Genomic DNA, 139565 nt, shown 5'->3' with positions numbered 1-139565 from the left:
AGCAATACAGACACCCACCATGCACCATGCAATGCTTCTGTGTCATCACAAAGAGACTGAGATGGAGGCTGAAAGGTTCCCTTTTGCTGCTATGTAGTGTCCTGATGCATCCACAGCAGCTGAATGCAGCTTAGGTCTCCACATCTCAGGAAGGATGCAGCAGAGTTAGAGAGCAGCAACTAGAACAGCTGAGAGGATAGAGAAGCTGACTTAAAGAGACTAAAAAGGCTTGTGTTCCTCTCTTTGGAGAGAAAATCAAGGTTGAATGAAGATCAAGGCCTATAAAACTGTGTAGACAGCTTCTCTTAGTGACCTCTTCCAGTGTTTCACCATCCTTAGAGTAGAGAATTTCTTCCTAATATCTAATCTGTACTCCTTGAGTTTAAAACCATTTCCCCTGGTCCTATAGCAGGCCCTTTTAGAAGTCCATCTCCAAGTGTCTTGTAGTCCAATTTAGGTACTGGAAGGTGCTATAAGATCTTCCCAGAGCCTTCTCTTCTCCAGGATAAACAACCCCAGGACTCAGCCTATCTTCACAGAAAAGAAGCTCCAACTTCCAGCTCCATGACCCTCCTCTGGATCTGCTCCAACAGGTCCATGTCCTTCTCATGTCAGGGGCCCCAGAGCTGGATCAATTACTCCAAGTGAGATGCCATGAGAGTGAAGTAGAGGGGGAGAATCACCTCCCTTGACCTGCTGACACTTCTTTTGATACAGCCCAGGATATGGTTGTCTATAATTTGGCTGGCACATTACCAGTTCATCTTGAGCTTGTTAACCAACATCTTCAAATCCTTCTCCTCAGGGCTGCTCTCAATCTATTCTCTTCCCAGTCTGTATTTGTCCATGTTTTAATGCCAGTAAGTACCCTTAAGGCTTTTAAGCTTCCACCTTATAAAAATTTGCTTTGAATTCTTTTCCTATAAAAAACTACAAGAATAGATTTTATCAGATGCCTCAACTAGTCTCTGTTCTTAATGAATATTAAATTAATTAAAAATCAAGGTTCTTATAGTCAGGGAAAGATGTAAGTGATATAGGTTACTGAGTATAAAGAGATCCTTCAACAGTCAGACCTCAGCTGAAATCCTGCAATTACACAAGGTAGGCTCTTTTGAAAGGTCTCAGAGGAACACACATAATTCTCAACACAAAAACATGCTTCCAGCAAACAAATTAGAGCCCCTGTGCTGCTGTTGCTGCACAGAAAGGGAAGTAAGTGTAACTCCTTTGGGGGTATTGGTGAGAAAAGATAAAAAAGAACACCAAAGCAGATGCCCTTGGAGAGACTTTTAAACCAAACCCACGACCTCTATGAAGGTGTAAAATGAAAGCCAGGAAGAAGTGAATCAGCAGGCCCCTGGGCCCATCACTCTGCTGTTTAAGTAGTAGCCAGCTGTATGCACTGTAGAGCTGCAGTGTATCTGCACTGATTGACACATCTCTATTCTGTATATTTATTAGAGTTTACTGCATTCTTTCTAATCACATTCTCAGCAAAAATTTGGGTTCTAAACTGCTCTTATTCACTTGAGAAACCCCCCTGACTTGGAAGGGTACAAGCTGACCTTACCAACTTCATGCTGCAGGGCCGAAGCTTGTCACTGTTACTTGTCTACAAAATATCATTCTTTGTTGTTGTCATGGTATTTTATCAGTTGCACAAGTAATTAGCTCCCTGTAGACGTGGTATTACCAACCCCAGCAATCTTTAATGGCTTAATTAACAGTCTTAGGACAAGATGCATGGTGTTTGTTGCTGTCTGAGCCATTGTGTTTTGCCTTCACTCATGTCCACATTCAAACAAACTTGGAAAAAAACAATTGAAAAAAAAAGGCCAGACATTTAAATGTATTGTTTTCAAGTCATATTATGTGGGAGGTTTAATGGAAACAGAGGGAAATGTAAACTTTTGGATCCAAATCTGAAAGAAGGATCGATCAGTATATCCTCTGTCTTACAAAGGCACATTGCTTTCAAAAATATGGACTGCATTCAGTTCTTCATTGCTACCTGTCCCTTCCTAGATCATAAACAACTGCATGTTTAGTAAAGCTTTACTGTGACATATCTATGTTTTGTTGTTATAGAGACTGCAAAATACTCCCCTAAAACTATTTTTAGCTTGCTATCCTCATGTTCATTACAAGGAGATTAAAACATGACTACCTCCTTCAGAAACAAATCAAAACAAAAAAAAGCAGAGGGGGAGCTAAACCATGAGTCATACATACCCGTGCCTTCCTGACAGCATTGAATCCAATGTTACACACTACTGCCTTAAAAAGGGCTAAAAGTAGTTAATCTGACTTTGCATTAGGTAGCATGGTATTGAATTGCTGGCCAGTGTATTCCCATCCCAGCAGAGAATAAGTTGCAGAAGAAATGAACAGACCCCTCACCCTCTTCATAAGCTCAGATGTCCGCTATCTATTCCAGATAATTCATCTTTGTCTGCTGGAAAGTACACATCACCTGTACCCCACTCAGTAGCAGTAAACATTTACTCATTGTAAGGAAGAAGATGACCTCTGGCAGATTAATTGCTCTGAGTCTCCTCCTCCTTAAGTAAAACACAATCTCCCATTTTTTTCTGGATATGTTTGTTCAGTACTTTACCCCAAACCCTTGGCAGAGTGACAAATGCCCTAGACAGTCCTTAAAACACCAAGACTAAGCTTCTCAGTTTGCTTAGTATTTTTGTGGGCTTGGGTTAAATAAATACAGTACTTTACAGACCTATGGTTTCAAGGAATTCAGTCCAATGTTTTGTTTTTAAACGATTTTCCTTAATTTCTTCATTTTTTTTGTTTTGTCAAGCAAGTTACATAACAGAAACCTTTCATGAAGATATTTCTGTTCTTGCCTTCTGCATTTTTGCAATACCCCCATAGTGGCTGCAGTTTGAGTTACTTACGGTCACATTGCTGACCTTGAGTCAGCCTGGCACCCATGACAGCAGAAACACTGTATGATCCACACCTGCCCCGAGCTCGTTTCTGTGCAAGGCCTAGCACAAATCACAGACACATAGCAAGTTTTTTGATAGTACTGTGGGAGAACATGCTTATCCTTTCTCGATGCTTGGCAGAGAATTCTGGGAAAGCTGTGGAGGACCACAGGTGGTCTAAGGCATTAGCCTGCAGCTACCCTAGAAAGCAGTGTATGCAGGATGTCTGCTTGACCATCTCAGCCAAGAGATCCAAGCTACAGCAGGGTTTTGTGTACAGATGGCAGCTAAAGTAGGGCAACACCTGTGCTCTAGCTCAAGTTAACATTGCAAAGAGAAACACTTTGAAGTAATAGATAAAGGAAGTTTGAGAAACCATATGGTCAAATGATGACAAAGGAACTGGGTAGGAGCATTTGGATTATCCATCATCAGCCCCAAGTGGGACGTGGCCTGGTGAGTTACAGGAGAGCATCCACATGGCTTACTTAGTGTTCTGCAGAATGGTGCTGTCATGTTTGCTTGTCTTGCAATGTAATTAGGGAAGGCTAATACAGCAACGCAGGATTTGTAAATCTTTTTGAAACCTTTGAGTGACAGGTGTACTCTGACACATGTAACATTTTTTTCCTGTTCTCGATATTGCCAGATCATATGCATGGGTAGCCTCAAGTGATGGTGCTTTCTCTTCAATGACAAATGTCAGTTCCACTTCATCAGTACAGGATGCTGGCTTCACCTCTAACACAAACCCTCTTCCTAGCCCGCTCACCTGAGCATGGCAGGCAGGCTCCAGCATGGGAAGAACCCTTTCTCTCTGGTCCCTCCCACCAGCACAGCCAGGGAGGTGACAGCCTAACCAGTAGGAATCTAAATGATGAACCACACCCAAGGACACCACTCTTCCAATAGCACATGAGATCTCAAGGTCTTTCCTGGTTTCATAGGCAACCTCAGGGGCTGGGGTAGTGCTTATCCCTACCTTACTCTCTTATGCACTTGTATAAGACTTGTTTTGCTACTGGTTTGTCTTTGCTACTTGCCCTTTTATTTTCATGATTGCAACCACTTCCTGGGGAGCTGAACTGTAGCCTCTGAGCTTCAAGTGATTCAGCAAAGCAGTTAATACACATCAGCAATGGTCACTGGTGCAGCAAGCCAGATCCCTTCCGGGCAGAAGGCACCAGCCTGCCATGCACAGTGCAGAAAGCTGGCACTGCCAAGGGAGCACATCATACCCCTGTAGGCAGCGGAAGGATTTCTCATACATCTCCATACAAGGCACCTGCTGCAGAGTCCAACAGCAGTATGGTTTTTTGCCAGTGATATGAAACATTACTATATAGCAAGCAGAAAAATTGCTTAGGACAATTTCTGTGCCTTAAAAATATACAGGGATATCAGCATATGCTGTAGGAAAATATGAAACAAAGAGACTCTTGGATGTAGAGGATAAGATTCAGTTCACCTGGCTAGTCAGTATGCAGCCCTGTGCTGCCTGTCAGTGTATGTCAGTATTTGTCAGGAATGTCAGTGCAGATATTCCTCTCCTCGTGACAAGGAAACAGGTATGGATACCAAAAACAGTTGTGGGAAAAGAGAATTTTTTTTAAAAAATAAAGTACTACTTTGAGGTCCGAGTACCACAGGACAGTTTTCAGAAGATTCTGTACAAAGGGTGGTTGGTTTCTGTGATGGATTTCCCCAGGATCGTTCCTGGCAGAGAAGGTGCCAGAATCCATGGCACTAGTGGTGCTGCTCCCTGAGTGATTTTAAAATCTTAAGGACAGTGTAACAACTACCAGGGTTAGCTCACAAATGAATAATCTAAACACCAGTTGGGACTTCTACACCATGGACAATGACAAATTCTGGAAGCAGGCAAGCTTCTTATGAAGTTCTGAATATTAAAATCCTCTTATAAAAGCAAATAGGCTTCGGAGAAAGCCCAAGGGCATATTTCAGAGCACTTTGGATTTTAGCCTGTTTCAGCTTCTACTGCCAACTATCCATCTGTCCTGCTAATGTGCTTCATTATGCAGCTAGGTAATGAGCCTAGAGCTCCTTTACTGGTGGGATTATAATTGCAAGGGGACAGTGAGACAAACTTGTTATGTGGGCCGCAGGGGGAAAGGTCCAAAAGGGGGGGTTTCTTATTTTTCATTCAAACACAGTCAGAGTACGTTTCATTCCAGTGAAGTTACCCCCATTAGTAAGAAATATGTCCCCTATCCTCACCATGGGGAAGCTAAACTGTGGTTCAAAGGACTTGCCATAGGGACTATCAGAGGTGATGATTCACTGACATGAAGTGGTGTCTCTGGATCTGGCCATGCAGCCTCAACAAAGCTGCATGGGAACAAATGAACTGATCAGGGCAAGAGGAACACGCTTTTTCTGTTATGTTTTCCCTGCACATTAAAAGGCAAAGATTTCAGATACAGAGCTCAGAAATGCTCCAACTCCAGCTTGCCTTTTCTTCATCCCAGGAAACTACTCAGCTAGCTTCTTATGGTCCAACCACCATGGACAGGATACAGCCAGATCAAGCTTTGGCCAAGCATCTGGTCCCTTGCAACTCCCCTCACCTTTTACTGTTCCCCTTACCACCTGAAAAGATCTCTGAATGTCCCACTTAGCTTAACCTTCCTTAGTCAACCTTCCCTAGGCTGCTTTGTGAATATCCTGTTTTGCAAAGGAATGATAGCAGAAGACACTATTGACCTTTACCATACTCTACAACAGATAGAAACTGATCCTTGTAGTGCCTTATGGCTTTAAAAGCCATTGTGCTTTCAGTTAATTCCTTGATTTTAGCTGTCTGAGTCATTTATGACCTGACTGGTTTGATTTTAGTAGCTTTTGACTTCCTTGGAATGGCATTGCCTGGTGTTAGGTGGTTTACCATCTAAATGGGCTAAATATAAAAAAGTTGTTATATTTTTGAGTCATAGGGGAGAAAGTGGATTTGTTTTATTTTGATGAATGGTCGAAATATTATCATATCAGATTTTGGCATTTCAAATGCAGAAAGGGCTTCCTTTGAACTCTGCTTAGCTCCTGTGAAATGGCACATCTGATTTATGTGGCCAAGGCATCATCTTCTATAGATTTGTAATAAGGTTTGGATTTGATCTACTGTGAAATCGCAATGTCAGAGTAAGTTGACTGTTTTCAAGTACGTGTGTCTCATTTAAGTGCTTACTTTAGTTTAAAAATATGAGCTAAGCTGATATTTTAGTAATTTTACATTTCTCTTTGATTACAAGCTTCTTGTGATTATAAAAGTCAACAGTAATATAGTCATGGGAGCACAATGATACAAAGCTGGTATAGCCAAAAATTAAAGAAATAAAAATTTTAAAATAAAAGGATTATACACATGCTCTATTTCTGGAAGCAACCACGAATAACAGAAGATGAAAACTGTCAGCAACATCTACAACAGAAATCAGAGTCTTCCAGAGAGGCATGCAAATAGTAAGACTTTCAAAATGAAAGGTTACTCAGAAAAGAGCTTGATCCCAGTACTTTTCTCCAGGGCACAGGCAGGTTGACCCCACAGGCAGCTCAGGTCTCCTGACAGTCAGCAGCACTCCAGTTTCAAGGTAAGAGGTTCTTTCTCTTACACTATGGTACTTCAAATGGAATTGAGTTTCCTCAAAGCTTTATGCTTGATAGAGCGAAAGAATGTTCTAATTGTTGAAAGATTGGCTACTGGCCATAGTAACTATAAAAAAAAAATTAAAGAGTCTGGATTATTAAATAGAAAAAATAAGTTTATACTCGGGCTGACTATGGTGCCACCAAACAGACAGCGTTAGCTGTGGCTCTGCCTTTAAACACCAGCTTGTACCCAGCATCATCGAAGAAATACCCCTTTGAGAGCACCCAGTTCTCCAGCAGGACTACTCTGCTGGGGAAATGTTGGAGAACCATACTCAGATAGAAATAAAAGGGCAAATTGCCCCATGTAGTCACCATAAGCCCTTTTAATTCAATAAATCTGATGTCTAATGACTATCACTTTTCAGGTGGATGTTGAATATCAAACGCCCAGGACGTGTTGAGTGGTGACACAGGCACACAAGGCACACACATACCCTGCATTTCTACCCAGAAAGTGCTGTCACTCATTCACTCCAGCTGGTGAAGCCTCAGAACCATAAACAGGTTGTTGACATCCCTGGGAGGTACTTTACATAGAGCAGCACCTCAGCTTTGCCAGGCTGGCCTCTAGTACCATAGAGGGTTTAGGAGTCCCTGCCCAGCAGGGCAGCAGCTCCCACACACACTCACACAACCCCTTTCACAAGCAGTGTGCAAATTATTTCTCACCTGGATGGGGCTTTGCAAATGGATGGGGTTTTAATAAATGTCTCAGAGCTTTTTCTCCCTTGTACATTAAGGGAGAATGATCATCACCTGGAAGGGTAAAGCCTGGAACTCTAAACTTGAGATTTCCTTTTACATCTTCAGGCTAATCTTTGTAGGAAGAGTGAATGGCACACACTCCCACCCTCCAGTCATTTCCCCATCAGCTCAGGTTGTTTTTTGTCCTAAGCTAGAACCAGAATCAGCAAGCATGTCGAGGCAGGTTCTACCACCACTTCCTCAATCCATTCAAGCAGAGTTTAGTCCTACTGAGGACCACTGCAGACAAACTTCTTTAGACCTGTGCCGAGGGCACCAATCGCTCTCGGACAAAGCAGGAAGCTCCTCAGTGCCAGCACTGCTGAGGTCCGACCTGCCACAGATTTACACCCTATATCCTTCAGCCTTCCCCGCAATCTCCCCTGTGTCCTATGCCTGACCCCTCTCGGTCTTTTCCACACCCTGTGAGGTCAGGCTGGCCGGAGCCGCCCGTGACAGTCCAGGGCCGAGCTAGGCTGGTAAGCTGTGTGTGTGCCCGTGTGCCTCTCTCCTGCCCACATGCCAGCGCTGGGAGTTATCCTTCACAGCTCTGAGACCTCTGCTCCCTCTCAAATTTGTTTAAAATTAGCATATGAATGTAAAAGCTACGAGTGCTTGCGTGTGAGGGGCAGGGAGGGTAGGGCTGCAGAGACGTAGTTGTGTAAGCATAATTCACTTTGGAACACAGGCTAAAAATAATAAAGCTACATCATCACATTCTTTCACAATGCTTCAGAAGAACTGGAGTAGTGCTTACAGCTGCAACAAATCCTTATTAAAACCAAAGGGAAGTAGGTGAGGATGGAAAAGCAACCTCTGTGTGCTGCTTGCTCTGCCTGTTAACAAAGGACCAGGATGCTGGAACCCATCACCCCATCCCACGGCGCCCATCTCTGCTTGAATATTGGTGGCAGTACAGGTGCTGAGCAAAATCCTCACCTCTCTGCTCTGGGAGAGCATGCAGAGACTTTATTAAAACCTCCTTTCAGTGAAGGGCTCCCCTGCCTCCTAAACAGGTTTTTGAAGACAGCTCATCAGCAGACATGAAGGCAGGTGTTAATCTGTGTTCCCCCCAAGCAAGCTGACTAATTAGCTAAGTCCATAGGCTGGTTCTCTGGGAGCTCTGCTTGCATTTGTATGAAGGAAGATCATTCAGGATAGGAAAGACTCTAGGAATAGTATGACTGGTCAGAGTAAAGCTTTGTTAAAATTTAGGATAACTGAATACAAAATCATATGTTTATTCACCCCCTTTTTGAACACTGCTGCCCTAAGATGACTACCCCTGTTATTGCTAACTTTTAGTATTTTGTGATTAAGGAGCCATTGATGAGGGAGGTGGCTGACAGCTACATGGAAGGTTCCTGCTGCAAACAGTTGTCACACTAGGGATAATATAGGAAGAGAAAGATACAGATATGAATGAGGCTGCAACAAACTGCTGAGACTGTACTGTCTGTACAGCAGGCAGTGGTCTCAGCACACCAGGAACTCAATCACTGTGAAGAACACTGTAGCAGGGTGTAGGTACAGGCTAAGTAACATGCTCCTCAGCAAAGCCTGCAGAAAAAGAAGGGAGGAGCTTTGGGCATGAGGACCTGGCACAGCCTTACAAGAGAAACCACTTAGCTGGATATACATCCAGAGGTCAAGGGCCAATGGCTCTGTGGGCAGTTTGGACGTGCAAGTCCAGCTCTCAGTCAGTGAGTGATGAGCAGGAACAAAAAGGCCACTTGTGTGTCTGTACCCATTTTCTGAGCCCTTCCCATGTGTGGAACTGCCCTTGCAGTGTAGAAAGGGATGGGAGCAGGGCTATGGTTGAGCAGCTCCAGCACCAGCTGAGGCATTTGTGCTTATTTTCCCTGTTGAACAATTACTGTACCTAATATGGGTACAGTAAATAGCAGACAGACAATTTTAGGACAGGTTACAGCTAATTCCTTTCCTGAAGCTATGTTTTTCTCTGGAGACTCTCTTCTGGTCCCATGCCCTCAGCAATAAGGGACACTGCTGTAGCAGAGGCATTTATGTCCCTCATTTATATCCATCTCCTGGGGGTGTCTTTATGGCAGGTTGGTTGGTGCAAAGGAATTGAGCACCACGCTTGGGTGTCTGTGCTAGATGGGACATGAAGGAAAACAGGACAGATGCTTTCTGGTAAAAAGGGAAAGAAAAGGCTGACAATTCATGTGGTGCAGTGCTGTGAGGGCTGCAATAAAAACAGGAATCAACACTTCTTTTTGACAGAGCCGCATTCCAATGGCTAAACAGGCTTTAAAGTCAAGAAAAAGCCACATTGATGCTGCAGTAGAAAATAGTGAGTGCATACTTTTATTATCTCATTAACACTCTCTCCCCTCCTCCCCAGGATCATTTGGCTCCAAGACTGGCAGCAGGGTACAATAATGCTCCCAGCAGAAACAGCTGGTACGGAGACGGGATATTGTTTGAAATGGCCCGAGAGGCGTCCTCAGCAGGTGGCATTTATCAGCTGTATGCAAACACCCTGCTTCCGGGAGGCACTCTAAGAAAGTGCAGATATCCAAAAAAATAAAAGCAAAGTGCAGCTTAGCAAAGGGAGGATTTGTAGCTGAAACCCCATTTTTGCTATAGATGGAAGGGGAGGGAGTAATAAACAGCCCTGTTAAGCTAGTCTGTTGGCTTTAAACCAAGGTAATGAGGCATGTGGGTGCCTTGACAAGGAGCCAAAAACTGCATTTTGCCACCAATTTGACTTCTACCCTTTTTTGTCTCTCTTAATCTGACAGTAAATTCCTCACAGTCCACTGAGCATATCAAAATGGGGCTCAGGCTAGGTTTAATGCCTTTTAAAGTACTACTAGGAAAGTAATTTGATTAATTAAATATTTCCAGTTGTGGAGACAACCCTCTGGGCAAATGGCACCATCTCTTCCCCTTTTGCACACACAAAACATAGAAGAGCAATGGATATTCTCATTTTTACCCTACACATAGAGTGAGTCACTCACTCACTCACTCACTCACTCACTCACTCACTCACTCACTCACTCACTCACTCACTCACTCGCTCACTCACTCCTTCTTTCCTTCTGAGCTGTCCTTCCTGGAGGTTTTTCACCAGGAAGGAAGATTACTGTAGTGACTAGGTCAGAGAAGTGTGAGAGTCAATTCCTAGCTCTACTGCCTACTTGTTTTGCAGCCCTAGATAAATACCTTAACCTCTCTTTGAGACAGCTTCTGCATCTATATGGCCAGGAGAAAAGCAGTGTCCTTCCACCCCATCACTCTTCTCACTGGTTAAGTGTTCACAGAGCAGTTTAGACTTGCTTTAGTAGGAGACATTAGATAGAAAAGGACTGAGTTTGCTCAGGCCAGAGCCCTGCCAGTCTGTTCCCTGGATAGGAGAGCTCTGAAACCCCTGCCTCAGGGGAGCTGCAAACAGGATGACCCCACCACCTGACTGAAAGTGTAGGACCATATCAGGAAGCCACTGGTGGCCTGCATTGGCAGAGTCTGTGTAAAGGACAGGAGGCCACAGGAGAACAGACCCAGTGCTTTTGTACAAATTTGCCTGACACTTTAGAGAATCTCACCATGAAAAAAAACTTGGTTTGGTTTGCACAGAGAAGCCTCTTGAAAGGAGAGCATCAAATCTTAAACGTTCTTGCAGGAGTACTTTTCTTCTCCACATACAGTATCATCACAGCCAGACTGAAAATGTAACCACTGGGCCTGGATGTCTTTCATAAGATGAATGCAACCTTTCTACTGGAGAACAAAGGATGTTAGTGATCTTTTAACAACCATCTCTAACTAACTTGCAGTGCTTGCCCTGCAGTAAGATAAGCTCCTTGTATCTAAAAGGTGCCCTGCAGTGAAAAGATTGAATCAAAACATAACTGTGACTTTGTGCACAGTAGCTGTTCAGAGAATAACCTGTACCAGGTCCCCAGGCAGTTCCTAGTGCCTGTATTTTGTCCAAGGGCAAAATGCTACCACTGATAGCTTCTTTATGACAGAAAAAAAAATCCCTATCTCTGTGCATTTTGCCTGCCTCCTGCTAGGTACCTCTACAAATATTCACAAATGCTGGCTTGTAAGTGAGGAAGGGCACAACTAGTCACATGTTAGATATGCTTGTACTGCTCCCAGGCTTGTTAGCTTGCTCTCCTCTGCAACTCTTCAAAGGCTGGGAGATGCTCTCTCCAGCATCCACCACAGCAGCAGCACAGCACAGAGATGATGCAAGCCCAGCTTGGGCTCAGGACATCACAAGCACAGCATTAGTCTGGGGGCTGCTGCAGATGCCAGGTTTGAAGGTAGCACCAAAACCATTTTGGGGCATCCTGCACTGTCAAAGGATTGTGTTCCTCAGCTGGAAGAAGATGGTCACCTTGGAGTCTGTTCACTCCTCACGATGAGAGCACAGCCAGCTGCAGCACAAAAACTGCGTTTCATTTTTGCTTCCTTAAAACAACGGAAGAAAGACTTGGGGGGTTTTGTAACCTATAATGAAAACAAAGGGGAAGTGGGGAAGCCACATTTATTACCTGGGTCAATATTTTACTATCCACTCCAACAGGAAGAGTTTCCTCACAGGCTCTTTAGGACACCTGCTTTTCAGTGCAGCACACCTCCCAGCAGCGCTGCCACTACTGCTCACTGGTGTGTTTTGACAAGGAACTGTGTTCCTTCTGACACTATAAACTCAGAAGAGGCCAGAGTAATCTCTTTGCCTGACCTCCTGCCTCCTGCAGACCACACAAGAGTTCGAGTTCTTTCATATCTGGATTTATTATACATGAAAAGTAGTCTGGATTAACCACTGCAAATTTTATCTTTTTTTTGCCCCCAGAAGTAAAAAGCCTTCAGAAGGACACTGTTCTGCTGTTTCAGCGTAGCAGTAATTATTTGATCACATGGAACATTTCAGGTCCTTGCATATGTAGCTGTTATGAGTTGTCCTACCTGTCCCTGTTTCTGAATGAGCTTCCATAAGAAAATGTGAGTCATTTGGCAAATCATCTAAAGCCAGTTGTGGGTCTCAGATCAGGCCACAGTGGAGAGAAGTCAATGCCACAGATCACTCCCAAATGTTCATCCCACAGTCCAAAGGGCTGGGGAGCCCTCCTTTAAACAAGACCCTTTTACAGAGGTTTATGTAACATCTGGGTAGATGCCTCTGGTTCTTGGCCCTGTCTGTGATGCCTTTCACTAGCAATCAGTTGAAGCTATTTTAGGATTCAAGGGGGAAACAAACCTTCCAGTGGTCTCATTGCTTAATTTCTCTCTATTGCCTTAAGTACAATGGCTAATAGCTAAAGTGGACTTCAGGGTGCTGCCTACAGAGCTCTGTAATGGTTTCCTGCATTTTTCTTCTATTTGGAAGCTATTTTAAGTTGTTCCACCTTCCCTGAACTGCCCAAGAGGAGCTGTGCTGTGCACTTTCATCAGCTGATTCTGGGAAATGTCAGTTATGCTGTTCTTCTGTTAGTAATATGTTTCTTGAACGATTTAAAAATAGCACAGTATGAAACATTTCCATCTCCTCTCTTCTGGATGAGAACTGAGGAGGAGTTAACTCTTTTCTGCTTCACTGGAGCAAGAAGTCGTGCAGTGTTCAGGTGCTCTGGGGCTGGAGCCAGTCACTGGTGCTGGGGAGGCAGCACTGTGAGGCCACCTGGTCAGAGCCTGAGCTAAGGAAGGTCCCTGCTGTTGTCAGAGCTGCCAGCAGACCTGGCACATGTGGCAGCTGTGTCAGTGCAGGACACAGCAGGACTGGACATCCAGCTGCTGACCTGCCTCTGCTGCTCCTACAGCTTGCTTGGGGAGCTCCTCTCTGTGTACTGCTCCAACACACCCTAGAGACCAAATGTAAGCTGGGAACGCCTCCCAGGCATCCCCCTCACTCCTACAGTGCCATTCCATTTTTACTCTCAGCTGGAGCCCCTCACCACTGGCTACTTGGCTTATGTCTTGTGTTCATTGGCATCTCCTTCCTCAGCTGTTCAGTTTCCTGTTAACGTCCCCTCTATTTTCTTGAACCTTCCAGCATTTTTTCCTTTATTTTTTGGTTCTCCCCACCCCAGCTTGTTTCTTTTTCTTCCTCCACTGCTGATATTTTCTCCAGTGGTACCTTCTCCTACACTCCCCATCTGAAGGCAGTTTGGAAGACAGTCACCTACAGTGCTGTCCTAGGGAGCTGCTTGGCAGCAGCCTGCTGTGACAACCCTGTATCTACATGTGTTAGAGGCAGAAAAAGAAGAAAGATCCTTTTATCATCCAAGCAGCAGAAGCATACAATCATCAGCCTCCCCTACACATTTGCACTTGCCATGCACTTTTCCTCTGGTCTGTGGGCTCTCTGGGACTACTCTGGTAACCACAATGTTGGGAAATACTGTTTCAACCACCAAATACAGCTTCCTCTTTCAGATGAGGATTAACCTTCCCCCCTGTGGACAGCCTAGAAACACTTAAACAACAACTGGCCTTGCGTTGCCCGCATCATCTGGAGCTGGAGATGGAGTAGAGGCTGACACATGGTGGCAGTGAAGGGGAGAAAGAATGATGCAGTTAATTATGAATGACTTGTCTTGGTTCTGGCCAAGGTTTAGTGCTGCAGGAAGGGCTACACAGGAGAGTGCTTGCTTTGGAGCCCATTCCACCAAAACAAATACAAATATTCCCATAAGTCTGGGGCTGTGGGGCATCTTGTTTCAGAATGATATCTAGAGGCACATCAGGGCTTTAAATTGCTTCCAGAATTGGTGTGATCTCATTCTAGTTTCTTCCTATTCTCATGAGCAAGTAATACTTGCGGGATGTCACCCTTGCTTTCTCTGCCCAAAGCTGCTTTAAAGTACTAATTAGATGGCTATAAATCACAAGGGATCTGTAGTGTTTTGAATGACTTCAAACTTTGGCATTATAGCTGAGGTCTTGAATGCATTTGCAAGCAAATCCACTCAACACTGGTTTCTGTTGATTCAGCAGTGATGTCGTATCAAACCTTCCTGAGCACTCTGACAGACTTAAGTTTATTAAAAGAAGTCTGGATAGCAGAGCCAAGTTTAGCTGCAGCCAAGTTATTCAGTAAGTTGAGTACAAAAGCAGAAGGACAACTCTCACCTCTGTGCTGGTGACTGGTTTGAGAGCCTGCAATTGCTTTGTCTGCAAATGTTGCCATGTCTAAGGGTCTGTCCTAAACAGGAATTTTCTGTACCTACAGTGACCTAGGATTTCAACCTTAGGTCATGTTAAGAAGATACCTATGTGCTGTTTGTCTCCAGTTGAAAATAATGCTGGGCAAGATGCATTTTTCACCAAATAAAGGCCCTACAGACATAAGGGGAAACAGTAGTAAATTTTGCAAGAAAATGTTTTCCATTGGAAAAATACTAAGTTGCTAATAACACTCAAACCTTATTTTCCATGGAATTTCAAACATGAAGGAAGATTTCCAAAGGTGCTTGGCAAGCAGCATTGCATCAGTACCAGACATGGATTTTCCCCACAAGTTTCCTGGCTCCTCAGGAACCCACCAGAATTTACTGCACAGCACCAGCCCTTCACTGAAGGAGATGTGATAGCTGGGAATGCAGGGCCTTTACACTCCCTGATAAAGTGTTTCCTGGGAGATATGGATTTAGGAAGCCCTTGACAACTGCTGACTAAAACTGGCATGGTCCTTGTCATCTCTACCACACTCTGCAGCTGAATATGTGCACTCAAACCTCTCTATTACAACAGCAGAGATCCCATCACTTCAAAGCAGCAGCTACCCCAGGTCTGTGAATTGTATCTCACCAAAGAGAATGCAAAAAAATAGCCCTCATGTTTCTGGTTATTTCTGGTTCTTGGGGAATTCTGGAAAGAGTATTTTCACTTATGCACTGGACAAAACCCAAGAACAAGGGCTTAATACAAACAGTAATCCCCAAGTTTCAAGAAGCCCTTTGCACATGAACATACACCTTCCCTGCCATGTTTGATGCTGCCTGCCTAGCCAGGCTGGAGGGGGATCTTCTCAATCCTGCTAAATCACTAACACTTTTCCAGAGGGTTGGGAACTATACAGAAAGGGATAAAATATTTTCAACGACTTTTTAATGCAACCTAAGACAAATGTACTTGGACTAACTCAGCTACATCTTCCTATGAGCACAGCATTGTTTTCCCAGTGGCCGTGAGTTGTGCCGCTCTAAGAGGCTGAGGTGTGCTTTAAAGGGCTTCAGACTTGTTTGAAATCCCCTGAGAATGCCATGAACTGGTGTCCTTCCAGAGTATCTGTATCTGTGAGGGAACCAGTGGCTACTACAGGGCCAGGGCACAGCCCCTGTTCAGAAGACCCTCCTTTTAGAGGGTTGGTGCACAACCCTAGCCAAAGCACTAAGATGTTGCCTGCCAGGCTCTCAGGCAGTGAATTAGCAATAGCACAGGGAAGTCAGGTGAAATTCAGTGTTTATAAAGAGCAAGCAGAATGTCCCTGGGCAGTAAGAAATATTATCTTTTTCCCTTATTGACACTCGCAGGAACAGTTAATGCTTGGTTTGGATAGAGCTGATGACACTGTTGTTGCTCATCATTTATCATCTCTACGTTATTGTGGTTGCAAATCATTTGGCAGATTCCTCTCTCTTTTTCCTGCTCCACAGATGGCAGTGTCCATGAAGCATGAGACCCTTGCAGGCATCTGACTGTGAGGCTGGAAGCTTGAGGACCTCTGGGGGTAAAATGCCCCTCAGTATTATCTGACCTCGAATGTTCTTGGACTGATGTGCTGTAATTTGCACAGTTCTCTCTGACAGAAACTCCCTCTGCTGGGACCTTGGCTTGCAGACTGTGCTGCTTCTGAGAGGAGCCTGTGCCTGTGAAGGGCCATCACACCTTAGAGTGTAATTTCATTGCTGTACCCCTAAATGTTCGTGTTTCATCTCCAGTTCAACCTCTTCCAGGGTGGGGGGTCTAAGGCACTAAAGCTGTAGCTAGACTAAGGGAGCATGGAATAAGCCCACCACTGTAATGTGCAGAAGTGCAGAAGCTGCACTTCTCCAGCTGATGTCCTGTTTTTTTTCCAGCTAACAGAGCTGAGCAGCTCCTGCAGCTGCAAATGAGGGTATTCAGTCCCAAGATACACTGAATCAATCAATGTGCTGTTCTCCTCTGCTGGCTTATTAACAGTTAAAAACTAAGAAACACCATGTCTTGCCCAAACACCTGCCTCATTTGCCTTCCCTTCAGCACAGCAACAACCCCCACCATGGACTAGCCCTCATTTGGCAGCTTCGGGGGAAGCACAGGTCAAATTCTTTTTCAACAATGAGCTGTAACCCTGTGATCTTTAATAGGATTATACTGGGGGAAAAGGACAGGACTCAGCCTTGTGATTGCAGAGCAACCTATGATTCATGGACTGTGTGGGGACATCTTGGACACGGCTGATGCCTTCTCCTCCTTGCACTTAGATGTCTTTGCACAGAAACGTGGGGTTTGTTCTGATGTCCCTAACCTCAGTTCCTACATGCTGACCCTACACAGCTGCCTGGGGCTGGGCCAAGTCCAGAGGAAGGATGGAGCAGCCAGTGGATAACAGAAGTGACCAGCCATGCTCTCTCTGGCTTTGTGCCCTGGGGTTAACTGGCTTTCTAAATGAATCACAGTACAATTCACTCTTAGCTCCTAACCCTTCAGCTCTTTCTGCCTTACAGCTCTCCCCAGAAGCATTCTTTGGTGACAACATGCAAGCTGGCATGTGCTGCAGCACTGGGGACTCTCAGAGGAAATCCTGGGAACAATTTCTCTTTTCTCCCACACGCAACTCTTGGGTGAAATTTAGAGGACTGGTGCTATTTTTGGAGCCCCTTTCTGGCTGAAATTGGCTAACAAGTTTAATCATAAGGGTGACAAAGAGGGTGGCCTACAAGATTCCCATGGAAGTTGCATAAGAAACAGGTCTAAAACATACCTAAAATTAGGTGAAGTGTGATGTGTTAGGAAGCAGGGCAGGTTTACAAGACAGAGACAGAGCATGTACAGCAGAACATGCCCCTCTCCCAGGGGCATCCTTCAGGACCACCTTGGCAGCCAGTCTATCCCAGCCCTCAGCTAGAAGCTCTTCCCACTGTTTATGATGGGCCTGCACTGAAGGATAAAGACCCAGGCACAGCTGAATCACGCATTTGCCACCTCCCACCACCACTAATGCACCATACACCACTTAGGAACGAAGGTTTGGGGTTTCTAGAAATAGAGTGAAATAAAATATCATGTCATCTGCCTGAAGATTCAGCAGCCCACATGTTCTCCCACACACGCTGCTATGAAGGTACCATACCAGAGCTTTGGGGCAGTCCTTGGGCTGTTGCTTTGGGAGCAGATTAGATTCAGGCTCCAGCTCCTGAGCACAAGCGTGCTGCAGAGAGACAAGCACTCACACCAGCAACATTTATCAGGGGTAGTGGTCCTTTCTGCATCAGGGCAACCCCTGCAGGAGATCAGGACAGAGGGGTGTCATCAGTAATATTACAAGTACAGGTTCTTTTTTCTCTCACAGGAACAGGATGATCTTACTATAACCAAGGCTGAATTCAAGCCCCTCTTTGCAATTCACCCCATCCCATCACTGCAAAATACAAAAGCTGGTAAATAAGATTCCTAATGTATCCTAGCAGGGAGAAGAGTTTCTTCAGAAAGTGTCTATTTAGATAATCTCTTCCGTGCTCAGATACCATGGAAATTAGTAAAGAATAACATCACAGTGAGCCTGCTGCACTGCAGCTTTATGTATCATTTGCTGTTGCCAAGATTAAAAGTCTTTTGGGGTCTCTTCCCCCTGGTTTGGCCCAGTAAGTTGACATATTTTGTGATTATTTTGCACTTTCCACACATTTGACCATCATATTGTTTCTTATCATCTTTCCTTTCCCTGAACCTACAGCTCCTTGCTGTCCCCTACTCTCCAGGAACAGCTTCCAGGTAATGCCTCTTCTCTCATTTGGTTCCTGCATGGGGATTTTTCTGAATACAGATTTCAGACTATTTAACACTGCATATCTCATCATCGCTCCCTGATTCCCTTGTGGTCTCCACTGATACCTTGTGGCCAGCTATCCTATATTAGCAGAATCTTGGGCAGTTTTAAAAATGGCTAAGTCTATGTCAGAACCAAGGCAATTTGAATCATCTTTGATGAACTCTTTTTAAATGCTTTATTGAGACTCAAATATATTCCACCTTATCACATGCTCCTTGAATCTACTTTGCTTGCAATTCTACATGGTAGATTCATTTAAAATTCATTTTGCTGAAGCATATGCACATTTGCTAGACTGCTTATCCTATATTCGGAGGAAACTGCCTTTTAGGCAAGCTGCTGCTGCTGGGAAGTCTGAAGACCAAAGTCCAAAAGGGTTTACTTCACACCCAGCCCCTGCAATGGTTCACTCATTAGAAGCAATTTCATTTCAGTCTCCAAGTTTGTGCTGCCTTCTGATGGGTCACAGGCGTGTTAGAGACTCTCGTTTTCTTCTCCTTTTCTGTGAACAGTCAACTGTGATTGCAAGCTCCCAGCCCCAGAGTCCTGCAGGAATATCTGATTTCTTCCCAGCCCTGGCAACTACTGTGGAGCTCAATTCAAGCAGATGGGCAGCATCCAGAGAACCTGCCTTGTGGGATAGATACTAGGCTACAGACTTCCCTGGACAGTTTTCTAGCATATTAATCTGATGACAAAGAAGTCATGCATTGTTTTCTTTAAGTGATTGAGGTAGGAAAAAACATCAGTCCAAGGACTTAGGAAAAAGCTTTGGACTGTCTGTAAATACGTGCAAAATATTAATTATTCAACCTTGCTGAAGATTTTGGGCTGTTTTTCTCTGTTTTTTTAATATCTGTTATTCGGGGAGTAGCCCAATTCAAAAACCTCTCTAGATGTAAAGAAATAACAGAACAGACAGAAATAATGGATGACTTGGGCTATATAAACAGTGCATTAGCAAAACACATGGTGGGTCCTAGCCCAGAGGTGGCTGCCATGAGTACATGCATGTTGAAGTGGCAGCTGCACACCCCACAAGGTGAGAGGTATTTGCACTGTGCTTCCCTCACCTTGCAGATTCCTGATCAACCCAACTGTGTTTGATCCCTGACCTTTGTAATCTACTCCACGTGCCAGCATCCACATTTGTAGATTTTCCTGAAGCAGGTATCTCTGTGCCATGCAAGGTCAGGGTTTGTCAAGAACATGGGTATCCTAGTTGGGAAGCAATAGAAAGACTGAGAGGGTTGCAGGTGGGAAGGTGTTTAATTATAGAGAAGAGCAGATCAAAAATACTCAGATTCAGAACGGGGTAAGGGTGAACAATCAGTGACAAAAGGACTCTGCACCCATGCAGACATGACTGGTGATGTACCACAGTCAGTCATGGAAGATGACCTTCTAAATATCCCCAAGTACTCTATTCTTCCCCTACAGCAATTCAGGGGATTCTGTTTGAATAAGCAGATTTGTAAGTAAAGACCAACTCCCCCAACCAGCTACTGCAGCAAGTGTTTAACAGGAACTCCTGCATCCTGAGAGCCCTGGTGTCCTTCTGCCCCCAGAAACATGACACATGCACCAATGCAGGGATGTGTCTTTCAACACATACCAAAAGTGTGTCCTCAAAGTATCTTCCAATCATCTACTGTGGCTTCTAAAGCAATAAAAATGCAAAAGAAAGCTTTTATGCTGTAAGCATCTTCAAATGCTAGAGCATTTGGACTATTAACCTTCTTACTTTTGGATGCTGCAAGCATTTAAAGATCTGCCTGGCTAAGCACCCTTTCATTAGCTAATGTAACTGGAAGTTAGTGGAGGTAGATGAACAAACTAAACACAATGCAGTGAATGACTGCAAAAAAGGTCAAGGTGAACTGCTAAAAACAAAGCAGCTTTATTTTGCAATTTCTCATCAAAACTAACATTGATTACATGTGTTATTTCTCCAAAGAAAGAAAATTTCTCTGTTTGTGCTGACATTTTTCTCCTTTTTTTTTTTTTTACTGGGGTGGTTCAAAGAATAATTTCTACCACTCTGCCTATGAGGCAGGTTTGAAGATTTGTGGTGTTGTCTCCTAAGCTGTTGGCAAAAATTGAATCTCTTACAAACAGAAGAATAAGGCTCAAGGGGTTAATGCTGGTAGCACAGGCAAGTGATGACAAGAAAGACCTGAGAGGTTTTATATATTATGAAGAGCAAGGACACAATCACCAAAATACACCAGGATTAAATTAGCATTCAGGGGTAAAGATAGGAAAGGAAAATGTGGAGTTTGAGGAAGGACTTCCTGGCGGTGAGTTATACAAAATTGTCTCTCAAAAGTAATGCAACAGAAGCTCTACTCCTTGGTATATTTAAAATTAAGCTGGACAAAGCCATAGTGAGTGAATGAGAGATAACAGTTCTGATCTAGCAGGAAGGCAGACTTAGGCTATTTTCATCTTCAACTGCTTGGATCTGGCTGTTAGCATGATTGTTTCCAAGCAAAAAACTAAAGTCTTCACAGACTAGCAGGTAGCAGAGAGCTACACCTGAATCTACTACCAGCTCTGGCAATTTTAGGACTGTTTGCCAAACAGATCTATGAAGAACAGGAAAAAACATGAGGACTGAGACTGTTTTGGAACTCTATGCTAAATCCAGAAACATCAAACCCAAACCGAATTTCTGAAAATAAAGAATGTATGAGAGAGAAATTTAAAAGAACTTTTTTACTTTGCCTTGTAAATACTGATAACACATCTCTTATTTTCTGGAGCCAGACTAAATTAGGCAATTTATTACAGGAGATGATGAAAAAGCTGCACTCTTGTGGCAATAGAAGTCAGGGCTGGGCTGTGATGGGTTCTACCACTGATTTCCTGCAAAACCCAAAGTCACTTTCTCTACCTTCCCCAGAGCAACCCTGATAACATGACAGTGGATAGGGCTATTTGCCAAGTTTGCTTCATCTTCTGCTTCTTGCTCAAATTCCTCTGAAGACAAACCTCTCCCATCTGGGCTAAATATTAATCACTCACAGAAGCAGGGACTTCACTAAAGTGTGGTCAGCAAAATCAAAGCCTACTACAGTGAGATTTTAATCTAAGTATTAAAACTCCTGAAGGCTAAAACAGCTCTTTTGCAAAGCTTCTCAGCCAGGTGCTGAGCTTCTGGCAGTCTTAACATGGTGGCAAGCCAAGAAGTTGGGTGGGAGGCAGGGTCAATGGAAGCTCACTGCAACCCCTCACAGCAGGATCTGATTGAAGGCATGATGTGATACACTGTGGGTCTGTACCTGTTGCACGTCTGGTGGATCCCTGATCCTGCCTTACAAGAGACAACCCTCAGCAAAAAAGGAAATTGTTGAAAAAGCCTGCCATAACTCCTGAAGACAGCAGGCTTTTGAACTGGCACATTACAAAAGTGACCTACTCATTTCATGCACTTGCTTCAACAATGGCTGAGAACTTCAAGGCCAGGCTGTGCAGCAGCAGCACGCCATCACACAGCCAAGGGATACTTAGAGACCAGAATCCAGCAAATTAGGCAGTCCTTTTGCTGCCTGTTTCTGCTAAATACTGAGACTTGCACATGGGTAGGACATGATGGGAGGGAAAAGACACAGCAAGTTGGGTTTGTGCTGCTGCCAATGACTTATCACAGGAGGTCTTGAGACCTTGGTCAGAGTCATCCCAAAGCTGTGGGATGAAGCAGCAGCTTCTGATCAGCAGCAGGTCCCAGGGACCAGCCAGGCTGACAGTATCACTGGCTTTACAGGGAAAAGACTGGCAAAATGGAAGTATATTTTATGCTTGACAAATGGTAACTACTAACAGTGATTGTCATCACTTTTTCCTCAATCCACACCTCCAAGTCTCAGGCTTACATTGCAATCTGGTTAATGCTCAGAAGGGAGAACCAGTCACACACACACACACTCCCATGTATTTTTCTGGGAAAAGTCACACAGTTGTAACAGGAAAAATGGGACAGTACTGAAACATTTCTCAGCTACAAGCCCTGGCCAAGCAGGGAGAACTGTGAAATTATGGGACAGTTTTCAGGCAGAAAGGACAGATCCCAGTTTCACGCTTTGCTCAGAACTAGGTTACATAGAGCCTTGGAGAGCACACTGTAGGCAACAGTCTTGAAGGGAGTTCAGAGGACAAGCAAATAGAGCAACAAAAATTCACCATATAGACCCTTCATTCAAATTTCCTAAAGTTCCACAAAACCATGCATGAGGAAACCTGGTTTATGCAGTAGAGGTAATTTTGTCCATACCATATCTGTGCTTGTTCTCCTGGAAAACCATCTGGAAGCAGCCGGTACTGTTTTCCACTTGGCTTTTATGGCTGAAAGATTAGAAATACATATTTGTCATATATATTGGCATTCTTATTACCTCTGCAATTAATCTCACTACCTCTCTTGGCTAAGCAATTGCTTTCTACAGCAGCTGACTGTACCCAATTAAGGAATAAGCTGGGTATATGAAATCACACATTCTCTCAGGAAAGGGGATTTTAAACTGAAGTTTGTATTAAGTGAGGTTGGAAGGAAATCTATCCTGGCTTTTATCTTAATGGCCTTTTGAATGTCACCTTTCCATTTAGATCCTCTTGTGATAATCAGTGGCTTCCCACTAACACAGAGGCTTTGGCAGCTCTTTTCATAACACCTGTCCCTTCAGGCAGCGCTCTAATTCAGGCAGTTTGAGTGTCTATGCAAAGAAAAGCAGTGCTTATTAAAAAGAGCACACAAACTTCATCCACTCTGAGCCTTGTACATTAATCCATTAAAGGATTTCCAGTTACTCTTCATGGAATTGGAGGCTCATGAATACAGAAAACCCAGCGGATCAGGATGTTACTTATGCCGTGTCCCCTAGCTTTCCTCTAGGACAATAGAAAGCCTCAATTAGGAACAAAATGAATCAGTAAAATATCAGACAGTAAAATGATCAGACATCAAATATCTATGTGAGAATTATTGATGGTGCATGACTAACTTCAGAGTCACAGAATGGGTCAGGTTGCAAGGCATGATTTGGTCCAACCTTAATGCTCAAGTGGGGTCATCCTAGAGCACATGGCATGGGATTGCATCCAGGTGGTTCTTAAATATCTCCAGTGAGTGAGATTCCACAACCTCTCTGACAGCTGGTACAGTGCACGCTCACCCACAGAATAAAAAAGTTTTTTTCCTTTTGTTCTGCTGAAATTTGCAGCACATCAGTTTCTGCCCATTGCCTCTTGTCCTATTGCTTTCACAGAGAAGAGCCTGGCTCCATCCTTTTGGTACCCTCCCTTCAGATACTTAAACACATTGATGAGGTCCTCCTCTCAGTTGTCTCTTCTTGAGGCTGAAGAGGCCCAGCACCCTCAGTCTTTCCATGTAAGAGAGCTGTTTCAATCCTCTTTTCCTCTTTGTAGCCCTTTGCTGGACTGACTCCAGGAGCTTCATGTCTCTCTTGTTCTGAGGAGTCCATAACTGGACTCCAGATGTGGCCTCACCAGGGCTGAGCAGAGGGGCAGGATCAGCTCCCTGGACCTGCTGGCAGTGCTCTTCCTAATGCAGCTCAGGATGCCATTGTCCTTCTTGGTCACAAGGGCACTGCTGGCTCATGGGTAGCTTGTCCACCAGGATCTCCATATCCTTCTCTGCAGAGATGCTTTCCAGCAACCCTCCAGAATGAGGTACTCTTTCCCTTCCCAGGGGCTCGTGTGAGGCTGAATGGCCAGCAGTTCCTTGGGTTCTCCTTCCTGCCATTTTTGAAGGCTGAGGTGACATTCACTTTCTTCCAGTCCTTTAGGCACTCTCCTGATTGCCACAAAGGTGATGCTGAGTGGCCTGGTATGGGATCTGCCAGCTCTCTCATGGATGCATCCTGTCTGGGCTCATGGACTTGTGGATGTCCTCTAGCCCAATCCTCTTCAGCCAAGGAAAAGTCTTCCAACACTCCTTTACCCTGGGCTCACAGGTCAGGGTTTCCTGATGGCTGGCCTTGTCAGTGAAGACCAATGCAAAAAAGGCATTCTTGCCTCTGTTATCAGGGCCAACCCTTCATTTGCCAACAGGCCCATGTTACCCTTAATTTTCCCTTTGTTATTGATGTATCTTTTCTGCTGTCCTTGACATCCATGGCCACAATTAATTCCACATGGACCTCAGCCTTTTTTGTCTTATTTCTACTTATTCTGTCACCCTTTCTATATTCACTCGAAGTGGCCTGACCTATTTGTTTTCATTTAGAAGGGTGCATCCATTATGGTTGCACAGCATTACCAGTCCTGTCTGAGATAACCTCTCTGGACCATTAAAAATTCTACATTCAACTGTTTCTTGAAGGTAATTTTCTTCCTGTTCTTTCTAAAGACAAAACAGCAGGTACTGTCTTTTATTAATGTATCCATTTTAATATGTCTGCTACAAGATCCATTAAAAATGCACCCTCATTGGTAGAAACAGACCTCTTTCTTCATCCTGTCTTAACACTCTTAACCATCACCTCCTTCTGTGACTTCTGAAAAATACAGCAAGTAGGCAATGCAGGGTAGGCAGTAAATCCTTTTACACTCCCTATCCAATTGTCTGCCATTACAAAAACAAGTTTCCAGGGATGAGTGCTTACCCCAAAGGTAAGAAACACACACGTTATTCCTTCAGGCAATGGTATGGTCAGTGGCTGCCCCTCTTTCTCTTCACAGACTCACCTGAGAGTGATTGCATTGATCACTGACAGCTGTGGGCAATTAATCTATCAGGGGCCTATTTTGGCAGTACTTTGAAGCACACAGCACTTGCAGGGCCCCTCACCCAGCACAAACTGATGTAGCTTTGTTGCAATGTGATGGTCTGGCCTAACACAAATGAAAAAGTAAGCAAAGCTGCATGTTGAATGGAAAGATCAAGCTGAATTGCAATCTAATCCTTCCCTAATACTGATGTGGAAGCACAGTCCCAGCTTCACAGGGCACAGACAACCACGAGCACTGAGTTGCTGATTAAACAAATAAACCAGCTCTGATGAGCAGAGAAATGCTGAACTCTTCTATCAGCAGTTCACTGAAGCAAGCCCTCAGCACACAAATAAACAGATGCCAGATGTCCTCCAGAACTGTGCAATAATATCAAGAAAAATTCAGGTGATGGACAGATGGATGTCTAAAGCAGTAAAAAAGAAATTATCTATTTCCTTGCACCACTTTAGAGCAATAAAGGAAATACATCTGACACAAAAACTGGCCAGGAACACTGCAATGTTGCACTTCTGCCTGCTTCCTGCCCATTTTAGTTCATCAGCAAGATTGTCATGAAGGTCAATGCATTTCAATAATGACATCCAGAGAACAAACAGTTCCCAAATTTCAGTAACTGCTTTGTAAAACCTCAGGACAGGATTCCCATCCATTCACAAAATTGGCATTTTGTGGGAGAACTTTAAATTGTGTGAGGGGTTCCATGATAAGCTTATGATGAAAACTCACCAGCTGCAATGTTCATTGCTCTTTGCAAGGAGAGCAGAGCATTTCCTGCTATTCCTATACAAGGGAGTGAAGCTCACCCTGCAGCACAGCAACCCTGCACTGCTGCTTTCACCTGCTGCCCCTCAGCCCCTGGCTTGCCTCATCCTGGGCTGTGCCAGTGCAGCTCCAGCTCACCCCTGCAGCTCCAGTGGGTTGTCTGTGTGGAGTAATGAATATATGGGCTCCAGTCTTGCACTTCTCACTGCACATTGTGGCATAAATTATGGCAGCATGATACCACCCCTTCCTGTCTAGTTGTGCCACGTTCTTTCCCAAAAGATTTATTGCCAAATGCTTTCCTTTTTTCTTGGTATTAACATGCTGTAAACATCAATTTATCAGAAACTGTCACCAGCATTTGATCTAGCCCTTGGCAACAGTGTCTCTCTAAGAGATCTGCACTAGGTATCAGCCTGACACGTTACTCTTTGGGGTTTTTGAAAGGATTTTTATATGATTTGAGATATGAATCACACAGGTATGTGTGGGTACATCATTATGTCACCCACAAGTGGCATAAGTAACCAGTGAGAAGAAGTACAATCTCAGTTAGCAAACCTAGGAATTTTACAGGTGGAAATAAATCATCCCTTTCCAACCTCAGCTTTCAGGAGAGCACAGCTGTGAAATGACACCTTCAGCATTTATCCACGTGGAAGTTGTTAGCCCAATTTTCCAAATAAGCTGTCACCTTGGAGCAAGGGAAAAGAAAACCTATCACACTCAGACTGACAGACATACAGACTTACTCATTGGAAGCGTTCGTACCTGACACGTCCACATGGCCTCTGTTTTTCTTACTCATTGGCATTTTGTTTTCGTACAAAACATGACAACAAGGATAAAGTACCATTTAAAAGACCCTGGACATTTGAATAGGTTCAAATCTTCCCATCAAATGAAACAAATGCATGCTTGCATAAGTCTCATATACAGCCCAGACTGAGGGAACAGAGTCCTTATTCTTTTGATGAACAGCTTGTATTATGCTTACATCATGTTTAAGTCAGCCTTATGAAGTCTGATGACTTCACCTACAAGGTATTAGATATATATTTAGCTTAAATTGACAAAATGCATATAAATGATTTACAAATCCTAATACAACTACATGTCCAAGCTCATGCAAATCATTCTCCATCAGCAGAACAGTACAAGCATCCTCATGCACAGGAAGCACATTTTTTCTGTCTTCTGCCTTGTGATATAAGCACTTGATGCAAAATGTATGCACATATGGGTATGTATGCAGATGCAGCATTGCTGACACAGCTTAGTTTACAGAGATGCATGCACCTGAAAATTGCACAGGAATGAACTGACAGCTTTCTGTGGCGCCATAATTCATTATCCTAGTGTATGTCCAGTGGGACTCTTAATGAAACAAAGATCTAATGGGGGAAAAAAAACCCCAAAACATCTCTAGCTGTAATATCTCTATCATTAAAAATGTGGTATCTCAGTGCACAGACAAAATGTAGGATCCAGTCCTGACAGCTATCCAGCCTGGACTAACACCATATGCCTTGCAAGACCACCTGTGGTACCCAGCAACCAAAAGCCCCTTCTCTAAGAGAGCCAGAGTTTGGAGATGGTCACAGGAACCATTCTCAACCCCCTGCCTCCATCCTGCCAATGGCTGTCAAGATGCAGGTGGGTGCCACCAACTGGATTGCAGAGAACTCCTGGGCAAGGCTCTGACTGATGAAGTTGCTCATGTTGAGAAGCTTTCTGTTCAGCATTGAGCTCATGGTCATTGAGCTCATCGTGGGTTGAGGTTTGAGCTACTGGTGCTCTGCTGCTCCAGAGAGAGGAGAAAGCTTTAACAATTGCATTAGGAAGCCTCTAGTTTTCCCTCCAGCATCTATAGCATTTGCTTTAGAGAGGGTGTTTCCTTACCCTCAGAAAGTACATTTGGTCCTGTAGGAGACCATCATTTTTATAAGATATGCAAAGAAAAGCAGGGAAGTAGTTAACAAGCTCAGTCTACCAAAGCAGAATTGCATGGGTCAGGTGAGGGCTTGTTCATACTTCCACAGCACAGCTGGGAGCTCCTCAAAGAGAGAAATTGCAAGAATAGTTTGTACTGAAAGTGAAGGCACCCTGAGCATGGAGGCTGTCATGACACTGAACACCCTTCTGATATTCAGCTTAGTTAAAACTCATTAACAAGCCATCAAATAAAAAAGGGAAAGTATGTTACAGCACTACACCAAGGAAATATTGGTTATATTCCAAAAGTGATAAAGGGTCATGGCAGCAAAGTACAGCAGGGCTCAGCAAACGCATATTGAACTAAATTGCATCTGTGGGAAGGTAAAGAGGATGATGCCTGAGGGGAAGGATGCCATCCAGAGGGACCTGGATAAGCTCAAGATGAGCCCCTGTCAACCTCATGAGGTTCAATAAGGCTGAATAATAAGGTTAAGTGCAAAGTCCTGCACTTGGACTGGGGCAAGCCCCAGCATCAATACAGGCTGGGGGTGAAGGGTTGGAGAGCAGCCCTGAAGAGGAAGAGGTCTGGGTGCTGGTGGAACAAAAGCTGGACATAATGGACAATAGTGTGTCCAGTATGACCAGGGCAGTGATCTCCTCCCGTACTCAGCACCAGTCAGGCTGCATCTCAAATCCTGCATTGAGTTCTGAGCCCTTCCCAACAAGAAAGACATTGAGGTGCTGCAGTGTGGTGAAGACCCCACCTGCAGTGCTGCATCCAGCTCTGGGGCTCTCAGCACAGGAAGCACAAGGACCTGTTGCAATAGTTTCAGAAGATGCCCACAAAAATGATCAAAGGGGTGGAGAACTTTCCCTGTGAGGAAAGCCTGAGAAGACAAGGCTCTAGGGAGACCTCACTGTGGCCTTTCAGTGCTTCAACAGGGCTTATGGAAAAGATGGTGACACACTTTATACTAAAGCTTGTACCGATAGGAAGGACTAATGGCTTTAAAACAAAGGAGGGTAGATTTAGGCTAGATGCAACAAAGAAGTTTTTTTACAATGACAATGGTAAGATACTGGAAGAGGTTGTCCAGAGACACGGTAGATGTCCTGTCCCTGGAATATTCAGTCAGGTTGGACAGGTCTCTGAGCAATCTGATCTAGTTGATGTTCCTGCTTATTGCAGGGCTGCTGGACCTAGACGACCTTCAAAAGTCTCTTCTAACCCAAACTATTCTGTGATTCTATGACTTTGCTCTGCTTGTCTCCCACCACTGACTGCAGAGAACCCTACGGAACTACAGATCACTGCTCACTGCAGCAACCTATTGGCTCATGCTGAGCTCTGAGCTTCATTGGGTAACCAGATAACCAGCTACTGATACCCAGAAAAAACATGGGGGTGTGTGGCAGAAGACAGGTCCCCTTATGTGACTGGGGAAGAGCCTGTACTATTCAATGCAGTCACTGGCCTTTCTCCAGAAGGTTTGGGTTTTGAAAGCCTTCTGTTGCTGTCGCTTACTTGGGGAGGGAGGGGGCATTCAGGGAGAAACAACTGCCTTGTGAGCAGGTTTTCTGCCCTTCATCAGTGCTGGCGAGTGTCTATCCTGCTGCCCCAGGACTGCACACAGAAGCCCTGTGGGCAAGTAATTCTCTCACCCAGAAGAGGCCACGGTAAGCAGGGCAGTCCATTCTGCAGGCACTTCATTTTGTGCAGAAGAGAGTTTGTGTGTTGTAGCTTGGGCAGTTAATTAAGAACTGAGAGCGCTTTTCCTGGGGCAATGTCCTTGTTCCTTAGAAAGGGTGGTTGATATTATTTATGGCTTGCATTGATCTAACATCTTGCTGCCAAGGAGAGAAGTCCTACTTTACCCTCCCTGCATTGACACTAGCCCTGGCAGCCCTCTGAGCTGGCTCTGCTCCCTGAGCTGGCAGAGGCAACCTCTTTATGTCCCAGGGGAACAGAAACTGGGAGCAAGAGGACCCCTTGACTGGGAGCCATTGCAGTGGGAGCAGAGAGCTGTTGGATCACACTGGCTCCAAGGTGCAAACTTCCATTTGGTGCTAAAAGAGGTGAGATGAAACTCGCTTAAAACATTGATCTGGCTTCTTGGCATACACAAATAACAATGAAGCTGTTTATGGCATTATTGTCCTGCAGTACACCTGCCTCATTATCTAGGCAGAATGGGCTGTCCTAAACTCTGTTTCATTCACTGCACAACAGGAAGCATGTAAGGCAAGAAATGTGGGCCAAAGAGACATATAATTAAGTAATGAACCACCATTGTAGCAAACAGGCATTGACTGTCAAAGTTAAGGAGGAAGCCACAACTTTTTAAGTGCTTGAATTTGGAGTGCTTCCACTAGGAAATATATCCTTTTGCATGTAGCTCTTAATGTAATTTTGGTTTTACTATGAGAAACTGCCTCCAAAAAATGATTTACAATACCAAACCAATGCCCAGTTGTGCACAAGTTTATATGAGGGTGCATTATCATGCCCCCCTTTGATAAACAGTTGGGTGTTTTCGCTAATTGATCTTGTGCTGCCTGCACCACTTTAGGGCCAACGAGTGCTGCCAGCACCTCCTGTAGCTCTGGTTAATGGATATGAATTTCTGCACATGTGCCAACTAGCATCTTGGCACAGGTCTTGAGGCCTGAGACTTTGAACTGAAACACTTGTAGTGATCAGTAGTGTCATGTAAGTACTTTTGTGGATCAGATCTCTGCTCCTGTTCCTATTTCCACGATCTGGAAAACATGAGTTTTGTGCGCACACAGCATCACTGAGTATCAAGGTTCATTGTTTTATTTCTGAATATTTGGTATTTTTCTTAAATCCCTTGCCTGTGAAGAATAGGAACATCTTAAATTCCAACATCAAAACCAAAAAAGTGTGGATTATTCCAAACCTAACTTGATTTGGTTGTAAAGAAAAACTCATAGCCAGGGTGGAGCCTGTGGGTGCAGTAGCAGAAGGCACCATTCCCAGTGCCCACTCTCCCTCTTCAGCCACTTGCCTCAGTACCAAAGAACACAAAGTGGTTTTAACACCTCTGCACAAGGCCAGGATTTAGAGACAGGAAATTGGCCAATTACAGGAATTACAGATTCGTGCAGGCACATCGTGCATGACAGTGCCAGGCAGAAAGCGGGTCTTCAGAGGCAATGAATGGCACCCAGCAAGGCACCTGTCCCACACCCTTTCCCTGAGGAATTGTCCTTCTGGAAGGCCCCACAGCCCCACCAGCCGGGCAGGACCTGCAGGCACTGGGAGTGGATGAGCTGGGCACCAGGCAGCTGCTATGGGCAGCCGCAGGCTGTGCCCTGGGCGATGCTGCAGGCACATGCAGCAGCTCCAGACGTGCGGGGCGCAGGGGGCTGGCATGCACTAATGCACCAGCGCACGCCTTTGCTGGGGGTGCTGCTGCAGAGGCTGCCAGCGACCTTCCAGCTTCATCCTATCACCAAGGACTACACTGCTGCTGGGAAGCTGCTGCTTTAAGCCTGACACTATAAAAATCCTGACAGGCATCACCTGTACTTTGGTGCAGCTTGTATTTAGAAAAGCCGGATAACAAGGAATCGTGGCTTCGCTTGTGATCCCGATTCCTCACTGCAGTGATGCTGTGACTTGAGTCTGGGGGCAGCAGTCAGGGGCTCTCTGAGAGCATGCTGCCTGCACAGCCTGCTCCCAAAGTCTCTGCCTGGCTTCCAACCAGCAAGGACAATACATGTCACTAGTTTTTAACACAGATGGAGTATTTATAGTTTAGGGCTTTTGTATTTTCTTCTATAGCTTAATTAGCAATATAATTTCCTGTAGCTCTCCCTGTACTTGTGGGAATGGAGGAGAATGGCAATTACTGTGGAAAGCCAGGGGCAGTGGGGGAGAAGAAGGAAACAGAGAGACACAGACACAGAGCCATTTCTTTGCAAGTGGCATAAGAGGGAGATGGCTCTGAGCTGCTGCCAGCGCAGGGGACTGTCTGCAGTGGGTTTATGGAGGAGTAATGACTCATTTCTACTTCAGGAAGGTTCCCGTATGGCAGAGGCAGAAATGCATACATATTGAAATAAACTAGCTTCAGTCTGCATTGCCATCATGGCCTGCATCAGCACTACTTTCACATTTAAACAAAAAGGATCTAAACAATACTATAAAGGAAATCTGAACAGCTGTCAATGCCCTAAAATAATCATGTTACCATAAGTGTTCAAAGGCCATATTGTCTAAGGAGCTCTACAAACATAAAAAAAACAGATTTGTGTGCTGAATGTAGCCTATGGCAAAGTACAATAAGAGAGGAGAAGGAAAAAATGAGAAGCAGTGATACAGGGAAGGAGGTCCAGAGCAAAGAGTTCATGAGGCAGTTCTCCTGTGGTGAAAACAGCCTAAGTATCTCCCCTTCCCCAGGGCAGGTATTTCTCACAGAAAACCCTTTTCCGGTCTCCAGCCCTGTCACAAGCAACCTGACATGCTGGCACATGGGATGATTAAATCACTCCAAAAGCTTTTCTCCTGACCCCTGTGAAGTGCATGGGCTGCAAAGAGGCCTCCACCTCAGAGGTGTGGCTCTGCTACTGTAGGGAAAGGTGCTACTACTGCACTTTGGATTTTCTTTGGACATGTTCATGGAGCTAGGCTGCTTTGCTAACTCAGTGTTTACTGAGTTAATTCATAAATCCTGCCTCCCCCCAAAAATGAGAAAAATCTGAAGCCTCCATCTACATCAGTATTAGAAAAATCTTATAGCACAACATATATATACACACACACATATATATATATATATGTGAATTGCCTCCCACAAGACTTCTCTCTCATGAAGTGAATAAAACTGTTTTCATCTACGAGAAGGCACAAAAAGGGAGGTGGAAACAATTAAAATTAACCAAAAGTCGCCATAGCAGCAGAGTTTTGACAGCAATCCTGCACCCTGTGCCTTGCTGCTCAGCTTCAACCTCTGCACAGGCACATTCTCCCACAGCATTCCTGGCCCGTGCTACAGCAGCTGCCAGCTGAGTTAGAATTCATATTTTAAGCTTTTCTTGTGCAGTTATGTGCTTTATTTGACTCTTTTGGAATTATCTACACAATGAAGGCACAGCTCCCTTCACTGCTGCCTTTCACATCCTCCCAAATGTCATTTAGAGCCGCAGGAAAACATTTAGAGAACAGTTTAGGAAAGGTGAGCCATCTGCATGTTTATGAAAGAGAGAGAGACCTGGTAAAGCCATGCTTGTCCCCAGGCATTGTTTGTAAAACCTTTTCAGGGTGAAAAGGAAAAGGCAGTTTCAATGAACGTGTGAGCACCCTGTAGCAAATCCTCAAGCTGGGAAACCTGGACTCAGGCGGGAACACTGAGTTACAGCTACAATTTTCTTCCTGCTCATGCAACCCACATGCTTTGTGCCTAAATCTCTGTGTGATGCCTGGTTTGCTGCAGACATCCCAGGTCACAGCTCTGCAAGGCAGCCTTCATTTCAGGAGTGTCTGCATAGATACATATGCACACACTTATACAGAACAGTAGGTCCTGGGAACACTTTAGCAAACCCAGGACTGCCCCTGCACCACTCTGAAAGGTCCAAGAGACAAACCACAAGGCTGAATGATTGTCCTGCCCCAAATGTTTTCTGCAGCTGGGCAAGCAAAGGCTCTCGGCTTGAACACACTGCCCAGATTATGCTTTTCATGGTGTGTGTAAACTTTCTCTCCTTGTCCTCCATCCCCCCACTCCTGACCACAGAAACACCTCAGCCTGTGACAAACTAGAGCTAGAGGCAGTTTCCCAAGGCACAGACAGGGACAGACATGCCTTGGGCACATCAGGCATGGAGATGGCACTTTGGCCTTCTTTAAGCAGCAGCACTGAGGCTGCAGGTCCCTTTGGGGGGACAGCTGGGCCACAGGCAGCCCACCCACCTGGAGAAGGGCAGGAGGTGCTGGGAGTGAGGGTGCCAGTGGTGGGAGCTAGGCAGCATTTTAGGCTTCCTTCAAGGCACTCTTTATATAGCTGGTTACATAAGGCTATGCAATTTGGCTCCTGTTGGGAAAGAAACGCGGGTGTAGGAGTACTGGTACACCAAACCTGACTGTAAAAGTCATCTGTGGGGTTTGGGTTTTCTTTCCCTGTCATTCTCCACTAATCTCTAGAACAGCCACTGCTAAATACCTAATAAAAAAGAGAATACACTAGCAGTAAGTCATAGTGTGCCTCCAAAACCTGAGCTGGCAGCTGGAGAACATTCCCCGTACAGTTTTCCAGACACGACCACGCCAAAGGCTCACATGGGCAGCACCACAGCGTTTACCCCATTCCTGCAGTGGAGGTGCCAGGCATGGAAGAGGGTGACAATGAGCTCAGGGGGGCTCATCTGCACTCACCCCTGAGGAGCTGTAGTAACCAGGGATGAGAGAAGCAAGGGGCTGTTCCCCTCCCTCCTTTTCCCCCTGGTGCTGACAGCTCCTTGGCCACAGAAAAGGGTAAGCATAGGTTTTTGGGCTTAGAACAACAGTGGAAAAAGCACCACTTCCCCCAGACTTGACACTGATACCTATTTACATGTGTGTTTCATGCCCAAGATGAAGTCCAGCTCTGCTGCGCTGCCGTCTCCTTCGGGGAAGGCGTGTTCCATAATGGAAATCAATTGTGTTGAAAACAGTCAGGGAGCTGAGCAGGGTAACAGCAGGCACAGACAAACGCCATCGCGGGCAGTGCCACGCTCCCAGCCAGTCACTCACTGCACTCACAGCTCCCCTGACACGCTGCCCCACGCCAGGCGAGGCCACGCAGGGGCTGGGCGCTCACTGGGATCATCCTGCACACACCCAGCGCTCCAGGGGGCTACGGCAGCGAGGCTGAGGGGGTGGCCAGGCTCAGGCAGAGATGTACAGGGCTGGCATTTCACTGAATCGCCCCTCAGGCAAGTCCCACTTGGTTGCTTGAAATCAGGCCTAGTTGATGATCAGCTTTGCTGTTTCTGATGTCTCGAGCCTCTGATTTCTCACACATAGCAGGTACCTCATCTCTCATTTTAGTAAGGGGCTTATGAGAAAGACAGAGATATTTTAACAAGGCCCCTAGCGAATGGAGGAAGAGCAGCAATTTAAAGGACGATAGGTTTGGATCAGATATTAGGAAGAAATTCTTTACTATGAGGGTAGTGAGGTGAAGTACCTGGGTAAGGTACAGCTCACTGCCATCCAGGGAGCCTGCTGCTGTCCCACCCCACTGCTGCACGTACTGTATTCATCTCCCCCCAGACCCCTCTGCTTGGCCTGCCCATCAACACACTTGACCACAGTGCCTGCCAGCCCATTTTCCTGCTGCCAGCTCACAGGGAGCCATGTCTGAGGTCTGAGACATCCTTGTTTTTCAGTTTGGCATAATGCAGAGTGCATTAGGATCAAGGAAGCCAGCATCTGTGAGAAGAGACAGCGCTAACATCTTATGAAAATATCTCTGCTGGTGATATTTGAGTCAAATGGGCACCCTCTGCATGGGCAGGTCTTCCATCTGTTGTGTGGACTCTCCAGCCCAGATAAGGATTAGATGCCACCTGAGAGCTTGCATCTGGATAACTTGTACTGGTTGGGTACCTGCGTGGGGTAGCATCATAGGATGGCTTGAGTTGCAGAAGGACCTTCAGAGATTAGTAGATCCAACACCCCTTCCACAAGACTGGGCTGCTCAGAGCACAACAGATGGTTTTGAAGCTCATGTAAAGTACCAGAAAAGCAGATCACCCAGGCCACAGTCAAGAATCAATTTCAGGCATCATTTTCATAGATTCAGTGACAAAAGACAAGAGTGCTGCAGGAAGCTACCACCCAGAGGTTTCCAAGCCTCAGGCAAAGGTAAGTGAAGAGCACTAAAACCAGGGTGCAGCAAGGAGGTTACCTTGTTATTCATAGGAAAGATCCTGAGAAGGTAAGAAATAGAAGCTCCAGGCTCTACCATGGCTGGGAAAGAGAGCTTGGGAGGGAGGCCTTTGCAGATCAAGGGGATGAAACAAGCCCAGTCTCTCACTGTAGATGTACACAACACTGATGGACCTAAACTCTCCATTAGTAGCAAAAAATAGGGATTACAAGAAGCATGAGGCTGTGGTATATAATGGCCCTAAATATATCTGAGTACTGCTTCTTCCAGAGACAGCTGCTGTCTTGCTGCCTGCAGAAGGACAAGCTACCAGTTCTGCTTTCCACACCTCTGAGTGATGGGCAGAACTTACAAACGTGCCAGCAAAAACAGAGGATACAAAAGGCACTGGCTTTCTCCCTCAGAGGAAGTCAGGGAGCACAGAGGGCTCACTGCTCCAGGTGCTGGTAAACACAATGGTACAAGAGAGAAAAAGTTAACGTACCATAGCAATGACAGTGCAGGGAGGGGGAGCTGTCTGTTCCAAACCTCTGATACTCCCACGATGAGAAAAGGAGGAGGGCTGGAACAGTTCCTGTTGCTGGGGAACATCGCTAAGGTCTCTCTGTCCCTGTCAGCCACTGCTGGGACATGTAAAATGTGCTCCACTAGCAAGGTAAAAATTGTTTTCTACAAAGACAGCATTGACTTCCTGGCAACAATCTCCTGCCTGCCTTTTCTGGCACCTCCATCAGACAGCACAGGTAGGCTCGCAGGAGAGCTTCATAAGTGCCCAGGTCCCAAGCATTTGTTTCCACAGCTGAAGTCAAAGACACTGAATGCTGTGCAAGGTCACGGTACACTGCTCTGAGCCATCGTGCAATGCCTGCCACAGCAGAACGGATGTGAGGTCCAAACAAGCAGGAGAGGCTTCTCAGAGCCTCAGCTGACATTTCTACTGCAGTTGCAGTATGCATACTTATTCGGGTTGCAGGATTTAGACATGCATTCCTAAGAACCACATGTGGAACCAGCAGCTATTTCATTCCCAGCATCACAAAGGGGTAAGAACACTGTGCCCTTTAAACCAAGGTGTAATTTGTAATTTTACCTGAGTGTGACAATGCACCATAATATATACAATACACTGAGTAAAAGAAAGGTACCCATTATGATTTTTTTTTAGTAATTTCTAAGACTGATGTCTGCTAAATCAGAATTACAATCAAAATTAATTTGCACTTTTGAGGAGTTCACCTCTGATTCACTTTGACATAGGGTGATTACTAGAAAGAGGCTGAAAAATTATATTAGGTCTGCCTCCTCCATTTCCTTCAGCTTCTGGAGAGTCAGAAGCGGTCTTTCTCTTTCCTTATCTGTGTTTTCCCCAATATCTTTGTCTTCCTTTTTCTTTCCCCTCTTCTTACCCCCCGGTCATGGGATCACTGACGTGAAAGAAAGTAATTAGGCGGGTGGGTGTCTTCCTTTCTTTGTGATATCTTAATAGACATTATGAAATAGTGCAAAAGAAAAAAAAAAATCAAACAGACAAATTCATTCATCCATCGCTCCCTCGTGTGCAGAGGGAAGGACACGGGGCCGCGCAGGTTCCGGGGCGGCCCAGCAACGCAGACTCACCGGTCGCTTTAGCGGGAACAGATGGATGCTGCGGTGAGAGTGGGAATTGAAGCGGCATCTTTGGGAGCACAACCCCAAGGCGAGGCGGGAGCAGAGGAGCGGCCGGAAAGGCAGGTGCGGCTCCCACAGCGCCCGCGGCCCGCACAGGCCCAGCGCCCGCCGGCCCCGCTCCCTCACGCCGGGCCCGCCGCTCTCCGGCGCCCCCTGCCGGCCACGGCCGCCCCGCCGTGACCCGGCCGCGCCGGTTTCCGCGGCACAGCCCCGGGACACGGCACAGCTCCGGGACACGGCACAGCCCCGGGACACGGCACAGCCCCCGCAGGAGCAGCTCCAAGGCGGCAGAGCAGCGCTCGGGTGCCGCGGGTTCGCACCGGCAGCTCGGCCAGCCACCCCAGCAGCAGCGCTCTACCAAGTCACGGGGCTCTGCCCCACCAGCTCGGAGAGAAACACAAACCACTTTCTGAGGAACAGAGGAAAATCCACTGATTCAACCAAGGAGACCTATAAAGTGCCATTACTCAAGCACCAGCTTTCTACATGAGAATTATGAGTCATAGAAAGTCCGGGTAAAAATAGGATAGAGGACCATCTCTGGCAATACAAGGAAGCCATGCAATTGCATTCCACTCACCCAGAGCAAGTGTGTGTTGTAGAAGCAAAGACATTGCTCCCAGGTCCTTGACAGGCACACCAGGATACATTGTCTTGGAGTAAGCGAACTGGGTTTCTCTCAGGCCAAACTCGCTAAGAAATAGCTTCCAACCACTAACCAGGGTTCCAGTTCCCCAACTTCTACCAGTTGCAGGCCATCTGCTGATACCAACAGCAAGAAACCGTGGACCACAGCAACAACTTAGCCTTTGCCAGCCCTACAGCAGTCTGGAAGTGCTGCTCCTCTTTTTTTTGATATTGTCAGCTGAAAGCTCAGCTGCCTCAAAAACACAGCAGTTACAAAACTTCTAATCTTTTGAGACTCACTTGCTCACATTAAAAAATACAAGTTGTTTTTCCTTAGGAACACTCGCTCTATTTATGTTCTTCTCTCTCATTCAACTACGGGTCAAGTGCCACAGGCAAGCAGATGCTTGGTTTAGGTTTTATACAAAGGAAATATCCAATCTTTAAAGACACAGTTCTCCAAATCACCATTGTTTATGTTAGAAGTGATCTTTTAAACTGTAAGGTGCAAGATAAGGTTGTCTCTGTACAAGTGTGAAATATTTGAGGGAATGGACAGACAGCAGCTGACTATTTTTAAACTAGCATCACTGTATCAAAAAGTGTTTAATGTAAACATAGTCATCAGGAGGACTTCACCCAAAGCCACACTTGGCTATCAGATCCAGGATGGCAGAAAATTAGAAATGACTGATTAAACCACTTTAGGGAAGGTGTTTCCCAGCAAAGTATGATGAGTGAAAAATTACTGAGGACAAAGACAGTACAAAGAGTGTTCTGGGCTTTGAAAAACATTCAAGAGAAGGGAAATCACTGATAGAGAAAATGCTACAACAAAGACAAAACATTTTAGCTGCAGAAGAGAGGGCATGTGACACTTTGTTATGCAAAAGCATGGAAACCGGGATGATGCTGGCAGTAAAACAGCAATAGGTAAGGTTATTCTTTGCATATCTACAAAAGACAATTTTTAAACAAGAGAATCCTTCATTAGAGGATTATTTGAGTAAACTTAAAACAGTCCTTACAGGGAATTTGTGAAAATGACATCTTAAGAGAATGTAATTGTGCAATAAATGACAACAAGTGAAAAAAGGTTCTTTTATTTCTCAGTGTTTCTCCACTGTCAGTACTGTCCTTTTGCTGCAACACGTTGCAAAAAACTCTCTGCCTTTTCCATTTTAAACAGCTACAATATTTACAGGCTGTTTCCAATAACACACGCAGACACATACACACTCACAGACACGCAGGTACATATATCCCTATCCCTGGCAAGGTAACCTTTTGCTGGTAGAGGCAATACATGTTTTCATTGTCCATTAAAAACCAAAGCCATCCTCTCATTTATGCTCTACTCCCCTCTCCATTTCCTAACCAGCAGCTATTGTCAGGCTTTCAAGGGCATCTGTGTAAGGAGTTACATATCCAGCTATTTGATTGCCATCTTTCAAAGTTGTGGCCTAAGTGTACTGGGCTTATCTATTCAAACTGTACATAACAGAAGTCATAAAAATTGTTCATATTCAAATGTTCATGACCAAGTGATGTAGGTATACTCCCAAAATCTTTTGGGGCAGCCATCTTAATCACCTTTTTAAAAATATGCATATCATACTGGGGTGAAACAAGTCACATGCTTTACCTTCCACCAAGGTGTTATGTACCTACTTTTTTACTAAGGCACCAGGAATTACCAGTATAATTTCTGAAAGAGTCCAGCACCACTGAATGTACTGCATTAGAATATCAAACAGCAAGCCAGACAAGAAAAGAATAGATGCCTATATAATAGGTATAAAATTCCTTAATAAAATTAAGTACATAAAACCTGTGGTGGTACAACCCCAAATCCAATATAGGTTGAATAATATTGTTAATGGTAAGAAATGCAATTTATCCAGCTCCATTTTGTGAATTGAGAGTTCTGTAATTGAGAAAGGTCTTTAAAGCAGTGTCTGTGTTGTCTACACTCCTAGGTAGCATGGTGGTGTGTGCATTATCAGAGAAAGCTGAATCAATCATAAGGCATCTCTCCCCCCCTTGCCCAAATCCAGACAAAGCTTTATAGCCTCTTGCCAAAGGCATAGAACTGTGCCATGTCTGCCTCTCACCAGTCATCCAGGCTTCTCAAAGAGTTCTTCAGTTCCCAAAGGCATTGTGACCATGGGATGAGGAATGACTGGTGATGACTTGACTGGAAAACTGACATCACCGCTCAGAAACATGCCAGATGTCCCATGCTGCAGGACCACTCAGCCTACATGGAAATACCTCAAGAAATCATCATCTTCCCCAAACTCTGAAACCATTCACACATGCTGGATCATGAGAGAGATCCCCAGAATCCAGCACTAGTATCACCCACTGCAAGTAGCACAGAAGTCTAGGTGTCATCAGTGGTGCCACATACACAGTTCTAGGTTTTTGGTTTTTTTAGTCAGAACATTTTAAAAGATTTCACAGAGAAGTGAAATGAGAAAAGGTTTTAAAACATTATGTAGTAGCCATTTTTACTAATGACATTATCTGCTTAACAGAGTTTTCAAGCCCTTTTCAGCAACTGAATGTTTTAGGGAGAAGTCCTTACATATGTACACATAGATACAACCTCCAAAGAAATCTAAGAAAGAAAATAGATTGGAGTCTACCTGGAAGCTACAACAGTAGGACTTAAATGGAATGCTCTTATGGCAAGAGAATATCACAATGCAAGGGGACAGAGTAAAAGCAAACATCTCTAAGACTTTTCATAAAAGTCTAGAAAGATCTAAAAAATTCTGCTCTATGGTAAGGTTCAATTTGGACTGACAGGACTAATTTGAAAATACCCATCTTTTCCATCCTTACAACAGCAGAAAAATATTACACATCAAGACAAAGACCAAGAAAATAAAACAAAAGATGAAATAACTTTTATCTAGAACAGAGGTTTCCAAAGACAGGTCTATCCTGTGGCCAAGAAGGCCAATGGTATCCTGGCCTGTGTGGCCAGCAGGACCAGGGCTGAGATCATCCCCCTGTACTCAGAAGGGTTAGGTCCCACCCTGAATGCTGTGTCCTGCTCTGGGCCCCCCAAATTAGGAAGGACATTGAGATGCTGAAATGCATCCAGACAAGAGCAACAAGGCTGGTGAAGGGTCTGGAGCACAAATCCTATGAGGAGGCTGAGGGAGCTGCAGCTGTGCAGCCTGGAGAAGAGCAGGTGCAGGGGAACCCCTACCACTCTCAACTCCCTGAAAGGAGGAAAGCCAGGTGGGGATTGATCTCTTCTCCCAGGTAACCAGTGCCAGGACAAGAAGACCCAGTCTTAAGCTATGCCAGGGGAAGTTTAGGCTGGGCATTAGAAAGAAATTCTTCACAAAAAGAGTGACTGGGCATTGCAATGGGCTGCCCAGGGAGGTGGTGGAGTCACCATCCCTGGAGGTATTTAAAAGACTGGATGTGGTACTTTGTATGTACCATGGTCTAGTAGTTGACAAAGCAGTGTTCAGTTATAGGTCAGACTCTATGACCTCAAAGGTCATTTTCAACCTAGTTAATTCTGTGTGATTCTGAGTTAGAAGAAAAACATTTTTGTGTCACTTGCACAGTAGAAACCAAAGATAAACTCTGCACAAACCAACATACAATCGTATGAATCTTAATGAGTTCAGGAAAATCTTTAGAGTTAATTTTCCAAAGCCTTATGGAAGAGTGAAATTTCAACTAGGTGGCTTCTGTTGAGCTGATCTGGAATAGGTATGAGCACTATGTGAATGGCTTCACAAAAGATGTTAGCTGAATACCTGAAAGAAAATGTTAACCTGTTAGCTCTGCACATTAAAATCCATCTCCTGAAGTCAACATACCAAAAGCCTTATGTTTTATAAAAACCAGAAATATTCATTAATTCTCTTGGCCTTAAAAAAGTCTCTCTCTTTCCCTATCTGCTGTTTGCCAATCTAATTCCAGGCAGATACACATATGCACTAAAATTTCCACATTAACAAGCCATTAATTCCTATCACATCTTTTACCAGCAATGGACATTGTCCTTACCTTACCCCAAAGAGAGCGAGAGATTGTTCAGTCAGGGTTAACATACTGAAAGTTTTTTCAGTCAGCTTTAAAAAAAAACAAAGCAAAAAAAATCTAACCTATATATTTTGGTTATCAGTAATTTGTTTACCTCAAGGCTTCAGTCCAAGGGGGGAAAAAACCAACCCTGTGCAACTAATGTCAAACAGGGGCTTCTCCCTTTTAATGAAGCAATGTTCCTAGTGATACAGAAAACCTGTGCTAATTAAAGGTATCAATTAATTAAAAGTATTTACCTGAAAGGAAGGACTTAGAATAAAATCTTCACTAAAAGGCCTTCAATTCAAAACATATACATTTTCTTTGTTCCTGGTAGCAGCATTACCAGACCACTACAGAAGTTTCATCTTCTGTAGTACATTTTCATATATGCAGGAGATTAATTCAACTACTCTATAATGTGATACATATAAGGAATTTTGTTGTTCCACATAGTTTCAAGGGTGGCAGATCTGTGCATTTATACCATGATTAAATGGGACCATGTATGAATAAAGAGAAAAGTAATATGCAACTTTAGGATACACAGCATTTCGAGGACAAGTTTGCATAGTCTATGACGCAAGCAAGGTCCCAGTATCATTCACTGGGAACAGCAGCTGGAACTGAGAAGCTACCAGGCACACAGACTTACCCTTTCATGGCCAGATGCCATACAGTGACTTGAGCTGGAATACCAGTGTTTCTCAGGTAGCTGTTTCTTCCTTTTTTCTTATGCCATGTAATTTCACTCTTGCATTAGGTACATAATGGACAATGTGTCTCTGATGTCAGAGAATTAATTATAATAACCTCTGTGGTATATCAGAAGTCTCTTCTAATTACAACACACATAATGAAGTGGAGGTGACTGGGAAGAAGATGGCTGCTCCCAAAAGCTAGAACTGTATGCAAATTCCCCACAGAGTCCCATATAATTACAGGTCAGAAACAGGAAACAATCACAACAGGTACATTTCTTTCTTACGGATTAAGAAAAGTGAGTCATAGGAACTGCAAGTCAAGAACAAACCAGTTTCCCTCTCACACTCCCATGATAGTTCTGAGTTACTTGTTTCCCTGAATACACACTTCTAAAAAAATACAATAAAACCTAAGATATGTAACACATGAATAATTCAACTTCACAGTTATAAATACTCAAATTACACTTACATAGAATATATAATCACAGAAAATAAAATTCAAGTCATAGAAAAGAATGAAGACTAAAGGGAAAGACAAGGCAAGGTGGTAAAAGTGATACAAGTTTAGGGCTGTGCCTTCTATAAAAGATCACTGAAAGCAGAAGTCAAGTTTTGTTGGGTTCTTTTTTCATTTTGTTTGGGAAGTTGTTACTGTTTTCTATTTTTTGTTTTGTTTGGGAAGTTGTTAATGTTTTTTCTTTTTAAATTGGATAGAAAAAAAAAACCTTCAAACACATGTGAAGTAATCACGGACCTGCACCTTCCACTACAAAACTAAAACCACTGTGTTTGCCAGAAAAGAGACAATGAAACAACACAGCCAGCTCTGGGTGTAAAGAAGCAAAGTAGCCATGGCTAGTGAAGGGAAGACAGATGGAAAATCATATTGGGGCCTTCTTCAAAGCTAGATGTGTTGTACAGGCTTGAGGTACCACTGCCACCACAATAAAGTCTGATGTAGCACAGGGATACTCAGGTGCTTTTCTACACATTTGTAATTTTACCATTTATTGTGAAGAGGATGCAGCAAATGCACTTATACGAAATACAGAACGTAGAACCAAACCCATGGCACAGCCCTTACCATCAACATGTATATGGAGAGGGAGGGGATTAATCCCAAAGGCAATTTAAATAATGGTATTTTATATACTTATATTTATATATATAAATAAATGTTCTCAGCAATCTCAGGGTTGTTTTTAGTGCATTGCTGTAAAAAAATTAGTGCAGTTCTCATTAATGTTTAGCTCATAAGGAATAAGAATCTATACATCTGTTCAGTCTCTTCTTGCCACACCTGAAACCCTTACACTGTTTCACCAAACTGAAGGTTTGTAGTCAATTTCATTAAAATAAGGTGGATGAATTCCACACACTCTGTGACAAGACATGGCAATTTTTGGCAAAACAATTAGAAAAATATGAGGTGCTCTGATCTTAGAACTGAAAAGTTTGTTGATTTAAAGCATTACGCAATGCATAACAAAATTTATAAACAAAAGATATGTCTCAACAAATCTATCCTTCATGCAAGTGTTTCTTCAGCAGCTAACAACTTAAAAAATTTTCTTACACTTGTTTATTTGGGGGAAGGGACTTAGACAAATCTGTGTTTCAAGTCCTCTCCTACAACCGGACCAAAGTTTCGTGTCCTGGGAGCTGCTTCTTCTGGACCCCCTCTCTTCTGAATCATTGGAGAAGGGGAAGTTTCAGTCTCAGAGAGATTTACACTTCAGCCCCAAGTTCAAGGACTCCAGTTTCAACAACAGCAACATATTTATCTTCAATTTGAACCAGCAGGATGGTTTTATCTATATGTGACCGACTACTTGGATCTCTGCTGCAAGGCACCCAGCGGTGAATCACCTGGGGGGAAAAAAAAACCAAAGTATAATAAACTGTAAGCTCCACAGGGAGAGCTGTCATATCAAAGTTGTGGCTTATGATAACTCAAGACCTTTACAGGGCCAAAGCAGCAAAAATACAGGTGCTATATGACTTAGCTGCACATTTTTCAATGACAGCATACTCATAGATAAGCTGCACATTGAAGTATTGCTGCTTCTTAAAATCACAGATCTTTTACAACCATGAGAGCAGCCAGTCTGATTTAGATTTGAGTAGGAACAACTTGACCCAAATCAAAACCAAACAGTTCATCCAAAGGGAGAAGCAACTATAAAAAGGGCACACATAGAGATTTGGGATATTTTGATGCTCAGTTTGTAATAATCTTAAAACACCTCAGTGTTGTGCAGCACGGAACCACAGTTCACCAGGAGTCAGGTGCAGACTACTGTCTCTTGCAAGTTAAAGCTCTTGCCAGGATTTTGTTACCTATGCACTGTGAATTCAAGGTTGATCTTCTAAACCAAGTTATTCAAAGACAATTTTAATTTAAAATATTACAAAGAAGAAGGGGTTCAGAAACAGTGCTACAAATTATTGTATTGTACTTCCTTAGATCTACAGAACTCAGGTACTTTGGTCTGCTACTTCCACAGATCTTGCCTGATACTGACTGACAGAAGGTCCCTTTTTCATACTTGTATGTCTCTATTTATCTGCCTCCTTAAAAACACACCCTTAACTTCTGGGCGCCCCAAAGGAACCATAAGGATGCTCCATTAACATGGGTATAAGTGCCATCAGCTTTATAGAAATAGAATTAGTTCAAATTTCCCAGCTGAGGGAAAAGAACCCTCAATTCAAGACAAAGTAAGTTAAAAAGCTAGTAAAACTAATTTTTACTAATTCCACAGCAGTAAAGTTTTCAAGAGTCCTACCGATATAAAGAGAAAAAAAAAACAAAAAAAAAAAAAAAAAACAAAAAACAAAAAAAAACCACAGTCTTCCAAAATCAAATCCAAGAGACTCACTTATTTTTCATTATACACAGCTGGCAATTTCTCTTAACACTGGGTGAAGGACATTTAGCTTTGTCCATTGCATGAGATCTATGCTGCATAGATACAGGGCAAGCAGTTCAGCCAGGGAAGCACAGCATCTTTAGTTCCTCTGATGCAACAGTGTGATATTTAAGTGTCTGTTCAAGTCTGACTTGAAAGAGTGTCCATATAATTTTTATGCTGCTGTATGGAATGAAAACAGGCATATCCTGGCCTCAGACACAATAAAAAGTTTTCCAATGAAGTCCCGAGTGCTACATACTTGTTGTCCAATTTAACACTAGTACCTTTGAGATTACTACAGGCATCAATATCATGGCTCCTTAAAAGCTGTGTATTTGCAAAAAGTTGCACACAGATTGAAACTCATCACTGCCACAGTCAGTTTTACCATCTCTTCTATAATGACTGGCATTTTTTTGGTACATGCAAAATGTTGTCACCAGGTAGTCAAGAGGTGGTAAGAATCTCTTGGAGGAAGAGGGCTCTTCTACACCCCAGTATCATGTACCATAGAAAGACAATGCTGGGCATACCCTCTCAAAACCAGGAAAAAATAGTTACATTACAAAGAGGACTGCTAAATATAATTTCTTGGAAGAAACCTTATAATGTCTTTCTGCCTTATACACACATTACACTGCATACTTAGCAAGATAAATAATGAAAAATGCTTTTTTCTATGTAGCAGCAAAGTTTTAAACTACCGAGTGCTGAATTCCATACTGAGAGCAGACATAAGGTAAACTGCTTAATGAGCAGCAACTCAGCAGGTAAGAATAATTTCTGCCTATTTGCAGGAAGGACCACAGTCACAGGATGAGAAAAGGAAGATTGTCCTAAGAGCTTTATTGATAGTAGTATGTTTAACCACAGGCAGCTGAAGCAGGCAGTGTCATCAAGTTAAATCCTTTCCTCCTAATCACATACAGGATAATCTGGTGCTTTCCTCCCTTTCTTGTTATGTTAAAAGATGCTCTTCTAAAAAAACCTGCCTATATGCTGTACCAAAAATAGATGAGAAGCATTCAGAACAGCTTACTCTGACCTTTAAATCCTCTTGTTTTAATCTTTCTATAGCATCAATCACTGTACATGTACATGCAGCATGCTGTAATTCACAAACTCCTGAAAAAAATTGTCCAGGGACACCAGGCAAGAGGACATGTTTCAACATAACCCTTTACATTCACCGTCTTTACCACATTCTTGATCTGCATCAGTATGTCTGTACCCAAGATAACTGAGAAGATTTACAACAGCATTCTACTAACAAGTGTTACCTCCAATGTAATGCTACTGTCCTAAGAGTGGACTGTCAACTCTGTTTGCTCCATTTCTTCCCTGAAGTTTGCACATATATCCACAGTGATGTGGTCTTTCAAATGGCAAAATCTATCCCTAAAAGCAATTTATAAATAATGCCTCCAACTGAGGGAAGCAAAGAAATTTGTTCAAAACTGATCTATTCCAAATGAAAATACAGTTGTATTGAAGAATAATTGCAGACCACATCAGTGACTCTTCCCTCTATCTCTAAGAGAATACTGGAGCATCTTTACAGATACCAAAAGTTCTTAAAAAAAAAAGTACATCGCAGTAAAAATCAAGAGATTTCAAAGACCACACTGGGTTTTTTTGCTCATAAAAAGAGCTTAAATTGGGAGATCAGTTCTCTAGCCAATGCAGTGACTTTTTGTAAACTGCAGATGTAACATCCATACAGAAAAGAGACAAATCATGGGCTTTCACAAGTTTTAGTTAGAACAGCTTTCCTTCTTAAAGGAAAGTAAACACCTACCATGTATCTATTATACAATAAAGTGACATCTAAAGACTATCTTATTTAGGAACAACTAAAAAAAGGAACTAATAAAACAACTAATAAAAGGAACAACTAATATAAGCACGTGGAAACATAAGAACATAAACTCTCTTTTGATCAGAATAATTTAAAATCAAATGCTGTCAATTTTTCAATTAAGGAATTTTTAGTAAATTTGTTCAGGGATTGACATTTCAAAGAAAGGAAAATGAATGATGGATGAATGAGAGCAATGCCTGAGAGATTATGACAAGCTGAAAGAAGGCAAGGAAGGAGTGGTGGCTTACAACATTTGAAACATCATCCTGCATCTTCTCTACAGAGTTGCAGAAATAGCTCTCTGCCTCAAATTAAGACTCTAGATTTGCTCTTCCAGCAACAGAGACTTTGAGGACAGCTGCTCAGCTAACTTATCTACTACATCCATCTTCTCATTAACAGGAATAAAGGCAGACTGCCACAGAATCAAGACACTGTCTTTTTTAAGGTTAGCTTGCCAACTTCCAAGCAAAACTTACATGGCCTTCCATGCCTTCCTGAGGACTCCAGTCTTTCCAGCTGTTTCTTCCAGCTTTTAGCCGTATCACCTCATCTGGCCACTGCAGCTCTTTCCTTTTTGACACGTTGATCCCTTCCAGTACTTGACTGGGATCCATTAACTATAAGTAGGAATTGAGTTTTGACTGTTAGTTCAGCCAAAATTTAAAAGAAACAGATAAACTAACCTTTTGCATGATTCCAGATAATTGACTTTAACCCACTGAAATTGATTTCTGACAAATTTCGAAGTTGGAAACTTGAGCTGCAGGCTCTCCAAACCCAAACAGCACTGAATTTGGAAATGATGCTGTGGTTTCTGACACCAGTGAATATGCCAGTTCACTGAAGCAACAGCTCTGGTTCCATTCCCCACCTCTTTCAGTTATACTAGCTCATGGCAGGATTAGGGAGCTGGCACAAAAAAAGCATTGGCAGCACACATTCTAGTAGCAGGGAAAAGTTAAGTGATGATGAGCTGTTACAATAGGCTCATTACTTCTTACAGAATATCTTAAAAAACTTGGGGAATTCATTGTTAGGCAGAAGAAGTATTTATCTACTAGCATGGTTAGTTGAGACCCACCCCATGTTTTGAAGTAAACTGGCCTTTCCACAGGGCAAGCAGGAGAAAACTCCTGAAAAATTCTTCCTATTTAAGGACAGAGAGAACTCCATAATGTCCACTATCCACATATCCACTTTATCCTCCTCACACAGAGGATTAGTAAGCAGCTTCATAAAAGGGCCCTTGCCTGCAAACAAAAGCTATTAAGCACAGACCCAAAAAATTAATTTAACTTTGCCCACTATGACACAATTTACTAAGTATTACTTAAACTGAGGTGGTATCAGCAATGAAATCATGTTTATTATGATCTAACCTCTTGAATAGACTTCTTGAGGTTTCCCACATGTATACTGCCAAAGACATGTATGTGGGGTTAGTAAGAGCTAAGAATGTAAGAATAAACATTCCTGGATTTTTCACAAAACAAGTAAGGCTGCCATGATTAATTTCATCAATAGTCAATTGTTTGCTGCTCAGTAAACCCTGAAGTGGATATAACCAAAGAATAAATACATATGAAAGTGAAAGCAGGTATTTTACACTTACTTTTGTGGAAAATCTACTTGGCTTCAAAGAAAAAAGCTTTCTATCCTGCAACTGAAGCTGTTTAGCTTTACTTGCTGTAATGTATAAAAGGTAAACTAAATATGAAGTGGAACTGAGTTCCACTGACATTCTCAGAGCTGCACTATAGCCAAAAAAGAAAAAAAGTAAACAAGGAACATACAGGAAGGCTGCTTGTCCAGAAAACCTTTTCTTTACATTAATTCTCCAAACATAACTGCACAGAAACTGTAAACCAGATATTCTAGAACGTGTATTTGTAAGCAGCAATTTCAACAACATACAAAGGAACAACTAATAAAAGCACGTGGAAACATAAGTTAACTTGTTCTTCTAGACTATTCACCTGGATTCTGTAAATAACGTCATCCTTTTTGGCTTGCATTTGGTTTGCAGGGCTTGCACTGCCACCTGACTGAGTTTCAGCTGCATTACTCCCTCCTTCTGTCCCTAGAAAGCCCACAAGGGCATGCTGTTTACAGGCTGGGATGCTTTGGCTGGAGCTGCTGGAAGAGGGCAGTCCGTGCTGCACGCTGAGCCCAGTCTGGCCAGTGGGTTCCATTTGGTTGACCATGGACAGGCGGGACTGGATGGAAGAGGGGAGGTTGCGAAGGGAGATCTGGCTGGTGGAGGAGCGGCGGCACGGCACGAAGCCCGCGCTGGACGTGCGGAGGGACGAGTGACGGCTGCCGTAGCAGTACGATGAATGGCTAGCGACTGAGGCACGGGCAGGGGAATGTCTGACAAGGCTGGACTGCACAGAGTGGGAGCTGTGACTGGTGCCTAAAAGTAAAAGGTACACAATCAGGAAAGTTTGATAAAGCCTCTCACACGCAATAGATTGTCGACACAAATGTTTGTTTTACAAAACTGATTGTCTAACCAACATCATCTGAAACAGATGTATCGCAGAAGATCTCTGCTGCATCTCACATAGAATATTTCAATACATTCCATTCAGCTTATCTCAGAATTTCATATTCTGTTCAATTCACAATCCCTATCAGACAAGTACCTTGAAAAATGCTTCAGTCTTGCAATTTCTGCATGAACAATTTCTTACTAAACATTGGCACTTCAGTTTACCATACTTGAGGCAATAAGAAAGGTCGATGCCCATGTTTTAAAATAATATCCTTGACTACACATTCAAAGATTGGGGCAGAAAATTTGTTAGAACAAAAGCTATTTTAAAACAAGTTCAAATTTAATACATTTGAAGCTAAAAACAAATTGCAGTTTATGAGCATCGGTGTAATTGTTTCTCCTATACTAAATATTTGCAGATAACTCTCCTCAGCTGATAGATCTAATTATGTTCATAACAAATCCATACATCTGTATTTTCTTTGTGAGTAAAGGCAATGTTTGAAAGACTTTCTCAGCTTTACTGTTTGTCACCTCCTTAACTACAGATCACTACGAACCCTTGGATAAATTCAGTTAGAACACTGTGCAAATTACAGAACTTGTTTCACTGTATGAATAAGAAATATAAACATTCCCAAAAAATTATGAGTTCAGCATTTGCAAACAACGGAAGTGAAATATTCAGTCTGTAGAAACCTGTTTTTAAAAGTTATTTAATCTACTTGTCAGCACAACTATACCCCTATTTATCAGATCTGTTTGGGAACCTTGTATTGCATGAAGCAGTACTGTAGTTTGAGATGAATCCAGCAGCTCTTAGCACAACATAAAATCACATCACTCTAGTTTGCTTTTTCTTTTAACTTAGGCCAAAGAGCTGAAAGGCCTGTTCTAGCTATAGGACCGAATTTGCATGAAGTTGTCTCTTTGTTTCAACTTTACCCAGAGTGGAGGGATGAGTTGGTGGATGAGCTGCAGGAAAAGTTGTGGGATGAGCTGCCACAGGAGGGTGCTGTACTGCTCCAGGTCCCTGCCCTGTAGTTGCATTCCCTCCTCCTTGTGACATGCTGCTCTGTGACTCATTGATAGTTGCATTGTTACTTGTGCAAGAAGCTCCACCTCCAGCATCTGAATCCTCAATATTTCCACCACTATTGCAGCCAGCTCCACAGCCTTTCCTTAGTCTGGAAACACAATGCAAGTGATACATTAATGCACACCTCCTAAACATTTGTATTCTAAGAAATGCTTCATGACATGCAAAAGGATCAGCACAATCCACAGCATTTCCTAAAATCAGTTAAAACCTGACTTTATTTTCTCAGAATATGCTTTGCAAATATAAACACTGCTTTCTAAGAGACTGAATTTTTCTTCATGACAGCTATTCAATAACGTTATTTATGATGAGTCAAGTGCTCATATAAATTAGCTTTTTAAAAATTATTCCACCTGCGAAATACAAATCAGTGATAAAATTCCAACCCAAATGCTCATAGAACATCCTGGTTATTTTGGAGCAATTTAATAAAACTTATGCTACTTAACACACTAGTTATGTGTAACTGTTACACTGCAAAAATCTTTGTCTACACAGATTAGCAAGGAAAATGTTTCCTGGATTTTTAATGTATTTGGTTTCTGTTACCTTCAGTAAAGCACTCACAACTGTTTGAAGCACATGCTGAACACTTGGACAGTAGGCTAGCCACCATTTTCCAACATACACAGTTTTTTCACCACATTGTTTACATTAATAAGCTTCAAATGGATACAAACACCATAGCACATTTCCTCCTCCCTTCAATTCCTACTTTCATTTTTCTTTTCTGTCACACTCCAGTACACTGAGCACTCCTTTCCAATTTTTTGTCCCAGGACACAGAATCCTGAAGCATAAACCCTGGATTCAAATTCTGTTGTGTGTCATGCTTTCACCTGTTATTCTGTCAAGTCAGACAAGCTGATGGCAATAGGAGACAAATACCAGGGACTGCAGTAAATGAGGCATTTTTGGCACTCTGGGTGAAGCAGCATGTTCTGTTCTGATATGCTGTAGATGTCTAAGATAAATACAACCATCAGAACAGCTACAGGACTGTTCAGACCACAGCACAAGCTCCTGGAATTACTAAGAACTGGGATGCACATTTCTGAATGGCACACAGCTCCCATTGCTGCTTTTGGAGCCACAGTCATATAGGGCCAGAAGTGCAGTAAAAGTTCTCATGGCCTATAAAACACAGCACAGAAAGAGTTTGTATTGGATTACCCAGGGGTCACATGGGGAAACAATTATATCATTCCAGTTACTACTTCTGGCACTAACATACAGCATTATATAACATATAAGCATTTCTGAGATTTTGAACAACAACTAAAGCTTGCATAACTATGGATGAGCATGCTCTAAAGCATTAATATAGCCAGTCTCATACTAAATATCTGCCCAACAGGAACCCTACCAAACAGCCCTGATTCTGTAAAGATGGTATTAAAGACTGCAAAAACCATCATACTGAAAAAACACAGTACCAGTACAGAAGTTGCATTGTGTCTCATTATCAGACCTAACATTAGATCTGAAGTTGCAGTTCCTGCATCTAGACTTTATCTTCTTTTCTCTGAGCTCTCATTTACATAGTTTGTGGTGTATTACTCAGCCTTGGAGATTAATCCTGTACCAAAGCAGTTGCCATATGTTACTGATGTGCCTAAAATAAGAGTCAAGGTTTATTTATTTTAATGTGACTGAATATTATAAATTATGCTGTGTTGGGCCTGTGCAAGACTTGTTAATGAAATGAGAGCATGAACACACACTAATGAGAACCCCTTTTGTCAGCTCACCTGTGCCATGTAGACACTATGAAGTTTCTGATGTTTCCTAAGCTGATGGCTCCCCCAAGAATGTCCTTTAGCTGTTCATGACTATCTGAATAGGAAGTAGTCAAAGGTGAAACATAGATTGGGTATCCAATTGGCTGGTCACAAGAAGAGTTGATCATGTTCCTCAGAGCTTGTTTAGCATTTTGGATACTTCCTCTTTCTGGATTACGATTACGCAGGAAGACAAGCTCCTGCTGTTGTCCTGCCCACAGGCCACGTACACACTCCTTATTGACCTGCAAAAGCCAAGAAGAGAGGCTGTGTCAGAAAGTGAAGCAATGAGAGAGCATGTGGTGACTGCTGTGTTATACCAAAGCCTTCGTAAGCACATGCAGCACTGCACTGCAGGACTGCCAGCATTCACATGCAGCTCTTTTACAGGCTGAACCTAGGGGCACAGGCTGCAACAGTGAGCATAAACAAATTTAAGAATGGGATGAGAAATAAGTGAGAAGGAACTGATTTTCTGATACAATACTTGCACTGTATGAGAAGAACCAGCCCTATTAATAACAAAACAGTAAAGATTTCAGTTGAGGCAGCAGTTTGGTATAGCTACTAAAATACAGCTTGCTGTCACACTGTGAGACGTGCACAAAGCTTACCTTAATGACCCTGAAACTGAGATAGCGCTTGTTGAGCATAATGATCTTGTACTCGTTGGTGCCATCATCCATCACGTGGCGCAGAGCAAGCAGGGACGGAGAGTTGGAAAGCACTGCACTTCGCCAGGCAGGGTCCCCTTCATGGGCTATAACTAGATTTTCTTCATGAGTTGTTATAGCTTCATAAAGGACAGAAGGATCATCATATTCATCTGGAGAAGTGAAGTGATCCTGTTTCCAATAATACATGTTCAGAGAGCTATGATTAACATTTCAGATGTAACTATATATAAAAATAGAACATTTCACACCTCAAACTTTTTAAATGATCAGTGCATAATACGAAGTTAGCCATCACCAGTATCAAATACCTAACTTAAGAACACTGTTAAAGATGACCTCTTTTACAACAGATTGGTTCTGTTTGCCTGTATTTGCTTCAACTTAAAACCAAAATGATTAGAAGGACCTGCCTATCACTGATTCAAGTAAATTTCTAGATTAATTTTACATCTATTTATACATCTGGCAGAAGCTTTTTAGTTTTAGCTTCTCTTCTTATTCATAAGCTTCCAACTGTAAAGCACTCTTAAGCACTGATTATTCACTGAGACTGTACTATATGAAAATAGCAGTAATAAGAAAAACAATATTTACTATGAAAAAGTTCACATTAATATTTGATGACAAACTTCTTCAACATCAAGACAACTTACATTACTATAAAGACAACTTACATTACTGCCAGTCAAATAAAAACTAAAACACAAAACAAACAAAACACAAAACCTGCAAGTTCAATTCAGTATTGAGTAACATTACTTTCTGGCTAAAAAAGGATTGTGGTTAACAGCTAAATTTCCACACTGACTGAAGCCTGGGTATGCTGATGCACTGCAAGTGAATTAAATCATTTTTTACAGATTAACAGAATAATGTTCAGAACTTTTATTTTTTCACTGCTGTTGGGACCTGTTTTTCTCTCTCCCTTCTTTGACTTCAATCAAACCCATTCTGCACAGCAACCCTCTGAAAACACTTAGAGAGTTGTTGAAGTGCTACTTCTGCTGGTTTCAACAATAATTTGGTAATTATTCTGCTTTGCTGTATGTATTCCTATCACACACCTTCTCCTAGATTCAGAAAGTTTGTGTTACATGAATAAGTTAATTCCATCACTGCTAGTTTTGGGAGACCCCAGACTGCAATGAAGGCAAAAAAAAGAAACCTTTATAATTATTTTTTAAATTGCAACTAAGATTTGTTTACTTATTATGATTTTCAAGCAATCTATTCTTCCTGAGTACCAACACTTCTCCCTCCTTACAGAGTGCTTATCACTAAGTATATATTTTCTTGTACTTGCTGAGTTAATACATGCACTGGTCAGAATTTGAGAATCTTCACCCACACTTCACTACAAAGACAAACTCTAATTTCAGCTTATGGAAAAGCAACCTTCTCATTCTCACCTGAAACTTGTGATTACAACACTTCAAAGTTAAAAGAACAAGAAAAACAACTCCCACTGGAGGAGAGGACTACGCAGCTTTGAACACATAACCTTTTAAACCAATTACCTATGTGTAGGGAGGGAAGAGGGAAAATATCAGAGAAGCTGTTCATAAGGGAAATTTCTAGATAGGTATGAAACAGGGCTTGACATGTTCTCTGATCTACAGTTAATGTAATTTTCAAGCTCTGAGCACAAACAGCATTCCCTTTTCCTCTGTACCACCTTCCAAAAAATGTTGTAATAAAGGACAAGACACAATAGTCCCTCATTTTCAGTAGACAATTTCTATCACAGTCCTTTTATTCTCATTCTCTTTTTCCTTTCTCCCAGACACTAATTTTTAAAAGAAAAAATGCACAAAAATGAAAAACTGGACACATTGTTCTATGTAATCTCTCACTTGATGTAGCTTCAGTGACATCCGTATTCCAGGGACCACTACTTTCCTCAGTAATTCCATGTCAGCAAAGATCCATTCATCTCTAATGGAAGATATACGGAAGTCACCCTTAAATAGGGCATGCAGGCCATACAAGAAGGATTCCAGGTTACTGTTGAGGGGGAAAAAACAACAACAACCCAAATATTAACAGAAGTACATATACACAGCTATAACTGAAAAGAAACTACTGAGCTGCACAGAAAGGCACACAATTCTTCTCTACCAAGGTAAGCCACAGGATAAGACAGGGAAAAGATGTGTGTGTAAGAAAATTTGGCACATCAGATGTCCTGCACTGAACAGGTAATGAACAAACTATACATGCAACAGACTATGTGGACTAAAGCAAACAAATATCATGAGGAGTGCCTGATTTAATTCAGAAGATTCTAAAAGGCAAAACTTTCCAGGGTATAACAACAGACCAATTAAAGAGGGTATCCAACTTCAATTGTCCATGCTTTATTACAAAATAAAAACATGTTAACTTTTCATGCTTTAAAGAAACTATTTCAATTACTAAGCTAACTTAAGAGTGAAGAATCCTATATGCTCTGATGAATCTTGCAAATCCATATATAAACAACCTTCAAGATGGCTGGTACTTAGAGGAATTAATCAACAGTTGCCCTGAAATTGAAGTAGAACAGGTTTTATAGTCAGCATCCAGCTGACCAATAGCTTCCACATCCAATTATGCTTCAAGCCATCACCTTGTGATTTCTTGAACCTTATAGCTGTATTTTACATTTGCTTTCTAAAATTGAGGCTGTCAGCCTGCAAGAAAGTTGCCATATGACAACAGATTTGAGCTGAAGATTTGTACAAAACACAACTGCTTGCCACAGAGCTGCCTAAACTGTGATATTTACCACAATGGTCTCATCAAACATCCACCAAGACATATCAGTTTTTCTTTTGAAGAAACTTTCTTCTTTTCCTCCTAAATTCCATACAGGACATGTAGTTGGTGCAGAAATGGATCTTACTTTGAGATCCCAGACAATTATAAACTGGTTATAGCCAGTCCTTACCCATTCCAGAACTCCCATCTTGAATTAGTTCAATAAAACAATATGCTTAGCTGCAAGTCCTCCCACATTTGCTCTTCTATAGTTCCATTTCAGTGGTTGTTGTAATGAAGTTACATAGCACATTTGCCCAGCTTAAGGCAAGATGGCATTAATTATCTATTTCTTCTATGAAAAGATACTAATCTAAAACCTAATCTAAGAACTCAGAGGGATTTTGAGGATGGGAAACTTAAGAGCAACAATATTTTATTACCTAGACATATGATGTGAAGCTGTTCCCAATGCTCTCCGCCCCAGAACACACAGTCCATAACACAGTGTCACTAGGGGTGAGTCCTTACTTGAATCCAGTGGCTTGTAATAACAAAAGAAAAAATAAGTTAGGTAAATGGAAAAAAGAAATGGCCACTGAAAAGGAAGATTCTGCCAGATGAAGGAAAAAGACCCAAACATAGCAGTTCTCAAGTGTGTGTATGTACCTACCACAACAGTCACTGTTAAAAAACACTTCTGATTTAAAGTCTGAGCAAGAGTTTTACAAGTATTTAAGAATACTTGTAAAGATGAACACATATATATGACTATTTGAAGTAAGAAATTGTAAGCTAAAGAGATGCATGCTACATTCCTCATGGTGTGTGTCTTGCAGGCAAACTGCTGATTAGCTAAATTATAGGGTTAAGACAAAAATATTTTCTGTGAATACAGAGGATTATCACTGGTTTTGAGTATTTAAGCCTGATTTACCTGACAACTTCCCTGGACTACAGCTTTAGTCAAGGGGTTAGATAGGGGAAACTTGCCCTCAGTTCAAGGCCAGTAGTATAGCCAGGGTATATAATGCCCTAGCAAATGGCATCATTCAATTAAGTGGTTAAATCTGATTTTCAATGCATATACAAAATATTTCATGTTCATTTCTTGGAGGGAAATAATTTTCTTTGGCTGTTGTGTGTCTGTTGACCACAGGACACTAAGTCTTACCCCTGTTAAAACAGGCTTTAATTGATCTTTTATCTCCAAAGCAAAACTGAACCCTTAAGTCTTGGGTCCCTCATTAAACACGTAAATTCCATTTATATTCCCGTCCCTTTAATCTCAATCAATGTCTGCTTATGTCAAAAGCAAAGTTAATTTGACAGAGGTATTTTGTAAACAGTAAAAAGTCAAGGCATTCTTCTACAAACATACTAACACTCCTATTTAAAAGGTGGAAGGATTGTGGAAAGAAGAGAAGGTTGAATGTAGGATGATTGTTTACATAAGCCAACTATTCCAGTGGTCCAAGAAAATGGTATTATGTGATCACTGAGAAAGAAGGAGTCTAAGCTGGAAATAGGTATCTTGGGTTTTAGGGCTTTTTGTTTTGGAGTTTTTTTAAGTTGGGGTTGATTTGTGAACACTGATATCTAAGTAGGAAACATCAATCTGCAGACATACCCTTCTGCATGTAGACAAATGTCTAAGATTCAACTGGTTGATGTGAGCTGGCAAATAAAATTCATTCATGAACTGGTTAAACTGTATACTGGTTACAGAATCATTAAATTCACATCTCAGAACTAGAAGATCAAAATAATTTCAATCAAAACACTTTAATTCTACATACTTATTTTAAAAATCAGCTCGAAACCCATCTGTAAGTCAAGCCAACAGGAAAAAAGTGACACCATCCTTACCTTTTCTCTTCGAGAGCAGCAATATTCTATCCAGTTCAAATATATCATACAGAAGCTCTCTCGTGAGATCCCTGCCAGACGGTGGTCATAATCCTCATCAATGTTGGGGTTAAATGTTGGGTCTACATCCACGTAATTGCGGTCTGTGCACAGCCGCAGGCCCTCCTGCATGGTCTCGTTAGCTAACCATTCCTCCAGCTTGGGGGAGGTTGTGACATAATAGATGATTCCCTGAAACAGTAGCAGTTAAAAATAAGAGTCAATACTGCAATTTAAAAAACCCCATCCATCTCAGTGTTTCAACTTATTTGAATTTTTTTGGTGAAGATGAACAGAACTGATAAACAGTAGCATTGATACTGCTCACAGGTACAACAGATTTGCATAGAAAACACAATACAGGTGGTGTATAGGAGTATTTTTCAAAGACATCAGGATTTTGAAGCCTACACTGAAGGAATAAAGAAAGCAAAAAAAAGGATGGGATAGGATACTTGTAATTTTTGCAGAAAACAAATACACAGAAATTTTTATTTAGTTAACACAGAGGCTTAGATACAGAATTTCTAAAGAATTCTAAATTTTTTTAAAAAGCTACAACACAAAACAATTTAAGACCCCTGTGCTAGGGAACAACTTGAGTGCATGTGTGAGTAAGTATCTTGGAAATATATTAACCTGAAAATTTTCAGCTCTCAGAAAGAGTAGCTTATGAAAAATCTCAATTAGTGCACTGATTACCTACAAGGTTAGAGGTTAGAGTAATCTTAGAATTGGAAGAGAGGGCTTGTTTCTTTTTTGAGAACCAAAGACAGGTTTGGACAGCTTATGAAGACAAAAGCAGCTTGGTTTTCTCTAAAGAAACAAGCTAACCAACTTTTCTTTTACAACCGAGCTACTGTGTTTCAGTAACAGTTTTGAAGTTCCTATCACGGGCTGCACTGAGCCGAACCGCACCTTCACGTAGTAGGTGGTAAGAATTTTCCGGAGATCAAAGACTTGGAGCATGGAAGCTGCACTGTTGTCAGTGATGCTGTAACCCTCCAGAACATACTTTGTTACAAGCACTTCCCAAGCCAGCCAACGCTGCCCAAAGGCTGCATTAAAGGAAAGCATGTGAGGAAGGTGGCCCGGTTCACAGCAACAAAAACCTTCGTCTTCCTCTACACCTTCAGTGATGGCCTCTACTTCTCGTTGCTGACAGTAAGTTCCTTAGGAGAAAATAGAGGAAAGAGTTGAATGCTTTATATGATTGCTTTAATGTGAACTTGTGTTTAAGAAGACTTGAAATTTCAAGCTATTTCCAATTAAATTCTTTTAACACTAAGTGAACTATCCACCAACAAACGCAAAGGATTTAGATAGCTTAATGTATCACTCTAGGATCCCATTTTAGTTAGGTTTCACTAACAAGTAGCCATGTTGCACTAAAATGGAAAGAGGGACTTAGCGCAACGTGACATGAGCATCAAGAGGCCTTGCAGGCCATTTTCAAAGCAATTTATTAACAGGATAGAACTGAAAATAACTTCAATTTCTAAAGCAGAAGCCTACTTTTTAGTGCAGACAGCTAAGGACATCTAAGACACTCACCTCTGAATTCAAGCCCCCTCAGCTGGAAGGTGACCAAGCCGTTTCCTATCTCTATAAGGTGTACTAGTGCATTGAGGTAGTCAGAGGCTAGGATGAAGCAGTCCCCAGTACTGTAGTTTCCCCAGCGACCCAGCAACAAGTCTCCACATAAGCTGTGCTGAAGGGAACGGGTTAAATGCTCATAGAAGATAGAATTCAGGTTGTTATCATCTGAACCTGCAGGAAGATTGGATTTAGGTTATCTGAAACTGCAGAAAAACATCCAGCTTGATTTACTTCACATCAAATCCTATCTTATTCTTAACCACAATACTGTTTCAAGGTTATACTCTATCCCCCACTTCCCCCTTTTTATGAGACAACTACTCCAAATGAATCTCAAGCGACATTTGTATTTTGAACCAAATTTTTTCTTAGTCACTCCTCCATTTCCCAAATTATTCCTTCAGTTCCATTCGTGCATCTGCCATCAACCTATTCAAGATAATAAAGTGCAAAAGCAAATGGAGCACAGACATCTCAGTGATGTCTGTTGTACTCATTACCATGACAATGAGACACCCTCAAACAATACTTGGTACTTTTTAAATTACTGAAGAATAAAAAGCAAAACAGTTTAATGCCTGCTACAATTATAAATAAAAAGGTAGATGCAAACCTAAGAGTGAAATCAAAACACTTATGGGAGAGCCTAAAGAATAAAGCAAGAGAGATGACAGAAGAAAAACGAACAGTAGACAGAGTGACAGCTGTTGGACAAGATCATGAATCCTATAAAAATCCAACAAAAAGCCATTTACATTTGGGGAAAAAAAAGGCACTAGAAGAAAACTCACCCCTAAAAAAAAAAAGAAACCCACCAACCCACTTCCCAAATGCCACCCCCCCAAAAAAAAAAACCCAATCCCCCAAAAACTCCAAACCAGGTATCAAAATCCATCTAGGAGAGGTACCTGGATTCCGATCCAGCTGCGAAGCCAGTCTAGTATTTGAATGATCCACACGTTTTGTGCTGAAAAGAATAAAATAAAGCACACTTAATGCAAAATACATTACTGCAAGAATGTCTAAGCAAAGAAACTAATAATATAGTGTTCAATATTCCCAGTGAAATAGTTTCAAAAAGTTACTTTAAAATAATTTAAGATGCATATTTTCTGCTCTTCTCATATGCAAAAGTATTTTTTGTGTATGATAGCATTATAATGCCTAATAAAGTTTGTCCACAGTAAATAGCAACAGAATAATCTTGCACTTTAGATGAAAGTGCATACATTTTCTTAGGTATCAAAGTTTTAGATGTGAGAATAAATTAAGACCAATTAAATCAGCCCAGCTAACAATTCAGTGGACTTTAGTGAAAGATTAATTTTTAGACAGTTCTTTCATTATCTGAAACTACAACTATAAAGCTTTAATCTAAGATTTAGAACATTGCATTTAAACTGTTCTAATGTTAGAAGGAAAATAAGAAATACCAGAAATACCCATTCAACTTGCCCTATTCTGTTAATATAATATTTTATTGGTCTGATAAGCTCTCTATTGCTGATAGCGTAAGAGAAATAAAACAAAAAGCATATTCTGACCGGAAGATTCTTTTACTACTAAACCCATCTTGAACAAAAAAACCCAATTACTTTGAAATATCTTTGTATTAAGTTCAGCCAGTTTTGCTGTGAGCAGAACAATAATGAACATAGGTAAAATACACCTATGAATTGGTCCTCAAAAACTTTTTATACATAAACTCACCTTTTGATTAAAATTACACTTCACAATACCATAAATTTCATGTTTAAAATACCAGGATGGCATACCACTATGTAGAAATTACTTTAGCAGCTGAAGCAAATGAAAAAACCAGCTGCTACAGTATTTCAGAAACAAGTTCAGTGAAAACTTTCAATGCTTTATACTAGTTTTCTCTGGGGAAAACCAATAACAGAAAGTCACAAGTTAAATAAAAAACCCAAAAAAACGCCCCAAACCAACACCTCAGACGTACCTAGTCTATTAAAAACAAATTATTTAAAACTTTCTCGTTTCACCTACTTGTAGTCTCTTTCCCAGAATTTGACAGGCCTGGCATATGAAGTGATGAATATTGCACTTCCCAGAAAAGGATTCAGTGGAGTAGAGAAGAAAGCTGACACAACTGCTTGGACAAACAACATGGCAGAATCTGTAGGATAAGAGAATTAAGGAAAGCAAGGCAACAACTGCCTTTTTCTTAGCTTCTGTGATTATGTTCAATAAAGACAGCAACACTAATGAAGAGTAAAACAAGATCTCTATGAATTTCTATGCAGCAAAGATGTTTGTAGGATTTCCAGCATTAAGGGGATTCTTTTTGTTTTTAAAAACAGAAATAGATGGAAATCTGGCACTAGACATGACAGTCATTCCCAAAAATTCAGTTGAAAATACTACATTCAATACACTCCATTCAAACCAGCCTACAGAAGTTTAAAATGCAAAACTCAAGGACTAAAACCATAATGACTCCTGTCAAAGGGAATTACTATCAAAAGGAAAATCATGTGATTTTCAGAATTACTTCTGGTCCATGTTTTTTTTTACATCAGGATGCTATTCCTACCATTACAATATAATTCACAGCATTGTAACAAGGCAGAAAGCATGCACAGCTTCTTTGTAATACTCACTAGACAAACCTGCTCTTTCAGCAGTTTTACCCCATAACACAGAATCCATTACAATGCAGTATTCAGAAGTTATAAATAGATGGCTTCAGAAGAAGGTTTGCTTTTTCAAAGGATACGTGGCACAGCAAAGGGCTGGGCAAAAGCATGGAAGGCAGACCCCCATGTGATCTGCCAGGGAGCAATGTAGGTATATACAAATCTCAATTTATAAAAGAGTTCCCAAAGCTACAGGGGAAAAAAAGAGAAAAACAATTCAGTATTTTCACTAACAATCAACATGCCTTGCATCCTGAGGAATTTACTGATAATCCTAGAGTTCTTACTGATCTACCAGAAGCTTTGACACTTTGAAAAAGGATGTCATTATAAAAGCAAGTCACGTAAGATGCACTTCCTAGTTCTACATGCAAACTCAGGAGATATTTAGAAACTTACATATGGTTTCTCAAGCCAACAGAAATGCTTTGGGAAAGAGAAGTCTTAGCTGCCTTACAGCATATCTATTACAGTACAAAAGACTGAGAATCTGCAAGATTACCTATCAGATAGGACTATCCATGTGTTTTCCCCTTTGGATGAACTGAAAAACCTAAAAACAGAGCGAAAAGTTACCTTGCTGAAGAGTATGGACATGAAGAAGAGATCTAGCAGCATGGTCTCAGTAAAACTTTTGTAATCAAAAGTAAAGAAGAGCACTGTGAAAATAACAGTGACATACTGGCACGTTGGGCTACTGAATGATGAACGCAGTAACTTCAAGCCAGCTATTGTGATCATTAAAGCACCCAACCTGTGTAAGGAAGTCACACAAAACAGTTATTGCCTGTTATCTGAAAGGGGTTTAAAGACCACTTAAGCTGCGCTGTCATGCAATATCAATCTCTTCAAACTTTGATTTGGGTTTGCTTTTGGAACTGGGGGCAAAGGGTGTTAATGATTAGTTGGTTTTTTTTAAAGATAACATCAGTACTCTCAAGCCAATCAATGTTCAAGATCATTTCTAAGCATGCCACTAAAAAAAAAAAATAATTAGGAGATGAAATATCCTTGTGGTCTGAAGAAAAACTTGGTCTTTAGGTTATGAATACTAAAATGCAAAATGCTAGATTAATCATCAAGAGGACGTTAATGAACACTGGATTATCATTTCCTGCATGACTATACTGCTCTAATTTCTATTGAGGGAACTCAGTAGAATGTTTTCAGACATAGCAACTGACATACCAAAGGGTTATTAAAAAAAAGAAGTTAAAGTAACATAACAGCAACACTCCTCCCAAAGGTCTCATAGTGACTGTGATAATGAGCCCAAAGCAAGAACTTACTAGATGCAAGGATTAAAATTAAGAAAGCCAAAAAAGCCACACACCACCCCACAAAATTAATCTAACAACTTGCCTCCCAAAATATTTTCTGTTTAGTTTCAATATTTATAGTCCTTTATTCCTAAGAATAGAATTTCAAATCCAAAAAAGACACCTGGTTACTGTTTCTTGGAGGCAAAAAATGCAGGGCTTATTATTGAGCTATAATTTGCTGAGACAGTCAGATACACTGCTCAAGGGATTATAACTAAGATTCAATTTAAGAAGCAGTGTGCAATTCCATCTGGATATGAATAATACTTAGGGGCTAGGAAGCCTGGGGAATTCCTTGATGAGTGAAGAAAGGTGCAGAGGGGCAGCACACTGGCACACCAACTCCGAGAGCAAGTCTGAAACTTATACTTGATAAACTACCTGAACATATCAACACTATCTTGAACTTGCCATCTGGATAATCATACTATAGACTCTGTAGCTCAACAAGCAAACTTATCACAGTACTAGGTAATTCCACAGCATGTCATCTTCACAGTATATGCTAGGAGTTGAATGATTTATCTTTGCAGGAGTGTTCTGTTTAACAGTGTAATACTCCAATCAGTTTAAGTCAGCTTGATACAGGCTTTCAAATAAAGAAAAGCTTTATTTATTCCTTGCCTTACTCTTAAGACAATACCATTAAGGCATTCTGTCTTCCCATGGATGCCAGAAGTCACTATTTCATTTCCCACCACAGCAGACATACTCAGTATTACTTAATAGCCTTTTCTACTTACTCAGTATCCAGTTTCTTTGGACTAGCAATATTCTTAGCGCTGCTACTAAGCTCATTGAGGACTATCAGTGGATAGATAACATTCTTCTCTACAAAAAGGAGCCAAATGTGAAGTTTCTCAAACCACATAACATGTGCAGCATCTGTCAAGACATATTAAAAAGAAGAAATCAGATGGCACTGTCAAATCAAAAACACTTGGTTATAAAATAAAGACTCTTCATTTAATCAACTTGGAACAACTGTTTTCTTACAATGAACTTTGGTAGTTTATTTAAGCAAAATAAAGAGAAGTTCCTGTCAGCAGCCCCACTAGAATTTTTGCACTGTTCACACAACAATAGAACAGTTGGCAAGCTACTTGCTTACTGTATGCAGAAGGAAACAAACTGGGTTCCACCTCTTCAATAATTTCAACATTGCTATTGATGAAGCTGTTTGAAATGATGCCTTTTGTCTCACACAAAAGGATGTTTTTCAACCCTATTCAATTTGAAGGACTCCTGATTTACAGCTCTACAGAAGAGCCTATGTAACCCGCCAACATAAATGTCTGTCACTTGAGCAACTTCTTTCAAACTTCTACAAGAATTGTAAGGTGTGTTTCAAATTACTCTAAATTAAGATAAAAAAATTTGCTCTACAATATAGGCTAGAAGATTTAATGTCAAAAGTTGTGGTAAACATTGATGCCTACATAAAGGGCAACAACTGCACCTTTTCTAGTTTTAGAGATTAAAGACTCAATGCATTTAGTTGCACTTTTCAATTCTTCCAGATAAAAGTCTGACATCATACTACAATTGCTATTCATATTTATCCATCTTCACATGCAATCACTGGGAAAAAAAATCCCACAAGTTAGACATCAATGAAAAGACCACACTGAATGGCTGCTACAAAGGTAGAGTTTGTAAATCAATTCTGGTAATTCTCTGCTCCTGAAAGCAGCAGAATCCTCTCTTGTTTTGACAATTATTTGAACAGAAAAAGCAAAATAGTTTCAGTTTTGTCCAAGGCAGTTTAGACAGGAGTTTTTTAAGTCTGCTGTTAACAATAAAAACATTCCAACAGTGAAATCCCCACAATCAACCACAACATTTATCCATTCTGGAAAACTAATAAGCAGTGTAACTTCATCTTTTTTGCATCTCTGGGGAAAAATTCTTAGAAAACATAGGCTTTAGCCTAATGCTAAAGTCTAACATAGGCCAACAGCCTAATATGTTAAGCTGCAAGCACATATCTATGCAGATCAAGTTGTAAGACTGGCCCCTTGGTGTCTTCATCTATCAGTTGACCACTATTTTCTGTTGTTAAACATGTCAATGATACTATTAAAAACCAAATAAGTGCCAGGATGAAGTCTCCACCAGCAATCGCCACAGCTAATCCTCTAAAATATCTGAAAACTTAATGTTGAGGAAATACACAGTGAAACACAATCTTTATGAAAAATTATTGAGGCAATCACAAGCACAAACTTTACCACTCAAGATTTTGAAGACTATGTTTTAATGGAACTGCTCTGAGACAACATTAACACTCACATTATCATCATCAGTTCAGAGATACATAAAATGTCATGGAATCAAAGCATGAGGAACTGACAAACAAATACATTTATAGATCAGATGTAATGAAATTCCAGTGGTGAGAAGAGTAAAGAGATGAAGTAAATGAATAGGTAACACAAGTTGGTGAGCAGCTAGCTACAGCAAGTTGAAGGAGGTGTTACAGACAATACTTACTCCGGACTTCAAACTGATGGTATTCCTTGGTTTTCAGCAGCGGGTGAGAAAAGCAATGCCAAGGAAGCTGCTTTCGGAGTTGAGGCAGAACATAATGGGTCACAAAGCCCACCGTACCCACCAATGCATAGAGAACATAACTTAAAATAGGCTAAAAAAAAGAATTGAAGAAATTAAGACCTGTGTTTCATAAAAAACATAAAATATTACTTTGCCAGTGTATTTTCCAGCATATGAGCACATGCTCCTTCAATACACTAATGCATCTCCTCATGACAAACTGTACTACCAATTTTAAGATAAAACAAGAAACCCTGTGAGAAAAAAAACCTTCATATCTAACAAATTTTCACTAAGATGAAATGTACTTTCAAGTAAAAAAAGTACACCAATCTTTTTTCACAGTCCATTGCTTCTGACCCATATGCATTTTATAAAGGTATTATTCTCTAAAGGCTGAACCCAATTTACATTTCCATCTGCTAGATAAAAGGAGGTATACGCAAATCATTAGTTTCACATTCACTTGAGAAGGTAAGAAGCCTCCCACAAGACCAATTCCTTCCACAGAAGTCACAAAATACTGTAAAATTAACAAGGGATGATGGTTGAATTTCACAACAATGCTTTCTACACATTAGAATTTTCTCTAAATTTCTACATAAGTCTAGATAACTGCAAAACTAGGATTGCATTATCTTGTCATAAGCTCTTGGTGAATTCTGTGAAGCCCAAGCCTATTGAAATATACAACTGGTGAAGAGCATACAGCCCAGTCTCTCAAACATGGGGGAAAGTAACATTCAGGTGGAGTGTTGAAATCCTGCAACACAATATTAGAAGGGATATTTTCCTCAGAAAGCACAAGTACACATGCTTAAGTAATGCACTTCACCACAGAGACATGAAATTACCTAAATGCATATGCTTTTAAAAATTAGTTTCTTACTTTATGCAGCATGTATTCTAAAATACATGCCAGAAATTTTCATTTGCCTTCCATAGGGCTATTCATCAGCTAGCCAATGGCTCTATAATAGGACCAGCAAAATAAAAAACTCAGTAACTGCAGCTCTTGAGGGAAACACATTACCTAAACTGAAGCATAGGATCTAGTCCCATGACATTATCACCAAGAGCCACAGATACACATTAAAAGTATCCAAAGCACTAGCTACAATGACTAGTCAAAAACTTTAAACTCAAATGATCTTTGAAGTCCTGTAAATAATCATTCCAATAAAGGCATACTGCCCTATACTACAGTCTACGAAGAGCCATGCCAGCATGGAACTGCTGAGTCAAGGTTTAGCCTCTCATACTTAAGCCACAAAACATTTTAAACATTGTTTTGAAGTTTCATTTTTCCTTATTTCAAAACAATTCTGACGCTATTTGAGATCGATGACTCAAAAGAGGGTGTTTTGTTTTAGAGGCTATAATAAAAATCTAAAACATAGGAAGAAACTAGGAAAGAGCTAAGGAAGATGATCTTTTGAGCACATACAAGTGAAGACCTTCAGTCAGTCACGTACTTATCATGCTATATGTTTAAGTACTGGCTAAAATTATCCAGAAGACTCAGTGAGCTACCAGAACACACTTTATATCACACCACAGTATTTGCATACAGAAGGCAAATTGAAGACACGAGGTAACATCTTACCTGTAAAACTGTAAATACTGTACTGACATGAATTGCAAAATAGAGGACACCAATCACTATACACACTATCAGGTCAGACTGCAATCGTTCACTCTGTGGAGTCAAAATAAAATAATTTTAGAAAATACCAGCTTTGACTGACCTGTTAGAATCATTAAAGTTGGAAACTATCCCCAAGATAGAGTGAAACATTTCAATACCTCCTTAATACACAAATGCAGTAGCACTGAAACTGATTAAAGATTTTTTTAAATTATGCTAGTGTTAACTACTTCCACTGAAGTTAGGTGAAATTTCACAAGACAAACATTACAGCTAAGAGCATCAGTTCAGCTAAGCAAAAGACTCACAGTGGGGCAAGACAAATCAATACATCAAGTATTTTCTCTAATCCTGGACTGTGAGGTGGTGTAAGGGTCCCCTGATGAAAGCACTGGAAGGGACAATCAAATTTCCCCTTTATGATCTAATTAGTGCTTAGTCTACAGGGCAATTAAGAGCCCTGGATGAGTGCTGCTGAGGCCAAGCTACCAACCAGGTGAAACAACCAGGCTCTTTAATCCTCTTCTGACTTTGCAGAAGGGTACAGGATAGCTTTGGAATGACCCCGAGGAACGAGTCTGAATTTTCCATTACTCCCAAACAACGAAAACAAGCCCTGCCTCAAGACCTGTAATGCCAGCCGCAGCCACAAGGGGGCAATGCGTACTTAGGGCCTCAAGTGTACATATGTTCCCACTCTGTAAAAACAGCATCAACATTTACAGCCCAAAAAAACATTAAAGGATTATCTACTCCAAAACTGGACAAATAATTACACACAGAAATTATTGCTGCAAAGCCTTAACTACTTCGGCTACAACTTGCTTTTTTAAAATCAGCTGTCCTGATTTTAAAAACCACAGTAAGAAAGACTATCAAAATCCTCAGCTCCTCTGCCCCTCTGGAGACTAACACCACAGTTTGAGAGCTCAAAGAGGAGCTTGCAGCTCCTGTGGTAACTCTTTCCTGCTAAATGTTAAAAGAATTGCAGTTTCTCTGCTCTAAATATTTATTTGCAGTTTCCACACACTGCACCTCATCATACTTCTAACTGCTGTATTATGAAAAACCAGCTATAGAGCTCAGCCTAAAGCTAAATGCATATTCAACCTTCTTTGGTACAAGTTGAACATATTAAGCTTAAGTCTCTAACTTATTGCTACATTGTGTCAAAAAGAATAATGTTTAAATATTACTACTTCCATAAATATGGAAGTAGTAATATTTAAACAATATTCTTTAGTAGTAATATTTAAACACATACTTTAGCAGTAATATTTAAACATTTTCTTTATATTTTTAGTGCATTTGCACTAAAAATTCAAAGTAGTGTTTAAGTAAATGGAAAGGTTACATCTGAAACAACTTAGACCACCCAAACAAACCACAAAAAGCCCCAAAATACTTTCAATTTTTAATTTCTACTTCTGGAACAGCAAGAACAAAGCTCTTCCTCACAATTATTAGAAACACTGAATTAATATAGTTTTGCCACTATTAACTCTTTCCCACTAACTTCTACACAAAAACAAGCATCATCTATTACTATCCATGAGATAAAAGAAGATCCTTAGTGATACTTCACTGTATCCACACTAGGGAATTCCAACTCCCTCTGCTTTTAACTTAAAATTGCAATATCAGCATTACACTCCTAGGTGTAGCACATGAGTTCAGCTGCAGATTGAAAGGAAATGCTGTGATATCCATTCCAACTAGGACCTTGCTAGGTGACAAGTGTGATCTAAGCAAGATCTGGATGGATGCTATATAAACCAACACAAAGTAAATGCTTAAATGGAATTCAAAAATTAATAAAAAAGCCTACTTACCACAGAATTTCTAAGCTTCTCAGGTAAAGGATCTTTTACTTCAGACAGAGGATCTTCAGGGTTTTTGTCTTCAGAATTAGGAAAAAATTTTGATTGCACTAAAGAGCTTAAAAGACAAAAAATCCCACTGAAAAGCATGTATTGTTCTAAGTGGTTTTATAATAATAACAAAGTCAGAAGTTTATTACAAATTGACCACAAAAAATTAATTTTGGCACATCAGTGCTTTCACATAGCTGAGCGAATTCACAGATATTTCAACCTTATAAAATAATTCTTTCTCTGTTGTACAATACAGTGACTATTAAAGAGCAGGAGCCAGATGTTCAAACTGCAGTTTCTCTAGTAGCAACACAGGAGTAATTGAACAATAACTGAATTATAAGTGAAATTCAGCACTCATGAAACAAAACTTCAACTCATAAATAACTGAACAGAAATGTGCAAAATTTGGAAGTAGCCTATTTGGCAATGCCATTTAAAAAACCATGAATTCTTTGGTTTGATTCAACAGCAACAACAAATGAAACCTATTCTAGCCTGTTTTAATTAATGAATTAGTCACACTGACCAAACTTCTAAATTCTTAGCAGGCCTTGCTGATACTGAAGCTCCAAAACCTTACACCTAAGCTTTTAGAAGCCCACGTGCAATGTTTTTAGTCTTAACAAGCTGTCTCACAACTTCTCAGTGTGATTACAACACCCTACTTAGTGCAGAAATATTATTTCATTTTATGGACAGAAGATCAGTACAGAATGAGCCCTAGATCTTCAAAGGACATTACACATTGCAATGTATTACAATGCTTAACTGTACCACAATCAAACATGAATATCCAGGCTATAGTTTTTGGAAAGAACAAAAGAACAAGTATCCAGGGAAAAGAACCTCATATCAACTGAACTAAGATTAATTGGACAAGGCTTAGTAGTCAACCCACAGCTAAGAAATTTCCTCTGGTGTAAACATTCATGAATCATTAGTTTTGTTGTTCACAGAGGAGGTCCTTCACTATCTACCCCCAGCCAATATTTATCAAATTCATCCAACATTATGGCTACATTTAAATCCAAGTTCAAGCCCTACCTCACCTAGGTATGTGACTAAGCTTTTATTGGTTATTCTGGGGGGGTGTTTCTCCTACTGGAACTGTTTTGTTTTACATGTATCGTTATTAACTGAATCAAACACCCTTAGCATCAGATCAGTAGCATTCTCTACTCCAGCACAGAATAACAGGAATACCTGTTTCCACATGCTATATGGGAATACTCATCACAAAAATATATCCTTATAATTTAGCATAATTATTTGAACAAGTGTTTGGAGCACATATTCAACAGAAGAATATATCAACAAATGAAGTGCAAGTATTCAAGAAGTCACTCTGGGGACTTCAGCTTAAACCAGTGCCTTGAGCACTTCTTTAAACACAATAAGGGTACATGTTATTCCAAACAAATCCAGCAGCACAAACATGGCACCTGAGTGACATTTTGGAGAACATCAGCAGGCAATTAAATCAGATTCTGGCATGTAAGCGATTTACCAGAAGTCACAAAAAAGGTCATTGCTAGAGAAGGAACTAGATGCAAAATGTGACAATTTCTAACCATTGAACCAAGAATATACTACTTTTGATTAGTGCTGGTGAGTACAAGCTCAAACAATACTAAGTAACATTATTTGTAGTTTTTCCTTGCAACTTGCTTCTTCATTAGGGAAGAGATACAAACTAAGTCACTTACAAAAGTACAGAAGGGTCACTGCTTTGTCTGCTGAGATGATACGATATTGCCACTAACAAACCACAAAATATGGAGAAGAGAACTGGAATATGCTGCCCATCCCAGGAATCCTGGAGACAGAACCAAAATGTTAATAAAAAGGAGACAAAGTACACACCACTTTACCTGACACACAAGAATTACGTGTATCACAGAGAATGGAGAAATTAACTACAACTCCACAAAAATAAGCCAGGCCTTTTTGTACAAAAATATTGTTCCATCTTTACCATTGCCTAACTACAGATCAAAAACTCTAGCAGTGTACATCTCTCAAATCTACACCATCTTAATCATTAAACAGTCATTATTTCTCATAACCCTGATGAAGCATTTCCTGCATTCCTTGAGACCACAGACTATTAAGAGCTGTATTTAGTCACTTCTTAATTTTGAACATTACATGTGTGTTATGAACATCACATGATTTATTTTTCCTAATGTGCTGAATGCAGATTAAACAGCGGCTTTATTTGTGTTTTCCTGATCTGCACTGGATCTACAAAGCTGAAAGAGTTATTCCTTGCTAAAGCTTGCTTGTCTTAAATGGATGTGTTTACCAAAGGCTAATGAGACAAGTGCAGAAATTCACAAAAAGCTAATGATGTCCTGCAGGTGAGAGTATCATGGGAGTAACCCCTCTAGAACATTCCACTCTCTGTGATAAAGTGGAAAAGCCAGCCAACTCTGAATTGGACCCACATGTGCTACAATTCATTGTAAACTGAGCATGTCTGATATTGAAAAACACCTGAAATTAATAAACAGAATCAGCATCACACTCCATACTGTTTTCAAACAACATTTCAAGCAAGGAAAACAGGGTGGATATGGGGGAGTGTATGTGTGTTCCTTGGCCAGCTAACTCTTGAACTCTCCTCTTCAGATAGGAACATATCTTCACTTTGACACTACAAACTATTTATTGGTTTATTGTCAAATAAATATTAATTAAAAAATACTATTTCACTTTTGCAGTACCAGAAAAAAATACTTTCATGTGCCACTTTTAAAGGTTAACATACAGCTACATGCAGACTCTGCTAGAAACAAGTCACCTGCATGATATTTTCAAGAACTGATGTAGAATGGAAATGATGGTAAATGTCATGTGTTTTCAATAAAAAAAGCCCATCAGAGCAGGCACAAATCACACACCTTTTAAAAGCAAAAAAAATTGCTTAGTTCCTGCATTGCATCTCCTCTATTGACTTCACAGCTGAGCAAAAATAAAACCCTAGTAAATCAAACTAATATTTCTACTTAAGTAGTTGCATATTTTAGTTACTTAATACAGCAGGAAGCAGAGAACAAACCCCAACAAACTCCCATTTACTCTGCATCAAGTTTTTCTCACCTTCAGGGCACCATAGCACAGTCCATACAACAATGCTACTGCCACAATACTACAGATAAAACTGTAAAGTGCTGCAAGCAGGCTTGTGGTAGCTGAATATCAGAGAAATGAAAAGAAAAGAAAGAACATTATTACCATCCGAAGTTAGAATACAAAATACTTCCGTTTGTTTAAGGTATTAGCCCCCTAATTTCCTCTGATGGAAAAAAAAGGCAATTCAAACCAGAACAGCTATTTTTATTTTCCCCTACAAGTAATTTTTATTAAGAGCATTTTATGTGGCTTTTTTAATCTCCCTACTAATTGAACAGCTTTACCATGGGAATAGTCAACTACAATAGAAACCAGTTGAGGAAGAAGTGACAGACTTATTAGGACAGTAATTCTATTTCTCAATAATCAATCAGAAGACTTCTAGGCTTTTTAAAAACACAATTAAAGTATTCTATGTTTAGAGGGTAGGAATAAAAATAGTGTAACCACTAAATTTTTAAACTAACATACTGATCTTGGCTGCTCCACATCTCATACTTTTGCCACTGAAGAAACACAGCACTCACCATTGCCACCAAAGACATGAATGTCCAGCTGTTCACAGAGATACATCACAAATGTATTCACCTGAGGCAGGAGACCAATGAAGAATACTATAGGGAAACATAGTGTAAACACTACAGAAAAAGAGAAAGTAAAAAAGTGGTGAATATGAAAAAACAGCATGGTGAGATATTTTTCAGTTTAAGTTCTATGGTATCACACACCCCATTTTAACTCAACAACACTGAAATATTTCTATTATAAATTTTAAGGAAAATATACATTATGTAAAGTCCTACTTCAATGGCTCAGAACTGACTGAATACAGAGGTCATACAAATCAACAGTACTTTCATTTTAATTGCTGTAGACATGGACACAAGCCAATTCAGGCTGTCCATTTTTATTTAGCAAAGATCAGCCAGGAGTGTTTACAGATTAGACTTGTAAGTTTTCACTCATTGTAAGTGAGACTGATCCGAGCCTAACTGCCTGTCTGGAGTTGCAGGAGCAACCTAACACCAGCCACTCTGACAAAAGGGAGGCCAAGCACCCCACCTCCAGGCTTTCTACTACTAATAGTATCTGACAATTTTACTCATTTTCCCACACCACTTCTGAACATTCTAATCCTAAATGACTGGGTTTTCTGGTTTTTTGGGTTTTTAAACAAGAACAGACAACTGTAGGAATCATGAAAACACCTGCAAATTACAGGATTTCGGAACACAAATATAAATTAATGCCACCTAATTTCAATACATAAAAGCCTTGCCTTCACCTGTACATATATTTTTTTTCCATCCTAAAGAATAAAAGATGCATGTTCACATATAGTAGTTCAGATCTAATTCACATGTAACAGCATATTAAAAGTTCTAAGTTCTGAAGGATAGAAGGAACAAAAATAACCCTAACAGACACAATCTGGCAGTTTTGGGAGGTTTTTCTACCATCTTATTGACTTGTAGCTCCAGTGAACAAAAGAAGAAACAAACTTGAAAATATCTTACAGATATTCTTACAGATTTTCTTACCCCACTCAAAGCAGGGATCCATAGAAGTTCACCCAAATAACTTTGCTCCATTAAAGCACTGCACAAAGTTGCCAGCATAAGATGGTATTGAAATGTTTACGTCTCTCTCTCCTTTCTATGGGCTCTGTTTGAGACTACAGGGCTGTTATTATTTTCATAACAGGGGAAAGGGTTATTGTTTTGGGGCTTACGTTGTTTGTTTTTTGCAATAGGTTTAGGGGGGGTAATGGAGTTAAATGTTACCAGTATTCTGAATGCACTGCGCTGCTCAGAAAACAATGAGATTACCTCAAAATGGAAATGCAGCTCAAAAATTGGTATTTTTGGCATTGCTGATAGGACTGTTCCAAGAAGAAGCACATTAAGTAAGACTTAAACTGTGTATAATGTTTTTCAAAATTGTGTCTGTACTGTTCTGCCCAATTGCTAAGTACAAATAACCTAAGAGAACTCCTACTCATTTGCCACAAGTCCCCCCAGAGAGTGTGAAAGAGTCCAAATCAAAATGTTTTTTTAACTACCGAGCAGCTAGGTCCTAGCAAAGAATAGTGTATGCAGGTCCAAGTTAGATAAGCAAGTTCAAGGATAAGGGCTAAGAAATTAGATAATGAAAAATTTTAGTAGAGGGCATATCTGCCATTTGTTACAGCAAAGCTACAGAAGGGGAAAACGTTCCCCTAAAGTTCTACTGTTGTAAAGCAAGCAATTCAAATCCATGAAAAAGCCACTCACCTATAACTAAGTCCCTGGCTGACAGCAGCAGCAATGGGTTGGTGAAAGCCATTCCATACAACCTGAACCTTGTTGTAGATATGTTTCTGCTGCCATAATCCAACAGCCAAATCAGACCACAACACAAACAGAAATATACAGGCCTACTATAGGCTATGATACGATTGTGACCCTGTTTAAAAAGAAACCACAAAAACACCAACATTTGTTCATTATTAGTGGATAAAGTAACTTGACTGCATCGTATCTTGAAGTTTTCTTCATAAAATCCTTAAAGCATTGCCTTGCAGTGATACCAGTCTGTGCTTCTTGTGGCTTTGATATAACAGACACAACAGTTAGATTACATTAGACTAAGCTAGGCATACCCTTAGTCTCAGCTATATTTTATGCTATGTTGCTTGCAGTAGTAAATGCTAGAGAAGCTCTGACTAGGCATGGTAAGCAATTGAGAATAAATCAATTTTAAGGAAAAAGGGATTAAATTTATTACTTAGATACTGCTTCCGCTGCATGGGGGGACAGAATCTCTATTGGTGTTTATCAAAATACAACTTCTTACACAAAATAAATGACTTGCTGTAGAGGAATAATGCTTTTAAACATCTTATCTAGGACATAAAGGTAGTATTTTGTCTTGGCCATCTAGCAGATGGACAACAGAATATAAACATATTGTGCAATACTAGAATGTTAACATTTCCATGCTCAAACATTAACGTTCACTAAAGCATTGCAAACTCAGCTTATTAGAGGGAAAAAATAAAGCACTGTGCACACAAGGACAACTGAATGAGCTACACCTCTAAAACAGAACATCAAAGCTGTGTCAGATGATACCAGCAGAGCAAATTGCAACATTAAGAATACTTCTCAGTGTATTAATAATAAAGACTCTTCAAAAACCTTACTATGACATGGCTCCCTAGCATAAGCTAGGCTCAGGAAGGAGGCCATGATTTGCTAAATAAATACAAAGAGTAAGGCAGGTCCCTTCTCACACACTAAGACAACTACAAGCCTTTTGTGCCTTGTAAGAAGGAACATAGGAGAAATGCCAGAAAAATCAAACCAAAATGATCAATTCTTTGTGGGAGTTCTGCATCTGCAGGGTTAGTACAGTGGCACATGCCCGTGACTTACATGTCGGGGGGAAGAAGAATCTGGCTGAACACTCTGAAACCAAAATAAAAAGAGGAAAGTTACCCAAACTACAGGTAAGTGTGTTCACCTATACACATCCTCTTGGTTGAAGTTCTTTTAACAATATCTACAATTAATTGTACAATTGCACATTGATAAGTCACATCACAGCCTTTAAATAGCACGATGTTGTAAACCATAAAACCTAATTAAAGAGTAGATGTCTATAACCAAAATTCTAAAAAAATCCCCAAGTCTCTTATTTTCAGGATTTCTACTGTTTTTTAACAGCATTAGGAACTTTAATTTTAAATCTAATTTTCATCCTAATAGTCAAATCAAAAAACAATCGATCATTCTTAGATTACAGTAAACCATCAGTCTAACAAAAATTAATTATCTGACTAAAAATATGTTTAGATATAATGGCCTCCTATGAATGCTGAGGCGTAGACACTACATAAAATTAGAACCTAAACCAATAAAACTTCAAGTTCAGTTTATAGTTGGTTTTCAATATGTAAGAATGTGCTCCTCTTCACACACCAAAAAAATGCATGAGAACACTAAATAAAGGATTGTTTAACAAGCATATGTAGAACCATTCTAGTGATGTGACCTTGCATTACCATCTATCAAACTTCCCATGAGGCCAAGTTTACTATACATTATAAGCATGCACAGTTTTCCTTAAAGCCCTAACTAACCTGCAACACCCAACTGGATTTGTATCTATTGTTTACAGAAAGTGAAGAGAAATTCAAGTACCTTCAACAGTGAGTACTGGCAACTGGCTATTACCAGGCAAAACTGGAAGACCCAAATATCCTTGAAAAAGCCCTCTATAAGAAGTACAGAGCCCAGAAATGCAACTAGAATAGCTAGGATGACAGCTAATACGTTTTCAAGGATCTCACGATTCCTGTTTTAAAGGGAGAGAAAAAAAGAAAAAAAAAATTTAAAGCTAACTATGTCTAGAAAAATCTGCAAAAGAGCAGTCAGAGTCAAAAATTAACAGGGGTTATGATATTGGTAGCAAAATAGTTAAGAATAAATTTGAACTTCCATACTCTACTAGCACAAAGTCCTTCAGCAAAGCTAGGAGCTACCAGGATGTCAATGACAGCTAAAAGCAGTCATTATCTTAGTATCTTAGGGAATTTTACTTTAAACAGCAAAAGATAACTTCAGAAGATTATTTTAGAAAAAAATCAAATGTTCCACCAGAAGCACGGTCTGTAATGTAAATCTATATTCAAAGCCCATCCAAGATGATGATAAGCCTAAGAAAAAACAGAAGTATGATAACTTACCTGATTCATGATTTTCTAATGATGAAACTAAAAATACTCTTGCTTGAGTAAGATATGCCAAGTGGAATACAGATAATTCCCTATGACATTGCTAGTGCTTCGGAACAGAGTTATGAGTATTCCTCCCTGGACAGAATCACTACTATCCTGTTTATTTCAAGGAGGTTCATTCCCAAAATATAAATACATATTCCAAAAGCTGGTAACCGGAGGATCAATTTCATTTTATTCCTCTAGGTAAATGTACAGGGACAAGAAGTCACAGTATTAAACGACTCTTGGAAAAAATGCTCTGGAACAGCAGGCAAATTCTTTCTGTTTACCAAAAGACTAAGTGCATGCCAGGTTGTAGACCCTTTAATTAATTTTTGGAGAAGGCTATACTCTAGGCTTTAAAGATTGGCAATGAATCTTTCTATTTGATCCTTCAAATACATTATTGCCCCACACAGGCAAAGTGGGGGTTGCTTTCCTTTTTCCTTTTTTGATTGCTACAGAAGAAAATGAGAGTAGCCTCCATTATTTTAGAAAAAACTACATTCAGTGTTATTCTTTCATTTTTCAGAGTACAGTAAGTATGTATAATTCTCTAACGACAGTTTTATCTATATTACAGTTTAGTAATTGTTTTCATCTTGCTTTCTAAGGTCTGGCAACATACAAGGATCTCACCTATCAAATAAAGCCAGAAGAGTTAATCTATCAAAATTGATGCTAATCCAAAGTTTAGGCAGGATCCAAAAGCGATAGTACTGCTTGACTTTTTGAGCTGCTTCCTCTTGAGGCTGCATGTGGTCCTGAAGGTCAGGGCTCAGGTCAATATCTTGCTGCTCCAACAGATCTGTATCCATTGTTAGCAGCCTGTTCAACCTGATCTGAGGAAGAGAAAGCTAAAAGAAAGTTAGTATTAACAAAAACTCCTTTATATCAAATCACTGTATGTATACTGAAAATTGCTTTGAAAAATATTGCTGGAACTCTCAGTTTCACTTCTGAGGAATTACATGTTAAGCACTGTCACAGGCTTCTACTTACTTTTTCTGTCCTTATCACAGCACATGAATAGGACTAGCAGCAATAACAGTTTGCATACAACAACTCTTTGGCATTTCAGCATATGCCTTATTTCAAATGAATGCATCTTCCAAGCACATTATCCCATTTACTCTGAAAACTTCAAATTTGAAGACAAGTAAACTGATACATGGACAAAATACACGACAAAAATAATCCAATTATTAATTTAGATAAATTACAACACATTTCTTATAGTCAGCTAATCTGCATCTAAATCCATGCTGAATGGTTCTTTATGCATGACAATGCAACATAGTCATGCACCAACAGTCAAGTTCAAACTCACTGAATCCAGAATACACTCAGAAATGAACCAAAGAAAAAGCTCTGTCCTAAACAGTCAAGTGCTATTTACGACTATTACTTATTTTGTAGTTTGTTTAGAGTTCTCATGAAAATCACAGTAATACTAACAACCATGAAAGATACTAAAGGAGAGTACTCAATGCTAATAAGACACTATAGTACATATTGTATAGTCTAATCCAGTTTCTAACAGGCCAAGAAACATCTTGACATACTGCTAAAATGTGCTTTAATGAAAAAGCTTCACAATGCGTGAGGCAGAGACTAAAACTTTAATACTCATGCCACTCATGCACTCATCAAGTGCAAAACTACAGGTTTAATTTTTGAAGGGGCTTTTTCCCTACAATCATCTACGTTTAACATTCAATGTCTTGATTTATAAAATTTTTGTCATCACTCCTTAAATCATCAGTGTACTTAACTATGCTTAGCCAGCTTCTCCTCCCTAGAAAAATACTAATGAAAAAACAAGCAGGAACACTCCCTTTCTAAAGGCATTTAAAAAAGACAAACCATACTATTTAAGGCAAACTGTCAGAAAACAGATCCTTTTTCAATAAATTTTTAAAAGCTTCATTTCTTAAAAGGTAGAATCAGCATAACATTCATGGCACTAATAAATTTCAGTGGAAATTTCCCTTTAGGTGCATGGGCTCAGCTTTTACAGTCACAAATTTGCCTTAAAACAGAATCATTCCCACCAATGGGACTAAACTGGCAAACCAAAATCATAGAAGAGGTAATGCAGCCTTTTTTCTAAAGGCTACATGTTTGAGGGGGACTGTGGAAAGCAAAGCAAGTTCCTCTAGCAGACACCAAGTTTAAAAAGCACATTCTTGATCAAAAGCATGGTCAGGCAAATGGAGGTCTCGTGATCCTCTGCCAAATCCTAAAGCTGTATTTCATTTTCCCTCTTGATTATATATTAGGTACTTCAACATACTTCTCTTTGGTTTGCCAGCTTAAGAATCATGCCCATTTGTACTGTTTTCAGAACATAATATATGACTTCAGAATTAAGAGTACAGGTATGCCTGGACTTGACAATAGTGCAAAAGCTACCAAATCATAAAACTAAGGAATTATAAAGCTATTTGCAGTATGAAACAGTGTAAGCTTCTGCCTTGATTCGCCAGCCACTTCCCACATACAAATTTGTATTTTGCACATCAGACTCCAATGACAGATTTCTAAATTCTTTTCAGGAAAATTACTCAAGTGAAGTTTCTTTTAGTCAAAATACAATATTTAGTCTTTCTGCTGCCTGCTAACCTCAGTAATGCACAGAAAGAAAACTGTCTAAATTGTACACATCTTTGGAAACTTTTACAAGGTATCTTAGAACAATTTCTATGAGTGTTTTTAAATCACTCATTTTTAGATCAGAGGAAACCAACTAAGTTTAGAAGTGCTATGCAGGAAGATTAATTTCTATGTATATATGAAGGCACTACAATACTAAATACTTTCTCTTCATTAATCCAGACAAAATTCTTTCATAAGAACAGTGAACTACCACACAGAATGAATAATCAGTGCTATAAAGTTGGATAGGGTTCTGATTCTTTGCATGCTTTAAAAATAAGTAAGAAAAACTTACTAGATCATGTGGATAAAAGCGAACTGAGGTAGAACTCGATACGTGAGAGTCCGTGTCACTATAAGAACAGGGAAAATACTTCAGATTATAAACTACATTTTATTTCATCAGGTCACTCTAATTTTCTAGTGTCCCAAATTAATTTTGATACCTTTTGAATTTTATCTAAATATCTTTAAGTTTTTCCTTCAGTCACTTATTATAAATTCAAGTAGCCACTTAGTCTCATGAATTGTGGTACATTCCACAGCTATAGTAAGCCAGGTGATTCTTTAATCTTACACTTAACATATTCTCAACACCCAGTCCCTAAATCATCTTAAAAAACTACAATGATAGCCATTATTCCACTTGAAAAACAGAAATTTTATAAGCTGTTAGTTACTGATTTGTAAAGATACATCAATCACATCTCTAAAGAAGTTCAGAGGCCTCTAGTTGTTCACATGCAATTTCTCATAATTCTATACTGTTTTTATCAATATCCCAAGACTGTCAAAAATAGCATATACTTAGCACAAGTAAAGTGAGCTACTTAAACTGCTTTTTAAAAACTTAAACCTCTGGTAAGAAGAGCAAAATTACTTTGCAATTTCCATTCATTAGAGATGAAATTTCTCTTACTGTATGAGAGTCCATATCCAACCACTGCTTTTTTCCCCAATTTTGGATAGCTTTTGGATGTTTGTTTTCCATGTAAATCACATGGTTGTAAGACTTGTATCAAATTTATGCAACTTTCCTTCAGTTCCTTGCCTTAAGATAAAAACATTCTTTGTTACCAACTTTACTTCACTCAAACTCAAGTATTCTCTACAGCCGAGATCTGATTATCTGAAGTGGCCAGTTTGTTCCTTCCATTAGTACATTCAACTTCATAACAGCAGCCATCAGCAAAGCCATTGCATCTGGAACATGCAAGCAGTAGAGGCAGGGATTGGCAGCTTTGTGGAAGGAATCCAGAACTTTTGGTCAAAGTTCAATTCTACAAAAGGCACTTGCATACTCTCAAAAGAAAGATTTGAAGATGGGATGTTTTATATCCATTACTCCATAATTCCAAGAGCTATTCCATGTACATGTGGTAGGAATTACAGCATTCAGCATGGTGCAATAGCTTCAGAGCAATTCTACAAAGTGAAGTGGATTGGGGGCAGGTGGGAAGCCACAGGAGATTTTGGGTTGCTTTTCCTTCTTCTGCCTCCTATCTTTTCAGAGAAAGAAAGGGCATCTTTCTAACAGCAGATGAACTTTCCAGTATGTAGCTGGCTATTTCAGCTGCAAGTCAAATTTTCATCTCAGGCATGTTAACACTTCCATTTACTGTCTGATGCCATCCATGAACTTCAGAATAAATTTATCAGTTTACAACGGCTTCACAACTCGAAGTTCAATAGCCATTATGGTCAACAGCCACCTAGCTTTCTCAAAAATGGGTTAAATTCTTTAACAAAGACTTTCTATAAGCCAACAAAAAATGCATTTGTCAAGTTCTCAGTTTGGAAGTGTACTGGTTAAGCTAGCAGTAATACTCATTTTCTGAGATAAATATTTAACTTAATGTTATCTTCTAGTAAAAATCACTTGAGTCACAAAAGTAAAAGTATATGGTTAACAGATTGAATTGATTTTTTTGGTAGTACATACTAAATAACCTTTTAAAATTAAAATAAAATATTGGATTGCAGTAAGACAAGAATCATCACTCTTGACTGGCCTTCACACACACCAGATGTTGGATGCTCTTCTTGCAGCTGGCTCAAAGTTCACAAGCGACATGTCGCAGCCCCCTGTCTCGTAGAGCGTAGAACTGAACTTACCTATTAAAGAAAAGGTCAAAAGCAGGTCAAAATTTCCTCATGTTTCACCCCATTGGCAGCAGTTTCTACTCATTAACTTACTATAGAGATCAATTCAGACATCTGAATTTACATCAGTGTCAAAATACAAAATGTGAGTACTCATGAATGTGCCACCAGGGCAGACATTAGCTACACAGCTGTCTTTCGTACCATTTTACATAACATATATACTGTAACTGCAGTACTGAATTAAAGAGTTTGTATTTACAAGATGCCATCGTTAACACAACAGAAGGACAGTGTAAGTCTCTTTTTCCTCTTAGAGACTAACCACATGAAAAATTTGCAGTGACCAGCTTCTTCAGTCCTTGCCACTCCCAAGAGAACCATCAGTACATCATTCACTATCAGCATCTAAGAACATTTAGCTACAGCAGTGATAAGACAAGTATTCTGAATAAAATACTTTTGAAACATCCATGTCTATTTGAAAAGAAACACAGAGACTGAAAGAAGTGGCCAGAGAGGCTTCATAACTTAACTTAGGAAACTCAAAAAAGGAATGTGCAGAAGAGATTTATTCTACAAGCTAGTGTAAGAAGAAAGGACTGCAAACTAACTTCTTAGATAAACCATTTAGACTTCTCAAATACTTAATTTTAAAAAGTAGCCAAAGATTGTAACTCAAATGATAAATTACCTTACTCAAATATGTTTTCACAGCACCCACCTCCCAACACTAGCCTGATCAGAGAGATAAGCATTGTAATTTGCCCTGAAGGCCAGGTTCAATATATTTCAGCTCTGAATGCATGGAACCTGATTTTGAAACTGATCTCATATGAAATATCTGCCAATTTCTCCACCTCTTCTAGATTAAAACCCTTAAGTCATGATGCAAAACATGCAATATTCCAGTATTAGCTTATATGAACAAAAGAAAAAAATCCCACTTGGGAGTGTGTGAAGAAAAACTGTATACACCTCTCAGCTGTGTCTTGTAGCTTTTCCTTCTGCTGATACAAGATATCAAGCAGTCCCCAGAAACAGCCAACAAAATCAGAGCTTCCAATCTTTGCCATTTCTGTGAGAGCACAACCTGCTAATACCGTGGATTTTGAATGGTTTTTTAACAAAATATAATCCTGCAGCAGCTTCTCTTCAGACCCACAGACATTTAAGTTTGATTCAGAATTTGATTCTTATCAGGTTAAATCCCTCAAGCTAGATGCTTAAAACCAGTGAAACAGAGAAAAAGAACTGGTATATTGAAAACATCTTCATAAAGCTTTCTACCCTCAGAAGGAGCACTTCAGACCAAGCAGGGAAATACCACAGCTGTGCTCAGAGCCACCATTGTGACAGACAGTTCCCTACATGGCTCAGGAGGCACAAACAGCATGCACGACAGCACTCTCCCGATATTCAATTACATCTGCAACAGGCCTAAGTACAAAGCTCACTTGTTAGGGCTTTTTCCTCATTGGATAAGATTTTAATGAAGTGCTTTAGCTGATTATCTTTTGGTTTTCAATGCAGTGTGTAGTACACAGTAAATAATGAAGCCTAAAATTTAAACTAGTAGATAACACGGGTAATCTTCCCACAACTAATAAAAACCCTTGGTTACAAAGGTATATTTATTAACTCTGTCAATAAAAAAGTTTCAGGAGCAAACATGGAGATACTGGACAATACAAACACACTTCAGGTTCTACTCGGGACAAAAATGTGCATTAATTATTATAGAAAAATCGGGGCAAGCAGTCCTTAAAAAAAATGGAAGTTTGGGTTAAATTCTTCATAGTTTAGCATTACTGAATAGAGATCCGGGAAATTAAACTTTTTAACTTAATGAAATTCTAGTCACAGAAGTTAGAATATACTACTTGGACATACAACTTCCCCTTCCCTTGGACTGAGGAAAACACATCAGGTGTTTATTTCAGCAGAAGTTTACTGAACTATTACACTTTTTCATATCTACAGTTCCCTGTCACCCAACTTATCTGTGAATCTACCAAAATTTGCAGCATTTCTATTGGTGCTGTAAGTATTGCACTACTGCAGTGGGATATAACAAAACTGATTTACAGAGGTTGCAAACAGAACACTTAATTCCTATTGCTTATACACAAACTACAAAACAGACTCAGGATATGTCATGCTTGCAATACATCCACCTATTTAAAGACGCTTCCATTGAAAGTTAGCTCCCCAAGCACAGCTTCCCATTCATACAAAAACTTTTCTGCCCCCTTTTTTTTGTTTTTCATTTGCTGTTTTTGATTTGCTTTGGTTTTGTTGTTGTCATTCTGCTGGGGTTTTTTGGTTGGTTGGTTTAAATAAAAAGATTTTTCAGAAAAGCCTCAACTCATCTCAGTAGAAAACTTGACAGGAACTGTTCATTGCTATTGGTGACACAAACTCCAAAGTCTGACTGGAGATAATAAAATAGGCTCCAAAATCCTTAATTTTTAAACTCTGAGACAGGAACAGCTTCCTTACAGTACATAAATTCTAATGAAGAATTTCAACGCTCAAGATTCAATACATATGGACATACCTAGCATTTTTATTTACTCTAGTGACTCTTTCCCATTCCTGTCTCCCAAACAGCATTCTCCATGGGATACTTGGAACAGCACCACATTGAATAAGCTTAAGAACATATTTTTTCTCTCTAAAGCCTGTAGCTTTATCAAGCTGTGAACAAATGGGAAGCTCCAAAGATTATGTTGCAAACCAAGAAACATGATCAATGGCATGTCTGCCTGCTCAATATAAATGTCTAACTTCTCTGCACACAAACACACACACAAAGTCACCCAAAAATATTCTATTTCGACCAGGTTACAATAACAAACCAAGACACTGTGATACTCAAGCACACAAATCCAAAATACATCTTCATTCTGACACGGAGAGAAGATGAATGTGTGTTCTTTGAAGCAAGTTTCCTTGTTCCAAAAGACCAAAATATCTCATCACCACATCCAGAGACAACCGTGTAACAGTTCACACTGCACAAACTCATATTCCCACAGTTCTGGGCATCAACAGACAACAGCAACAGGCTAATGAGCTTGCACAGACAAAACCTGGAAGACTTAAGTGGCTCAGGATTTAACTAAAACGTTGCTCTGATGGCTTCCTCAGCTAAGTTACCTCCAGCGTGCTTGCGAATTTTACATCCAATACATACTACTTTTTTTTAAACTGCTCAGACTAGTTCACATGCAAATGTTTACTGACATGATGAAATTACATCATCATTAGATCAAGATATATTTGTCTATTGCTTCAGTCAGTATTTTTAAAATCCTAGTTAGCAAAAGCAAAGTCATCAGAATTTGACTTCTTGGTAGACTGCTAGGAGCTTTATTTCCAAAGGTCAAAATTGTACCATTAGCTATTGTATGAAGGTGCCCATGTTTTCAGTTAGAACACTTCAAAGTAGGTCATTTTTTGTTTCTATATGAAGTTTGTCAAAAGAGTAACTTACCTATTACCCCCAATTCCAGACTACAACATGAATATTTCCCATCGGAATATGGGAAGTGAATATGTATTTTCCATATGGACCTTTGAACATGCTCCCACATCCATCCCAAATAAATCACATCTATTGAATTATCAAAAGGTACTGACTGACTGCTTCTAGATTGGTTTTAATCTAATAAGTAACCAGTGTATATGTCTATCTTTACATGGAAGTTTTGATGTTCAAAACCATTCAATTGCCTTCATAAATTATTTAAATCTGAAACATCATTGCTTGTTGTATAAACAAAACAACCAGTGATCCACCATACCACCATGATTGTCTTGTAAAGCTCTAGATGAGCAGTTCTCTTTAAGCACAAAAGCAATTTTAAAAAATCATCTAGCCAAGGACAAGAGTCTGTTATTTCACCCCAGCCTCAGACACTGGGCATCTGTTCTGCTAACTCAGTTCCTGGATTCTTAACTACTTGACAAAACCTAATTTTAATTTAATCAACCTTCACTGCAAGGGCTGAAAAATCCCACCTACCTGTCTAAACAATCAGTTATCAGAACAAAAAGAATCAGTACTGCCACACTCTGCTCTGAAAGCTGTCATTCATTTAAGTCACGGCACATGTTTTGTTGCTTTTGAGATTTGAATTACATTAATCCTGCCTATAATCATGGCATTTAGTTTGCCACCATTCCTTTCCATCCTGCATTCCTTCTATGATTTACTTCATGTTTACCACTCCACATCAAGATCCTTTTCCATCCTTTCAAGTTCCTTTCCCCCTCAAGCTTCCAACAGTATAACTGATAAAAATCTTCCTACTTTGAACCTGGAAGACTGAAGATAATGCCTCAAAGCATCTCCTGCCTTACTCTCAGGGCAGTGCCCAGTTAAAGATAACTGTTTCATCACCAGACTGCGTGTGGGTCAGGTATAATATAGTGAGGCTCATACTTGGTAAAATAAGCCACCAGAATCAAATTATCAGACAAGAAACTTTAAAGTAAACAAAAACAAAAATTTTGTGTCTTGTTAAGTGCTGCATCTTGACATCAATGTGAATAGAAAAAATGTAGAAATAGATAGTGCACTGGTAAAGGAAAACATGAGCCCTATACGTGAGGGCTTTTACAGTAAATGAATACGTGCCCTGTTTGCTTTTCCAAGAGGATTTGAATTAAGAAACTATTCTATGCACTGTACAGTGATATATAACCCCACCTATGTTTGTCACTGATATTTCCAGTTGGAGTAAACCAGGATTTGTTTCCAGGTATTTCCTCAGCCACTATGGTTTTTTTTTTCCCCTGGGCAGTCACAAGGATTTTCACAGCAACAAGGAACTGGTCATAGCTCCTTCATCGCTTTTATTTTTGTTCTGATGCCGATCATGGGAAAATCAAACCACAACCTTCTCCCAACCCAAACCACAGACAAACTACAGTCATCTTTCACTGTATTTTTTCAAGGTATTTTGGGATAACATAGCAAAACCAAGAGCCTTAGACTCAATGGAAAGAGAAAAATAGTGTTACTTCACCCCTGACTTGAGGGCTAAAAAAAACCAACAACCCAACAAAAGCCCCCAAACAAACTAACCACATACCACTTACAAGGAAAGATACTTTCTTGTCGGGCCTGGTAAAGGGATCACACACACAAAAGCTTGCACCATTCTGCCAACTATTTTACTCTTAACAAAAGATAGCACCTGTTCCACAAAACCTGCTACACAAACTAGAAAATTTGATTTTCCTAAAATAACACAAGAAGATCCTGCCTATAATAGCTCCTTTCTCTCAAAGGATTCTAAACTAGATGCTCAGAGTCTCAAAACAGGAAACAAATCCCTGTTATACATCAGATTCTTATCTAGCAGATCCCAAAAGTTTTGTGCCTCCCAAAGAGAACGTGATGTCCCATATAAGCACAGTACAGGTAAAGTTTCAGAAGAATTGAATCTCATTAATTTCTGAAGACTCCAATGCACAAAAAGTACAACAAATATGCCTTTTTACAGAGTCTAAATGCCATGCTGAATTTTATATATGATCTACTTTGATTTCTGAAAGAGCAAATAATACAATCTCCTAAATAACATAGACCTAGGTTGCATATTAAATGACAAATTCTACAGACCTCAACTGTATTGTTTTGGGTAAGAGGAGCCAAATCCTTCAAATAAATAATGGTGGCCTCAAGAATACAGCTCAACATTACACTTGGACAGAAATAACCAGTATAACAATTTCAGAGTTATATTTCCAATATGAAATAAGAGTCCAAATTAAATTTTAAAATGGGCTTCATGTAACAAGTTTTCATAGCTGAGAGACACAAGCACTGAGACTGAAACAATAACACTTCTATCTAAAAAACAGTAAAACTACAGAATCTTCAACAAAAATTATTAGATAACTAGATCATGTGTATTTATTACATTTGTAGTTAAGTCTTATCAAACATCTCAGAGTAGGTAAAGGTGGCCTTCAATTTTGCTTATATTCCATTCTTCCTGCACTAGATCATGCAAAAGAATGAAGACTCAGTCAAACTCACATTTAAAGGGTTACCACAGACTCTCAATTCATGGAGTCTTCCCCTCTAGTGGGGTAAGAGACAACTCACTTATCTTTTATTTACACAAAGGTCTGAAACACACATTTGGTCAGTGTTCTGATCAAACCTGTACTTTTTGGGTATTAGAACTGACAGCTGCTCAAAATTCCATCACTAATAATTGTCAGTGCTCAAGATGCCCATTTTAATAATTCAAAGAAGAGTTAGGTATTAATGATGAAGTCATAAGTAATTCAGGCCATTTATAGATAGGTGCAAAGATCCCTGCCAGGAATTTTTCCAAACTGGCCCCTGCACTATGTGGCAGATCAGTCATTTATTAAGACTGTCTTAACTTCTTCATAGCAATTTTATTAGCTGTACAGAAGTTAATTAAGAAGTCAATAATCAAGAATACCACATAAAATGGACCATGAAGAACTAAGAAGACACTATAAAGCTCCATAAAATGATGACATTTGACATACGAAAGAGTCTAGATTTACTTCCAATACCAAGCTCCTAAATTAACGCATACATTCAAAACAAATCATTCATTTACATAAGTGTTTCTTTTTTTGAACAGCAGCTAAACATCTTATCTAAAAAAGGTAAGATCAAGAATTCTTGGGAGCAATAACAAGTTGCTTTTTTTCAGGAACCAGAAGATGCCCAAAGTCGCCATGTCTGCTCAACTGCCTGCAGGACCATAGGAAAGATTTATTACTTGTGTAACATTGTTCAAATCAAGAAAGCTCTCACACCATCATTACTTGTATCTATGACTCCTTATTTCTTATCATGCATTTGTTAGAGAAACTGCCTGGAAAGGTGATTGAGCAATATAGCTCAATGAAGCAAAATAGCTCTTAGTTCTTCCTAGAAACACACCTATAAGATTCAGACACAACGCTCAGATTAGCTGGTTTTCAGTGCATTATTACCAATAAATCTGCTGTATTAACACTTCCATGTCACCAAGTTACATAAGGCCTGCATACCAAGTTCATCGTGCAAACTGCTACCGCCTACAGCAGATGCAGTGGCATGTGATGCTTCTAAGTGGACACTCCCATTTCTCACCAGCAAGGAGGCGCTAGCGCCGGGCACAGCGGCCTGGGAAGGGGGGCAGGACTGCACTCTGACCTGCGAGCAGCACTGCTGGCCTTGCTGACCATCTTGAAGGCTACGAGAAAACACGCATTGGGGACACATTACCAGGAAGAAGTGCAAAAGAGCCAGAAGTGAAGCAAAACAAGATGTTTCAGTTTAAAGAGGAAATCTTTTTTTTTTTAATAGTAGCATTAAGCAGTTAACAGCTAGGATTAAAATAACCTCTATATCCTATCTAACAGAGTACTTAGGCCCTAGTTGAGGCAGTAATCTAGAGACAGTGCTGCTGTCAACTTCTCAGTAGTATTGCTTTCTGAGATCTCCCCAAGTCACCGAAGAAGTATATTCCTCTGTGTCTTAATTTGTGGGTGCAAAAGCAAATTACTGCCAGTTAGTTTAACTACAGGCTAACCTGAGGTATCACCTATATTTACTACTGACTATTCCAGTCTTCTCACAATCATTTTTTGCTTATTCAAGTATGACCTGATCAGCTGTTTAGGGCTTTTTTCTTAGTCATATTACCTTTCTTATTAATTTACACTAACTAGAAAACATCTTTAAGCTTTGTTAATAGGCACAGGATAACACAGACCTTGTAAATAACTGAAGTAATACGTTTGGATTCAGAATTATTTTGAACATATTAAGACTCTGTATATAAAGTTATTAATTGGCAAAACTAAAGTTGATTCTGAAGTTATTCTGAACTTACAGCAAAAGCTTTATTACTCACCAAAACAAAGGTTTTAAAAGTCAACCTGGCTTTCAGAGAAATTTGTACATTTCTCATAGCCATGAGCAGACAACGTTTAAAAATGTTAATTCTCCTCTTCACAGACTTCAATTGCAAAATTAACTTTATAAAACAATTTACAAAAGTTAGATTGTTTTAATAGCTTGTATAGTATCAGGTATGACAGTGTCAGAGTACATTATGTTTACAGTTGATATCACACCATCTTTGCAAGAGCACTGGTTTTATTACCCTTCATTTTGTGGATTTAAAGAAGTTACATTAGCTGAGGCATTATCTCAGATTTTGTATTTTAAAGACTGAAAAACAGCTTAAACACTCTCTTTTGAAAAACAATATATATCACCTGTTGGTTTTAGCACTATTTACAGCATGATGCTAGAGTTGGCAAATGAGGCAACTAAAAAAAACAAGATCTTACTAAGAGTTGAAGGGTTATATCTGATGTACTTGCTTTTAACAGTATTTTCTACATCATCTACTTTTCAGTTCTTTTGTTAGAGCATCACTGGAAAACAAAATATGGATATAAGAATAGGTGTTAAGAAAAGCTCATGCAAAATAATGCAGACATGCACACAGCTCAGGAAGAACTGCAACTCATTATTTACTGTGTTCTAACATTTTACCCTAAAATTTAAATTCAGTGTTTTGCTGCAGTACATAAGGCTTTCAGTGAGCTGTGCAGCAAGAGAAGCCCTAAGGAAGTTCATGGATGTGCCAACTTTCAGTGCCTTCCTTAAGCAACACCAAACTAATGCTAAGCAATACTGCTTTCCCATAAACAGCAGGTACACATCTCAAGAGATATGTACACAGCTGCCCTTTGAATAGTTATCCACATCTGTCACAATTAAAAAATCCCATCAAAGGATCCATCTCAACCAACTGCAAAAGAAAAACGGCTTATTCTCTCCCTGATTATTACAAGAGTAAAATTCTGCTTCATACAGTCAATTACACACATGCATACACCATTGACTACATGGGACACCAATGAACACTTATTTTTGAAGTGCCCAAAACACTACTGACATTTAGACAGGACAAAAGCAGGGGTGGATGGTGTTTTATGGTGCATTTAGGGTTTGTTTTATTAGGTTACTAGGCAAAATAATCTTGTGTCTAATTTAGTATCCAATCAACAGAATTTACTAGACCAGGTTTAACTTGTCTACCGTTGCCAAAGACACGCATACATAATGCCATTGTCTCTTTTACTAAATATTTCACAGAGGAAGTGAAAAGTAATGGCAATCATGGACAGGAAATTAAAAAAGAAATCAGGTTTAACTCAACAGGTCCTAGGGAACATTCCCCCAACATCCAATTTTATGACAGAGTTAGAAGATTAAAGTTTTGCTGGCAAGGATAAGAAACACATAACATCAGCGCAACTAAAGATTAGTAAATCTAATACTCTTATAAGTTTAATATCTGAAGTCATGGATTAGCAGCATCAGAAACTAGACTGGGGCAGCTCACCAACAGCATACAGGTATGATGTCAGTACAATTGCAGCAACATTTTGAAAACTTCTAAGTGGTAACTGCCTAAAAATGTCTCTATATTTCTTGACATTTGCTCCTTAGGCATGATTTAATTAACTATTTCTTAAGGGTTTCCTCTTTCCAGTAACACAGAATTTACACTAAAATTAAGCTACCCATGTAAAGGAAAGGGTATTTTTAGACTGTTCACCTAGAAATTAGAACATTAATACATTTTTTTTCAGATACATTGCACAGTTGACAGCTCAAATGGAATTTGTGTCAAACAAATATAAAAGCACTTTGGTGTTTGGTTAGCAATTTAACTAGACTCCAAGTGACAGTCATTTAGCATCATGAAAAGTACTTTGAGTAAATTACCCTCAATAAGTATTCAATTCTGACTATGTTTATATTATAAAGCATTTTTGATAATGTATGTCATTATGTTGGAGAAAGTACAGTAAGCAGTGTTGGGTGGCTTTTAATTTAAAATAGAACAAATTTAGATAATGAAGATGCTTAGAGGAAATGCAAGGCTAGAACATTTAATCTGCTTTTTCACCCTTGAACATCTTGTCTGATTAAAGAGATACTCCCACTTCACAACATGAAATCCATGATTCACAAAGTTCACAAAGTTACTTCACAGTCTCTCACTGAAGTCAAGCTTAAGCCATGGGAACCTTAATGACTGCACTAGCGTGTGGAAATAAGGCTGCTGTCAACCACAGTTTAAAACAGTCTTTTCCTTAGTCTATACCTACAAGAAAGAAAACACTGTTTTCTAACTAATACACAGTTAAGAAGCTTTCATTAGTCTGCACAGCCTCTTATGCTGCAATACACAAAGCTGCACTACCCTCCTTTACAAAAAAAAAAAAGGAAAACAAACTCAGAGGCAAGTGAAAGAAGTGAAAGCAACCAGATAAAGCAAAAGTGATCTGAAAGAAGACAAAGTTTTATCATCCTTCACTATGAAGTAAATCACTAGCTTGAAGCTGAACACCCTACATTCAGCAAGACCAAAAGCCTAACAAAGAAAAATCTAAAATTACATGATTACTACTTCATATTGCACTAGCCACTAAAACCACACCTAACTAGTTTCAGTCCTTGATATGACAGAAGTCAATCCTTCATCTGTTAGATTTTTAGGTACCATTCTTACACTCCCCCTGCCTGAGAAAAATTTGCAAAAGTAGTCCTCAAATATTTTAGTGGTGTGACAAAGATGGCACAATTCCTCTGTCACCCTCTATTGTAAGGTATTTCCTTTTTATTTGTTCCATTTCTACAGGTTTTCCTAGTTGAAAAAATTACATAAATATTCCCAAAACACAAAAACAGTTTAGCATACAAAGGAAGTTCATTAAGAATATATAAAATACGCAATTACTCCTACATATTTATCATGTAACTAAAGGAAGAATTACTTCAATACTTGTAGGGGCCTGTTCCTTCTATAGGCCATGTTCTCCTCACCAGATTCTCCAATTCCATAAGCAACCAAGAAATTTAAAGCCTTACAATACGTGTTTAAAAACTTATTGTGGCTGCTGTTTCTACTGTTCAGGCTGATTGATCAAACAGAGCTGCTGTATGTAACAAATCACTAGGCTCAGCCTTGTAAACACAGGGGCCAGTAAAGGCTGGGGGACTCCTCAGACACATGTACACAGTACATTTTAAACAGTGCTAAGGCATGCAAAGTGCCACACAATTAGATTTCACACTAAGCAATACTGGGCATTCTATTCACTTCAATACTCCTCTTTTGCTGCAAAAAGATACAAGATCTTCATAAAAGTTTACCAGTATTTTAGATTTGGAGTCTCTTTTGGAGTATGTATTTAGCTCTTTATACAAGTTCTGTCATTTTGCTTATCTCTCACAATCTACAAATGTGAAAAGTGATCACAGTACTAGTCCCCAATGCCTACATTATTCAAGAGATGAAAACCAAAATGGGGAGTGCTGATACTATTTTCTTGGGTTTGTCTTCTTGATTGAAAGCAAAAGTTTTCTAAAAGTTTCAAAAGTTTTTTGATTAAAACCACTGAGGCTAAGTTTGTTAGCATTAGTTAATTTTTATATCAATCTGAAAACAGCTATGTTAGAGACTGACTATCCTGACCATTTTTAAAATAGTGCCACATACACATGCACAATTCAACAAGCCCACAGTGACATGCAGTGACAGCTCAAGGAGGTTATGGTGGGGAAGGAAGTAAAAAGTGCTTTTCTGGCAACACTGGTGGGTGTGGGGAAGTGGTCTGCTGCATGCATGCTAAATATGGTGGAACATTTAGATACCCTACCTGAGGGGTGATCCGATGAGCAATGTAGGAGGGGTAGGGTTACTCCCTGCATTGTGCCGGCGTCGTACTGCCTGACGCCTAAATGTGCTGCGTTCACGGCGAAATGTGACAGTCTCCTCGCTGGCTTGTGCTGCTGCATCAAGACAGACTTCAGGTCAAATACGAACCCATCCTAGTCACGTCAACAGCAACTTAAGACTCCTTTCTTCCCTCTGACCCTCCCCAAGTTAACGAACTCGACTCACAACAACACAAGTAGCTTATGTCCTAACTGTTCAAACCAGCTGCCTTGAGACAGGATCACAACACACAGTTATTAGCAAAGACCTGGGTGGTTGGGGGAGTGTTCCTGAATATACAGCTTACGTTTTTTTAAACCCCAGATCCAAACAGCTAGGTTGCAAAAGAGGTTGGATATTCCAGATCTTTGCCGTTTATGCATGGCAGGAAGAGATGCCAGATCTCCCCATTTATCTCACTGAACAGATCATTAAGGAGAAGCCTGAAGAACTACCTAGCAAAGTTGTCTACCACTTCTCACCATAATCTTCCCAATTTTTTAACTTCTGCCAAATAGGCAGGGTTGAGATCAACCTCATCACAACTCTTCCAGGGGACAAAATGAGTGGCTTTTTTTTCTCATAAGCATCAAGGGATACATGTTGCTCCTTCTGTGCTCATTACAACATAAATTACAGAGGCAGGAGGTTGAGAATAAGTAAGAGAATAACTTATTTTTAAGGACTAATGGTTTTGTTATTTCAGGTCCCCAAACAAAAGGTTTGGTTCAAATTTATAAAGCAACATCGTAAGAAACAGTTTGTATGTTCTCAAAGGATTAAAATATTTATCCACATGTTATCCCCCAAAAAACACCTGTGCTCCTTAAGCTCTACAATCTGAACAATTTCAGATTTGGACTGCTTCATAGTGTGTCTACAATCTGAGAAGTCTTCCTCCTGAGCCAAGGAAGCTCCTAGTCAATTTGAATGCAGAGCGCTAAAGAGCTCAAATGAATGGGCAGCAGAGAAAATAGGGTTTGGCAGGCAAGTGGAAGAGAAAAAAAAAATTGACATGATGTCAGTGCAAGAAGAAAATCACAATCTTGACAGGGAAGTCACAACTTGGTGGCCAAGAAGCCTGTTACTAGAGTTAGAAAACCAAGAATGTGTCAAACAAAGAAAAAAGAAACACCACCTCTCCCCCCTATGAAAAAGACCCAAAAAAACCCACAGAGCAATGGCAGGAATACTACAGGCAGAGCAGCCCATATGCACTTCAGCACACTTCAAGTTACAACACTACTGCCATTAAGCTTTCAACACTTACCAGCAAAGACTCTAATGCTGGTCTACAGGGAACAACAACCTACAGCAACCTACTACTGCTGTGTGCTACTGCCATAGCTCAAGTAATAAAGGCTGAAACAAGAGTTTAATTCACACACAAAGCCCAGGTTATCAAATGAATTCTCTGTCTGAAACTTCAATTTATAGCTTGCTTTAAAACAAAAGAAGCTACATAAAGAGATTTACTTTAACACCAACATTCAAGCTACAAGGATTTAATTATCAAAACTATAGATGTTAAAAGCAACACTTTCTGTACTTTCAGAAAAAACAGGGGTTTGCTCATTTTCTCCTCATTCCTCCCCAAGTGTTTTTACAATTCTAAGCATCAATAGTTCATACTACCTTTTAAGGGTATTTCAGCAAGAAGTTTCTTGTGTAGTTTAATATACAGCTTTATTTTAATACACTGCCTAATTTCTTTAAGCATTTCTTTGCAGCTCTCACACTTGAAGTACAAAGCAAGTAAACCACACTAAACAAGACAGACTGAATCCTGACACACAAGGTCAAAACCGCCCATTAATTTTGTATTACAATTTATAAAGCTCATTTTTTCTAGGATACACATCAACATAAATTCTTATTTACAACACAGTTTCCACTGAGTTCAGATGCAAAAGCAATTCTGGTAATCAGACCACAGTTAAGCACCACAAAACAAGGGAACAGTGACTAGTCTTAACTGAAATGTAAATATCTGAATTGCCATTAAGATGGTAAACATCACCATCGTATCTTAATTACTACTTGTAACTACTTAGCAAAAACAGCATTCAAGTGCAATTCTTTAAGGTAGCATACTTAACACTGACAGATATCTGTCAGCATTCTGCAATAACTGAAACAGAGATTATGAAAACATGATAGGTCCTCCCTATATAGCTCAAATTTAACACTAAAGCAAATCCACAAGAACTAAGTGAGGCAGTGTCCAGTGAGAAAACCAGCTATACAAACACGCTTGAAGAATAAAAGAAAATTTAAAAAAAACCTAATATATAGTTGGGGATTCAATTCAAAGCTGTAGAGGCAAACAGCTTTAGCATTTTCTAACCATTTATTATTTCATTTTAGGTTTTAAAAGTCAAAGTAGATTTTGGTGTAGCTTTCTACCTGTTTTATCACGAGATTCTTGATTTATCATCTTGAAACTTGTGTTCAATGCACATCTTTTATACATATTCTTCCGGAATGTAGGTGGTGCCATTCAGGGTCACTACACAAGTTTACAAGTTCCTTTGAAAAGACTGCAGGGCTGTTCAGACCAACAAGCTCAAGTCTGCTAACATTACACAGCACTGCAAGAAGCTGCATGTAGAAAACATGACCAAAGAAGTTAAAAAAAAAAAAAGGCTAGCTGAGCAGAAAGGATTAGTATAAAGTGTAGAAAGCTAAACTGCTCAAAGTTTGCTTTTGGCTGAAAAGGAAAACCAGAGGGGCTGCGGTTTGGTTTTGTTTATTGTATTGGCCCCCCGGGTTTGCTCAGTTTTCCCCAAGACTTATCAGTCAGTTTTTGTTTTTAATATAATTTCACAGAAGACAAACAATTTAAAATGTACACATACCATTATGGAAAGCTCTTTATGTTAATTTGTATTATTTGTGTTTCTACTTGCCTTTAATGAGAAGGAGGAGGGCAACTGCTTGTGAGTTCACCAGTAGGAAGACAAAGTTCCTAACTTACCCTCTACCATGATATGAGAGGACTTCTATCACATTTCAACACAAATAAGCTTTAATATTTATGATGTCACATACACTTCTCTAATACTGCTTACAACTTATCCTAGAGTCCAATGTAATATCCAACATCTAGTAATGTACAAAATCTAGATGTAACAGGAAGAGATAACACAGATAATACTTCTAAAGCTCATGCCTACTTCAGTTTAATCAGTAGAGGAAAACAAGTTTTTCAGCTTACAGAATGTTTGTTAAAAGGTGTTCTATGTTGTTTTATTCTATGTTTTTTATTCTGTGCTTCTATGCTGAATCACTGCACTTAATATCAAGAAATTCAAGCATTTCCTCTGCATGCTGTCATTTGAATATGAGTCCCCAGCACTATCTACCCTCAAGAACACAAAAATCATGTTTGAAGTTCAAGGTGCACAAATTAAAAATATAAACCTACACCCCAGAGATCAATCAAATAAGAAGTGGAGACCTAGTGACAACCTTGTAGCAAACTTAACCCCTCACATACCTATTTCCAAATATAATACAACTCTTTTCAAAGAAGAAATGACAACACTTGTATCTGTTAATGAATATTTGTTAGCATGCAGTTGCATTAAAATTAACTTGTTTAACACTTCTGACTGGAAACAGTTACAGGCTTAAAATGTCATGAGGATAAAATTTTGTCATCAGAAACTTGGAAAGATGCTTTATATTGAACCTTTTTATGCTTACTTCTGCAGTTTTACTAAGTTTTAAACAGAACCTGAAGACTCACAGTTTTATTCTACAACTGTCCAACTGCTGTGTAAGACACCTAGCTGTAAGAAACAAAGTACAAATATTTTCCTTTGAACAGGAACGTTTACATAAGAACAAGCCAAAACATTTGCAACATCTCCCTGCACCTACCTAACGCTGCTTTTAACCAAAATTCAGAAGAGAGAAGCCTAAGAAGCACAACATGAAAAAGCAGGACTGACATAATTTTATTTTGCTACAAAAAAATGCTAAACCCAGTGCCTTCGATAAAATTCTGAAATATAGAAAAAAATTTCATAAGATTCATGGAAAGATGTGGTATGAAACAAATACAAGGGTGAAGTATCCATGTGGAAAACCATAAAGTTCTTAGGACAAAAATTGCAATCATTCTAACTAGAAAGCCAGCAAGAAAAAAAAACTACCACAGCAGAAAGTCTCCCTCACTCTTCTGAGGAAAAAAAAGGAAAAAAACCCATAGCTAAAAAACCCAACACCCCTCCCTCATCACTTAAAGCCTAGATGGTTTTGAACATTAGTCAGGTTAAGCATGGTTAGAGGTACGCACAGAACCTGAGTGATGTTTGGACATGCCCTTTCGCACACTATCAAATGAGAAACAGATCTATTTTCAATCACTAATTACTAAGCCTACATGTTCTCAGCAAGAGCTGGAATGAATAGTTTATGGCTCACCTACTCACATAAGCAATGAAATTTGCAAATGCAAGTAAGCAATAAAATTCTTCGAAGACAGAACGTATTTTGCCAAGCCCAACAGCTGAAATGCTGTTCTCCTCTATTGTGCATCTATATCTCATTTGTGTTTGAAACCTGAGATGTACTTCACATGCATTTATGGGTTAGCACTACTGTTGTCCTCATGGCTGAGGCATTTATAGTTTATCTTCACATGCCCTACCACTATATTAAAACCACACTTGAAAGATACCCAAGTAGAAAGAAGCAGTCTGTTCAGTCCATATCTTCAGTACGGAGTTGTTAATCACCATGTTATTATGCATCTTAAAACCTACAGCTGCAGGGATTACTTACACTTCTCTGATAAAAAAATCAAAATATTGGCTCAGAGTATAATAACTTACTGTGAATATTTAATGAAAAATATCACTAATGACTATTTCTGAAGAACAGAGATGTGTGCAGCAAAGGAGAAACAATGAAGAACAGTGTGGTATCTCCAAGTTACAAACTTTTGCTAGAAAATAGTGCAGAAGAAAACAACACACAATTCGGGAAAGAAAGTAAAGCTCAAGACTTCAATTTTGTGGTTTCATTTATAAAAAAGAAAAAAGTAAGTCTGAAGCTAGCCTGAAGATATATTTACAATTATGTCAAAACAGTCACTACAACAACCTGAAAAGCAAAACCCTATCAAGGAAGGAACAAAGCAGGACAATAAAACCATCTGGTTTGAATTCTGAACCAAACATTTTTACAGACCAGCTTGCCAGTAAAATTTTTATACTAAGGCCAAAGATAAAACTAGGAGTCTTACTTATCCTACTTCATTGAACTTCCTACTTGAATGATTCCACTTTTAAAAACACTGGGCTGCTCATATAGACCTCTTGAATATAATGCTGATGTACTTCAGGTCAAAAAACTAAAGCTAAACTCCATCTGACCCCCTGCCCAATGCAGACCCTATATCCCAGAGTTTGGATATCAATACCTAGTATTATATTCATTATAGCAGACAAATGTTCATAATTGACATTAATCTTTATTAAAGTTAGTTCTGACTTTGTGTTTAGATTTATTGTCCTAAAGGAAAAGATGCTGTACATCTTCAAAACACAGTGTTACCAGCATATGTGGCATAGGATGCTAGCACATGATACACAGAAAGTCATGTTTGCATTCCATAGCCTTAACTAAAACCCCAAACATTAATTAGTGGCCAACTTCAATAAATGAATGAGTTTTATCTCACAGCTACATTTTGCAGCAATGTGAGCGATTCCATCACAACTGACAGATTTTTGATATTTTATCTAATTCCAAAAATTCCTATTCAACTCCTGTTTGAGATGAATACTAAGCAAATACATGAACAACACAGGTCAACAAAATGGAACCACTCTTCCCAAATCAAGCAAAAGTCATCTAATGAAAGCCTATGTTTTTCCCATATCATCCATATGGGAAAAAACACAGGATTGAGTCTCCACAAAATGTACTAAAATTCTGCTTTACTAGGAAGTGGTTAACAATTAATAGATGCAAGATGCATTTCAAGTGTTATTTCATTGATAAGTTCCAGAACTGTAGAAATTCTATAGTAGCCTCATATATAATTTCTAACACTGCCGGCATCTTTTAGTGCTTAAAGGCAGCAATCTGACCTCGACTGAGATGACAAGATATCCAACATCAGAGGAAATTCTGTAAAACTCACACACAAAAGCTGTGACAATACAGTAAAATGCTTCTAAGATGAGAGCCCTTTCTACTGCTGATCTGCTTACCTGGGTCCAGTTACAGCACGGTTCTGCTGAATACACGAATAGAGACAGCCAACATACACACAACCTGATCACAGGAACTTTACACATTTTTCAGTTTCTATGATTTCTAAACTCCAGTTTCTGATGCAGGACTGTTTGGTTTAGCAGTTTGAGCATGAACTGGTAGACGCACAGAAAACAAGATCAGAAGCCCCATCTTCTGTAATTATATTCATTCTATCTGCAGGAAAATGTAGCAAAAACTAAAGCCATCAGAAGCATGGAACAGCTCTGCAAAACAGGCAAATCAATGACACAGACCATGTGCAACATCAGTGTAGAAGGGAAAAGTCATATGTTGCCAGCAGCTGCCATGACCATTGGCTGAGTAACAGAGAACTGCACTTTTTAATTGCAGGCAGACACACTAAGCATATATGTACAAATACAGACTGAAGAGGTGAACAGGTTTCCATACATCATATGAAACACAAGACTAATCCAAATTCACAAAGCCCCATTTTGCCTGTCTGTAGAGATGTACTGCAGACCTCAAAAGACAGAAAACAGTATGAGCTGTTACTTCAATATTGCTATGCAATGTACAGAAGGAAAAATGCATTACACTACATGCAGTTTTATTTACAAAAGGGTATGCATCTTAAGAACTTAAAGTAAATAAACCTTAAATTGCAGCAAGCTGTAAAACAGAGCAGCAACTTAAAGAGCACATCTTTTACAATTAATATAGAACTGGAGAGAACACTTGACTTTTCAGGCCAGCTCAAGTTTTACAAAACATCACCGTGTTACATACAGCATTATGGTGGTTCTTTAAATGGTTACAAACAGCAATCCAGAAACAGCACACATCTGACAGAAACCAGGCACAGGACAGTGCAAAGAGGGTATTTCCAGAATATCACCATACAGTGGAGCAACTGCAACTAACCCACGACTCATTAATTCACTAGCTACTTCTGGAGTCTGAACAGCTGAACGAGGATAACAACTACCATAAGACGTCTTCCTTCTTTTTATTATATATCCACCACACACACATAATTTCAGAATTTCCAGATGCTGTTTCTCTGCATTTTAATGAATTGCAATTGCTATTCAAATGCACATACTATCTCACAGCAAGTGAGTCATTCACCACTTCCTGGCATAATAATACAGAAATGAAAGTACTAAGTTGTATCTGCAGAAGTGAAATATGTACAAGTTTGTACAACATCCTGCTTAGTAGATTAGTAAAGACCATATCCATTAAGATACACATTTTAGCAGTTACATGAACAAGAATATATATCTAGTCTCTAAAGATTGAAGGATAAAATGAAGTTATAATTATTGATTTAAATAATATCTGAAAAACAGAAACTGAATGCTGACTGGAAAAAAGGAGGTGGTACTAATATCAGTCTTTCAGTTATCCTGTGTGCATCTGTTAATTATTTGTTTCAGAAAGTTACCATAAGCAGTCACAGACTTTTAAAAATATTTATATAAAATTATAAAATAATCCTTCAGCAAGAGATTGGACCAGACTACTTCAAAAAAATCACACCAAATCAATATCCCCTGATCTTATGAAAATCCAAACCAAGTTGATTCTGTAATTCACTTGTAACAAGTAAATAAAATAATTTCTTAATTTTCTCAAAAAAATGCTGTACATATATACACATGAGATGTATATATATTACACAGGTATGTCTTTAAAAACCTCCCAAAAGATGAATACATCTCAGTAGTAAGAAATACTGGCTATAAAGCACTTTGATTCTAAACAGTTAAAACATTTTCTCTCATTAATATTAGTCATGGGTAAGCCTAAAGAAGAAATCCACAATTAAAAATACAGATGTTACAAAACTTGTAATATAAGCCATAAATTGTGGGGAAAACTATCCAACAAACGCACACAAGAGAAAATCCAGTAAAGAAGGACACTATGAAAGAATTAGATTGATCATGAACAAATAAATGCAATGTAATTGCTGCCTTGCTGCTAGACAAGACTGAGTAAATGTTTAAGCAGTGCTAAAGAAAAATTTGTTCTGCTTTCAAAAAGAAAAAGGGGGGGGCAGAATGACATTCATTTCTTACAATCATAAAGCAAATACTTCCTTTTCTCTTAGGAAGAACCAATATAAAGCTAGTATTATTAACCATATCATGTCAGCAGATGCAGAGAACTCAATTCCAGATTGCTTCTTAAAGACAGCCTGCAATCCACTGAGAAGTACAGCTTGGATATTTGCCATTTATTAAAAATACTAACAACCAAAATTTTACATAATGGCCATTTGAAAACTGGAAATGGATCAGGCCAGCAAGAATGACAGCAAGCCTTTCCAGCTTAAGCTGCTATAGATTTGTACCTTTAAGATTACTTTGAAATTTCACTCAATGAAATGGCAGGGAAGACAAACTTTTTCAAAAGAGCAATTCAAGTATTTCACGATATTCAGCATCTGTCTTACATTAATTCTTTCAGCCTACTGACAATTAGTAAGCACATACAAAGTACAAAGTCTGACATGTTGTAAAACTTAAGTTATGTTAATCCTCCTTTGCACGTAAAGCAAGAATCTTAATAGCTTTAAGCAGTAACAACACAAAACAGAGTGAAATCAAATTTTGTGCTAAGGAAAGCATACAGTCAAAATAGTAAATGGTAAATACATAAGGGAGACCTTTTATTAGTCACATTACTCTCAGTAGACATGGAGAGCTCTCACTTTAACAAGGCCTTAGGAAGAATGTGTTTAGCTTCTATGGTTAGTACAAGAAGAGTAACCTTGACTGTTTTATTAAAGCTACTGCAAAAATCTGTTACTAGGAATAACAGAAAAAGTTAAAAAAACCCAAAAACCAAATTTGCCTACATCATTAAAGTGAAGGCATATAAATAGGTCTGAACTAACTGTAAACCAGTCAAAATTCATCAATAATCAATACACAGCTGAACTTCAGTGTGGCATACTTTCTTTTACTCCCCAGAAATTAATTGCACTTATTTTTATAGCTGATATGTTAATATTGGGAGGCACACCACAAAAACAACTCCACAAAACCTCCAAACAAAACCAAAAGAAAACCTCACTGTTGGTTACACATCCTATCTCACTGTGAGCTGGAAACCTTTTTAAGATTAATCACTATATTTTTTTAGGCAGTCTACATAATAGGAACAGTCAAATTTGCCATAGTTTGTTAAAAATACTTGTCCTGATATAAAATAGAATTTTATGAAGGGTTTGTCCACCTAGATGTAAAGATCCAGATTATCTGGTAGGTATTGACCTTCGAAAATTCCACAAGTCAGACTGAGTTAATTAACATTATAACTGAGTTAATTAATTATATTGTCCTGAAAATGTATTTTAAAGACACTTATCTACCTTGACACAAAAAGTCTTCCAGTTAAGGCAGAAAATATAGTTAACCAAGAAAAGAAACAAACATTATAATAAGCAATAAACAAAAAAGATATTAAGAGTTCCAAATTTTGTTTTAAATGCCACTACTAATCTGTATCAATAACAGCTACTCTGGGTAGCTTATTGTTCACATTACACCAAACAATAGTTAGGGAAAATAAGAGGAGACTACATTCCTCTCCAGCGTTGGAAGGTTACTGTGCTCACATAATCAAGACAAAAAAAAACCAAAAAAAGTAAACAAGACTGTCTAGCCAGCAATGGCAAGGCTAAGCAAAAATTAAATCCCTAGGAGAATTCAACTTAGTAACTAGCCCATTGTAAGAATCCACAATTAAAGACAGCATGGTAAGAGTTTGGGATTGGTTTTATTTCTTGACACCACCTCAAGCCATGCCAGAGAGGCTGCAGTCGTTTGTATTACTCAATATAATGGAGCAGGTTTGATTTGATCACAAATAATAGCTTTAAGATACAGCTCTAAATAATGAGGACTGATGGTAACAAACCCCTAACATCTCTACTTATAGATTTTGTAAAACCTGTTTGGGTTCAACACCCATTTCAGTAGATCTTTCAAGATATTGCGAAGGAAACGCTTTTTCAGTTTTACTGGGCAAGAGTGAAGAAACAGGGAAGATGCTTAAGTGTAGTTTTAATTTAAGTCATTCATTAACAAAATATGACAAGGTACTTCTGGTAGGTCATTTACTTACCTCCACTTGCTGATTCTTGCTCTTCCCCTTCAGGAAATGTAGCCTGGCTTGGTAAGCTATTCCTAGAACGAGTGACTGACTCTAAGTGTGAAGCCCTTCCCAACAGAGATAGCTCATCTAGCACCTCTCCTTCTTTGGCTTCCAAATCAGATTTTGAAGTGGTTAACTGTTTTATGTTACCTGGTGCCATTAAACTATTTGGGTCATTTAAACAAGCTACAGTACCACTGTCCAGGCTTAACACTCTGGCACGATTCTTGGCACTGTTTGTGCTAGAAGTCCGTCGTGTAGATCTTTTTTTGCTAATTCCTTCAGAGCTAACGTGGGTTTTGTGAGCATTTTCAGAGTCTGCGCCCCCACGGTCTTTAGAAACGTATTTGGTCTTTAAAGCACTGTATTTTCCCTCAGGAGACTGGCATGAATGGGAGGTGGTGCTGGAAGAGCTATCACTGCTGAACTGGTGAGCTGACTGCATGCTTGATGTCCTGCTCAAGTCACTTTGATCACTGGAGTCCTCATCGTGACAAAACACAGCACTGTGAGGTTTAGTACCAGATACACCTCGGAAGGAAACATATTCCCTGTGCCGACTTGAATCAAAACTACTAGCCCGCTTTTTTCCTGTCCTTCTCCGGCTTGACTTGTGGCTAGAGGCTGTTCGATGTATCAAACTAGAAGATTTTGGTCGGACATCTCCTTCTTTTTGTTTTGCACTAGTTTCTTTAGGAGTTCTTGAATCTACTAACACAGCTAGTTTCTCACTCTGCTCATCTCTTTGTTCAGCAGCCTTCCCATGCGGCCTGTCAGCTTGTGTAGTCAATTCATTGGCATGTGGGTTCTTATTGGCCTCTTCTGAAGCAGAGGCACCAAGACCTTTCTGGCTGTGCATCTCATCAGATGCATTAGAACCCTTTACCTCTTGAACACCACCCAGAGGACTCACTTCCACAGCAGTCCTTTGGCTACTAGTCCTTTTGTCAGTAGTAGCACTACTGTCATCCTCTGAGTCGACACCACAGTCTTTTTTCTTACCATCCTTTTCCTCTTCTCTAGGAGACTCCTCCTCGTGCTCTGACAATACACTTTCTATATGCGTTGAGCTAGTATGTTCACTTTTATAGCTACTGATGGTACTGTTGGTGTCACGATCAGTCCCGCTGCAGTAGCTTTCTGTTGAACCACTGCTTCTAGTACTCAGGCTTCTCAGACTGTCCATACTTTTGTCTGCTTTCAATGATTTGCTCTTCCCACTCTTAGTCAATGGTTGAGGGCTGCTACTTTTCAGAATGTCATCTAATTGAAAAACTCCTGAAATGCAAGAGTTCTCACCCAAAGACTCTCGGGATCCAGAAGGGGGTTTGGAAGCTTCTAACTCACTGACAGGATCTAGTCCTCGTTTTTGCTGATAGAGGGGGAAGTCATTTAGTGAAGCATCTGGAAAAGCAACAGCAGAGCTAGAAGTCCTTGGTACACCTCGAGGTCTATGATCCTTCCTATAGGAGTGAGAATGCAGAGTTACCAGCGAAGCTACTTCTGTGTCACATGCACCATTTTTAGACTGGTCCACAAGCTGGTTGTTCGAGAGGCACACTTTGTCACCGCTGTCCCTTGGCAAATCCTGTCCAGAGGACAATGAAGGTTGGATGGAGACAAATGAGTCGTTCGACACCAGACGAAAAAGCTTCCGATCAGTTGCCAAATCTGTTTGAGTACACATTTAAAAACAGTCATCTAGAATGTTCATGTAAGTCGTACAGCTTCCTTTGAAACTGTTTATATCAGACAAAGTAAATGAACCGAAAAATCCAACTGCAAGTACTATGAATTTGTCACATTGCTATTTAAAAATATTTTATAACATTTGGGCAAATCTGACAGGCCTTTTTTTAATAAAAAAAGAAACCATCAATACCAGCTTATCCCTAGCAACTGATAAGACATGGCAATTCTGACAAGTTCCCAACTTCCTCCATTGCGGATATGTCTCAGATTTAATATTTTTACATATTCCAATGTTTCTTAATTATGAAAGAGTACCCCACCTTTCTTTTTGGTTCCTACATGCATTAAACAAACTCTAAAGTTATTAAAGAAAACCCAGTAAACCCTATTAAATCTGAAGTCACCAAAAACCCAGCAAAAATCACCTTTCCTACTAGATACCGAGTAAGTTCAGTTAGCAAGGATGCAATCACTGTCACACGTCTTTTTGTACTATAATGAAACTCCCTATGAAGTCACTGAGTTTTACTACCTCTACAAAAAAAAAGGTGCTTTTGCTGTTAAAGCAAATCATGAAGATTTATGGGTAGCTCTTGGTTAAAACAATCATTCCTGTTACCCATCACAAGCAGTCTCCTGTAAAACTACCCATCTGCAGGCAGTACTAAAAGTCAGGCTACTTTCCCTTTTGCTACTGTCACTAGCAGATCTGGAGGCCAAGTTAAGTTTCCACAGTTGTTAAATTCCTGTAGAATATATCTGAATGCATGTAACTTAAGAGACTTCACAGTTACATTACTCAGCTGAAAGTTGCAGAACCCTGCTGCCAATTAGAACAGCATGGCCACCTGTGATGCTCCATTCCAAACACACTTTTTGCACTGAGTCACACAGTAATGATTGAATCATCCATCTAATGGTTCTAATCACCCACTAGTGATTAGACTGGCAAAAATGAAAGGTGGTATTCTCAGAGTTAATTTCCTCCTAATCACCAGCAAAATCAGCAAACAAAGATTTCCCTTTGGTTTTATGCTCTGTTTTGGTCTGACCAGGTCTTTTCCGGAACACGAAGCTAAACAAAAAATTGTTTTGTTTTGTTTCAGAACACAAGCTTACAGCTTCTTTACATACTAGAAAAAAAATTTTAAATTAACCAAGCTCTGATAACTTGCATCTTGGAAGCGGCCCACAGGTCTAAGAACATAGAGCTCTGTATAGGGTTATTTACTTTATAGAAAAGCTTGCCACCATTTCATTTGTCTGTACTCATAAGGAAAGCAAATTAATCTACAATGAAGTCCATTAACCACAGGCCACCTGTAGTCTAAGAGATATTGTCTAAAGAAATCTAAGTTAGCTATCTTTCAGCAGTAAGGTGACAGTAAATATATACTACCTGCTGGAAGATTTCAGAACAAGGAACACACAGTCAAATAAAGTTATAAGCATTCAAATTATGCTTCTCAGAAGCTTAAGTAATTAAGAAAGGAAACAGGGAACTTCAAAACAGACTCCAAGAAAGGGTATCAGTAAACTGCATTAATTTATTTAGCATATTAAGCAAAGGTTCTCTGGTAACAAAATACCATGTTTAAATATGGAAAAGAAGAAATTTTACCTTGTTCTTCACTCCCTTCTTTACATAGACTAGAACTCTGGCCAAGACTCAAACTGATATCATCAGAGGTCTTGGCAGTGTCAGTATCACCTGCAAGTTTTAAGAAAAAAGAGTACTAGTGCTCGAAGTATTAACACATACACCTACATTCTCAACTCTCATGAAAGACTGTTGCTTGTATTTCTTCATCTAGGTAAGTACCAGTAGTTACAAAATTAGAATAACAAGATTTCTTTTAGATATGAGTATTGTCTACTCTATTTCTATTATCTTCCACAGAACTCAATGGCAATCAGGATTGGGTTTTTTCCCTTCAAAGTGCATCTGCTGGAATATTTCCTTTTGCATGGTTGTCCATAAAAAAAGGAGGGGTTGACTAAGAAAATATTTCTAATGGTCAGAAAAGCAAGGAGAAAAACAAAATCAAGGTGACAAAAAATCGCATTCAAATTTTTTGGGTTTTTTGCCTTATTATTGGCTGGATATATTTACAAGAAAGTACTCATAATATGCAAAATTGTTATCTTTTCATCTTAGAGGAGTTCACAAGGGCTGGAAATTACTTCAGCTAAATGTCCAACAACAAGAAGTAATCAAGTCATTGATATGCAGTACCAGAAGGATAACTGGTTTCACTGAACTCAACACAGTAGAGAGAAGTCTACCCCAACCAACCCTTTGGCTCTGCATTTTATAGGCAAATGGAAAAGCTGTCATTACATGGGAATTAGATTATGGGCCCCAGATTATTCTCTCCTTATGTTTTGGTCATATCATTTGCATGTCCAAAGAAGACTTCCCCCAACTAGTAAATGCTGTATTTCACTCAAAAAAGAAAAAATGTCAAGACAGAAGGCAGACAGTATTTGGAAACAACACAGTAAACAACAGTGATTTGAAGTGCTTCTGCAAGGTAATTTAACTAGCTAAAAATCTCACCTTTGATGGTTGCTGCTGTTCCCAGACGAGATAACCCAGATCCAACCTAGAAACAGGAAATTATGTAAAAAGCTGTACACTTTCAGGAAATAAACAATTTTTATTTCCTATTAGTCCAACACAAGCATTTGCCTATACACCTAGAAGAGGTTTTTAAAGCCACAAAAGCATCCAGCAGCACATTGCTGTAAAATTCTGACTATGTTTCCACTACAAAGAGATGAAAAGTCATATAATTAAGCATCCAACTACATCACAGCACTATTCAACTCAAAAGCCAGTGTTCATGGAGACTTTACTATGCTGATTTTAAAAAGTTTCAAACCTAGGAATTCTCCTGACATAATGTGGCAACAAAGCACAAGTGCAGTGCTACAGTAATAACTGCTGTCCTAAACCTTAACACTTAATGCCACGATTCTGGTTGTCTAAAATGCTTAAAGACAACACAATCTTAGTATAAAACTTATCCATCTTAGTATAAAACTCATCAGTTCGCAATAAACACCAAGCTAAATCCAAAAATTGCTCCCATGTGAAAAGACACATATTTTTCCAGTTAATTTCACATTCAATGGCAAACCAGCAGGCATGGCACCTGCTCATACAAAAAATTTCACCATTTAGGTTTGCAATCTACCTTTCTAAATATATCCTATAATCCATTGGAGATTACTCTGCAGAAATGCTAAAGAGAATTTGGTCTTACCTTCAATAACATTTTCAATACAACCTCTCAACTTCAAAGAGCATACAACAATGCAGGTGTCAGATAATTAAATCACTCAGAAATAAAACAGAGGAAGAGCACTCAAAGGCAAAATCTGAACCTATAATACATAAATATGATGGCCATTTGATTGATGGATGTATACTTACTGGGGTGCTGTTTTCCAAAAATGCCTAGTTAAAATTACTCTGGGGAAAAGAGCAAAATTCTACTCGTTATTTTCTGTAAGCACAGCAATTTCAGGTAACCTGAAGATGCGTGCAGATCCTATTCAGCCATAGCACAGAAGAACAATGGCTTTACGTATAATCTGAAAAAGCAGCTAAGAGCTTGTTTAATACATTTGCTTCACATTGTTACACACACTTTTAGTAACTCATTTTGTCATGTTTCAACAGTTTTCCATTCAATAATATGTCACTGAATACAAATGCATCATCACAGGAAAGCTATTTCATACAGAAAAACTGAACAGAACTCAGATGCTAACTGTTCATGTCCTCTTTTGATGCTCCACATTCAATCACAGAGGACCAGTGTATACTAATTTTCTTAGAAGAAATACATTCTAAACACTATACTTTCTTTCACAGTAGCTTGAACTTCTTCACATGCTTTAATATGAATATTAAAATATTAAAACATGCTTTAAAATATGTTTGGAACATATTTTTTTCCAAGACTAGTCAAATAACTAGTCTGGGCATCATGTTTCTATCTTCCTACATGGACTATCACTTCTTATTCCTTTGCATCAGCAAATGCCTTCTCTCTTGAAGGAAAATCTCTTAAGAGTATCTATGCTGCATAGCTGAGCTTGATTCAGATAAAACACCAGCATTAGCATACCACTGCACTTTGCTATCTACTGCTTGCTCAGAGAGCTAATTAGAAGAACATGATATTGCAATCCCAAGCGAGGACTTCCATGTCATTTGAAGACAGGTTCTGTGTCTTTACCAGGATGCTGCATTGCTCATTATCAACATAACTGTACAGCCTGACCAGTTCATCTACTTGTCCTCATGAAGGGTTGATAAAAACTAGCCACAACCAGCTAAATGTCACAAGCCAAACAGACGGAACAGCACATCCAACACTATGGAATTTGAACATAAACCTGGCAGACATAATACAGAAACAGACTAACTTCCCCAGTGAAATTCAAGGCCACTAGAGCATAATGAAGTTACATTAAAATGTAATAAAGCCACGTTCTTCAGCACTTCCATCTGGCAGGACTCCCTATTTATTGCTTTCTTCACAACCCTGCTGAACAATCAAGGAAGTGAAGATTTTGCAGAGGACATGCAAAAATTAAACAGTTTTAGTCTTTCCATTTTTAGCATGTCTTTCCATGCTTTAGCGAACTAACTTTTTTGAGCCCCAAATCTGACCTAGCAGGAAAAATAACCTGCAGAAAGCCATTCACAATTGCAAGAGATAATCAGCAGTGGAAATATTCTAAGATAACATAAGCTTCCTCAAATACAGCATTTAAATTTACAGATTAAGCTCTAAATGGTAGAAGAAACAAAAGTAAGTGAGGAAGACAAAATTAGAACATCAGCATGAAGATACAGCTTGAGCTACCCAAGGGGACAAGGGAATCCCACTACAGTGGGTTCTTAATACTTAGCTCACCATACTCTGAGCCACTTTGATTTCTTAAATCAGAAGAAAACTAACTAACTGAGGAAAAGGGAATACTTACTGACAGGACAGCAGGTTCCCTTTCAAAATCCAGCCATTCATAATTTAAGTACAAGATGGGTTGAGAGCTACGCTGCTGGGAGAATGCAATGCCTTCCTAATAATGCAGTTACAAAAAGAAAATTGTTTTTAATCTAATATTAATTACCCAAAAAACCCGCAAAAATAACAGGAAGAGGTTATCTATGAACTGCAAAGCCAACAATACTAAAGCAACAACTGTAGTAGCTTTAATTCTTACCTGGTTGTTTGGATCTATCCCAGCATAAGAATTGCGTGAACTACAGCCAACAGGAGGAGTTGCTTCTCGTATGAACTCTGACATCTCAATACCTCCACCAGGGTCACTGAGAGAAACATTAAACAAAAAATCAACACATTATCCTCACCAGTTAAACAAAATTTTGTCTATGTTGAGAGCATATTCAAAACAAATTTTCCCTTCTCAAAAATCAAGGGCTCAAATATATCCCAATATCTTGGATGAACACTGGCTGTTTGACACAGGAAGCTCAGTCTGAGCCAGAGCACTCTATATGCTCTCATAGAAACTGCTGCCCCACATCCACTGTCACCAGCCAACACAAACTGTGAAGACTTAGGCCCTATAAGGCATTCCAAAATGCTGACATTTTAAGTTCTCCCTGTCTTTACGTGCACACGTTATTTTTGGATCAGCTGTTCAACCATAACACCCAGAAATTCACCTCTAGAAGAAAATACTACATAGAACTCAGAGCATGGAAAGGACTCCGGGTCCTTTCCTTAGACTGAATCTGGGAGCAAAAGCAAGGATGGCTAATGAAGAAAGCCACATGTGAAAGCTTTTAAACATGCAGAGATATACAGGGCCATAGTATTTCTCCAGGGATGCAAACCACATCTTTCTACTCAAAAATAACTTCCCTTCAGATACTTTACAGCTCCTACCAAGCAGTATTTTGAGGTACAACACATATATCATTGCATCCTAGTGATCTCACCCTTTCAGGATTAATAACTATTGGTTTGAAAGTATTTCCTAGAGCAACACTATCAAATTGTAATTCGACAGAATTCAGCTTGCCAAAGGCAAATATTTTATGAAAAAAAAAGCAAGTTGGATTCATCCATTAGGACAATGGGGTCTGAAGTCAGTTAAGGACTAAAACACAAGGATCCAACCCAGCACTGATTGTTAATTGCAAAGAGAAAGCAGTTGAGGCACTCTTTTTCCTATCCCATCAAAGTTCTCTTCAAGCATCTTGATCCAGGAGACTCCCAAACAGAATTATCTGCAGGGTAATGTGACACTGATTCTCTCTACTTCTTCCCAGGTATGAACAACAGCTTCTCAACAACCAAATTCCAGCATTTTGCTTAAAGTACTCATGCACAATGCTCGTCCATCAGACCAATACACTAAAGACAAAGGTCCTCTGAAGAAGGGAACACAAATGGACAGAAGCACTGCAAGGCTTACTTAATGGACAACTAACTAGTCTTATAGGAAAGTCTTAGACAATAGGAACAAGACTTAATAGGGTGGCCTGTGCAGGGCCAGGAATTGGAATCGATGATCCTGATGGGGTCTCTTTCATCTCAGCATATTCTGTGATTCCAACAGTTTCTGAAATACATGGACATCAATCAAGGATATTGTAAGCAAACTGTCTGCACACTAAAGGACCTGACACGATTCATCCTGCAGCATGACATGTTAAGCTGTTGTCATCCTGGAGAGGTGTACAGGCACAAGCTCGGGAATCACTCTAAATAATATAAGAAGCACATGATTCTTCCTACATCAGCGATGACAAAAAAAGGACAGTTTGAAGTTAGGAATAATAATATATATTCCTTCAGTAAAAATAAGTTAACTTAAAAGACAACCAGCCATTAGCTAGCAGAAGAACTATGGTCCAACTCAGGCAAATTAAAAAAAGAAGTGAGAAGCCACCATTTTGATACAGCTCAACAATGAGACAGGCATACTCTTGGAGATGGCTGTTTACAGAGCCCTCTCTGACCTAGTATCATCAATTATGCTAAGGCAGGTAAGGAAAATGAATTTTAGAAGAATCAGCACCAGCTTCAGCCAAAGCATTCCTTCTGTAAGCATTTAGAAATACATAAGGACATAACACCAATTTAAAGACTAAACTGAAAAATTCTCACAATGCTTAAGTTCAGCATACATTACAATGTCAACTGAAGATACAATAAAGAATGCCTTTCACAAAAAGATGAAATTCCTTTCCTGTTTGAATAATTCATTGAGAAACACTGCATGTGATTAAAGTACATCTTATGAAGTAGAAAAATAAGTCATTGCAAATAAACTTCCATGCATAGAACCAGGTAGTTAGCCAAAGAAGGCAGCAATTTTGTCTAAAACTGAACCACCAGATATCAGCATAAGCAACAACAAAATCCATCACCACCACTCTACTCACAGCTCCTATATTCTGTAATAGCACACACAAATGAATTAACTAAGGCTAGTAAAAAACATCAACAAATAAAGTCTGCAGGTAGAAGCAGGAAACAGATTTCTAGGATTGACCACTGTATGCCAAAACACCTGGACTTTTGCAACATCCAGAGTTCTTTAGGAGCTACTTGACACTAGTGCTGTGGCCAGGACTTCCTGATATGAAATTCTACCATCTGTTTCTTACAGTTTGCTGTCTTCATTCCTTAGGCAAGTGCTACACATTACAGTTTGCAAACAAAATAACTGCAGTGAAGTTACAACACAAATCAAGAAGACTGAAAAAATTACAGCCAGCAACAGAGACTGCTGTGAAAGAGGCACTCAAAGATGACATAAAGCAAATTAAAACTACTGTTTCTAATTATTAGTAACTCTGAAGGAAAATTACTATCTGCAGGTATATTCCATCAGCATGTCAGAGACTAACCAAATGCATGAAGAGGCCGTAAGTCTACATGAATTCAAGTTTAAAATCTGACTTAGGCTGATTGACTACAGAAATCTGACATCTGACCAGAACTTCAAGGAGTAATCAGAAATAAGTTTCTTTGATTTCTGGACAAAGCAGAGGAAGAGTTTTATTATCTTTAGAAAATCATTGTCTGTCTTTAATGTCCAATAAAAGAGTAGGGTAACTAGTCAGAAGGCTGCTGTCGAAATACATAAGAACCACGGCATGTACTGCAAATGCTAGATCACAACAGATTCAAGTATTAAGAGAAATTTTCTTCCAAGCTTGAGTCACTAATGATAGTCAAAAATAAAAACTAACTCCAAACTCAAGAACATGTCTGCCAGCCACAGAAAACTGCAAGGAGAATAAATAGCAAAGGCAACAGTCTTTGAGAGAGATCACCTTTTTCAAATTTTATTTGCTCACTTTTAAGTAGACTGTAAGTATTTCAAAGATGCAACATTCTCCAGCTACTAGCTTTACCTGGCAGAAGTAGACTTGAAATTTATGTAGCATCATTATTACAGGTTCTGATGGAGATCAGGAACACCAGCATCACCAGATGAACACTTTATGATACTTTGAACTATAACAGCCACTGACAAGAAGCTATAGTCATATATCCAAAAGAAGATTGACTTAAGTGCTTTAAATTATTTATGTGGGTCCACTGATACCCAACAAAGATCATGCTTGCACTGCTTCTATATTTCTATGAGACCAGGAGCCTGTATCCCCCCCAGTTGCTTTCATGAAACCTCACACAAATATTACTATACTAACACCTGAAGTACAAAAACAGCAACACATATTCCTTTCTCTGAATTAAGACTTTCTTTCAAAAACATTAACTAGAGAACTTCAGCTTCAGAAAGAGGAGAGCAAAAAAATAAACAAGACATTTCTAAAGGAATGGTAAGTTGTTCTTTGCTCAAACATGCCAAAGTTTCATGGAAAGAAACCCTCATCCACAAACCACAATTAACTGAAGATAAATGAGCAGTTCAAGCAAGTCCACAAACAACAGCATATAATTTGTTAGATACCTGAAAGTACCACTTAGATGATAAACATCTTCAGAAAAAAAGAAGTTCTTAGAAGCTAAACAGAATCCTGAACACAACCACTGCTTAATCCTGCAAATAAATATAGTAAGATTTGTATCTAAAGTGCTCTCCATGACTGTATATGTGGCAAGGTAAAAACTCAAGGATGGCTCTGCAAACTATACTATATGCATATTTATTCAGTATCACATGCTATAGCCTAAGCTATCAAAACTAATTTTCTGATTATACAAATATTTTAGATAGTATCTCTGCTCAGATCTCCCCTATATCCACCTTGTATTAGGGGAGCAGAGGTTAAAAATCAGAAAATCCTACACACACATTCTCTTGCCAGACCAGTTTGGGTTTTTATTAGTGTTCCAATTTAACTTACTAAGGAGGTTACAGCTCAATATTAAACACTCATTCTACATCCCATCTACTGGTTTGAATGCTACCCCAGAGTTCTTGTAAGCTTCCAGGCAAAGATTAGTGTATACTGTACATCCCACTTACCAAAAAGTAACTCCGTAATTTCTGCATTGACCTTGTTCCCAGTTCTAGTTAAGAGACCTGAAAGTGGGAACAAGGATCATATAAAAGTTAATGAAACTTTAGTTGGCAAGCAGGACACACAGCATTAAACTAACCTCTACTTCTGAGCTCACAATGCTTATAATGTAGTATCTCGTCCCATGTCAACTGCTCCCTAGACAAAACAGAACTGAAACAACCAGAAGTAATTCACAACACTAGCAGAAATTCCCTTACCAACTCTGAGCCCCTGTTTTGGAAGCAAAAGCTACATAGCAAAAACACCAAACAAAAAGGAAAACCCCACCAAAAACAACTCGGACAAAATGCCTAAAGGTCACACCTAAAACATGCACCACGAAGGTTGCATGAGAAAGAACAGACCACTAGTTTACTTCCATTAATTTTATTAAGCAGAATAAGCACTAAGATACAATTAGGGAAGCAGCCTGCCAAAATACCTCAGTACAGTGTTGGTAAGGTATAGGGTGATCTAAACAGAGTCACAATTAATATCAGCAGTTTCACTTGCCAAACACATCATGGAAAACAAGTCAGGTTTATAAAAGATTGATACAAGAAGTTACTGTATATCAGCTTTAGAGGAATCTAAGACATGTTTTTGCCAACAATACCTGAGCTGAGAGAAGACACACAAGAACCTATGACCACGAGGAGCTACCCCATACATAGACGGGAATGTCCTTGTACTTCCAGGCTTATCATTTTAAAGAGCAGCAGTTGAACACTTCCTTTCTTTAAAAGCATCACAATAAACACACTCAAGAGGCTTCTTTCAACCACATTTCCTTAGTAAGACACACAATCTTTCAAGAGTGAGGACAGCATACAAATCATCTCACTTTCAAAACTACTCATGGCTACTAGTACCGGAAACTCAGAGACAAGAGAAAGGCCATTTCTAAAAGCTAACAATTCAAGGTTGATTTATTTCATGCAGTTTAACTTTTAAGATTGTCTCAATTATCTAAGGCAGGCAGAGGCTTTGATATTAGAGCTCATAACATCCATAGTCTGATCAAACTGGTCTAGCTGGCCTTGTTGATGAATCATCTTTTCTTTCTCCAAATAGTCTGGTCAGAGGAGGAAAACCTCTGGCTTTGTTTTACGATGGCTACAAAGGAGATCTCTGGAAAGGAATCACCTCCTATTGACAGTACTTTAGAATCATTATCATCATTGCTGAGCACAACAATTCCAGAATTTCCAAATTCACAGGACAGTATTCTCCTTGAAAAGACTGACTGGAGTCAAGCATTGTTTCCATCTCCTGGTTTTGCAACACTAAAATTGCAACCCAATCAGACACTCCTCCTGGTGAGGAAAGAATTAGCATGTAGTATGTGGTCTTTGACAGCTAGATTTTTAATACTACATCTACCACTGAAATTAGATTACTTGTACTAATTATGTTCATTAAACATTTAGTGACCTAATCTGCTCACATTTCCCAGGCTATTGCTTCCAGCATGTTCAATACTGCTCTTGAACTCCTTTGGGGAAGGAACTAGGAAATTATTGTGAATGCACGATTTCAAACCTAACACATAAATAAGTCTACTTTTCAAGACCAGACATAAAACCATCTTTCAGAACTACAGAGGTCTGTATCTATATTCCCTAGTGTTTAATCTCAATCACAATTCCAGTTACACAGCTGATGAAGACAAGACCTGTTAGTCATTTGAAGCAGTATGGAAAGTTCAGCAGACAACTTACCTGGGCCCATTGCTGTCTTTCCTCTTTGCTGAAACACTGCTTTGTTCTGTTTTTGCACCTCTGTCCATATGCTCACTGGCATTCCTCTCCACAATTTCTCCCTCATCCAGTGCCCTGTGCAAACGGTAATTCACCATCTTCAAAACGATAAAGAGAGCTGCTATCACTGGGCAATAGACAGCTACTATCATCATGGAAGAAGGAAGAGCCTTTCAAAAAAAGAACAAGAAAACGTTAATGAACACAAGGTTGGATATCCATAAGAACATCCCTAGATTTTAACTGTTTATTTCATGGAGAAAATATGGTAATTCTGAAAGTTACACCACCTACCGCCAGTCTTCATGTGAAAAATGTTAAAAGTTTAGCAACACACAAGAAAGAAACCGTTGCACTACCAAAGATACTATATCACCACAGCATTGTACTAAATAAACTTGTTTGACTGAAGCTTGAGAACCAAGCTCAACTCTCACTCGCTCCTTCTATGCTTTTGCAATGCAAGACCCAGGCTAGGAAATTTAGAGCTAGCATGTGTGAGATAAACATTTTTAATTGCTATGAGTAGAAAAAAAAGGGAAGATTTTAAGCACATAAAAAACCAACAAAGCATGAGGTGAGATCTTATTTCAGGGCTAGTACACAGCATCAAGTTCATTTCAGAAAAACTTGATGCCCATTTGACAGCATGGCTGTACAGGAGAAAACCTGCTTAGATACCAAACATTGGTGTTTTGACTTCACTCGTCAGCTTCCAACAGCTACTGCTGCATGACAAGACACTGATCAGTCACAAAAGCCAAACTGTTTCCTACTTGCATACATAAAGAGGTTGCTCACATGTGTGACTCACACACTGCACAGCAGAACCCAACCTGCAAGACCACAGGCAGCAAAGATTTGTGCTAGATCACTGTACGCCCATGGAAAGGTAGCCAACACATGTTCTGAAAAAAAATTTTTCATCTGTATGAAAGGCGGCCAGAAGCCGCATTAAAAAACCCCTCAGTCCTGAATGCAACATTTGAAATTCCACTCTAAGTTAAGAGTGGAATGCATGCAGCTCTTGCAGAGGTAAATAAGGCTTTCATAAATCAATCACTTCAGCAATAGGTATTGACAAAGTCCAGCCTGACAGATACTGAGGAGAAGTGTTTGAAGTACTGGGTAAACTTCAGATTTCACTTCAATGCATTCCTCCTTCTAAAACATGCTTTATTTGTGTTCTTAAATTTTGCCATTTCCTGAGGCAGTGATTAAACAAAATGAGATGTTAAGTCTCAGTATGCATCCAAAAATTGACCATTTCCTTTAAAAAAGCAGCAAAAGTTTAGGTTGTGTATTTCACTGCACCACTATCCTCTACCCTGCTCACAGTGTAGTTTGAGATATACCTCCAAAATATAAAAATACACACAGACATATGACAATCAGAATTAAACATCAGATATCCAGCTTGAACATTAATGTACTAAAAGAGTAGAACAAATGAGCTGTCTTTTTAGACCTCACAGCTGAAGGACAATTCCAGCTCATTTTCGTATCTCCCTAGAGAGACCATGGGAAGAGAAGAGTCATCACTGATAAAAAAGCCCCAGGAACATCTTGCAGAGTCAAAACAATGCTCAGAGTAGAAGACAGCAATGCCTCCCTAACCAGTGCATTGAAACACTTTGAGCCATCTAAAATTGACTAGCTGACAACATAGTGTAACATTATGCAAGGTAACAATCTCCTACCTAAAACTACTGCCCTGAATCCCAGAAGGATTTTAAGTAGCATAACCACAGTAGTCAACCAAACAATTTTAAAGGACTCAGCCTGGTCATATGTGCTGAATAGAGAGGCCTCCTTTTCTCTACTCATTTCCCCTTCTGACTCTTCAAGATGTCCCTGGAACTTTGATAACCATGATGACTCTTTGTAACCTAGCAAGGTATTGCTCCAAAACAAGTCGAGTCTGACAACCATCATTAACACCTGCCTTTTCCTCCAAAACAAGTTAAGTCAACACTGAATACAACATTTGAAGTAGGCCAGGCCAACCAAGCTGAAGTTGGCTAAGTTTCAGTTTGTATGCTGAGCTGAACATCACCATGATGAACAGAGATACACTCACCAAGCACCAGCTAAGGAGGAGAAAGAGGAAACCAAGCTACTTAAAACCAGCATCAATAAGCAAACAGGATCCACAATGATATGGCATCCCTACAACCCCTGAAGCCATGCTAGAATGGTTTCCTCAAGAAATGAGGTGCTTCCACTTCCAAAAACTTCACAGTCTGTTTCCTGCAGGCAAAGGCCAGCCTGTTAACTTTGGGAAAATGCATCAACTTCCTGTACCTGCTAGGCAGCCTGCTACCCCATCACACACAGCTTCAACTTTCCTCTCCTCTATAATACCCAGTGCTCAAGAGGCATTACCAGAAGAGCCAGACTAAGGCTAGATAACAAAAGCTAGAGTTACTCCATAAAAGATGTGCCTCTACTTTTCTGTCTAGAGAGCTCATCAATTTCTCCCCTTTACTCCTTCAGTGAGGTCACAGTATATCCAGCTTATCTTGCAAATTCTACACTTCCAGTTTTTCAAAGGAAAGGTTTAAGAACAAGCACCAAAAAAAGGCAAAACACCTCATGTAACTTACAGCAAACCTAACAGGGAATTCAAACGTTTTCCTCACATCCTGTTTTCACAGGATTGCAGAAAATTTTTTAAAAAGCTAAGGTAACTGATTACCTTTCCTTCTTCTTATTTGTAGTAAGTCCTCATCTCAGAATAGGGTATATATTCTGGGAATAGAAGGCATTTTAGCTAGCTTAGTCTGCCATATGAACACACTTGACATCAAGCATCATGCTGTGGTGCAGCACCGCCACCCATGGAAGCAGCAACTTGTCTGCAGCACAGCCTCAAGGGGAAATTTACTGCAGCCTAAGCTACACCACTTGCAACTGCTGTTTTCTAAGCCAAACTTAGAAGCATTCAACATAAATGTGGGGTCTTCTCTCCACAAAACAAAGCAAGTTAAGGTGAGATTTCCATTTCCAACTGTGCTCAGCATTTTGTCACATGTGAGGAGAGACGTGTTTCTCACCAGCATCCCATGTGATGCCACCTTCAAGACTGGAATACAAATCTAAGTCATAGAAATTTCCCACTAGATTACATCTTAAAATCAAAATAATTTCAAATACTAAAGCATTTTACTTGAGCCCAGCACACTAAAACCCTCAGGCCAGAGTTGTTACTGGACACCAGTTGGTCACAAGGCTCCAGTTGCAACAATATTTCAGAGAACATCCATTTTTACTGCACATTTCTATTCACTTGCATTAGCACCAAAAGAACACATACTCCACAGCAGTCATCAAAACAGAAGCTCTTGCACAATACAAAGAGCTACACAGAACCATATAAAAACTGTGTGCTTTTAATTATGTTCTGTTGAAAACTTCAATTATCTAATGACTGAACAAAGCCAACTATTAGATAAGCTCCTACCCAAAATTATTTCTCTGAGTCTTAAAGGGAAGCTAAGCAGTTCTCTCAAATATGGGGGCAGAGGGAAGGACACTGATTTTCTACCACCTTTCCAACAAGTTACTTTCCAAATTTAGATCTTTCAAGCAAACTTAACAAATGCAAGATATTCATATGGACAAAAGTTAAGATACAGGAAAGCACAGTTAAGGAGGACTATGTCATCTGAAACCTCCTGGCTCTTAAATTAGCTCACTTGTATCACAACACAACTTTTCTCAAACAGTAGGTAAAAAAAGGTTTAAGCACTCCTCGATTCCAATGGTCAAAATAGAAAAGAAACCTCCCACCATCAGTTCCAGCACTAAAATATTCCCATTCAAACTAGAGAAGGTCAATATATCTCACATGAATGTTTCCAGCACATATGTGCCAGGAACCAGAGGAAACTTCATTGACTACAGGCTGTACAACATCCTTACGAAGAAACTAACACTATATGGGTCCTACCTAATCTGATTACCTAGCTTTAGCTAGGCCCCACAGATGTAACAAAAATTCCAGGTTATCTTCAAAAAATAAATGCATTACTATGAGTGTTTTTAACAGTGATTTTGAAGCTAAGTCTTCAAAATCAAACCAGATTACAGATCCCTACATAAAGGTGTTATCACATAAACATTAAGAAGCCAGTCAGCTAGTAAAAAGAGTTAAAACTACAAGTATTTTGAACCCAGTATTTTATAGAAACAGTTTTACTGGAAAAGAGGACAAATCAGGAAACAACAGACATAGTTTAGTCCTTAATACTTTTTTATGGACAGAGTCCTCAAGAACTGCCAATATCCAGAAGTTCAGTCACAAGTTATCTAGTTTTTGACCAAAACCTCAAAGAATACTATTGAAACTTGAGTAGCAAGAGACTGCAAGTGTCTTAGAACAATATGGCATATCAGGAACTGCTTTCATAAATTGAATTTCAATTATTTAACATCTTAGTTTAAGAAACAGGACATATTTCAACAACTTCAGTGGAAAAAACTTCCACGTGAAGCTACATTTATATGACCTACTTCTATAACTATGTACACAAGTCAGGAAATTAAGTGAACTGTTGACTAAACAAGCTCGACTTTGACAGACAAGTTCTATAGGTACATGCGAGCCCATCACCCCAAGCAAGGTACAGTCCTGGCTCCTCTTCAGTCACTGGCAAAATTCCACGAGTGGCAGAGCCAAGACTTCAGCCCCTGATGCACACGTGGTGGGGCTGAAGCAGCATTCCGACCAGGGGAAGTGCTTTGGCAGCCTCCTCTTTCCCCTCCCCCTGCAACGCTGATGCATCACATTGGCCTCTGCATTCAGGGTATTTTTCTCAACTCTACCACTAGATTTTACCAAGTGATTGGACAGCTTCCTCATATAGAAAGCACATTTCTTCTCCCAATTTCAGCTTTGCATTAGAGTAAGCAGGGATCAGCTCTTACAATAGAAAGGCACATCAACAAGCACAGTTGAGTCTGTTACTGAATACAAGTACACAAACAGGATAGACTTAACTAGTCTAGAAAGCAGAATTTTTGTATGTGTACTGCCAAGCCACAAATGCAAGAAACACAGATTGAAGGTGCTTCCCTAAAGCAGGCATATCTTACTCTAGACCTCAGATCCTTCATTATTTACATATTTATTTTGCCCCATTTCCAACAGGCACAGTTTAACTGTATACACAAGAAAAAGTATCCAGGTTGGCAAAATAGGTACATTTAGGTATACACTGTACAGGGTACAACACTCACTTGCACGTGCTAAAGCTCAGAAGGCAGATGAGGGACCAAGGAAAAAAGGTTGGTAATTGAATTCTAATGTTAGTTTAAGTAGGTTTGTACCACACATTAAATCCATCAACCCTAACAGTACAGGCATACACATACAAAGGAACACAGATTTAGGGAATTACTTTCTGACCACAATCATTACCAGATTCCATTCTGAAAATACCAGAGCAACAAAACAAATGCACAGAAAAAAAAAAAAAAAAGACTTGGATGCACTAAACCAAGTCTTAGAGCAGTAAGTGCACCTAAATTCCCATATCCTAGTGCATGTTATTCCTGCTGGAGGTTAAATAACATTTGGAGGGGAAAGTGATTGGCCTACTGTTAAATGCATTGAAAGGCAACTACAAGCAAAATTCTTAGGAGATACTTTTGTATTTTGTCTTTGTTGCTACAAACAACTTGGAAATAACTACAGTTATTGCTGATCCAATGCATAAAAGCAATGCTATGATCTTGTAATTCTTTACATGGGGAAGTTTTATAAGTAATATAAAACCTATCAGCCGTCTTTCTATATACCTTGATTTTTTAAACACACAGGGTTGTCTGCCAGCAACAAGTCACTTGAAGCTAGTTTAGAAACTCCCTCCTACACACCAGTGAGCCAAGCTCAGAATTCAGATTACAATTACCTAAGACTTTTTAAGCAAGTTCTGCTTATTTATGTATGTCCTACAGCAATGCAACACTTACTGCTTTTTATTCTGAAAAAGAGCTTACGAGATGCTAAAGGGCTAAGATGACCAACACAGTTCTGCCTGTTTAGTTTATGTCTAGACAACACTTAAACTGTAGAGGGTGGAAAGAGGGAAAACGGCCAAATATGATTCAATCTCCTTTAACTTGTGACTAATCTCCCTACTTATTCTCAGGGAAGTTGGCACTTGTTGCATCTTTAACTTGTCCAGAGCTATGAAGCAAGAGAATTTCTCTGACCTCAACAAAACCCAAAGCAGCTTGCTGCTATCTTTTCCCTTTATACAGGAAAACTTGTTTAAGCAACACTGAAGTTTACCCCATTCTATGGGTAACTGAAGCCTACCTACTGCTTTAAGAGCAGCAGGAGACTCAAATGCTGGCCCAGATTTCACATTTGTCAATTTATTAAAAAAACTGTAAAGCTATATTTGAAACCAAAAGGTGTCTCCTCTTCCCATATTGTGCAGAACTTTCAATAGATACAGATGCATAGTTCTCATACAAAGTATCTGCTTAGTTAAAAGTTTTATCTAGCTGTTCTCATGCAACTTCAATTTTAAATGCAATTTGTCTCAGCCTTTAGTTTCCCTGCCAGCAGCCCAGAAGTTTTCAAACAAAAAGCGTTAGAGCTGCTTTTTCAAGACACTGTAATATGAATTAAAAACCATAAAGTTGTAACCTCCTTTTCCACACTAGCTATTTCTTAGTATGAAGTGTCTCATACTGCAACCTTACAAATTGCTTTTATACAAAGCAAATGCCTGACCTCAGAGCTCTCAATTTCTGCAACTTCACTTGCATATGATTTTATCTCCAACATTTCATTCACTAACTACATTTTCACAAGGCAGCATCTACTTTAGGTTGTCACAGCATCTGGCAATCTTGCAAATGATGTTCTACCTCATATGCACAAAACTGGTCAACACACGCATATGATCACACTGTTCTATTGAAAAACCCAAAGTAAACTATTAGCATTTCATGAGTTAAACACAGCTTACACAGGGAAAAAACTACTGGCCAACAGGAAACCGCCCCCTTTTCTTGTATCTGATCACACCTCTCCTCTATGTGCTCCCAAGTCCAAATGTCAGGAAAGTTTCTAGGTTTAAAGGTTAGTATTTTAACAGCTTTGACTGAAGTGTCAGTTACAAAGATAAATAGGACAGGAATTCTCACAAACCAAGCACAGTGAAATCTGGACACAAACAAAAAAGCCAGACGAACTTCTTGTCGATAGCACACAACCCAGATACATTGCCAGCCAACACACCGCATTACAGCCAAATAAAACTTTTATGTTATGGAACCACATGCCCCCACCAGACTCAAAAGTCAGAAACTGACACTGCTGCCAGCCAGAAACACTGGCTAAATCTGACAGCTCCTGTAGAAGCTGCTTTTTACTGACCTACCAGGAGATCGGCAGCGGAAGCTGCCAGACGTATTTCCAATTTTGAACGAAAGTAAACAGAAGGACGAAGGCAAAGTGCCAGCGCCTCTAGCCCCGCCGCGCCCACCCCCAGGTTCCCAGGAAGGGGCCGACGCTCCCGAGCCGCCGCAGCCCCGACGGCGGGGCCGGGCCCGCTCCCAGCGCAGGGCCCGGGGCCGCTCCCGGGGCCGCGCCGCGGGCAGGGGGCGCGCGCGCGGCGGCCCCTCCCGGCCCTCCCCCCCACTCCGGGCCCCGCCAGGGCCGGCCGAGCCGCGGCACAGGCCGGGGCTGCGCTCACCATGTACAGGGTGAAGGGGAAGCCGAGCAGGAAGAGCCACAGGTAGAGGTGCAGCGCGTTGACCCCCGCGCCCTGGTGCGGGTCCTGGTACCAGCCGCCGCTCAGCGCCGCCCACACGCCCTGGCGCAGGATCTGCAGCACCTGGGAGCCCATGGCGGCCCCGCTCCGCCGCGCCGGCCCCGCTCTATCCGCCCTGCGAGCCCGGGCAGAGCCGCGCACCGCCCGCGCTCCGCGACAGCCGCAACCGCCGCCGCCGCCGCCCCAGCAACGCCGCCGCCATCTTATGTCCGGGCCCGGGCCGCCCGCCCGCCCCCGCGCCGCCGACGGACCGGCGGCCCTTGCGGCAGGGGACGCGCGCCGCCGCCGCCGCCGGGGGGCAGCGCTGCGCCTGCGCGCGGCCTGCCCGCAGCCCCGCCCCCGCTGCCCGGCACGGCCCACGCAGCGCCCCCTGGCGGCCCGGCTCGGCCCCGCGCGTAGGCCCCGCCCCCGGGGACCCTCGGGGCTCCCGCCTTGGGCGAGTGCTGTGGGACGTGGGGACACGACCCTCGGAAAAGGCTCCTGCAGTTGGGTTAGAAAACACTCCGATATCATCGAGTCCAAGCTATGACCAAACACTACCGTATCAACCACACCGTGGCACTATCACATCCCATCCTTCCTTGAAGGCCTCCAGGCGTGGTGACTCTTACCACCATTCTGGGCGCCCCGTTCCAATGTCTAATCGCCCTTTCTGTGAAGAAACTCTTCCTGATGCCCACCCTGTACCTAAGTGCAGAAGCACTTCAGCTGGGCTATGACACTGCCTCTGACTCAGGCACGCCATCTCTGGACTACCCTCTAAGGAGCCTGGTCCAAGGTCCTTTCCCCTTCAAAGCTCCTTCCTTCCCTTCTCCTGGAGCCTGATTCCCAGCAAAGTGCTGCATCCCCTCCTTGCAGCAGAGCAGGAAAAAATTTGTCCAGCATACACTTTTAAGGCTCCAAACCTACAGCAAGATAGCCTCACCATTTCTTGAGCTGCCCCCACCCCCCCATTTACTCTCAAATATATAATGCCACCAAACCCCTGGCATGTCTGTCCCCATCCTACAACAGGATTTGTTGTAGGTTGCAACACCTGAAAAAACAGAAATATTAGGTTTTGCAGAGAGAAAACAACACAGCAGGCTACAGGTGCACCCCAAATCTCTCATGTATTTAAATTTTGACATCCACCTATTTTTATAGATCATCAGTTCTCATCAAGTGCTGGCTTTTCAAGCTTTCCCCTAAGACATGCACATCCCAAAAGTTACATGTTAATTAGAAAGGGACAGATTAGGGAAGGAGTTCAGACAGTGCTCTCAAGAAGGGACAAGAAGAGTCCTCTTCCTACAAATGCTATGGGCTCCAAAAATTATGAGGGGACTGGACCATCTCTCAAAGAAATACTGAGGTAACTGGGCCTGTTCAGCCTCCAGAAGAGATGATTGAGAGGGGATTTCATCATTGTCCATAGGTGCTGAAGGGAGAGTGTCAGAGAAAAGAGCCAGGCTCCTCTCTGAGGTGTCAAGCAGGACAAAGAAGCAACAGGCAGCAACGCACAGGAAGTTCCAGTGGAACATGAGGAAGAACTTCTTGACTGTACAGGTCACCACACACTGGAACATGTTGTCCACAGAGGTTGCAGAGTCTCCCCGATAGGTGATATTCAAGATATGTCTGGATGCAATCCTCTGCCACATGCTCTAGGAGGTCCCTGATCGAGCAGGGAGGTTGGACCAGATGACCCACTATGAGGGTCTCTCCCAGCCTGACCCATTCTGTGACTCTACTGCAGAAAAACTGCAGGAGTGAAATAACCCGAGCACTCAGCTGTGACTCATGGTGATCATGCATTTGGGCTGGTATTTTCAAGAGGCTGCATTAATTCCTCAGTCTCCACTGACAGTTAGTGAGCCAATGGCAGCATTTGGCTATTCTTGGAAAACCAGAAGACAGAAGTTACTGACTCAAAGCAAATGTATTTCATCTATTTTTTGTTTCCCCAGTGAGAAAGTAGAGAGAAGGGGTGGACACAAAGCCTCAAACACAATGGCTTTCTCCCCAGTATGAAATAATAAACCTTTTAGGATAGTGCATTTTCAAATACAAATCTGGGAGCAGTTTGTTACAAAAGAGCATTTTTTCACTCTGTCAAACAGGATTGAGATATTAAAGGAAATAAAGATGGGGGAAGGGAAAAACCAACAGTGAAAAACTACAGAGGATTATCATGGATGAAGAGGGGGGGATTCCCTTTATCCTTTTGCATTAAAGCCAAGCATGACAAGCCTCACAAGTTATAGTACGCTCAGAAAAAAATACAACTGTTTCATCTGCAATATTTGCCAAAATACCATTTAAAAGCTAAAATTATAAATACAGTTGATAAAAGATGTGCTTGTTAGATTGTGTTATCCATACATATACTTTGATACTGTGATGATCAGGATTATGAAGTGTTAGTTCTTTCAGCAGCTGTTGTATCAATGTTACATAAAAGCTGTTCACCTTCACAAAGGGAGGCAAGAGGGATAACATTCATTAATAACATGTCTGAAGGCTACAGTAAATGCTTTAGAAACCTTTATGCTCCTGTTTAGGAGCCTTTGATTAAGTCTAGACAGATTAGCATCAGCATCCTAGTAATGATTCATATTAAACAATGCCCCTGTGTAAGAGGCAGAATCCTGAGGAAGCTTCCAGCTGTTTGCCCAGCCCCACTAGAAGTTGTTGGACCATTGGGCCAGCCATGGTGTTATAAAGGCTTGGGGGACATTGCATGGCAGGGGGAGGGAGGGGCACAGGGGTGGAGAAGTTAAAAGCAAAAAATAAACAGAGGAAACAAAATATAATTAATACATATATATATATTTACATCAAATGCAAGTAAAATTATAGACTCAACCCTGATCCAAAACAGCATAACCTATGTTCAAATGCACGTCATTGTGGGAGAATCTGGTCTGCAACCAGTAAAATAGGAAGAGATTATCACATATTTGAGAGGGCAATTGAGATTTCATTGGTTTAGCTATTTAAATACAGGCAGACTAAAAACATTAGGACACAAGGAGGGGGAAATCATATTTTTTTAATCCATCCATGCCCAAAGGTTGAATTGATAACAAGTCCAGTTGTAGGCACTATGAACAAAGCAAGAAAAAATAAATTATTAGTTTTCATGGGGAAACAAACAATCAAAATCTAGATAGAAAGTAATAGCAGTAGGTTCAATCTGTGCATGCCAATGAATAAGGAGCTAATTGTCTCCGCTGTACTTTAGCCTTATGGCTTTTCTTCAGGATGGGTACAGGAAAAATAGCTTGCTCTAGAAAAAACAGAGAGCAGGCATTAAATCAAGTGATTGGAGACCAACCAATGCATGCTATTGCAAGAAGAGGAAGTTATCCAAAACAGTAATAAAACACTGAAACTTGTCACAAAAATGCTTCAACACATTGCTATTTCTAAGAATAATATTATGCCGTGCTTTGCACCATTAGAAGTACATTAATCTCTCATCTTCTCATTCAGGGGAATGAGGTTCTACACTTTCCCTCCAGACATTTTTCACAGGATACCCAAAGTTATCATTTTTAAATTAATTATCAAGAGAATTGCTAAGTTTTATGAGAACATAACTTATAATTAGGACAAGAGGTGAAACAGAAAATTTAAAAGAATATTTTGCCTAAATTGGACAAAACTTACTAGTGTCCAAGAAAAAAAGCTTATGACTTGGAAATTTTTGTTACAGTAAATCATCACTGTATGATACCAATCTGTGAACAGCTAATAACATAGTCAGAAGAAAACAAGAAAAGCACCAATTTACTCTCTTTATAGATCTAAGGGGTAGCACTTTTCTCTGTGTTGGATAAAATATTTATTCTCAGGTGAAGATTGACAAACGAGGCCTTGGTGGCTCACTACCAACTTTTATACATGTCATCCTATTGATTCTTGACTTAGGACCTGTAATGAGGCATCAGCATTTCAACCCAAATTTTTGCATCCTGCTGACAAAGACTACTCTACATGAATTGTATACAGTATCCAAAGCAACAACTTTGGCTCAAAAAGATGACAACCAAAACAAAACAAAAAATTGACAAGAAAAAGACAGAAGTCAATTTTGTATATAATTGATTAGGCTAGGGGAAAAGTGCACCTACTTTTTGCTTTTCTGAAGAAAAAGTAGTAAAATGCATACTTGCTACTAAAGCATTAAGCCTTTGGGTAATTTAATGTCTTCACATTTTTTCCCTACCATCCCCTATAATTGCAACAAAGTTAGGAAATGTTTTAGCTGAATTTGAAACACTGCCATAAAGAACAGCGATGTGTTTTATTCTCTGATCTTTTATGAGAATTAAGAAGCAAACTTATTTTCAAGGGTAAGAGAAAGCAGAAAGTCATTCTACAATATTTGCTAACCTAGCTTCACTGTAAAATGGCTAATTTTCTTATAAAAACTACCAGGAAGTTGTTCTAGATTAACTTTTAATTACAGTAAAGTGGTTTGTAGCAACTACAGGACTCAACATGTTGCCACAATACCAGCAGCTGATGGCAGCCTGACTACTATTTGCACAGGTTTTAAACAAAGTTCTAAGCATGAACCAGATCCTCTCACAGACCCCATTTCTAGAAGTCACACCAGAAATTTGCACTTTAACGGAATTCTATGAAATTACTTCACAAAACCTGGTGCTATATATTACCCTGACTCCCAACTAGAATACAACTTTTAGAAACAACATGAAAAATATGCCTATCCTTTAATGTTTTAATACAGACCAGAAAGGGATTTACTAGCAGGAAGATCCCATAGTAGGAGGCATCCTCTCCATACTGTGCCAGCAGACTTACCACATCCAACAGCCTCAGCTATATATCAGGCTAGTCTCCACACCCACCTTTATTGCAGAGAGCCACACCACCAATCACATTCTCAGATCCACCTGTGCTTTCAGGCTACACCCTGCCCAGCAGGGGTAGGAAAGGCCAAACTCTTCCCTCTCAGTATGGGAGGACATTGTTCTTACTATCACAGTAGAAGAAAGGGGAAAAAAGGTTTAGGTTTGGTTTGGGGTTTTTGTTTTTTCATTTTTTTTTTTAAGTTATCACTATGACTAATGCAACTCTTCATATTACCTCACAGTGCTACTGAGGAGGAGATACTGGTGCTGCTGTGTGGAGGATGCTAATTACTCATCTGCAGACAGCTGAACTGTGGAGTCTGCAGTCCCACTAATCCTGCCCTTGCAGTTTATTCTCAGCTGCCTGCTGCACCTTTTGAGGATGTAAGCTCTCTTTGTACACTGTCTGAGCCCTTTGGCTTTCTCAAGACAAATTAAGAAGACCAAAGCGAGAGTCTTTCCGAATAAGAGCACTTACATAAGTTTCTTATTATCAGGGAGTGCTGAAAGGGGAAAACTGTTTAAAATAGATCCACACAGACAAAGAAATCCCGTGACAGCTACTAAAAACAAATTCTAACCAATGTGTTGATATCAGCTTTCTGTAAGTTGCCACTCAAACAATAGTATCTTCAATTCCATTCCTTTTATTTAGTGTTAGAATTTGTATTTATGCATCTTTCTGCCCCACACTTTTAACAGCTATGTAGGCCACAGTTTCCCTATCCTAACTTCTTGTTTCAACCAACTTCTTGGTTGAAAAATCAATCAGAATGGCTTAATAGTTCCATTGCTGGAGAAAGAGTGGAGTTTTAACATGGATTTTCCTCCTAAAAATAGCTCTGTCTGTGCTTCTTACAAGAAAATTGTAAGGCCATCATGGACTTTTACATTGAAGGACTTAATTGTGTGAATGTGTCCATACAGAAACCACGAGAAGTATCATCAATGTCCTACTGACCGTGAGGTCTCTCTGAAAAAGAAGAATTTGCTAGCATTGCTGGTACATGAATTGCCTAAAAATGCCATGGAGATGAAACATAATAAACAAGGCTAAAATTAGAATATCCAAACACTCAGCTGACAGTATTTTAGCAGCATTTATACCACATTCTTTAAAGTACAGCAGAGTGGTGCCTCACTCTAAGAGATTTCTACCAAACAATGATTCATGATGTCACTGGGATAAATTGCAGTTTAAAATCTTTGCAGTTAAAACTCTCTGTCTGAAGTACAAATCTTCCATAGTATGATAATGAGCCCCCAAGAGCATCTTCCCAGTTTTGAAGGATTTTCTCTCTGTTATGGCTCATGTTAGCCATTTTTCTAAGTTCAGCCTTTTGCATTGGTCAGTCCCTGCCTAGGAAACAGTTCTGGTTTAAAGTACACTGCCAGAGGCAGAATTACAACATATGCTAAATGCCTATCAATTTCAGGGTATTAAAAAGAGGCAAAAATTGGGAACTCTGAGGAGGAAATGTGGGCAGAATTTGGAGAATAGTGTTAAGACACCTGGCTTGTCAACAGGGAGCTGTGGAAATCTGTGGAATAACTAGTGGCACTGCTAGGTGAGAGTGTGGAAGTGAATCTAAGTCACAATTTCATGTAATTACATTTCTTACAAGGATTTGCTTGGGAAAATTAGTTGAGAGGTCCTGCAAGTCTTAGCAGTTTCCCTGGAACTTTCTTGGATTTTAAGTTCATTTTGAATAATTAGAAAAGTAACTTCATATTTCTGTCTGATTTCAACTCCTTTGCTAAGTGTGTATGTAAGACTCCTCACTGAATACAGCCTTGTCTGAAGTGGAACATGGCAGTGACTGTGTGCTTTAGTAGGAGGTGTGAAGAATAATTTTGACATTCAAGACTATTGGAAACAGTATGTAATTCATTGCCTTGAGATGGAATGTGGCCATAGTTAACAACCTGAATTTGAGAAAAGAACTGCAGAATCTCAGTTTTAAATCCCTTTTGGAAGGTAGAATCTCTAGTCATATAGTGCTTCAGTGCCAATACAGGTTGATCATGGAAGAAGTGGTACTATTTTTTAAACAACCAAGGTTTAAATTCCCAGAGATGTTGCATAATTTATATTGGCAAAAAATCTCAGCTGCCTCACAAGATCTGCCCATTCCTGTACTCTTCTTTCTGTTCTTTGGAGGTCTCCCAGAAAAATTCTGAGCAGGTCAGACCTGCTTAGTGTAGAACAGATTAAATCATGCCCTGAGGTGTTGTGAATACTCTTTTTGTATTTGCTTGAATTGGCAGTGCCTGGAGGCATAGTTGACAGATTTCAGAATGTGAAAATTATTAATCGGGATGGGGGGGGTGCCCCAAAACACTGTGGCTTTATGGCAGAACTGAAATAACTTGTGTTCCAGCAACCCTTTAAAGAGCTATTTAGAAAGAAAATCCATATGAGATAACCAGTGAGTAACATTTGCTGTCCTAGACAATTGCTTCTTATGCCATGTTTTCTTTGAGCACAAGCTGAAGAAAGCCATCATCCTACAGCTGCACTGCTTCATGAACTAAATGAAATCAAGCATAAGTACAGTAGAATGATGGAAGCCTGAAGGAGGTGTGATGAGAGCTTTCTTAGAGAGGAAAGAAAGGGCTTTTGGCAGCCAGTTGGAGATGGCACAAGTATTCATCAAGGAAACAGCAGCAACAAAGCTCTTCTCCTTCTTGTGCTGGCTGAATATATTTGTTACAGCCATTCAGTGGGTAACTGGTTTTGGCCGACCTCCGAAAACAGCTTTCCATGTCAAACTGATGTGGGAGGAAGCTCTTAGTGCAACAGAAACCCACAGCTATAGAGAAACACCTGCACAGGTTGGACTTGTCCCTCCTTGCAGGCTCTGCCTTCAGCCAGCTGTGCTGTAACCCAGTGAGGCAATCCCTGAGAACAAAGAGCACATGCAGCTGCATCTATGGACCCGTGTGCTCATGCACAGGTGTAGATACACCACAGGTTCTCAGACAGCATCATTTTTCATGCAAATCTTCTTTCAGCTGCATGACCTGATAGTCTTCAGCCTCTTCTCACATCAGGTTGGGTTTCACTTTTTATATTTATCCTTGTGTCCATGAGTTCTGACATCAGAATTCTTTGCCACACAAGCACAGCCTGATGATACTCATCATGAGCAGTGTCACAGTAGCACTAGATTGATTAGAGAACTTTGTGCAGCCAAGAAAAGTGGACTTAGAAATAGATTAACTCTTTGCAATTCAAAGTTATCTGCTAAGTGGCACTGATACTAATGCATGTTGGATATATTTTTTTAATCTGGATAAAAGCAACCTGCAAAGAAGGTATCCTTAATTGCTTTGTACAGATGATAAAACGGTTACAAATAATCTGCTCTGCGTCGTGATGTAAATCATAGGCAAACCCAGGACATAGATCTCCTGATCCATTAAACAGAGTTATGTTTTACATGAACATAACATCTGCACAAATTGTCACCGCTTCTGCAGAGTCAGTGGTAGACAAGTGAGTTTTTCTTGGTTCAGAGACAAGGCAGTGGGACAAAACTAAGGCTATTCTTTCCCCTATACCTATTAATCCCATGAATGTTCCATAGCTTGTATCAGGAGCAGATAATGACCAGCACAGAAATGGTGAAGTTCACAGGTCAGAGAATAGCAGGTAGGTGAATTCCAGCTCTCAGCCAGTCTAAAGGGTTTTCTACAAACATTGCTCATTCGTCTCTTCTGTGGAAAAACCCACAGGATGCTCTCTGAGAAGGTGCAAGACTTTGGAGAGTTTCTTCCTGATCTTTTGCTCAGAAATGAGAGAATTTACCGATCATGGAACATCCTCTAAATCCCTTATGGCAGATCCTTAGGAATTCTCATCATCCAGAGATGCCTGTATTTCCCAACACTGCTTGTATGGGCGCCTTGTGCAGCTGCTGTGTCCTTCACTCCAGAACACTGCCCACATTAATAGCACTAGTCTTGGTGCATTCTTTATTGGTCTGCAGCATGGAAAGATCTGTTCAATCCTTTGGGAAATGTTTGATGGATTAAGCAATGAAAAATGATCAGACAAATGAAAGCAATGAAAAATGATCAGGGAGAAAACTATTAGAAAGCAAAGGAATTAGTTGTAGGTGTAGGATGCTGATGATAGTTGTATATTTCTGACCACATCTGCCAGGGAAACATATAACCTTCAGTTTTTCATAGGCCTTTCCAGAACAGTGGTGACTGCAAAATGGTCTGGAAACACTTTTCTGGAGATAAACAATGGTAATGATCTAACATTAAAAATAACTCTAAAGGCAAAAAAAAAAAAAAAAAAAAATTAGAAACCGCTTTGAAACAAAGGAAGGGTGGAGTAAGCAACCCTTTTGGAGAGACTTATACTCTGTTTTGTGCTGCTTACAGAACCAGAAATGTCAATGAAGGTTGTGTCAGAAATCTGTAATCCATATGCCTATAGCTGTTATGTGGAGTGTTCTGAATGTTATAGAAATTAGGGATCCTGTTACAGCATTCCTAGTACATTACAAGATTTACAGCAGCTAAAATTAATTTTGCAGTAATTTATCTTTTTGCCATTGTTTCAGCATGTGCTGTGACATGAAAAGAGGAAGTTTTGTTACAAAAACTATTTTAACCACAAAAAGATATTTTGCAGTAGAACAAGTGTTCCAAAGATTTAATTCACTATTGAGCATTACATAAATCATAGGAAAAACAGTTTCACTGTGGTAACAAGAGAATTAAGTACTGGTAGCTAAAGTAATTTGACTCTTGGACTACATTTTGAATTTTTTCACAGTTAGCTTGTAGCAATGCAACTAAATACTTTCTTGTAAATCTTTAAATGTCATATGATGGAAAACAAGCAAAGCATTTTAGAATTTTTTAAAGTCGAAGCTTCAGGTGTAATTTTGAAAGCTCTAGATTGAAAAGCATTTTTATTCATAACTATTACTTCTACTGACACCAGGAAAAGTGTACGTATCTCTGCTTTTCTTTTAATACAGAAAGTGCCTAGGATCTGAATCTTAAAAGTAAAGAGTTCAGAACTTATAATTATCTGTTGCAGTGCAGCTTTTCACTGGCCTCCCTTCTGCCTTACTTCTTAGAACTGATCTAAACAACACATACTTTCTCAAAAATACTTCTGTGTGACTGGCAGGCCTGGTAGGAGCTTCTGTCAGATGCTATTCTCACTATCTAATTTCATCTCCTGGTTCTGTGTACCTCATCATATCACAAATTTTCAGACAAGTGATTAAATTGTCAGATTTGCTCATAAATACAACTGAGAAATTATGAGAGACTGTGTTTAATGGAGTGATGGATGAATATCAGCTCCAGGCTAGAAATGTTTAGAAGGAAGAGGACTGATGTCTCCAGAAAATCCATCAAATCAAATTATCTAGAATGACCTTCAAAGAAATTCAGTAGGATGAATTTCTCTGCATGTGTGGCCTTGTGTAATCCTAGGAAAAGGAGAGATTACTGAAACCTTGTCTTTTAAAGTAACATCTCATCTTTTCCTCACCAATGAGATAGCAATGGCCATTGTGTGTGTGTGACACATCTTTCTTTCTAACACTCTCTGTAAAATAGAATGGATAGAAGTGAGCTGAGAATTAGTCAGTCTTTGAGTGTACAAACCTGAATACCTGTGAATCTGAATCTGAATCCGTCAGTAGCAGAGCTGAGGGAAAGGACAGAAGTCCTAGATGTGCATGTACAGTTACAATTGAATTAAGACTATTCAAAGGTCAAGTGAAGGTTAGTCAACCTGCCTTACCTTCTGCAGGGTTTTTAAGAAAAGGAAACAAGGTTACATCCAAAATGCATATGTTTCTTTCTTTCCTCTCACTCTTACATCACTCTTAGGATTTGTAATGGCAGCCCTAAAATCCACAGAAGTTTAAAAGGAATAAACTGGAGAACAGAAAATAACTGAAATCAGTTCTGAGAACCGAACTCATTTCTGAGCATAAAAGGCCTTGTTTGAGGGTGAAGCTGGAGAAAAATATAATAAGAGTAGTATGAAGCATGGACCATAAAAAGGGGTCTTCCAAGGACAAAATGGGTATTTAGGGGAGCCTGTGGAGCTAAGTCTGCCAGACTACCTTGTGGACCTAGATGGGCCTGGTGGTGTTATTTGTAATAAAATGAAGGTAAGGAGAGTTGGTGCTTCTACTGAAGACGACTGTGATATGGTTTCTCATACATGCTAGGGGATTACTTGATACAGTTCTATTTTCAGTGCTGTACCTCTGGCAAGGCTTACTGGTTGTGGGATGTAAGCAGGGCCTGGCAAATTCCCTCCTGGATGGTGCTAACTTCGCCAGATGAAGTGCTCATGAGCGGGATGACTCACACTACCGCATTTCTTCACTATTACACAAGCTTTTTTCCCACAGTAAGGTTTTCTTCCACATTTTTTTTTCTGCGATTTTTTTTCCCCTTTCAGTAAAAGCGCCTGCCTTTATCATGATTTCACCCTGAAACAGGCAAGGGAATTCAGTAACGCAGCCTGGCAGGGTGTCAAAAGTCCATTTTCTCAAGAGGAACAGGAAAAAGGTAATAATGGTTCGAGGAACTGGAAAACAAACGCGTCCTATGTAGACTACAATTGGTCCATCTAAGTGAACGAAAACAATGAGCTGCGAGCGCTGAGGAAGCAGCGCAAGGCTCCAGCAGGGCCAGAAATAGAGCGGCCGAGGAGGGCTCGGTTTGTGGGCGCGGAGCGGCCGGAGGCGCCCCCGCAGGGCTCCCCGCCCTCACCGGCACCGCACCGGGCACGATGTCGGCTCCTGCCGGCAGCGGAGCAAGAGGACTTGTGGTCAAGCAATAGATACGTGCAAAAATTCTGTCATTCATGCGCTCTGACCGGCTCTTTTAGCAGCATAATTAGAAGGGGAGATACCGACACCACGAGAAAGAAGAAAGCGTGTATCCTTCATAAGGTAGTCATGTTTATGTTGTATTTTGGAAACTGCTCAGGTACCAATTAGACTCAATGACACTGACCGGTCTGTAGTCTGGGACTGAACTGTCTAGGCTCACTCCATGAATCACGTTTTCCTTGTCCTACAAAAGCTTCAGCTGTACAGTGAACTGTACAGTGCCTTGATACATGACCAAGCCCACTAATTAGGACCACCAAGGTGAAAAAGACCAACATGTTAAGAGATAACACAAATTATTTCTGGATTGTAAAGGCAGAGTTCTTGACATGGCTTCTACCCTGTAAGAGTCTCTGGCTGTCTGTGGATCTGGTGCTGCCAGTACTGAGAGATAGCATCACAATAAAAACATGATGTGTCTCTCTGCCCACACTTAACTAAAAGATCAAAACAGACTTAGGTCTATTTTCATGTAAGTATGAGGAAATCTCCTTCTAGTTGCCTTATGAAATATAGAGTGGATACAGTATCATATCTGAGCTTAGTCACCAGGCATAGACACTATAAGGGGAAATCAAGACAGAAATTTTTCCAGTAGTCATCCACCTTTTAAAAGAGGTTCCTCTAACTAATTATGCTAAGGATTTAAACTGAGATTGTAAATAAAAGGAAATAGCAGGCAAATGTCACCTGTTAACTTAAGACAATGTGTCAAAAAACAATTACAACAACAAAGGAGAGAAGAGAAAAGAGAAAAGAGAAAAGAGAAGAGAGAAGAGAGAAGAGAGAAAAGAGAGGAGAGGAGAGGAGAGGAGAGGAGAGGAGAGGAGAGGAGAGGAGAGGAGAGGAGAGGAGAGGAGAGGAGAGGAGAGGAGAGGAGAGGAGAGGAGAGGAGAGGAGAGGAGAGGAGAGGAGAGGAGAGGAGAGGAGAGGAGAGGAGAGGAGAGGAGAGGAGAGGAGAGGAGAGGAGAGGAGAGGAGAGGAGAGAAGAGAAGAGAAGAGAAGAGAAGAGAAGAGAAGAGAAGAGAAGAGAAGAGAAGAGAAGAGAAGAGAAGAGAAGAGAAGAGAAGAGAAGAGAAGAGAAGAGAAGAGAAGAGAAGAGAGAGAAGAGAAGAGAAGAGAAGAGAAGAGAAGAGAAGAGAAGAGAAGAGGCTGGGAGTGGACCTTATTGCAGCCTTCTAGTACATAAAGGGTGCTTCAGGAGAGCTGCAGAGGGTCAATTGACAAGGGAGGGCAAGTAGTGATAGGACAATGGCTTTAAACTGACAAAGGGTATGTCTAGATTAGATATTAAGTCCTTTAGTAGGAATTTCCTAGGAAGGTGAGGGTGGTAAGACACTGGAACAGATTGCTTAGGAAAGCTGTGGCTGCTCCATCCCTGGAAGTGTTCAGCACCAGGTTGGATGGGGCCCTGGGTCATTTGGTCTAGTGAAAGATGTCCCTACCCTTGGGACAGGAGGGTTGGAACAAGACAGGGGGTTGAAACAAGAGTATCTTTAAAGTCTCTTCCAACCCAAGCCATTATATAATTCTATGATAATTACTACTGCACTGACCTAGTTGGTCTTATTTTAGATTGAGGTTTATTATTCTGAATAATAAGTTAACTCAGTAAATACAAGTTAGGGGGAAGAAGACATCAGCCTCAATCGACAAAAGGATTATGCTACCCCAAATGAAAAGTTTATCTACTCTATGTCCATAACTTTATAATGGCATATTTAGCAGAGTGATGATTTGGGGATGAGGCTATGATTTGCATATGAATGCTGTTATCTAATGAATGTTGTGTTTCTGTATGTTTGGAAATGAAGTTTGCATCTGTATGGTTTGAATGCAGATGCTCCATTTTTTGTGTTGTCTTTCTGAAACTATGCAAGGGTGGCTTTGGTGATCTGAAAACTGTCCCAAAGGTTTTGTTTGACAAATTTAAAACCTAAACAAAATACCTTGTTTTCCTTCTTGGTTTTGTTATTTCCGAACAAAATCTCATTTGCCCTCACAAAGAGACTTGGTCGTGTCATGGGCAGGAGGCCTTGAATGGGAGAGAGGTGCTGGAGGCAGTACAGAGTGCTCTGCCTGAGTGCTGCACCATAAGCTGGCCTTGACAATGCAGGGTCGTCTGCTGCTGCTTCATTTTTCACGTGAAACATGAAAACAAAGATAGATCAAGGCTATCAGCACCTATAAAGATTTTAGAAACCTGAAAAGTTTTCTGTAGTGTCTCTCCTGAACTGT

At 40.0% G+C, this 139565-nt stretch overlaps 1 protein-coding gene across 8 annotated transcripts; it reads right to left on the bottom strand.

Annotated features, from left to right (window-relative positions):
- Positions 1 to 39114: 39114 nt before the first annotated feature.
- PCNX1 (pecanex 1) lies at positions 39115 to 125711 on the bottom strand. Of its 8 annotated transcripts, none has more exons than XM_058027410.1 (36): positions 125495 to 125711; positions 117741 to 117949; positions 111729 to 111834; positions 109045 to 109090; positions 108106 to 108195; positions 104763 to 106463; positions 94330 to 94462; positions 89650 to 89834; positions 82515 to 82605; positions 80786 to 80843; positions 78472 to 78689; positions 77255 to 77408; positions 76487 to 76519; positions 75344 to 75515; positions 73598 to 73708; positions 73038 to 73129; positions 71642 to 71751; positions 69891 to 69996; positions 68017 to 68109; positions 66351 to 66501; positions 64601 to 64742; positions 63112 to 63289; positions 62616 to 62724; positions 61886 to 62015; positions 60784 to 60842; positions 59831 to 60046; positions 59195 to 59448; positions 58238 to 58468; positions 56812 to 56912; positions 55483 to 55633; positions 53567 to 53797; positions 52923 to 53197; positions 51015 to 51256; positions 49549 to 49985; positions 48049 to 48189; positions 39115 to 44662 (listed from the first exon to the last, which is right to left on the bottom strand). In XM_058027410.1, exons 1-36 carry the CDS (start codon positions 125645 to 125647, stop codon positions 44522 to 44524), a joined length of 7050 nt encoding a protein of 2349 aa, XP_057883393.1. In that variant the 5' UTR covers positions 125648 to 125711; the 3' UTR covers positions 39115 to 44521. The 8 variants fall into 8 exon arrangements, with proteins under 8 accessions (XP_057883393.1, XP_057883396.1, XP_057883394.1 ...); XM_058027413.1 differs by having other exon boundaries at positions 78472 to 78674; XM_058027411.1 differs by having other exon boundaries at positions 94330 to 94459.
- Positions 125712 to 139565: the final 13854 nt, after the last annotated feature.

Source organism: Melospiza georgiana, chromosome 6 (genome assembly GCF_028018845.1).
Source record: "Melospiza georgiana isolate bMelGeo1 chromosome 6, bMelGeo1.pri, whole genome shotgun sequence".
NCBI lineage: Eukaryota > Metazoa > Chordata > Aves > Passeriformes > Passerellidae > Melospiza > Melospiza georgiana.
Note: the sequence above shows the minus strand (reverse complement) of the source record. Positions and strands in the feature narration are given on the sequence as shown.

Excerpts from the sequence above, each read along its gene's own strand:
- PCNX1 (XM_058027410.1), bottom strand. The coding sequence starts at position 125,647 with ATGGGCTCCCAGGTGCTGCAGATCCTGCGCCAGGGCGTGTGGGCGGCG. Across the intron at positions 59,449-59,830 it reads GAGGGGGCTTGAATTCAGAG|GAACTTACTGTCAGCAACGA; the intron begins GTGAGTGTCTTA and ends TTTTCTCCTAAG. Across the intron at positions 53,798-55,482 it reads TGTCACTGAAGCTACATCAA|GATCACTTCACTTCTCCAGA; the intron begins GTGAGAGATTAC and ends TATTGGAAACAG.